Below are 121896 nucleotides of genomic sequence, written 5' to 3' on the forward strand. Positions count from 1 at the left end.
TTCCATTTATATCCCGCCCTTCTCCAAAGACTCAGGGCGGCTTACAAGCTTAGCAGTAGCCTTCATTCTATGTATATGCCTGCTTATTAGGGCTTTCACACACACACCCAAGCGGCATTATTACAAAGTCAGCTTAATTGCCCCCAACAATCTGGGTCCTCATTTTACCTACCTCGGAAGGATGGAAGGCTGAGTCAACTTTGAGCCTGGTGGGACACAAACCTGCACTAATTGCAGGCAGCTGGTGTTACTTAAGGAGGCATTAGCCCACTGCTCCACCAAGGCTCTCCCATCTCCTCCTGACCTAGTTGGCATGTTGAGAGACCAAGAGAACAAATGGAGGCATTTGGAAGTGAATTCTCTTGGCTTCCCTGGTTTCCTGCTTCCTCTGCAATAAGAGGAATAAGCAAGTAGCAAAACAAGCTGGAAGAGCAGTACAGCCAGGAAACTCAAAGGTTGAGCACTGGGTCTCCTGCAGGGATGCAGCTCTGGAAAGTTGCTCAGTGCAACTTTGCCCCAACCTTCTAGAAGTACTGGACTACAATTATTCATTAAATTAAGGTCACTAATTTTGTTTCAGTTAAGCTTTTATATATATATATATATATATATATATATATATATATATATATATATATATATATATATATATATATATATATATGTATGTATGTATGTATGTATGTATGTATGTATGTATGTATGTATGTATGTATGTATATTTCCAAGTCTCTCATTGCTCCCTGTAGTGCAGTTCTTAGGGTATTGTGAGGTTAGCTGTTTGGTTGCAGACGTTTCATTATCAGACTATATAATATCATCAGTGTTAATAAGGGTGGGGTTTGCTGTCTGTTTATATACAGTAGATTGCCCTGCCACTGATGGTTGGTGTGTGATTTTGTCCTTGGCAGTTCCCTGATTAGTTTTTGTTTTCTGCTTTATTATTGGTCTGGTGTTAATCCGCTAGTGGCAACTGCAACAAAGGTTTTATTTTGTTTTTTGCATCTTTTAAAAGATAATATAATTGTTTGAGTCAATGAATTAGAATCACAACAGGGTGATAAACAAGAAAAGTGATATAAAATTGAAAGGTGATATAAGTGATAATTTCACGACTATCAAATCTTTGTGGTTGAAAAAAAAACTTTCTACTGTATATAATCCACACATTCTTGGCACACACACACACACATTCTAAACAAATACGGCTTGTGGGTTCTAAAGAGTTTGTTTTTTAAGAAAACCTAGATTATTGAACTAGACATACATTTGAAACTAAAGGTTATGAGCTTAAGAAAGTTTGTGTTTCAGAGCTAAAGAAAATTTATGACAATCCACCACAAGAATTCTGGCTAGCCTAAGGTTTTTTGTTTAATGTTATAATAATATTTAGAATTATTTCATTACAGTGAATATTAAATAATATGTTTTATTTAAGAAAACAATAAATAGAACACCACTGAATATCACAAGTCCAATATGGTCTCTAACAATAATAGGCATCCTTGTTGATCTGTTGCAGACCATAGTAATTTCTCCAGATCTTTCTTTATTACTTGTTTATACAAAAAAAATTCATATGGCCTTACTTCAAACAGCTCAAGGCAGCTGAGAGAACTACCATTTTGTGCTGCTCAGCTCTATTGTAACAAACATGATATGCATAAATGAGTCCTTTTTTGAACAATGAAATGCCTTTTTAAAATGCAAACTTGTTATTTATCAGAAAATACAAGGACAGAAGGAACACCTGCAGTTGGTAAATATAACTGTTTAAAATTCTATGTTTTCTTCTGCATGATATGTACGTTTCATTTGTATCATATGTTAGTTGTTTGTCTAAGACTGTGGTGGCGAACCTATGGCGTGGGTCCCACAGGTGGCACGCAGAGCCCTCTCTGTGGGCACACATGCCGTCACCCCAGTCCTAGGCCTTCAGCTGGGTTTTATAAAACCTTTTCACTTTAGGCGTCCACTGCCATGTACCAAAAAAAAGGTTCAATTAATTAATTTCAACTTCTCGTGGGAAAAAAAGTTCTTGCAAAGTTGGAATTGATTAATTGAATTTTTTAGTCCCACCCAGTCTGCAGGTACCATCGCAGCCACGCCCACCCAATGGGCCACACCCACCCAATTAGCCACACCCACCCAAAGGGCCACACCCACCCGGCACCCGATGATATATAAGTGGGTTTTGGGTTGCAGTTTGGGCACTCGGTCTCTAAAAGGTTCGCCATCACTGGTCTAAGATATGACAAACCTAAGCCCCCTTGGCTGGTGGTTTCTCATCAGAAGGGACATCACTTTTGAAAAAAATATTGTATGTATCTCAAATACTGGCTCTTTTGAAGGAACCGTTGATGGGACAAATTCTCTGATTTACCTTCTCTGTGCAGGGATAGGAAATCTAGAAGTTTGTTCCTAATGCTGTTCATCCAGTCAGTCAGGGGAGCGCTATGCATCCTTCTGATGTATAGGAAGTGAAAGAGTCTGTAGAGTAATTGATAGATGGCACCAGAAAGGTTCAGTTGCTGCCTTCACTTCACTGGCATCTGAAATTCCTAGCAATAGTTCTTCTCCTTGTATTAGAAAGTCCAGGGAACTGAGCCTACTTGATAAAGGCAGCGTCTTTAATACAATGCTTGAGGGTAAACAGATTTTTGTCAGCTTCAGTCCCTTAACTGAGGGTTTTTTGGGGGTGCCAAACCATACATTTTAATTCAAATTTCATTTCCCACAGTATGTGAAGATAATATTTGTTACTCAGTCCAACACCCAAGATGGTGGATTCCAAGGATTCGGAAAGATGGTAAGAATATAACTGATCACAAACTTAAATCACAAATTATTGTCTCTGAGAGGCAAGGCATAAGCCCTGATGTTTAGATTTCTATCCTAGACTGGCATAACTAAATAAAAAAATAACATTCATATCTTGTATTTTCCCTATACACAACATTAACAAAGATAAGGTGCAAATCATATCCATGCAAAGATGCTTTTTCTCTAAATAACCATAGTTAGGTTTTTTTAACTTTCAGCAGTTTTATTTGTTTTATTGATAAAATTTTATACAGCTGCCCATCTCACTAAAAACAACTCTGGGCAGCATACAGCAATGAAATAAAAAGAACAATGTTAAAAATCACAAATGTAAAAATCCATATCAATAAGTATCACAGAAAACAAAGATACAAATCCTAGGCAACCAAAGGAATAAAAATGATAATGAATAATGATGATAATGATAATGATGATGATGATGATGATAACAATAATAATAATAACAATAGTAATGATGATGATGATGATGTTGGAAGGGATATTGGAGGTCTTGTAGTACAATCTCCTGCTCAGGCAGAAAACCCTATACCATTTCAGACAAATGGCTATCCAGTCTCTTTTTAAAAACGTCCAGTGTTGGAGCATTCACAACTTCTGGAGGGAGGTTGTTCCAATGATTAATTGCTCTGTCAGTAAATTTCTTCTTAGTTCTATGTTGTTTCTCTCTTTGATTAGTTTCCATCCATTGCTTCTTGTCCTGCCTTCAGGAGCTTTGGAGAATAGCTTGACTTCCTCTTCTTTGTGGCAGCCCCTGAGATATTGGAACACTGCTATCATGTCCCCCCTCGTCCTTCTCTTCATTAAACTAGACATACCCAATTCCAGCAACTGTTCCTTATATGTTTTAGCCTCCAGTCCCCTAATCATCTTTGTTCCTCTTCTCTGTACTCTTTCTAGATTCTCAAAATCTTTTTTACATCGTGGTGAATATAAACAGGTCTTCAGGACTGTTCAGAATAGCAAAAGGGATTGAGCCAGTGGTGGGATTCAACTGGTTCGCACCACTTTGGCAGAACAGGTAGCTAATTTTTTGTTGCCCAGGCCCAGAATAGAGTTCTGGAAGAAGCATCTACACAGAGGACCGGTTTCACATATTTGAATAAATAAATAAAATAAACCTTTATTGTCAAAGTACAACATGTGTACATTGAGATTAACTGAGCCTCCCCCCGTGCTCTCTCCCCCCAACACACAGTGACAACAAACCCTCCATCCTACCACACCATGTGAACCAACTACACCACACACCGGCCTCCCAAGTCAATTCTGCATAAGATTATGTCCCATTTAAAAGCCTAACAGCCCACGGATAAAAGCTATTTTTCAGCCTGTTGGTACGGCTGGCTATATTCCTGTATCTCCTACCGGATGGTAGGAGAGTAAAGAGATACCGTCCAGGGTGTGAGTCATCCCTGAGAATCTTCCTCACTCTTCCAAGGCAACGAGCCCTGGTGATGTCATCCAGTGGTGTCAGGGAACAGCCCACAATATCTTGTGCTGTGCTCGCTACCCTCTGTAATACTTTCCTGTCCGCAGCTGTCAGACCAGCATACCAAACCACAATACCATACGAGAGGACGCTCTCTATGGTAGACCGGTAAAAGAGGGTCATTAGCTGTTGTTCTACCCTGTTCTTCTGCAAGATCCTAAGAAAGTGAAGCCTCTGTTGGGCCTTTCTAGCCACCTGGGTTGTGTTAACTTTCCAGGTCAGATCTTCACAGAGGTAGACTCCCAGAAATTTAAAGGAGGAAACTCTCTCTACACGGTCCTCCCCGATGTAAAGTGGGGCAGGTTCCTCCTTTTTTCTCCAGAAGTCTAACACCATCTCTTTCGTCTTGCCGATGTTTAGGTGCAAGTTGTTGTTACTACACCATATGGATAGTTTTTGTACCTCCACCCTATATGCTGTCTCATCCCCACCTGTAATAAGACCCACCACAGTTGTATCATCTGCGAACTTGATTATCGCAGTGGATGGGTCAGATAATACACAATCATAAGTGTATAAAGAGTACAGGTAGGGGCTAAGCACACAGCCCTGTGGCGTGCCGGTGCAAAGATTCAGGGGGGTGGACAAAGCAGACCCGACCCTCACTGTTTGTACCCGATCCCTAAGAAAGTCTTGAATCCAATCGCAGATAGCGGGGGAGAATTTCAAGTCAGTCAGCTTCTCGATGAGAATGCTCGGCAAAATGGTGTTGAAAGCCGAGCTGTAGTCAACAAAAAGCATCCTGACGTAACTTCCAGGTTTCTCGAGATGACTTGCTACAGAGTGTAAAGCAGTAGCTATGGCATCGTCTGTCGACCTATTTCCCCTGTAGGCAAATTGATGTTTATCAAAGTCCAGTGGGAGGCATGTCCTAAGATGTTGGAGAACCAATCTTTCGAAGCATTTCATGACTACAGACGTTAATGCAATAGGTCTGTAGTCATTCAGGCACTCAACTGCAGTTTTCTTGGGGACTGGGACAATGGTAGCTGCCTTCAAGCATGATGGTACACGTGCCATTTGCAAGGAGATGTTAAAAATCCTTGTCAGGACCCCTGCTAATTGATCGGCACAATTCCTGACCACTATCCCCAGCACCCCATCTGGGCCTGCGGCTTTGCTGGGATTCACAGCCTTCAATACAGCTCTCACTTGATGTTCACAAAGGGTGAGTGGCTGAGAGTCAGAAGGCCGGCCAGCAGAGGCTACGGGGTCTGGTCTTTTAACCTCGTAGTGGGCGAAGAAGATATTCAGCTCCTCAGCCAACGAGGCATCGGTGTTTGCCATGCTCCTCGTGGAATCCACCACTGGTTGGGGCCAATCTAATTGGGAGGGGGGAACAGAGAGAAAGGATGTTCCATAAGACAGACACTACAGCAGAGAAGACACATTCCCTGGAACTATTTTTATTTTACTATGTTTACAGCTCAGGTTACCTACCAGTGTGTAAACAGAATATACTCCCTTCTCCCATAATGTGTAATCTTGAGAACTTCATTCAAGTTCTCCTCTGCTTAATGTACATGGGGAAGTATTTTCCTTATTGACTCTGGGTGAAGGTAGTTAACCTACTTAACTGCTGTTTAAGTTATAAAAATATTCATGTTATGCATATATATGTAGGTGTGTGTATGAGTGTGTGTGCATATGTATGTATGTGTATGCATATGTATACACACGCAAACGCACATACTGTATGTTTGCCTACAATTTCCAATATTAGACCTTTATTTTCATGGAAATATATGAAATTACAGCCATTAAATTAGAGCCTTGAATATTTTCTTTTTTTTTCAGATGAATTCTTCCATTTTATCATTCTTTGTTTTGCTGTTGGAACGTTGTTAGTCTGCTATTATAAATATAACAGTAAGTGAATATTACAGTCTATTGATTTCACATGGAGAAAGAGAGGGCAAAATATAATCTCATTGTTTCTTTCTGTAGACTGGACAGTTTCCACTGGAATTGGCTTGATGACTTTCGCAGCCCTAGAAACAACAGGAATATATTTTGGGCTTTGTGAGTGTTTCATCTGTATTGATTTATGCAGTAGTAAATCAAGCTGCCTTATATTCATAATTTAAGATATCACTATGACAGAAACAGCAATTCTTCAATATCTCAAACTGTGATGGTCTGATATGTTAATTACCTACTTGGTTGCTTTTCTGACAGCAGTTTCTTGTTTCTTTTCTACTAGTGCACCGCATTCGAAGTATCCTGGAATCTTTCTTCCCTCTTATTCAAAGAATCAGAATGCCTGGTAATTCTATTCTTTTATTGTTTCTTTTTGAAACCCTGTGCAACTTTCAAGGTCATACTGAGAAAAAGGTTTCCACTGACAGGGATTCCCATTTTGTATGAACCAAATATGACTTGGTTGGATTGGATATACCTCATTTGTAAAGAAGGCCACTCTTTATAAACTGGTTTATAAATCATGCTTTATGCTTAGCTGCTTGTGCAGCTAAGATTAACATAGATTAATAGGGTTGGAAGGGATCTTGGAAGTCTTCTAGTCCAGGGGTCCCTAACCCCAGGTCCACAGACCAGGACCGGTCCACAGACTGTTGGAAACCAAGTTCCATAAGCAGTGGATGAGCAGTGAAGCTTTGTTTGCACATGCATGGGATTAGGTTGTATGCACGAAACCATCCCCTCCCCCTTGCCCGCCGCCACTGGCTCTGCTGCCACCGGTCTGTGGAGACAGAAAGGATGGGGACCTCTGTTCCTAGTACACCCCTCTGCTCAAACCCTATATATCATTCCAGACAAATGGTTGTCCAGTCTCTTCTTGAAAGCCTCCAGTGATGGAGTACTCACAACTTCTGAAGACCAGCCATTCTACTGATTCATTGTTCTCCCTGTCAAGAAATTTCTCCTTAGTTCTAAATTGGCTCTCTCTTTAATGACCTTCCACCCATTAGTTCTTGCCCTGCCCTCTATGCTTTGGAAAATAGATCAACCCCTTATCACCTGTGACAACCTCTCAAGAACTGGGAGACTATTATCATGTCCCTCATAATCCTCTTTGATATGCTAGACATACCTAACTTCCTCAATTTTTGTCATAGGATTTAGCTTCCAGACCCTTTACTAGCTTTGATGCTCTTCTCTGCACTCTTTTCAAGGCCTCAGGTCTTTTTATATCATTGTGACCAGAACTGGATCCAACAAGGTTTATTCCATAATCTCTGGCTAAACAAATCTCAGTTGAGAGCAGAGGCGTCAAACTGCCGGCCCACGGGCCGGACACGTCATCTGGAAGCCACACCCACCCCATTGCTGGCAATGGCAAAATAGTCCTGATATGTCTTGCGACGTCACGTGACGTCACGAGTTTGACATATCTGGTTTAGAGCATCACAAACCCCATCTAAGTGAAATGATTATTAAATGTATATTTAAATGTTCATCTTGGCTGCATTTCTGCAAAGATATATTAATAAGTAATTAAAAACTAATCTTTGTGATACCTTTTTCTTTGTTTTTGTTACATAGGGTTCAAAAAGCTTAACTAAGCCAGAAGTCTCAAAAGCACTGAAATTATCCTGTTTGGTTTCATGAGTGCAGGAACAAATGTAACAATGTGAAAACAATATAAATGTCTGGGCTAAAGAATTGAGGTCCTAGGAGTGGAGCTGGTAAGGTGGGATGAAGAGCTTGGGCCATCCAAACACAGCACAGATGCCATCAACAGCTCCACAACAGCCCGAAGGGATATGGCTTTCAAGCTGTCCTTTACAAGGAAAAGGCTGGAGAAATCAACTCAGGATTTAAACTTTGGCACATACATATGATATAGCTAGACTTTCAGGCTCTTTAGAAGCTGTTTTTATTATTATTAGAGATGCTGGTACTGCAATAAAGTTACTAATCTATCCAAGGCTTCTCTTGAATTTTGTGACTGTTACCAGAGAGGGATTTATTGTGGTGTAGCTCTGTCAGAATTCCAATGTCTATTCTCTTCCCTTGATGAGGCTTGAAACAATGAGATACTGCCAGAGAGTGGTAACAGATAAGTGGCATTTATCTAATAACGATGACAACTCTTTATTAGCATTACCCTTAGTATGGGTCAGGGGTCTGCAACCTTGACAACTTTAAGACTTGTGGACTTCAGCTCCCAGAATTCCTCAGACAGCTGGCTGAGTAATTCTGGGAGCCGAAGTCCACGAGTCTTAAAGTTGTCAAGGTTGCAGGCCCCTGGTATAGGTAGTCTTTTCTTAAGAACTCCCGTTTAGCAACCATTCAGATTATGTCAATAACCCAGGATTGTTAAATGAATAGTGCAGCTGTTAAGCAAATCTGGCTTTCCCCCATTGATTTTGCTTGTCGGAAACCAGCTGGGAAGATCGCAAGGGGCAATCAGATGACCACAGGATGCTGCAACTGTCAGTTGCCAAGCGCCTGACATTTGATTGTGGGACTCGGAGGATGCTGCCGTAGTTGAAAATGTGAGGAGTGGCCAGTGGTGGGATTCAAATACCCGAACAAATGGTTGTATTACTGTATGTGATATAGGCCTGGGCATCCGATGCCTAGAATTGACTTCCGGAAGTGGCATCATGCACTTCCGGTGGACTGTTCTAGGCCTGGGAGGCCTCCTCCAGGCTTCCAATGTCTAGAACGGACTTCCGGAAGTGGTATCCATGCACTTCTGGTGGGCCATTCTTCCAGAAGCAAGCCGGTTCTCCAAATTCAGGTAAATTTAGCTACCGATTCTCCCAAACTGATGTGAACCAGCTCAATCCCACCACTGGGAGTGGCCATAAATCACTTTTTTTAATGCACCATTGTAACTTCTAATGGTTGCTAAACCAAATCGTTTGAAGTCAACAACTATCTGCACCTTTCTTTTACTGCACTTGTCTCCAACATGAAAAGCAGTTGAAGGAGAAACTAAGGATGAAATTATTGGCCTTATTATTCCTTTTGTGGCAATCCATACTTTAAATCAAACCTTGTCTAATAATAAGTCCTTTTAAGTTTTTATCTTTCTTTGTGTTTCTATACCCCATAAGAATCTGTGAAGTAGATTGGCTGTGAACCAGCCCCCTCCAAAATTGCCAATCTACTATTAGGGGGTTTCACCCACTCTACTATCTGTGATAAACATCTCATTTTATGGTACAGTTTTAAATTTGGAATTTATATATAATGAGCTCTCTCTTTGGTTTCGTGTAGAGTTTTAACTCTAAACCTTTTTCCAATTCCATATGGATTTATTGATGTTTCTCGCCATCCTTGTGAGATTCTCTCTGAACTTCTGATTGGTGCCATTTGAAAAAAATAAGTAATTGATGCTGAATAATACATTCCGTTTTAGTAATTGCAATTGATTCTTACCAAGATAACTCCACTTTTCAAGGTCTTTTTTATTGCTTGCCTCTCTTTAATTTTGGTTTCTACATCTGCTTTTTTATTTTTAGATATTTTTTTACCCTGTCTTTATAATTTTTATATTCAGTGTAGCAAACATACCTTATACTCCCCCCATCTTCTATTTTCTCCACAACAACAACCTTGTGAGGTGGATTGGGCTGAGAGACAGTGACTGGCCCAAAGTCACCCAGCTCGCTTTCTTGTCTAGGGCAGCAGTAGAACTCACAGTCTCCTTGTTCCTAGCCTGGTGCCTTCACCAGTAGACCAAACAACTTTTAGCTCTTAAATTTAATTCCCTTTGCTGAGAGTCTGAAATTTCCAAAACATCTTCTATCTCATGATTTTTAAATTGTTGAGTTTCCTAGTCTCTTTTCAGACTCTCATATGTTTCTTACTATTTTGATATGTCTTGATTGTTGGTTTATACTTTTTTTTAATGTAGGTCCTCTTATTTCAGTTTTCAGCTGTTCAGCTTATTCCTCTAATATGTAGAACACTTTATCTTGTAACCGGTGAAATTGTTTGCTCATTTGCATGGACTTTTTAAACATCAGAATGATTTTGTCCAATTCTGATTCTTTAGATTGTCCAGATCCTTTTGAGTCTCTATCTCTCTTCCTAGGTTCAGGAGATATTTTACTTTTTTTATCTTTAAAAGATGAGAAAATGGTCTCCATATAAGTTATAACCTTCTATGTATACATTTACTGAGAAATCACAGACTTCCCCCCCACACACACACCTTTTTAAACAAAAAAAAGAACAATTTTTCAAATGCTAATCTTGTAAATATAATATTGTCTTTGGCTCCCTCTTGTGGCTTCTGTAATTCCTGCAACAATTATAAAGTGATCTGAAATATTTCAATAGAATGACAATCTTACAAATAAAGGCGAATATACATGTCCCAGGATAATGTTGCAGGATTCAAACTGGGTTGGCTAGAGAGAAGTTTCCTGAAAATGGGCTCCAGCATGAGTCCAAAAGCTCAGAAGAAAACATCTTTGTTTGCGGTGATCGACTGAGATTGGATCCTGCAGTATGACAATCTGCTCACTCTTCATAAGCGTCAGCATAATCAGTGCAGATTCCTTTAACTGCAGTTGATTCTATGAAAATGCTTTACAATCTATATCTAGCTTCTACTTCTTGTTATTTAACCCATGAAAAAGATATACATTATGCATAAATTAAAATTCAATCACAGGAAAGAAAAGTTTACTTATCAGCACAGTTTTCTCTTATGGATGTTTATAGAAGTTTTAAAGTTCTCTTGAAGTCCCCTTCTGTTTATCTAGCTTCCCCCACAATTGTAAATTCAACTAGAGAGGTGCAGTTTTCACTTTTAAGATAAATTCCTAAGATGAAAAATTTCTGAAGCTTTTGAAGCTGTCTCATCTCATGCCAGGAGGACTAGAAATCCAATTCAGTGGGGAAGAAAATGAATGCAGTAACATTTCAGAGAACACATTTATTATGAGTTTCTTTAGAACAATTAAGTAGGACTCTTAGAGCAGTTGAAAGACATGCTTTGCAATTCACAAGCACCTTCACAAGCATTACCGCAGCTTGTAACAGTGTGAGTCTGCTTCTGCCTCTCATCGGCTGCCTGCCTCTGTGTATGCATGCACAGTCACTTCATTTCCCTATCCAGAGGCAGGGTTGTCTGGTGGAAAACTTTTGAAGCAGTTAGACAAGCTGTTCATAAGAAATGGCTCCTTTAGGAATTCTAGTTTTGCATGGTAGAGACCGGTCGCGGGCTTGCAGATTTTCTGCACCCCCACGGTTAATTTCGCCCTGCCTGGGGACCCTAAATGGGTCTAAGTCACCCTGAAGAGGCAAAGAAGAAAGAAGGGTGCTCCAGCGATTCTGGAATGGCAGTGGCCGTTCCGTTCAACTTGGGGAAAGCCTTCCTGACAGGAAGAAAGGCTGTCCATATTGCATCAACCAGCCCAAGCTACTAGCAACCGAAGTCCAAAAGCACTAACCAGCACAACTGTGAACAGCGTGCTTGAAACTGGGTGAGGAATTTGATCTTCTCTTTTCTATTCTACATTTAATTTCCTGGAAAAGATCCCTCAGAAGCAAAATTCCTCCGAGGGGGATTTCTGCCCCACCCTTATACTAATGGAAGCGGCGAATTAATCTTTTTATGAAGGATCAAAATATATGGAAGTGAAAGAAATATAAAACCTGAAATTTAAAACTTAAATCTGGATAAATCTAAAATTGTTTCAATGGTTAAGATTCTCACTTAAAATATATTTTGGAAATTGAAAACAAATAGTTGCTGACACCAAGTGGTGGATGAAGATTATGACAGCTATGATTTTAATAAAAGACTTGGCAAAACCTGGGAAAAGTTAATCTGTGTTTGTGACCTTCCAAGTTTTAACAACAAAGAACAGCTGTGACAAAAAAAAGATAATAATCTGGGCTGTAGACAAAGAGAGAATTATAAATTTCAGAAAAAAACTTTTTTGAACTATTTGGATTACAAATATCTATTTAATTGGGACTCTAAAGCTATTTGCAGAGAAAAGAAAGGAAGAGAAAAACTCAAATTCTTAGCCATCATGGATCAGAGACATGTAGAAAGAACATATCAAGAAAACATAAATACTTCACAGGAGGACATACTGGATCTAATTCAAACAACGATGACTTTAAACCACAAAGAAATCCAAAACAACTTTGAAAATATAATTCAATCTATTTCTAAGTTAACTCTCCCCTTCATGGATTACTGCCTTGTCGTGGCGAAGGGGCTTGTGTAATTCAATGAAGCTATGAGCTATGCCGTGCAGGGCCACCCAAGACGGAAAGGTCATAGCAGAGAGTTCTGACAAAACGTGATCCACTGGAGAAGGAAATGGCAACCCACTCCAGTATCTTTGCCATGAAAACCCTATGGACAGTACCAAAAGGCAAAACGATATGACGCTGGAAGATGAGCCCCTCAGGTCGGAAGGTGTCCAATATGCTACTGGGGAAGAGCAGAGGGCTAGTACTAGTAGCGCCAGAAAGAATGAAGCGACTGGGCCAAAGCCGAAAGGACGCTCAGCTGTGGATATGTCTGGTGGTGAAAGGAAAGTCCGATGCTGTAAAGATTTTTTCTCCATAGGAACCTGGAATGTAAGATCCATGAATCAAGGCAAGCTGGACGTGGTCAAACAAGAGATGACAAGACTGAACATCGACATCTTAGGTATCAGCGAACTAAAATGGACAGGAATGGGTGAATTTAATTCAGATGACCATCAGGTATACTACTGCGGGCAAGAATCCCTCAGAAGAAATGGAGTAGCCTTCATAGTCAATAAAAGAGTAGGAAAAGCAATACTGGGATACAATCCTCAAAATGACAGAATGATCTCAGTTCGAATCCAAGGCAAACCATTCAATATCACAGTGTAGTCCAAGTCTATGCCCCAACCACCGGTGCTGAAGAGGATGAAATTGACCGGTTCTATGAAGCCCTACAGCACCTTATAGAACTAACACCAAAAAATGATGTCCTTATCATCATGGGGGATTGGAATGCTAAAGTAGGAAGCCAAAAGATAACCAGAATAACAGGCAAGTTTGGCCTTGGAGTACAAAATGAAGCAGGGCACAGGCTGATAGAATTTTGTCAAGAGAATACGATGGTCATAGCAAACACTCTTTTCCAACAACCCAAGAGACGGCTCTATACATGGACATCACCAGACGGTCAACATAGAAATCAGATTGACTATATGCTCTGCAGCCAAAGATGGAGAAGCTCTATACAGTCAGTAAAAACAAGACCAGGAGCTGACTGTGGCTCAGACCATGAGCTTCTTGTTGCAAAGTTTAGGCTTAAACTGAAGAAAGTAGGGAAAAGCACCAGGCCAGTCAGGTATGAATTAAATCATATCCCCGTTGAATATACAGTAGAGGTGACAAATAGATTTAAGGAATTAGATCTGATAGACAGAGTGCCTGAAGAACTATGGACAGAGGTTCGCAACATTGTACAAGAGGTAGCAACCAAAACCATCCCAAAGAAAAAGAAATGCAAGAAAGCAAAATGGCTGTCTGAGGAAGCTTTGCAAATAGCTGAGGAAAGGAGGGAAGCAAAAGGCAAGGGAGAAAAAGAAAGATATGCCCAATTGAATGCAGAATTCCAGAGAATAGCTAGAAGAGATAAGAATGCCTTCTTAAATGAACAGTGCAAAGAAATAGAAGAAAACAATAGAATAGGGAGGACCAGAGATCTTTTCAAGAAAATTGGAGAGATGAAGGGAACGTTCAATGCAAAAATGGGCATGATAAAGGACCAAAATGGCAGGGACCTAACAGAGGCAGAAGAGATTAAGAAGAGGTGGCAAAATTACACAGAAGAACTATACAAGAATGAGCTTAACGTCCCTGATAATCACAATGAGGTGGTCACTGACCTCGAGCCAGACATCCTAGAATGTGAAGTGAAGTGGGCCTTAGAAAAGCTGAGCAACAACAAAGCTAGTGGAGGTGACAGTATTCCAGCTGAGCTATTCAAAATCTTAAAAGACGATGCAGTAAAAGTGCTACACTCAATTTGCCAGCAAATTTGGAAAACTCAACAGTGGCCACAGGATTGGAAAAGATCAGTTTACATTCCAATTCCAAAGAAAGGCAGTGCCAAAGAATGTTCAAACTATCGCACCATTGCACTCATTTCTCATGCTAGTAAAGTTATGCTTAAAATCCTACAAGCTAGACTCCAGCAGTATGTGGATCGAGAACTACCAGAAGTACAGGCAGGATTTCGAAGAGGCAGAGGAACTAGAGATCAAATAGCCAACATACGCTGGATCATGGAGAAAGCTAGAGAGTTCCAGAAAAACATCTACTTCTGCTTCATTGACTATGCTAAAGCCTTTGATTGTGTGGATCATAACAAACTGTGGCAAGTTCTTAAAGAGATGGGAGTACCAGAACATCTTATTTGTCTCTTGAGAAACCTATATGCGGGCCAAGAAGCAACAGTGAGAACTGGACACGGAACCACTGATTGGTTCCAAATTGGGAAAGGAGTCCGGCAAGGCTGTATACTGTCGCCTTGCCTATTTAACTTATATGCAGAGCACATCATGAGAAAGGCAGGGCTAGATGAATCAAAAGTTGGAATTAAGATTGCTGGAAGAAATATCAACAACCTAAGATATGCAGATGATACCACTCTAATGGCAGAAAGTGAAGAGGAACTGAAGAGTCTCTTGTTGCGAGTGAAGAAGGAGAGTGCAAAAGTTGGGTTGAAACTAAACATTAAGAAAACCAAGATCATGGCATCCGGCCCTCTCAATTCCTGGCAAATAGATGGGGAAGAAATGGAAGTAGTGACAGATTTTATTTTCCTGGGCTCCAAGATCACTGCAGATGGGGACTGTAGTCAAGAAATTAAAAGATGCTTGCTCCTCGGGAGGAAAGCCATGGCAAATCTAGACAGCACACTAAAAAGCAGAGACATCACCCTGTCAACAAAAGTGCGTATAGTCAAGGCTATGGTCTTCCCAGTTGCAATGTATGGCAGTGAAAGTTGGACCATAAGAAAGGCTGAGCGCAAAAGAATTGAGGCCTTTGAACTCTGGTGCTGGAGAAGACTCCTGCGAGTCCCTTGGACTGCAAGGCGATCAAACCGGTCAGTCCTAGAGGAGATCAATCCTGACTGCTCTTTAGAAGGCCAGATCCTGAAGCTAAAACTCAAATACTTTGGCCACCTAATGAGGAGGAAGGACTCACTGGAGAAGAGCCTAATGCTGGGAAAGATTGAGGGCAATAGAAGAAGGGGACGACAGAGAATGAGGTGGCTGGATGGAGTCACTGAAGCAGTAGGCGTGAGCTTAAATGGACTCCAGAAGTTGGCAGAGGACAGGAAAGCCTGGAGGAACATTGTCCATAGGGTCGCGATGGGTCGGACACGACTTCGCAACTAACAACAACAACAACAAGTTAACTCTATAACAACAAAATTCCCAGAAAACAACAACAGAGAAGGAGCAGATAAAACAGATAAATGAATATAGAATTGAGAATAGAGATTTAAAGATGGAACTTAACAAAACAAGGAAACATGATTTAATCCTAGTGGGAAAAAATTCACAAGAATTAGAAAAAACAACTTACCGTATCCTTTAAAACTACAAAATAAATCTGAGGAGAAGAAAACAGATTGGATAAAATGGATTGTAGAGATGTCAGAAACATCAGAGAGAAAGGAAATAATAAGAGAAGCGGAGAGAAAGAAAAAGATTTTCAACAAACGTGGAAAGGCAGAAGCCCCGTACAAAGACACTTCACCTTTTTATACAGTATGTACAGCAACATTTACGAGCATACGGAAAAACTTTTTGATTCAGTAAAATAGATTGATTAAGAAAGATACTGGGCAAAGGAGAAAGACTAAAGTGGAAACCAAGAAAATAGATGATGGGACTTACCAGAAAGAATACTTAAAAAGAAACATTTCTTTAAATGTGGTTAAAGAAATAGAAACATTTTGGAATATATATGTCATTCTAAGAAGGATGAATTCCCTAAATAATATAGTATGCTTTCCCCCCCTTTTTGTTAATGGTGACCCTAATTGGACTATTCCTCCAATGGGATTATCCCATGTATTTTACCACGAAAGATAGATAGGGCAGGCTAGAAAAGTCAGTGCCCTCCTAACCATATCCAAGCACTCCGAATTTGTTGGTGACATCCATTTTGTTCTATGTGGTCATGGTGACCTAATCCTAACCCTAAGCGGAATTTTCCTCCAATAGGATTTTCCCATGAAAGATAGTGCAGGCTAGAAACGTCAGTGCCCTCCTAACCATACCCAAGCACTCTGAATTTTTTGGTTATATCCATTTTGCTCTATGGATTATAGAAATCAATTGTTAAGTATTGTTTTACAAATGTAACCCAGAGAACACACTGTTCACCAATTATTGTCATTTATGTTTTTCAAAAAATCAATAAAATATATTACATAAAAAAAGAAATGGCTCCTTTAATGTCTTAAGAAAGGGTGTTTTGTGTATACTAATACAGTTTGTGAAATGACCTTTTGAATGCTTTGCACAATCCCGCAACTAGGGGTTCTACAAATGACCAGAATATGATTAAATTACATATGCCAATTATATATAAATCAACACTTTTCTGTTTATTCATTCTAAGGAGGAAATCTATTGTAGCTCCTACATTCCTCCACTTTACTAGTACAATCATTGTGACAAAAGAATCTCCTGGCTTCAGTTCACATATTCTAAAACACAAGTAAAGAACTTATCTCAAGTCTTACCTAGTGGCGATGAAAGCGGCAAAGCGTGTCTACTTTTCTGCTCTCATTGCGTCCGCAGATAACCACCCAAGCGCCCTGTTTAGAGTGACCCGCTCCCTGTTTAATTAGGGACCGAGGGATGACCCCTTGCAGGGTAGGGCTGAGGAATTTGTACAGTATCTGCAGGACAAAATTGCTCAGATCCGGACTGGCTTGGACTCCGACTGGGCAAAATCCAGCGGAGTGGAGAGGGCAGGTCTTGATCATACCATTTGGGGTGAGATTGACCCTGTGACTCTGGATGATGTGGACAGGATCATGCATAGACTGAGCACTACAACTTGTTTACTGTAGCCATGTCCCTCCTGGCTGGTTTCAGCCGCCTGGGAGGTGACAGGGGGCTGGCTCCAGGCAGTTGTTAATGCTTCTTTGATGGAGGGTGTCTTCCCCTCCGCCTTAAAAGAGGCGGTGGTGAGGCCCCTCCTCAAGAAGCCTGCTCTGGACCCGGCCTCGTTGAATAACTACCGTCCTGTCTCCAACCTTCACTTTGTAGCGAAGGTTGTTGAGTGTTGTGGTGCATCAGCTCCTGCAATTCCTGGATGAAGTGGACTATCTGGACCCGTACCAGTCTGGTTTCAGACCCGGCTACAGCATGGAAACGGCATTGGTCGCACTGGTGGATGATCTCTGGTGGGCCCGGGACAGGGGCTGTTCCTCTGTCCTGGTCCTACTTGACCTCTCAGCGGCTTTTGATACCATCGACCATGGTATCCTGCTGCGACGGCTCAAGGGGTTGGGAGTGGGAGGCACTGTTTTACGGTGGTTTTCCTCCTACCTCTTGGGCCGCTCGCAGTTTGTATTGGCAGGGGGACAGAGATCTACCCCGAGGCCCCTCACTTGTGGGGTGCCTCAGGGGTCGGTTCTCTCCCCCCTCCTGTTTAAAATCTATATGAAGCCGCTGGGTGAGATCATCTGTGGCTTTGGGGTGAGGTATCACCAATATGCGGATGATACCCAGTTGTTCATCTCCACCCCAAGCCAACCCAGTGATGCCCTTGACATGATGTCTCAGTGCCTGGAGGCAGTGCGGGTCTGGATGGGAAGGAACAGGCTCAGGCTTAACCCCTCCAAGACTGAGGGGCTGTGGATACCGGCATCTCGTATTGTCCAACAAGTTCCATCTCTTTTGATGGGGGGGAGGTATTGCCCCCCTCAGAAAGGGCTCGCAACTTGGGTGTCCTCCTGGATTCATGGCTTAATTTGGAAGATCATCTAACGACCGTGACCAGGGGGGCCTTTGCACAGGTTCGCCTAGTGCGCCAGTTGTGCCCCTTTTTGGACCGAGATGCCCTATGCACAGTTACCCAGGCACTCGTCACTTTTTGCCTGGATTACTGCAATGCTCTTTACATGGGGCTGCCCTTGAAGAGCACCCGGAGGCTTCAACTGATGCAAAATGCGGCCGTGCGGGTGCTTATAGGAGTATCTCGGTACTCCCATGTTACACCACTCCTGTGCGAGCTGCATTGGGTTCCAGTTACCCTCCGAGTGTGATTCAAGGTGCTGGTAATTACCTTTAAAGCCCTGCATGGCTTAGGCCCGGGGTACTTGCGAGACCACCTGCTGCCATTGTGAACCTCCCATCGCCCGGTTCGCTCCCACAGAGTCGGCCTCCTCAGGGTTCCGTCGGCCAGGCAATGCCGGCTGGCGACCCCCAGGGGGAGAGCCTTCTCTGTGGGTGCGCTGACCCTCTGGAATAAGTTGCCTCCAGAGCTGCGGATGGCCCCTGACCTTCGGTCCTTCCGCCGTGACCTGAAGACTTGGTTGTTCCAACAAGCGGGCCTGGACTGACTACGATTTTTAATTAGGCTTTTACTGGGTTAAATTGTTTTGTAATTTTGTATTTATTGTTTAATTCTCTTTTAAAATTTTTACTCTATGTTTTTTAATTTTTATTGTTGTGAGCCGCCCTGAGTCTTCAGGGAGAAGGGTGGCATATAAATTTAATAAAATGAAATGAAATGAATGAAACACAAAGCAGTTTGAGATAAGAAGAAATTGACTTAATGTCTGTGAACCCATTCATTATAGATTATAATGTTTTGGCTTATTGGGATATGTCAAACTAGCTGAATGAGATTTGTTCAGGAATAAAACTCGGTAGTGTAATGGGATGTGTGAAATAAAACTAACTTTTAATTTTGAAACTCTAAGCAGCAATGCATACAGATCAATGGATGTGGGTTTGTTCCTGCTGGAATGTTATTAGTTTTGAGTCATTTGCATTTAAACTGTCATTGATTTGATTTCTGAGGGATTGAAATCTATCGGAATCCATCAGGCAAAACTAGAGGCATGGTAATAGTCTAATATATGCAGGAGTTTTTGCAATCTCAATGAACAATATCAACAACAGAGTTGTGGGAGTTGGGCAGCATACAAGTTTAATAAATTATTATTGTTTATTTACTTTATTCATAACCCATCCATTCCTGGTAATGTTGTTGTTGTTAGCTGCGAAGTCGTGTCCGACCCATCGCGACCCCATGGACAACGTTCCTCCAGGCCTTCCTGTCCTCTACCATCTTCTGGAGTCCATTTAAGCTCACGCCTACTGCTTCACTGACTCCATCCAGCCACCTCATTCTCTGTCGTCCCCTTCTTCTATTGCCCTCAATCTTTCCCAGCATTAGGCTCTTCTCCAGTGAGTCCTTAGTTCTCATTAGGTGGCCAAAGTATTTGAGTTTCAACTTCAGGATCTGGCCTTCTAAAGAGCAGTCAGGGTTGATCTCCTCTAGGACTGACCGGCTTGATCGCCTTGCAGTCCAAGGGACTCGCAGGAGTCTTCTCCAGCACCATAGTTCAAAGGCCTCAAATCTTTTGCGCTCAGCCTTTCTTATGGTTCAACTTTCACTGCCATACATTGCAACTGGGAAGACCATCGCCTTGACTATACGCACTTTTGTTGGCAGGGTGATGTCTCTGCTTTTTAGTGTGCTGTCTAGATTTGCCATTGCTTTCCTCCCCAGGAGCAAGCGTCTGGAGTCTAGCTTGTAGGATTTTAAGCATAATTTTACTAGCATGTGAAATGAGTGAAATGGTGCGATAGTTTGAACATTCTTTGGCACTGCCTTTCTTTGGAATTGGAATATAAACTGATGTTTTCCAATCCTGTGGCCACTGTTGAGTTTTCCAGATTTGCTGGCAAATTGAGTGTACCACTTTTACTGCATCGTCTTTTAAGATTTTGAATAGCTCAGCTGGAATACTGTCACCTCCACTAGCTTTGTTGTTGCTCAGTTTTTCTAAGGCCCACTTCACCACATTCTAGGATGTCTGGCTCGAGTTCAGTGACCACCTCATTGTGATTATCAGGGACATTAAGCTCATTCTTGTATAGTTCTTCTGTGTAATTTTGCCACCTCTTCTTAATCTCTTCTGCCTCTGTTAGGTCCCTGCCATGCCTGTCTATGCCATCCTCTCTTGGCTTGTTGGAAAAGAGTGTTTGCTATGACCATCGTATTCTTTTGACAAAATTCTATCAGCCTGTGCCCTGCTTCATTTTGTACTCCAAGGCCAAACTTGCCTGTTATTCCGATTATCTTTTGGCTTCCTACATTAGCATTCCAATCCCCCATGATGATAAGGACATCATTTTTTGGTGTTAGTTCTATAAGGTGCTGTAGGGCTTTATAGAACCGGTCAATTTCATCCTCTTCAGCACCAGTGGTTGGGGCATAGACTTGGACTACTGTGATATTGAATGGTTTGCCTTGGATTCGAACTGAGATCATTCTGTCATTTGGGGGATTGTATCCCAATATTTCTTGGCTACAGTCCCCATCTGCAGTGATCTTGGAGCCCAGGAAAATAAAATCTGTCACTACCTCCATTTCTTCCCCATCTATTTGCCAGGAATTGAGAGGGCCAGATGCCATGATCTTGGTTTTCTTAATGTTTAATTTCAATCCAAGTTTTGCACTCTCCTTCTTCACCCGCAACAAGAGGCTCTTTAGTTCTTCTTCACTTTCTGCCATTAGAGTGGTATCATCTGCATATCTTAGGTTGTTGATGTTTCTTCCGGCAATCTTAATTCCAACTTTTGATTCATCTAGCCCTGCCTTTCTCATGATGTGCTCTGCATATAAGTTAAACAGGCAAGGCGACAGTATACAGCCTTGCCGGACTCCTTTCCCAATTTTGAACCAATCAGTGGTTCCGTGTCCAGTTCTCACTGTTGCTTCTTGGCCCGCATATAGATTTCTCAAGAGACAAATAAGATGGTCTGGTATGCCCATCTCTTTAAGGACTTGCCACAGTTTGTTATGATCCACACAATCAAAGGCTTTAGCATAGTCAATGAAGCAGAAGTAGATGTTTTTCTGGAACTCTCTAGCTTTCTCCATGATCCAGCGTAAGTTAGCAATTTGATCTCTAGTTCCTCTGCCTCTTCGAAATCCTGCCTGTACTTCTGGTAGTTCTTGATCCACATACTGCTGAAGTCTAGCTTGTAGGATTCGGGAGGAAAGCCATGGCAAATCTAGACAGCACACTAAAAAGCAGAGACATCACCCTGTCAACAAAAGTGCGTATAGTCAAGGCTATGGTCTTCCCAGTTGCAATGTATGGCAGTGAAAGCTGGACCATAAGAAAGGCTGAGCGCCAAAGAATTGAAGCCTTTGAACTATGGTGCTGGAGAAGACTCCTGCGAGTTACTTGGACTGCAAGGCGATCAAACCGGTCAGTCCTAGAGGAGATCAACCCTGACTGCTCTTTAGAAGGCCAGATCCTGAAGCTAAAACTCAAATACTTTGGCCACCTAATGAGAAGGAAGGACTCACTGGAGAAGAGCCTAATGCTGGGAAAGATTGAGGGCACTAGAAGAAGGGGACGACAGAGAATGAGGTGGCTGGATGGAGTCACTGAAGCAGTAGGCGTGAGCTTAAATGGACTCCAGAAGATAGTAGAGGACAGGAAGGCCTGGAGGAACATTGTCCATAGGGTCGCGATGGGTCGGACACGACTTCGCAACTAACAACAACAACAACATCCCAATATTGCTTTTCCTACTCTTTTATTGACTATGAAGGCTACTCCATTTCTTCTGAGGGATTCTTGCCTGCAGTAGTATACCTGATGGTCATCTGAATTAAATTCACCCATTCCTGTCCATTTTAGTTCGCTGATTCCTAAGATGTCGATGTTCAGTCTTGTCATCTCTTGTTTGACCACGTCCAGCTTTCCTTGATTCATGGATCTTACATTCCAGGTTCCTATGGAGAAAAAATCTTTACAGCATCGGACTTTCCTTTCACCACCAGACACATCCACAGCTGAGCGTCCTTTCGGCTTTGGCTCAGTCACTTCATTCTTTCTGGTGCTACTAGTACTAGCCCTCTGCTCTTCCCCAGTAGCATATTGGACGCCTTCTGACCTGAGAGGCTCATCTTCCAGCGTCATATCTTTTTTCCTTTTGGTATTGTCCATGGGGTTTTCATGGCAAAGATACTGGGGTGGGTTGCCATTTCCTTCTCCAGTGGATCACGTTTTGTCAGAACTCTCTGCTATGACCTTTCCGTCTTGAGTGGCCCTGCACATCATAGCTCATAGCTTCATTGAATTACGCAAGCCCCTTCGCCACGACAAGGCAGTAATCCATGAAGGGGCCTGGTAACGTTATTTAATGATTTAATTCAATCTTTTGAATTTCCATATTTGGAATTGAATTCTACACCATTAGTTCCTCACTATTAGTTCTTTCTCCTCCCTCTTAACACGATAAAAGAATAACAGAATAGCAGAATTGGAAGGGACCTTGCTCAAGCAGGAAACCCTATATCATTTCAGACAAATGGTTGTCCAATCTCCTCTTAAAAACCTCCAGCACTGGAGCATCCACAACTTCTGGAGGTAGGTTGTTCCACTGATTAATTGTTCTATGAGGAAATTTCTCCTTAGTTCTAGGTTGCTTCTCTCCTGGATTACCGTGTTTCTCCGAAAATATTATTTTTCCCCCGACACCTGCCTCACCTTGTGGCGGCAGCACCAACAGCCCCATTCAGTCAGAGTCCGGGTGGACACCAGCCCACTTCTACAGCCACCTGCAGCCGCTCGCAGCAGGAGGCCACTTGGCCCACTACACCGTGCCACCACAAGGCGAGGTATGTGGGGGAGGGGGTGGAGCTCCCCCGAGTGCCCCATAAGCGCCCAAACACTTTTTGCCCAGCGGGAGACTGGAGGTTTTGTCTGCTTGCGGATGGGGTGTTTGGGAATGGGGATAATTTCTCCATTCCCAAGTGCCCCATTTGCAAGTAGATGAAGCTTCCAGTCTCCGCCCTTTCTCTGTCCAGGTGAAAAGTGTTTGGGCACCTATGGGGCGTTTGGAGATGGAGCAAATTGCTCAGTTTTTAAGTGCCCCATTCACAAGCAGACGAAGCTCCCGGTCTCCCTCTGGGCAAAAAGTACGTGGCTCTTCTGGATCTCCCCGTCTCTGCCTCCGCACTCGGACTTACCTGTGCTGCACTACCTGGGCTGCAGCTGCTGCCAGACTGTCGGGCCCTGCACACTCGCTGTCGCTTGTGTTGGCCACCCCCACCTCCTGGGCTTATTTTTGGGGTAGGGCTTATATTAGGCGTACCCCCAAAAAATCAGGCCAGGGCTTATTTTTGGGCTGGGTATTATTTTCGGGAAAACAGAGATTACATCCATTGTTTCTTGTCCTACCTTCAGGTGCTTTGGTGAATAGGTTGACTGCCTCTTCTCTTGGTTGCCCCTTAGATATTGGAACACTGCTATCATGTCACCCCTTGTCCTTCTTTTCATTAATCCTTCTTTTGATTGCTTACATTTACTTAAGGCAGCAATGGGTATCCTGTGGACTTCAATACCTTGCTGTATTAAACTTTTCTGCATTATTGACCATTGGCAATGCTGCCCGAGGCTGCTGCAGCATAGTTCAACAAATTCAGTGGTGATGGATGGGTGGGGCACTGGGTCGCATGCTGTGAGAAGCACTGATGAATAAGCCAATTTATTGACCGTTTCATTAAAAGATGGTAATGTGATTCCCTACCCAAGTTGTTTTATAAGGGTTTAAATTAGACTGCCTATTTTTCCTGTTGTTCTGTTATGGTCCATTCAATCAATAAATTCTTACTGAGGCCAACTGCAGTACAGAGTTGGGAATTCTCTATTCTTCATATTCCTCCTATCGTGACATATTAGCCCATGCCAGTCCCTCCCAGGAAGCCACCCAGCCACTTGTAGCCACTGATGGCCACTGTCCATTGCTAGACTACTTCAGTTGTGATTGTTGCTATGGTGTTTTTTATGCCCCTTCCACAATCCTACAGTTGTCTCCCAGGCACCTTTTGTTGTGCATAGCAGCAAAAGCACAATCTCTTGGTTTGTATGGAGGAATCTGAGAATGAGATGGAAATGAGAGGAGCACAAAGCAAGATGTTACATTATCTATCTCTCATCTATCTATCAATCTATCAATCTATCAATCTATCTATCTATCTATCTATCTATCTATCTATCTATCTATCTCTATCATCTCTCTTTCTCTCTCTCATCTATCTTTTCATTTTATATTGCATAACGGGATAATTATTGATTGGATAATTTATCTGCTAGCTGTAAACTATCCATCACATATGTTTGGCTATAAAGTAGTGTACCTACACTACTAAATTTTTGAGAAGAACTTAAAATAGTTGATCATCCTGAAAACACTATATGTATTTCGTTCTTATCAAATTGCAGCCTGAACTGAGTTGGTGCTCCAAGCTATTTTCTTTTGCATGGTCACTCATAAAAATGCTTCTAGCAGAACATTTCAGAGTGAAATAAAGTTAAGTAAGAATTAAAGTTAGTTAAGTAATGGTATCTTGATATGCAATGTTTGAGCTCAGCCCTGAGTTGACTTTCTGGATAATGTTGAAAATATCCAATGCTTTAAACCAATGCTATACAGGTTTGTCTGTTAAGTATTTTAACTAATTTCATCTTGTAGAGAATAATGTGTGAGTCCATTTTGCTCTCTGAGCTTGGTTATTTGCTAGCAGAATGATCCATTACCCAATTAGGTAACATCAGCCTGAGCACACAAAGTTTGTTCTTTTAGTTCTTTTGTTTTTCAAAAATCAAATTATTGGTGAATGAAACTGTTAAAAAGAAAGTGAATAGTAATAGCCTATGCATGTTCAACACGCTTACTTGTGGGCAAGATTACACAAAATTGCAGCTGAAGTTACACTTGAAAGATCTTGTAATATTGAGAGTTCTAAAAATATTGCAGTAATTGAAACAGACACACTGGGTATTAGTGGCATTTGTAAAGGAGATAAATGACAACACATTGATTATATAGTACACAAATGACATAATTTAGGTATTTGCCTCAGAAACAAGACACAGATCATTTACAATTGTATAACCAACCTTTCCACTAGCAGTGTTTCAGATTCAATCAAAACTATCCCAAAAACATTCTGTAAAGAAAAATGGTTTACTTTTTTGTAAATTTGTGCCACTCCTTGCTCCACTATAGGCTGATGTGAATGGTGTATGTATAGTATATTCAATCAATGTATGAAAATGTAAAGTTACTGCTGCAAACCATGTATGCTTTGCAATTTGATATTCTGGGAGAATGAATCTAGAAGATAATATTTCACGTTTTATGCTACACATGCAGGTTTCCAAACAATTCCAGTATTCTAATACAAAGTATTTTTTGACAAGACAGACAACCTTTTCCAGAAATGTTTACTTTTATTAGAACTCTTTGCATATAGTTTTAAACATGTACTCAAATGTTACAGTACTCTATTAAAAAAAGATTCTGCAAAATAAAGATCCAATCACGATTCAGCGTGTTACAGGTTCAAATTACTCAGCGTTCCTTGATTTGGACACTACCGCCTTCACTGCCTGGATGATGGCATCCTTATCGATGCCAAACAACTTGAGCAGTTCATTTGGCTTCCCGCTTCTTGGCATATGAGTGACAGCCAAGCGACGGACCACAATCCCTGGTTCACCAATCAGAGCAGCAGATACAGCTTCTCCAATGCCACCTAAGGAGGTATGACATACAGAAGCCAGTAAGTGAAGCGCTTATTTTTAGTAAGCAACTAATTATTAGAAATCAAAGAAAAATAACCTGAGTCATTTAGAGGAGTCAGGCGTTTATAAAGTTAGTGTTTATAAAGTTACTGTTTTTACTGTGGTGGTGCAGTGGTTAGAATGTAGTACTGCTGGCTAATTCTGCCCACTGCCAACAGTTCGGCCGTTTGATTCTCACGGGCTCAATGTTGACTCAGCCTTCCATTCTTCCCAGGTCGGTAAAATGAGGACCCAGATTGTTGGGGGCAATGTACTGACTCAGTAAACCGCTTAGAGAGGGCTGTAAAGCACTGTGAAGAGGTATGTAATTCTAAGTGCTACTGCTATAGTGCTATGAAAGGCCTTTCCTTAAAATGTTTTTAAAACAAGACGATAAGTTTGAATCTCAAGAGAACAGTTGGTCAGTGGAACTAAGCTTGAGGCAAGAGCCATGCATGTGGACAAGTACAGGTGGTCCTCAACTTACAACAGTTTGCTGAGTGACCGTTCAAAGTCACAATGGCATGAAAAAAGTGTCTCTTCACTCTTGCAACAATTGCAGCACTTGGCAACTGAACTGGTTATGACGGTTGCAAGGTTCTGGGGGGGGATGTCACGTGATCCCCTTTTGCGACCTTCTGACAAATGAAGTCAGTGGGGAAGCCAGATTTACTTAACAAGCACGTTACTAACTTATCATCAAGTGCAGTGATTCACTTAATAACTGTGGCAAGATAGATTGCAAAATGCGGCAAAACTCGCTTAACAAATGTTTCAGTTAGCCACAGAATTGTTTGGGTTCAACTGTTGTTGTAAGTCGAGGACCACCTGTATTCTTTCCTTCGAGGACAGCAGCACCTTCTGTCTCAGGCAAATAAAAAAAAAACAAAAAACACCCCAGCCTTGATGCAGAGTGGTAGAAGAGGGACTGGACATTGATTATGCAACGCATTTGAATAGTGAAGAGACTCCTTCGTCACCTTCCAGCCTACCTTCAGGGTAATGGTCCTCCACTGTGATAATTCTGCCTTTTGTTTCTCTTGCACTTTTAAGTATAGTTTCTGAATCCAGAGGTTTTATAGTGAATGGGTCGATCACTCTGATAGTAATTTTTTCTGTGAATGAGAAATAAAAATACAGTTATGTAATGCAATACGTGCCTCACAAACTGCAAATCAAGAAACTTCCTTTTCCACCCCCCAAAAAATGCAAACATTCAACCACAACTGGTTTTAGTGCATTAATTATGAGATCTTAGGGAAGTACTGAATACCCAGAATAATCTTAAATGTATTTATGTTTCTATATCTTTCAAGTATATAAATCAGATCTGTATTTCTCCAGCCTTTTGAAAGAGAATATTCGTATCTTCCAATTCTCACATCTCTCCAACTTTCATGTTACCACTTTGTCCAGGGATTGTTTATACGACACAAAATCAGATGAGAAAGTCCCAATTTAATTGGCCATTTTGAGCACTGTGCCTGACAAGAGAGTTGCAGACAATGTTTTTCTATTGGATCCTCCATGTGAAAGAACAACTTTTTCCTGAAGTCAGATCAGTACCAGTCCTAATGATCTTCCACAGCTAATAAAAACAAAGCTTTTCCAGACAGCATTTGGGGGATGACAACACACCCACTTTATTAATGTCAAGTACTGTGGATTCCTGTATTGGCTTGTTTTTTTTTAAAAAAATGCTTTCCTAATACTATAGTTTGTAAACTCATTTAATTTGGATAGTGACATAGATTTTTCAATGTTGGCAAATGTCAAAATATTTAAATTTTGGCACCCTTCTACCGTGAACCCAATCTCCTATTCTTAAACAAGTTGTCTGCAAAAAAAGGTATAATGGTACCTGGTCTATGTTTCAAAATTTTTGTTATGTGTAGATTGAGAGTATTTGTCCTTATATATAAATGGCATAATGAGGACTGACTCTTTCAAATTTCCCAGTATGACATCATACAGCTTCAACAATTCTGATCTAACTGTGACTGCAGATCATGTGTTTTTATAGGTTTGCATACTCCAGGACATTGTTTCATGATTTTAGTCACAAATGGAGTGGTGCATGAAGCATTAATACAGTCTGCCACCCTGCTAAGCACGATGGCCTAAATTTGAAACAAAATGTTTACAATTTACAAATTGATGTTAAAAGGAAATACACTTATTAATATGAGTTCAATCATAGGATGGTGTAAAACAAACTTTCAAAAAATAGAAGGGAAAGAATGACATCACACAAATCTATTCTGCTAATAGTTAAGACTTGGGGACTTTTAATGCCACACAAGGTCTACAAATAGCTAAGGAGGAACCTGGATCTGAAGTCATTATCCAGATTCCAAGATAAACACTAATAATTGCATTACACTAGGTCTAGGACAACTTGCTATTTCCCTTTTTGCTTTAGAGACATCATATTTGGCTGCAAAAATGTGGATAACCACTAGATAGGAGCAAAGTCATTCAGAAAAAGTTTAACTCCTTGCTATCCTCTTGCATTCATCCATATAGCAGTCGTATTTTATAACTCTTTGTTTTCTATATGATGCCTGAAATTCAAAATTTTCCAAGATAGTTCACTATAGTCACCTTTTTTAAGTTGTTCTGCTGCAGCTATTGCTTCATGCAGAGTCACTCCTGCCCCAATGACAGTAACCTGGTCCTCCTTACTCTTGAGCACCACCTGACAAGAACAACATTGAAACTAAAATCAGATATATTGTATGTTTAGGTAATTTGTTGCAGAGATTGTTAGCGCTGCAATTAAAGACACAATAATGACATTCTTGTAGTTCATTTCTTTCAGTAACTTTTGAAATCACTCACCTTGGCTTGTCCAACTTGGAAGTCTTCACCACTGTCATAAATTACAGCATTTTCTGGGCGACTAGTTCTTATGAAGCATATGCCCTGTTTTTAAAATGAACACAGTGTGAACTTTAAAGCCAATTGCAAACTACGAATTTAACCCTCAAAATTAAAATTAAAAGCTAATTAAAATGGGGATACAATCGTGATTTTTCATTAAGTGTACTTCTTAGTTGTAATACTCTTATCTGAATCCATAGAAAAATTCACTTTCAGAAAAGACTCATATAGTCTTTTCAAATACAGATAGAGAATTTAAATTCAGAGGATCTCCAGGATTATCATACTGAACTCAAACATAAAAACTCAGTACCCTGAGAATATTCTTCAAGGAAATCTGTGCAGCCACTTAAAAAGAGATCTTATATAATTTACAATATATATATCAATATGGGGTTAACTGTTGCTATGGCATAAAAACTGCTACAATTGTTTAAAGAGTTGCTCCAAAATGAGATATAAATGAAAATGTGAAACGTTATGTTTTTATGCTATCCTTTTAAAAACACCTTAATGGTACGAGCACAACGGACCACAGCTTTATCCACACAAGAATTACATTCAGGGGATCACATCTCAGCTTAAGCAGATAGGATAGAATAAGCTTTTTCTCTGTCTCCTCCATCCTTTCACCCACTTCTCTTCTTGAAACACTAAAAAAAGTAGGACTTTTTCAATTAATCAGTCACCCTTGATGCCAAAACATGGAACCACCCAGGTTCTTGAACAAACTTCAAATTGTGTTGTACTAAGTGTGACATATAAACTAATTTCTCTGTTTAATTCAAAAACTTCCAGATTAATTACAATGAATCAAGAAGAGGAAATGGGTTGCTTCCAAATGAACAGAAGGATGCATTATAAAGAGAAGGAAATATCAAGTTAAGCTTATACAGAGATACTGCATATACATGCATTAGACAGATTGTTCTTGCATGATGAGAGTGATCTAAAGGTTCTCTGTAGTTAATGTACACAGGCTCAAATTCGTGAATAGGGTTGCTTCCAGGAAATGAAAACAATAGTAGCAAAGTTTTCCAAATACATTTTGACTGATTCCCAGTAATTGGCATCCAGAAGGCTGAACTCTTTTAACCTTCAAGAAGATGTTCAGCTGATATTCTGGCAGATTTAGTTTTCTTTTCAATCCATTAAAACGTAAACTCAGTAACTTTTCCTTACTGCTTAAAGAATTTTAAACAAGAATTTGTAATGGGTAGGAAAACCTCCAAAAGTTGCTTCCCCAGTTTTGGCAATACTGGTTGAGAGTGAGATTCAACGAAATGTTGTTCATACTTTCCTTAAAGAAAAGAAAGTAAGAGTGCCTGACCTTTCTATTTGCAGCCAATTCTACTGCCTTTTCAGTGGCTACAGCATCACTAGGATAAAATACAGTTGAATTAGGAATGGCTCGGAACAGGGATAGATCCTCCAGTCCCATCTGTGAAGGCCCATCTTCACCTAGAAAGAGAAAGTTCAAAGAAGATGTAACCTTAAAATTGAACAAATGCCTTTTTCTGTGTACTTCTTAAAACAAAAAAAAATTATCCAAAATAAATATAACACACTCACAGACCACCTTCCATCTTGTCCTTAAACTTGGAACCCTCTAAATAGCAAAGAAAGAAGATAGAGGTAAACTAAAAAGAAAGAAAACCTGGGTTAAAAAGTAAAATCAAGGATAAGGTAGCAGTAATAAAGCAAACATTGAAGCAAGCGCAGTGGTGAAAAAAAGGAAGTAAGAAGTAGCGTGTATATGAACATCATGCACACAAGCAAAGAATAAAATAAACATAATTGGAGTGAAGTATTAAGAAATCCATCAGAGCATCCCACTGAGATAATTTATAAAGTAAAGGTAAAGGTTCCCCCGCACATGCGTGCTAGTCGTTTCCGACTCTAGGGGCCGGTGCTCATCTCCATTTCAAAGCCGAAGAGCCAGCGCTTGTCCGAGGACGTCTCCGTGGTCATGTGGCTGGCATGACTAGACGCCAAAGGCGCACAGAACGCTGTTACCTTCCCACCGTAGTGGTCCCTATTTTTCTACTTGCATTTTTACCTGCTTTCGAACTGCTAGGTTGGCAGAAGCTGGGACGAGTAACAGGCGCTCACTCTGTTACGCGGCACTCGGGATTCAACCCGCCAAACTGCCGACCTTCTGATCGACAAGCTCAGCGTCCTAACCCACTGAGCCACCGCGTCCCTTGAGATAATTTATAGGAAACATCAAAATCAAAGCAAAATTGACATATTAGACAGAATTGGCTCTCAAATCAACAAGTAAAATCTTGCTATGTATATACATAGCAAGAAATGACACAGTCTCTTCATATGCCATTTCCCTCCAGGGAGATCATTTTGAAAAGTTAATCTATGATTTGGTTGCTGTTGAAGAAATTAAGAATAAATCTTGGCAAGGTTTCCCCCCCCCCCCTCATTTTCCACTTGATTAAATTACTTAGTAACACTGCTTGTTTCTTTAAGATGCCATAGGAGATTTAAACAAGCAAGTGCCACTTTCTATATACAGTAAAAATTTATATCAAAAATGAATAGTTATTCAGTGAATGGAAAGTCACTGTTGTCTATTGAGAAAACTCCACAATTGTTCTTCATCTGCAGGGTTTAAAAATCACAAAGACAAGAGGTTTTTCTTAGCTTTGAAGTTTGAGATTATATTTCTGAAATAAATATGGTTTCCTATGTGGAAAATTTAACTAGTTGGAAATGTTGAAACCATTACAGGAATAAATACTTTGCACAAGCTACAGAGGATCTGTGCTGTTCAAAATTATTTTGAGATGAGGCTGAAACTGGTTGGCTGACCGAGTTTGTCAGATACAACAAAATGATGTTATCTAAACAACATAAAATGAAAAGGGTGTTTTCAAAATCTCAACTTGCTGTTTCATTTTTCTTGGGTACAGTCAGTCTTTCCCACATATTAAAACAATGGTAAAACGGTCAGAAACTAAACAGTACTACCAGCACCAGCTGGAACATTTTTCAATACAATTACGAACTCCAGCACACGGTTCGTAATTCATGCGTGGGTGGCTTATGGGGAAACAAGTCTAAAAGATGTCATTTTAAAAGGGGGACTTCAGGCAAAGGGTTACACAAGCCATCAATTCTCCAAGTCTTTCTTCCAAAGAGTAGGAGCCCTTCAGATACATACATAATCTTGAGATGCAGCAGTGTGAGTGGAAACATTCAGTGTGCTGCTACTTTAAGGCACTGTCCTTAATTCAAGGCAAAAGAAAGAAGAAAAAGCCAAGCATGCAGATGTTCTCCATCTTGCTCCAGACAGGTTTTTTTTAAAAAATACTGCTAATGTAAGAGCCAGTGCCTTTCACAGAGTGAGATGTAGATGTTCTGTAGAAGTAGATTCCACAGAACACATGCTCTGCTTGGGAACTAGGCAACCTTGGCTCTTTTATGACTTGTGGACTTCAACTCCCAGAATTCCTGAGTCAGCATAGCTGGGAGTTGAAGTCCATGAGTCATAAAAGAGCCAAGGTTGCCTACCCCTGTCCTAGAGCTTTGTCTGACCCATAAAGGGTAACAGTTATAATCACAAAGCCTTCTATTTAGCAGAGTTGGCCTTCGGGCAATGGAGATGGATGTCTGGGGATTTAGCACCATATTGACTGGGGCATTTGTTTTTTTCTATAAGGCAGCTTTTCCCAATTACCAAATGTGTGGATTTCAAATCCCAGAATTCCCAATTACTGCTGGAAATTCAGGAAGACAAAGATCATACTTCCTGAGCATGCACAGATTAGGGAAAGCTGCTTTAGAACTTCAGTGAAATTAGATTGCTAGAACAAACATAATATGGCCCTTAACGATATTTGTTATTGGAAGGAAATAGGGGCTGTGTGTAGTGGATTTGCTCTTTAAAAGACACTCATTAATTATTTTTCAAAACTTGAAAAGTGATTAAAAAACGATAATTATTCTGTGGGTGTGGTAAAATCTGGCATTAAGTTGCAGATTACCTTCCTAAGGAGGTAAGAGGTAAGATGTAAGAGGCAGATCAGCCTGAAGTCCTTACTATACAGTACAGTCTGCTAAGACTAATGTCAGGCACAAGAAACCAAGAACAACTCCATAAATTGCTCAGAATAATTTCTTTATTGCCATTCATCCATAGACAGGAATCTTGCCGGACTAAAGCACATTCTACATCAGCAGTCTCCAATCTTTCTGGCTCAGTGGACCGGCTGCTACAGTGGCGGGGAAAAGAGGGGATGGTTTTGTGTGTGTGTGTGTGTGTGTGCCACTTTCACAAATACAGCTTTGCGAGCATATCCACACCCCCACCATTTCTGCGGCCCAGCTCCGAACGGCATTGTTCTGTGGACCGGGGGTCAGGGACCCCTGCTCTACATAGCTGTTACATATATGCTGTGAAGGTTTAGGGAGTATCCCTCCTGGACCTCTTCCTGCATACCAAGGACTCAAGGTGGGGAACAATCTCTCCCTCTTGCAACTCGATGTCAGATTGCACCACACTGGGTTTGGCATGTTTACCAAGATGCTCTCAAGTGTGTTCACTTTTTAGAAATAGGTATGTAAATGCAATAACTCTTAGTTCCTTGGAGGACTACAAACAGTCTGGTGAAAAAAATATATATAAGATACTTACCAATGGATACGCCACAGTGAGATCCACAAAGATTAATGTTGCTCTCAGAAATGGCTGCCATACGTATCTGATCATAGGCCCTGGTGAAAAATGTGGCAAAGGTGCTAGCAAAGACAATGTTTCTGTCACGGCAGGCACAACCAACTGCAACGCTCACCTGCAAAATGGAGAACGAAAATAACTAAAGTCATCCTGGCACTTGACATGTTTTGAGAAATGCTCAGTCTTTAGATTGTTACGTTGATGTCCTGCTGTTTCCTGAAAAAAACATGGAGGTGTCTAGAGGCTGTTTCTCCTTATCGATTTCATTCTTAAGGTAAGCCCATTAGATAGATTAGGCTAAGACACAGGTTGCTGTGCTTTAGGGATGAGTGAGGCGTTAATCTCAGGACTCCATATCTTCTGCACCAATGTAACATTTTTAAGATTAAAATTAACACGAGAAGAGCCATTTCATTTTTCTGTTAAACTAATTAATACAAGAGAGAGGGCTTTTTCTATAGTGATTCCATTCCTACAAATTCCTTGTCAGGCCCCATCACTTCCAGCTTTTTTTTTAAAAAAAAAAACCCTCCAAAGAATGATCAACATTGTCACACCTCCTCAACGGGACTTACTATTCTATCCTGGATTTTCACTTGTAATCAAAGGGGGGGGGGCGCCTTTGGGGAAAAAATATTGTAAAAAGACAGTTTTGTTTATTACGATTCATTTCATCATACCTTTGAAGTACCTTATTGAAAGAACAACTACTATGCAAAATAAAAAGAAAGGGAAAAAAGAATGTAGTAGTAGAAACAACATAACATTTGGCCTAGATTTAATATTATGGTGGGATTTTCTGCCAATAAAAACATTTTCACTGAGGTATAAACAGAAGGTTTCAAACTGAGTTCTGTGAGAGAACTTTCTCTTTATAAGCAGCAACCCCAAACTACTGTGGAAATAGCCTAATTAAAGAAGATGATCTCCACTTCTAAGAACATCAATTGCTCCAAATAACGAACTTTTTTTTTCCATATCTCTGTCAGCCTAACATTTAAAAAATAAGTATGGTAAATGTAATCAAAACAATTTAACTTCATACACTTTTGAATAATGAAATTGGTGTGCAACAGAGGAAATGACGGATCCTTTGGCTTTGAGAAATTCACCAGTCTTTAGCACAATATGTAGTGATCCATACAATGAATTAATAGAAAGTAATATTTCATTATTCTGGACTATGATAGAGGTGTTCCTGTTCTGATTGATATCTCAGAATTGTTGCTTTGGGGGAAAAAATAAAGGAAAGAGTTCTGTATACATTGAACTGAGGTTCTGGAAGAAAAGTGGATTTAGATTAAATTAAACGGAAATATCTGCTGTTCCCATCTATTCCTATCCAGCGGCTGTAACTTACAGAACCCCAGCTTAGCTATGACCTTCTCCTTCCATGTTTAATTTCTTTCTCATCACTATCAGGCATTGTCAAAGTTTGGATGAAGGAAACTTCATGCCCATGTCCATACTTATTGTCTCTGCAGCCAAAGCTGTTTTTCCTATTTTAATTTTGTTTACATAAGATGCTTTAACTTGGTTGAAATAAATGTGGCTGCTGAACAACAAACAACAGCTTAAGGTCCATGCAATCTGGGAACTAGTAAAAAAGTGATAGATTATCCAAGGCTTGAGGGAAGGGAAACATGCTGTAAAAAAAGGATGGGAGGGAAACAGAAGATAAGAAGGGGAGAATGTGAGAATTATAATATTAGGAAATATGTGACCCATCTGTTAGGACTTTAAACCAGGTTCATCACTGTTTGCTATACTGCATCTCTCAATTCCAGATATTTCTGAAAGGGGATCATTTTTATGTATTTAGAGAATTTATCTGACCGTCCACTCACTTTCAAAGACTCTAGGTGGCTTAAGGTAAAGGTAAAGGTTCCCCCGCACAGGCGTGCTAGTCGTTTCCGACTCTAGGGGCCGGTGCTCATCTCCGTTTCAAAGCCGAAGAGCCAGCGCTTGTCCGAGGACGTCTCCGTGGTCATGTGGCCGGCATGACTAGACGCCAAAGGCGCACGGAACGCTGTTACCTTCCCACCGTAGTGGTCCCTATTTTTCTACTTGCATTTTTACGTGCTTTTGAACTGCTAGGTTGGCAGAAGCTGGGACGAGTAACAGGCGCTCACTCTGTTACATGGCACTCGGGATTTGACCCGCCAAACTGCCGACCTTCTGATTGACAAGCTCAGCGTCCTAACCCATTGAGCCACCGCGTCCCTTCCTAGGTGGCTTACAAACCATAAAAAAACCCAATGTAAAAGGAGTTAAAACAATACACCGCCCACCACATATCATGACAAAGATACAGTAATGATGGTGGTTAGCACTAACAAATCAATTTATTTTGTTCATGTCACAATCTATATGCAGCACAAGAACATACCATGTTTTGCTCAGCAATGTAACACTCAATGAAACGGCTGGGATGTTCCTTTTTGAACAGCTCAGAGAAAGTAGAATTCTTCGTGTCTCCATCCAAAGCAACCACACGGTTGCAGGCATGGCCTAGTTTGGCAAGAGCCACACCATAAGCTTTGCGGGTTGCAAACTGCGAAGCAAACAAAGATGAACCATTTTAAAATACTCCATATTCTTGAAAATCAAATATTTTAGCGATTAAAAAAAATCCAAATGATCACTATTTCCCTGAGCAGTTTAGAAAGAAACTCTGAAGTATTTTTTTTTCACGTTACAGAATAGGAAGGTCTACTACAGGTTTCTTCTGCAGCCAAAGATGGAGAAGCTCTATACAGTCGGTAAAAACAAGACCAGGAGCTGACTGTGGCTCAGACCATGAGCTTCTCCTTGCAAAGTTTAGGCTTAAACTGAAGAAAGTAGGGAAAAGCACTAGGCCAGTCAGGTATGAATTAAATCATATCCCTGTTGAATATACAGTAGAGGTGACAAATAGATTTAAGGAATTAGATCTGATAGACAGAGTGCCTGAAGAACTATGGACAGAGGTTCGCGACATTGTACAACAGGTAGCAACCAAAACTATCCCAAAGAAAAAGAAATGCAAGAAAGCAAAATGGCTGTCTGAGGAAGCTTTGCAAATAGCTGAGGAAAGGAGGGAAGCGAAAGGCAAGGGAGAAAAACATAGATATGCCCAATTGAATGCAGAATTCCAGAGAATAGCTAGAAGAGATAAGAATGCCTTCTTAAATGAACAGTGCAAAGAAATAGAAGAAAACAATAGAATAGGGAGGACCAGAGATCTTTTCAAGACAATTGGAGAGATGAAGGGAACGTTTCATGCAAAAATGGGCATGATAAAGGACCAAAATGGCAGGGACCTAACAGAGGCAGAAGAGATTAAGAAGAGGTGGCAAAATTACACAGAAGAACTATACAAGAATGAGCTTAACGTCCCAGATAATCACAATGATGTGGTCACTGACCTCGAGCCAGACATCCTAGAATGTGAGGTGAAGTGGGCCTTAGAAAAGCTGAGCAACAACAAAGCTAGTGGAGGTGACAGTATTCCAGCTGAGCTATTCAAAATCTTAAAAGACAGTGCAGTAAAAGTGCTACACTCAATTTGCCAGCAAATTTGGAAAACTCAACAGTGGCCACAGGATTGGAAAAGATCAGTTTACATTCCAATTCCAAAGAAAGGCAGTGCCAAAGAATGTTCAAACTATCGCACCATTGCACTCATTTCTCATGCTAGTAAAGTCATGCTTAAAATCCTACAAGCTAGACTTCAGCAGTATGTGGATCGAGAACTACCAGAAGTACAGGCAGGATTTCGAAGAGGCAGAGGAACTAGAGATCAAATTGCCAACATACGCTGGATCATGGAGAAAGCTAGGGAGTTCCAGAAAAACATCTACTTCTGCTTCATTGACTATGCTAAAGCCTTTGATTGTGTGGATCATAACAAACTCTGGCAAGTTCTTAAAGAGATGGGAGTACCAGACCATCTTATTTGTCTCTTGAGAAACCTATATGCGGGTCAAGAAGCAACAGTGAGAACTGGACACGGAACCACTGATTGGTTCAAAATTGGGAAAGGAGTCCGGCAAGGCTGTATACTGTCGCCCTGCCTATTTAACTTATATGCAGAGCACATCATGAGAAAGGCAGGGCTAGATGAATCAAAAGTTGGAATTAAGATTGCCGGAAGAAATATCAACAACCTAAGATACGCAGATGATACCACTCTAATGGCAGAAAGTGAAGAAGAACTAAAGAGCCTCTTGTTGCGGGTGAAGAAGGAGAGTGCAAAACTTGGGTTGAAACTTAACATTAAGAAAACCAAGATCATGGCAACTGGCCCTCTCAATTCCTGGCAAATAGATGGGGAAGAAATGGAGGTAGTGACAGATTTTGTTTTCCTGGGCTCCAAGATCACTGCAGATGGGGACTGTAGCCAAGAAATTAAAAGACGCTTGCTCCTGGGGAGGAAAGCCATGGCAAATCTAGACAGCACACTAAAAAGCAGAGACATCACCCTGTCAACAAAAGTGCGTATAGTCAAGGCTATGGTCTTCCCAGTTGCAATGTATGGCAGTGAAAGTTGGACCATAAGAAAGGCTGAGCGCCAAAGAATTGAGGCCTTTGAACTATGGTGCTGGAGAAGACTCCTGCGAGTCCCTTGGACTGCAAGGCGATCAAACCGGTCAGTCCTAGAGGAGATCAATCCTGACTGCTCTTTAGAAGGCCAGATCCTGAAGCTAAAACTCAAATACTTTGGCCACCTAATGAGAAGGAAGGACTCACTGGAGAAGAGCCTAATGCTGGGAAAGATCGAGGGCAATAGAAGAAGGGGACGACAGAGAATGAGGTGGCTGGATGGAGTCACTGAAGCAGTAGGCGTGAGCTTAAATGGACTCCAGAAGATGGTAGAAGACAGGAAGGCCTGGAGGAATGTTGTCCATAGGGTCGCGATGGGTCGGACACGACTTCGCAGCTAACAACTACAGGTTTCTATGGCACTGATTTTAGGAAGCTTTTCAAATATTTAGCATTTGGTGACCCCAAATATATTCTGGCATGTCTAGGCAATATCTACAAAATTGTTTTGAAAATTTCATATCCTTGTGATATGTATTCTCATAAAATTATTTCTATGCCTCTAATTAGAGGCATGGCTCAATGAGGCATGATATTCTGCTTACAAGCAGCACGCTATTTCATAAAAGCACTGATTAAAAAAAATTGAGGCAGGATTAATCTGCCTTAAGTGGCTGATCCATGTCACTGGTATAATACACAAAGGAGACACACTCAATGATAAAGTACCAATTTATTCCAATGTTGCAGCCGCCCATCTAGTATACTCTCTCCTGCAGAGATTCTCTATTATTTCTAACCTTTATTGTTTTGGGGACAGCTGGCACATTTCCAAACAAAGCAATGGACTGCAGCAACCTTCATGCTGATGTTCAAAGAATGTCTACGAGCTCTATGAGAGGAGCCAGAGAGCTCTTGGACACATCGTGCTGGGACCTTCTCAACTCAGCAATAACAATTGAAGGAGACTATTGGGGCACATATTATTTTATCAACCACAATAAGATTCCTGAGATCCAAAAATGACAAACTAGTATTTGAATTTTATTAGGATACAGCCTTTCAAATCCTTATACATTTCCACTTTTATTAACACTTGGGATGGTAGTTAGGCAACCTCTTGCATGAACTTCTCACTAAATTTATTCATGGATGATTTGGGCATTTTTCAGACTTTTTTTACATAAATATTGACCAGAGAGGATCTCACTTAATTATCCTAAGCACACTCTACTACTCATTATTTGTGAAATCTATGAGGTTTCCATTTGGGTTATCTTGCAGGGGCCTTACTCTTGAATTCTGGACTGGCCATTTAACAAGAAAGGAGAATAATTATCAGGGGAAAAATATTTGTTTTAAAAAATTCTTGCCTGGCCCCATCAGAGTAACTCTTGTTGTTCTGGATAGGTAATTATGCTACTATAAAAAAATCAATTAGAACAGCATCTCCTGAGGAAAAGCTTCTGAAAGCATTCCAGAATATTCTACAAGATTATAAACTATTGAATGAACACCATTTATTCTCATAATCTATCCTCCATAAACCAAGCAGTCTTTGGAAAAGAACCCCCTTTTTGCTCTCCTGAATGTCTATTGTTATTAATAATATTTGAAAACATCATAGTACCTTATTTCCTATCTTGTAGTTTGGTGGAGATGGCATCTTGACATTTTTAATATTAACAGCTGGTGCATTATCTTGTGGAAGAGTTGGAGAAAGCTTTTTCTTGTTCTGGATTTTGCCATTAATCTCCTCAATGATTTGCTCAGCCATGTCTTTTGGAAGAGGTTTGCCATGCCAGTTTTCCTTATCTTCAACCCCTGTAGAATTATTATACAGATTTTGAGCCATTCTCTGCCATAGCTAGTTCATTGTTGTAATTGAAATGCTTTGCCGCTGGATAAACCATTCTCCAATCCCAAATACATTTTCTCATTCTCCTTATACCTCAAAGTATATTCTTTATGTAATGAGTTTCTGCAGCTCATCCCATCATTTTTACTTCCTGCAAGTCTTGACTCCATGAACAAGGATGGGCCATACTAATTAATTTAGTCAGCGTATCAGTAATCTTAACAGAATGAATGATATTCTAGATATTTTATAAGTAAGGAACTGAATAGGCAGGCAAGAATTCTTCAAATTCTTCAATTAAATATTCATGTGCAAGCATGAAACATTTCTGTCAATGCTGCTAACATCGGATGTTCTTGCTTTGACAACAGATGAAAATGCAGCCGTTTTCTCTATGCTTTTATAATTAGTTGGTGCTGGGAGGGGGGATTGGGATGAGAGTTCAGTTAGTCAAACAGCCTTGGTGGAGCAGTGGGCTAATGCCTCCTTAAGTAACACCAGCTGCCTGCAATTAGTGCAGGTTCGCATCCCACCAGGCTCAAGGTTGACTCAGCCTTCCATCCTTCCGAGGTAGGTAAAATGAGGACCCAGATTGTTGGGGGCAATTAAGCTGACTTTGTAATAATGCCGCTTGGGTGTGTGTGTGAAAGCCCTAATAAGCAGGCATATACATAGAATGAAGGCTACTGCTAAGCTTGTAAGCCGCCCTGAGTCTTCGGAGAAGGGCGGGATATAAATGGAATTAAAATAAAAAAAATAAAAAAAATAATAATAACTCTGCCGTGGGAATCCAAGGACAAATTGGGTCCATCAAAGTGTGAGTTAGCATCTGGAGGCGCTCATTCTTACAGCCTTTTAGATGTTAATGCTTGGGTCATTGAGTGCATCGTAGGTCTATCCGCTCCCTGCCCTCCTGTAATTAATTGCATATATCCTGATTCGGCTGTGAATACACACACACACACACACACACAAACACACATGCATATTCCTGGTACATGGGAATATGGAAGTCAACATTTTCATATACTAGTTAACTGTTCTCTTTTCCTCATCCTTGGATTGATTCTAAATTGTAATTTTATTCATCTTTTAAATAAATAATAGTAAATAGTATAATAATAGTAGAATTCTTGTCATTTTTGTAACGTACTTTAGCATTTCTAGCAAAAATATTGTCCAAAACCACTTAAAATATTTATTCTATTTTAGCTTACTCCAATAAATTGGTGAGATATTCAAGCATTGTGGCAATTTTATGTTGACAGCGTAATACCTACAGTAAACGGTTTTGAGCTACAGGTTCAACTACAGCTAAGGTTCAATGGAAAATACAAATAGTGAGTGTTCAGTTAAAATGTTCCGATACCAGCCCTCATGAGACAATATGTAGCTTCAATAAAGATTTGAATAAAAAAAAACTCCAAAACCAAAGCAAACAACTCTGGCACTATAGCTTCATTAAAATAATCCTTCATTAAAATAACCCATTCCAAAGGATGATTCATATAAGTGTTAATATTTGGTTTAAAAAATTGTATAATAAGATCATCGATCAAATTTGGCTACCAGAGTTAGTGCTGGGCTTATGATCATAATTGGGACCAGAACTTCCATTCTAAGTTGTTGCAGTCATAAGACAATCATCAGTGACCAGGTCTGATTTGATGAGCATTTTTACTATAGTTGTAAGTGAATTCAAGTTGAGTGTGATTCTAAGTGCAATTTCAGCTTAATCAATGGCAGTTTTTATCACTTCCCCCCCCCAGTACCTGCAAAAAAGTAACAAATTGTGGTCATGTGACTGCAGGACACTACAACCAGTAGTAAATGCAAGCTGGCTGCCAAGCACCCAAATTACAATCACGTGACCATGGTGGGCTGAGGATCATAAGTTCAAATTTAAATCATAACTGACTTTTTTGGAGGCCACCATTAATTCAAAGCATTGTTAAGCGAATGGCCGTAAATTGAGGGACTACCGGTACAGATATGCTCACAATACACAGACTTCAGTGAAAAAGTGCTTTCTCCCCATTCCCTTGATGGCCACATGTATATAAAATTTCTACAAAATGTTCACCAAACTGTTCAGGAAGATTTGTAGGAATTACAGAAGGAAACCGCCTATTTCTTGTTTGGTTGATTGAACCCTTTTCATTGGAGGGAAACAACTCAGATTGATTTACAACAAACTATAATTAAAAAGTATAAATTCCTGATTTAAATCTCACATTTACCTTGAACTTAAATATATTGCTTAAGACCCTTATCTGGTCTAGGGGGAACATTGTAATCCACAAAAAATGTTTTACAACATAAGATTCACAAAGTGCTCTAAACACACAAGAATGTATGGAATTACTTATTATGATTAACTTCTTATTAAATCAAACAAAATTGTAATCCTTAAATAGTGGTTGCAGCTGTTCTGAGGAGCCTGAGGCTTGGAATTACCTGCTATTCCTTTGCCTTTGAAGGTCTTGGCAATAATTGCAGTTGGCTGGTGTTTCGTCTGACCAAAAGCTTTGCACAGTTCCTCCACACTGTGCCCATCCACAATGATTGCGTGCCAGCTAGAAGGCAAACAAATCAATTAGCTTTCCAGAAATTTTTATTTATTTTTTTTATTTTAATTCCATTTATATCCCGCCCTTCTCCGAAGACTCAGGGCGGCTTAATACCAGCTAGCCAAAGAAACACTTTGAAATACGATACCTATTGACATGGCTTGTTAAGTATAAAGATATAAACGTGCATATTTATACATACAAAACATATGTACGGATTTCTGTTTGATGGGATTGTTATGAGGTTCAAAATAATCAAATTCCAAAGAATCATTTTAGACATATCAAAGGCCTTAAATTACCTTGGCATTCATGGATGAAGAGTATTGATTTGTTGTTGCCTTGTTTCATAAAAATCAACAAACAAAACTAACATGGATCTTGGGCCTGCCATCATCAACGAAGTACATTTAGAGCAAAAGCCCGTTTGAATTTATTGCTCAAACTAAAGAACCATAGTTACCCAGGGTCCCTAGCTCCACTACTCAAAGTTTATAAGGCTAAGGTTACAACAATGCTCTTGTATGGAGCAGAAATTTGGGGTCTTTATTCAACCACAGCTTTAGAACGAACACAGTCCCAGCATCTGAGATGCATTTTGGGTGTAGATCCAAGAAGATCTGCTGCAGCAGTTAGAGCTGAATTGGGAATTCATACAATTCAGCCTTGGTGGAGCAGTGGGCTAATGCCTCCTTAAGTAACACCAGCTGCCTGCAATTAGTGCAGGTTCGCATCCCACCAGGCTCAAGGTTGACTCAGCCTTCCATCCTTCCGAGGTAGGTAAAATGAGGACCCAGATTGTTGGGGGCAATAAGCTGACTTTGTAATAATGCCGCTTGTGTGTGTGTGTGTGAAAGCCCTAATAAGCAGGCATATACATAGAATGAAGGCTACTGCTAAGCTTGTAAGCCGCCCTGAGTCTTCGGAGAAGGGCGGGATATAAATGGAATTAAAATAAAAAATAAAAAAAAATTATCTAAAATTAGAGCTTATAACTAACATGGGATAAGAAAAAGTGAATCTTTTTCTCAATTCCTTCACTTACAAAATATTCAGAGGATAAAAAGCAAAGCAGGAGCACTGGACCTGCTCTGGGTGCACATGACCCAGCTAACCACAATAAATTTTGTTTTATAATTTAATTTAATTATGGGACTTGTATGCCGCCCTATCTCCCGAAGGACTCAGGGCGGCTAACAACAATAAAACAACAATAAAAACAATGAATACAAATATTAAAAGAGATTAAATTTTACAAAGCCCCACAAAAAACCAATAAAAATTAAAACAAAATTAAAACCCCCGTCATCAGTCCAGGTCGGCCAGTTGGAAAAGGTATGTCTTTAGGTCGCGACGAAAGGACCGCAGATCTGGGGCCGTCCGAAGTTCTCGGGGGAGCTGATTCCAAAGGGCAGGCGCCCCGACAGAGAAGGCCCTCCCCCTGGGGGTCGCCAGCCGACATTGTCTGGCCGACGGCACCCTGAGGAGACCCTCCCTGTGTGAGCGCACAGGGCGATGGGAAGTTGTTCCTGGCAGCAGACGGTCCTGTAAATATCCCGGGCCTAAGCCAATAAATGTGCCAATACTGTAAAATGCAACAGGAAGACATGACTGTCAACAGTTAAGACAGTCAGATAAAATACCATCCTTACCATACCTTTCAGATTCAACAAACCACTAATAACCCCATGAAATATTTAAGAATTTTTATCAGCATTTATTTCATTTTATTTCCAAGATCATTCTGGTATTCATTAATCTGTATCTAATTATCAGCCCAAATACAGATTTTTAAAAAGTACAGCGCATTAAAGTATTATAAGACCACGTACCCAAAGGATTCACAACGTTTCTGGTAGATTTCTACATTATGCTGCAGAGGAGCAGGATCACTTTGTCCCAACCGGTTAATATCAAGAATAGCAGTCAAATTATCCAGTTTGTAGAATCCAGCAAAGGCCATTGCTTCCCAAACTGAGCCTTCAGACAACTCTCCATCTCCAAGCATACAATATACTCGATAGCTGTATATAAAAGAAAAGACAGGGTGACGCTATTTAGCCTCCTAAATTACTGAAAGGTGGAATAGAAGAGCTCAGCCAACAGGATAGAAAGCTAGAAGTCTTAACCTATGGGAGAACGAAGGAGAAATTTCATGACAGTGAGAAAAATTAGCCAGTAGAACAGCTTGCCACTGGAAGTTGTGGGTTCTCCATCATTGGAGGTTTATAAGAAGAGATTGGACAGCCACTTGTCTGGAATGGTACAGGATCACCTGCTGGAGCAGGGTATTAGATTAGACGACCTTCAAGGTCCCTTCCAACTCTGTTATATTGTTGCTGTTATTTTTCTCCTGCTGTAGGGTAAGACCTGCATAGTTCTGGCTGCCACCACCTATCATCCAGGGATGACTCACCTCCAGTGGTGGGATTCAGCCGGTTCGCACCACTTTGGCAGAACTGGTAGCTAATTTTTTGTTGCCCAGGCCCAGAATGGACTTGCGGAAGCGGCACCCACACAGAGAACCGTTTGTTCACATATTTGAATCCCACCACTGCTCACCTCATATCCCTCCTCAACCCTGGTTTGTGTCAGAGTTACTTCTATAATGCAGGGTAGCTTAGTGTTATGAAGCTGGAATACCTGTTCTTTCTTCTTAGAAGGCTGATAAATACCCATTTACCAAAAAAGGAAAAATACAAAAAGTAAATGCAATGGTTTGGTTAAATCACAAAATTGTGCTTATCCGCTACAAATAATAATAAAAAAACTTGCTCAGACTGCATGTAAACTTGCAATAAACTTGTTTAATTATTTAAAAACTACTCTGGGTCTCTGGTCTTACCAAGCAAGTGCATAATAGAAATAATCCAGTTTACAAATAATTTTAACTCTATAACATAAACCTATAGTTTACAGCCTTATACCAATTCAGTAAATTCCAAAGAATGTTTTTTTAGTGCTTAATCCATCTTAGACAAACTATGTAAACATCATTCCACTTTTCCTGTCTCCTTTGGGAAGGGCTACTAAATCTGGACCGCAATAATTATATGGAAGCAAAGAAATGGAGAAAAACCTACAAAATTCTCCCTCTAATCTGGTGGCCATCTGGAGTTTGACAGGCAAGGAGTTGCTAGTAGCTTTCGTTTGGGGGAAATATGCTCTTGTGACAAAGTCAGCCTTGAGCAAGCTCATTTGAGCAGAAATCTATTCAAACATTCTTGCATATAGTTTGTCTAACTAACAGTTACAGTCAAAAGAAGATTGTTTGGGAAGGAGAGAGGAATCATAGAAGAAGAGAAGAAAGAAATGCCATTAATCAGAAGGTGTTCTCATACAAATGCATACAGGCACATACAATGCTTAGAGCTAGTTTGATGTAGTTCTTAAGGTGCTGGCCTTAACAACCAGGAGACTGTGAATTCTAGCCCTGCCTTAGGCATGAAAACCAGCTGAGTGACTTTTGAGCCAGTCACTCTTCTCTGTCCAACCCACCTCACAGGGTTGTTGTTGAGGGAAAAATAGGAGAAAGGAGTATTAGGTATATTCACTGCCCTGAGTTATTTATAAAAATAATACAAGTGGGATAAATATCTAATAAATTAATACACAGTACTGGGAGTTATGACAGCATATAGGTGTTGAACCAGGAAAGGGGATAACAGTAGTCTAATCTCAGCTGCAGATGCGCAGTGGGTGACTTTCAGCCCAAACTACTTCACAGGGTTGTTGTAGGAGAAAATGGGAGAATCTTTTCTTCATGAATTCCAATATGAAAGGCAGGATATAATTCAAACAAATGACGTAAGGAAGCAAACAATACATTGCATTTATATAGCAAACGCCCAGTTAGGTTAAGATTTTGATGTTTGTTCATTGAACTGAAAAGGACTTGCATAGAGAGCTAAAAGGCTCATTCACCTTTCTATTATATAGAATGTTACCATTATCTGCAATCTTAGAAATAACTCTAAAAGAGGAAGTGGATTGTGAAAGGAAACATCACTATCAATCATAAGTAGAACTTCATTCATTCAATTTCATGCAATTTAGGCAAGTGGGAAATAAAATTACCTGGCTTTATCGAATACATTGCATTTATATAGCAAATGCCCAGTTAGGTTAAGGATCCCTAATGATGAATGATTCAAACAAGTTGCCCCATGAGGTCATTTATTTGAATTCAGTTCTGCCCAGGGATTATTGAGAACTAAATTCAAGCCCTCCTAGGATAGCTAACATTAATATTTTTCTTTCTTTTCTTTCTCCCCTTGCAGTGCTGCAGTTAAACAGCCCTGAGCACTTGTGAAGAAATGAAGTAAGAGCATCAAGAAATAATCAGAAATATGAATTATTCCTCACTTACAACCCCATCTTAAAATATCCAGGGATGTTTAAAGAGAGGTTATGATATATTAATGTCAAATAGTGAAGAAAATCTTAGGAAATAAGGAATTCTAGCCATAATTCTAAAGCTTGGCTGCCTTTTAAAGCACCATCACTGTGACTCAGCAAAACGATTGATAAACTGTAGCTCTTCCTTGCAGAACAAGCACAGCTTATTTCCTCATTTCAATATGGCAAACTGTATTTGCCCAGTATTTCCACATAACAAGGAAATGACATCTTTAATTTCACTCCCTCCAAAGCAAATACAATGCTAATTGCTTGTAGTTGATTTTAACAAGCTACAGCTTCCCATGAGCATTCTTTCCATTCAAAGAATGGTTTAATTTTTTCCTCCTTATTGTCATTCAAATGAAAGTCCCTCTCAGCTATGGGAAGAAGCACCACCCTTCTTAACCAAAGAAGCACAACCCTTCTTAACCAGCTAAAACTTCCTCTCTTCTGGGACCACGATGCAAAAAATAAAAATAAAAATCACAAGACTCCACTCAATTTATCATTAAGAAATCAGGAATGAAGGAAGATCACAACTAGACAGTGGGCTGCCCTAGAGAGAATCCAGGGTTAGGGTGTCCAGCAGTCAGAAGAGCAGGTAGAGGGCATAACTAGTGAGAGGATGTCCACATAGCTTCTTAGTAGACATCAGAGTGACCACTTGGGGAATGCTATTAGAAAGGATGTCAGGGATGAAAGTTGAGAGAAGCTAGAGGGATTGAGGTGGCTGCAGACTGGGAGAAGGATAACAGTAGTGACAGCCCCAGGAAATATTAGAAGTGAGGTGGGCATTACAATGGAAGAGTTATAGGAAATTTGGTTTCAACCTTCTTTTCTGGCTTCCCAGACACAGCCCAGGTTCTAGATGCAGAGTCACTGAAAGCTTTAGGTTGAAGTTAGAACTACTGTACGTAGAGAAACCTGCATTCTATCTATTGTTGTGGATGGGTTTAAACATCCCCTGAATAAGCGGATGAACTATCTGGAGTTTCTACACAGCTCCTGCTAAGGCAGCAGGTAGAGGCTGTGATCAGGAAAAACTTCAGCCATCCCGTCAGGTTTGCCAGTTGCAACTTTTCCTGGACCAAGAAGTAGTCACAACAGTGATTGACGTGCTTGTCACCTGGAGGAATTAGACCTCTGCAATTCGTTCTGCCCAATATCTGTCCTTAAAGAGGACCTGGGAACTACAGTTGGCACAAAATGCTGTTGCCTGCCTACCTGCTCACTGCTGCTAATCAGTTTAGTAAAGTAACACCTACACTTTGGATACATTATTAGTTGCAAGTTGACTTTCGGGCCTAATTGGTGTTTACAAAACCTATTAGTTGAAACTGTCTGCTCCGAAAGCAATCCGCCCAGCCAGTACATTGCAACGAGGACAGGTAGCACTGTAGGAGTCTTAGAGAATCATCTAAGTGGCACTCCTCTTACTTTGCAACAGCTTGCCTCCCCCAGTTCAGATGGCCTCCACCCTGTTAAAAATTAGGATATTTGTAAGGGCACTGCTTTTTTGCTGGATCATTGGGTGGAATATTCCACTGCTAGGTGGCTAGCAGTGGTAGGACTTTTTTATATAATTGCAAGCTGCCAAGAATCTGGAGAATAGAAGCCATACAATTGACTACAATACATTATGATGCTATTATAAATATAATATAGTACATATTTTATTATGATAATATAAAATATTAATTATTCTGTTGGCTAACATAAGTACTGTAAAGGATGACTCTGAACTCCCAACAATATGTGCAAAATGTTGCATGGCTGCAGTATTTGTTTAATTCATTTGTTGTATTAATAAATATTACTCATGTACAATAAAGCAATTATCAGCCTGACTTCAAAGGAAAAAGGAAATGCTTTTCAAAAGCTTTGAAGGTAATAGCCTGTAATATTTTGGGTTGGGAAGAAATACTCCCTCCAGGTTTGTCTTTTAATACAGCAAAGGGTTTTGTTTACTTAGCATGAATCATCTCCACCTTTATTACAAAATAATAAAGATTATTAGGCCTGTTTGTAATGACTGAGCTTCACTTTCATGAAGAATGTTGTGCTGTGGACATAACAGGACTCTCTTGATCAAAGCTGTTACAAGATTGAACTTGACAAGGCAATTTATTATCCTCAAACCATGTGGGTCAGTCCTTTGGAAGAAGGTGGATTTTAGACTAGCCAAAGGATTTTCAGACTGAACAGTTTTGGTCAGCATGTGCCAAAGCTGCCCAGTCTGAAAGGCCATTGGAGGCTAGTGCCTTTGGTGGACCCTTCCCTCAGCATCCCAATCCGAAAGCCCTTTGGCCAATAGGGTTAACCCACAATCCCCTATATGACTGTTTTATTTCACTTTTAGAAGTAAGGAGACCATATCGCTTCTTAAATAACTTAAAACTTGCTCAATATGGTGGCAAAGCAAGTACCTTCTGGTGATCTGCACATTCCTACATATTGTGAGGACTACTAGTAGGTAGAGCAAAGATTTGACAGGTAATGTGAATTTGGCATTACTTAATACGGATATTGCCATTTCAAGTGTTGGTTGGAAGAATACTGAGCTTTTTTTCTGGCAAAATGTCTATACTAAACTGGTTGAAATTCAAAAGTCCTGTCTTTCTTGTCGATAAGGCATCATCAATTTTAATCTACCAGACAGCTGTTAAAGATTCAGGAGGTGTATAAAGTTAAATAGCTGGAAACCTCAAATTATCTTCTCACAGTGTTAGTATTTCATGAATTAAAACAAATTACAAATTATAGTTTGGGCACATGCATATTTTTTCAATTATTTTTATAAGGTTGTATTGCTTTTGCCAAGAGTTGTCATTCTGCCCAATCATAAATGCTGTACAAATTATATAAAGGTGTGGGTGTAACATGAATATACTAAAATGGCAGCAGAAATTAAAAATATTTGCATCCTAAGCTCAGTAAAGTTAAAGTCTTACTAAATGCTAGCTATTTTCAGCACTGTTTAGAAATAGCAAACAACGTTAAGCAGAAAAACATAAGACTATCACCAGTGAGATTATATTAAGAGTAGTCAATCTTTGTTCAAAGAAATGCCTTCAAGCTAGTTAAATGTACACTTTAAAATTACATCTTTTCCACTGTAAGATGTATTAATTTTCCAGTGCAGACATGCCTTTAGATATCCATTTTTAATGACATGTGAAGAACTTCATGCCAGTAATGATTTATTGCCAAATATTCCTTCCCTTGAGCAATCCAAGCATTGCATAATACAGTAACTCTATTATTTCTCTATACGCTCTTTTGTTCTACATTGTTGTTTCCTTAACATCGTTTGAACAAAAGTCCCATCATGCAAATTAAAGATTACGGCCTGCTTTTGCCTAAATAAAGCACATCTAGATGAAGACAAGAAAAACTATCACTGCAATCTGAAGCATTTCTATGTTCTGTAATCAAATTAAGAGCAAAGCCATTCCAGGATATAAGTTAAGAAGAACTAGTATATATTAATCATAGTTTGCAAATTCAAATAACAAGTAACAAGTGTTAATAGAAGATTTTGATGTTTGTTCATTGAACTGAAAAGGACTTGCATAGAGAGCTAAAAGGCTCATTCACCTTTCTATTATATAGAATGTTACCATTATCTGCAATCTTAGAAATAACTCTAAAAGAGGAAGTGGATTGTGAAAGGAAACATCACTATCAATCATAAGTAGAACATTCATTCAATTTCATGCAATTTAGGCAAGTGGGAAATAAAATTACCTGGCTTTATCGAAGTATTTCCCAGTATAAGCCATGCCGCAGGCAGCACCCAGTCCTTGGCCAAGTGATCCAGTAGCCACATCAGTGAAAGCTTGTTTCTAAAAAAAAAAGCAAGAAGGCAACAATACAACAAACAAAATCCTCAATTTACAAATAATAGGACTCTGATCCTTTCCCATGAATACCCAACGAATATTTATAATTTTATGCCAGTATTATATAATACATTAACAAAATATATTTATTAATACATATAATAAAAACAAGCCAGTTGCACTGGTCATATTACTATATTTTCATGAGTTAAGATTGTACCAAGAATAAAAATTAGAGGTATTCCAGGGAGAACCTAGTAATGATTTTGTCCAGCAACTTTGTTTTTGTTTTTTTTGCATGAGTTGGGGTGAGGGATAGGAGTAACCAGAGGAGTTAAGACAGATGAAAATAGCAGTGTTGTAATAGCAACACAAGCCTTATCTCTTTTCCATATGTATTGCAGTTTTGCATGCAAACCCAAAAGGGACAGAGCTTGTACTGCAATTTTGCAATGCTGTTTTGCAAGTGATGCTGGGTAAAGCAGAACAAAGTTGGGGCACATCTCCTTCTGTTTGTTCTTCTACAGGAATTCAGGCAATCCTCAACTTACAACCATTTGTTCAGTGACTTTTCAAAGATATGATAGCACTCAACAAACGGTGGTTTGGGCATTCTATGGAAGTCCAACCATCCCGGAGCCCTTTGTTCTTGTTCTTGTGATCTGAGTGTTAGGTATCTTGTCTGCACTTATGATCGGTTGCAGTGTGATTGTGTGATCATCATTTGCAACCATTCTTGCCAGTTTCCCCAGAAAGTCAATGGGGAAGCTGGTAGGGAAAGTTGCATATCACTGACATAAGTCTCCTCCATCTGCATACTCATGCCTTCTGCACTCCCACCACAGTGGCCACTCACTCACCTTTCCTGACCCTCAAAATACCTCATGCACAGCTCTTTGAACCCTCCCTAGTCTTGCCATACCTCCCTCACACCACCATTTACCTGCCAGTCAGCCTGGTACTTTCAGCTTCCTGCCAGCTTCCCTGCTGACTTTGGTTGTGGGAAGCTGGCCAGAGTTGCCTTGCCTAATGACTACGGGATCCAATTATCAATGGCAACTGGGACTGTAGAGATCGCCATTGCTAAGTGATGTGGTTTCACTTTACAACTGAATCATTTAGCTATGGAAATTTCAACCCCAACTGCCATTGCAAATCGTGGGCTATCTGTATCCTAAAGATCAAATTAGAGTTTTGAATCCAAGATACACAATCACAATATATGAGGGGAATAAAAGCATCAGGAATCATGAAATAGGACATCCATACCTGGACTGCAAAACCGTGCAGTGGTAACAGTGTAAAACCCTAACTCAGCCCAAATCCTAAATAAGTTTGACAATGGTTAAATTTGGCATTGCAGCAATTCACACAATTTGCCTATTGACTTTACAATGAAATGGATGTAAATGATGTCATTTGTTTCATGATGTCATTTATTATGTAACTTGCCACTAAATACTTTAACATATGTTTGTGAATAACAAGCACTTCCTTTCCTTAATTAATCAATTAAAATGAGTTTTGCAGTAGAATTTTTAGCTTGCTTTAATTCATTGAAAATTCCTTAATTTTCCTTATTTACTCAATCCACTTTTGCATTTGTGAGTTAATTTTTATTGGCTAAAATCACTTCACATGTTGCATAAAAGGTTCTGTAAAAAAATCACTGAAGCTTCAGTTTAAAAGGAGACTCTGTGTTTTCTAAAACACTTACGGGGACAGGATGTCCTTCCAAAATGGAATCAATTTTTCTCAGTTTCAGCAACTCTGGTTCCTGAAGGAAGCCCGCCTCAGCCCAAACAGCGTACAAGATTGGTGCTGCATGACCCTACAAGAAAAAAACAAAAGTCTAGGATTTACGAAGAATCTTAGGAAGAACATAGAACCATGAAGCAACAGTATCACAGTAACAATTAGAATAATCTGCAAAACAATATACAAAAAACAACACATGACACAATTCCTGTCCAGTTTGGCTAGTTTAGAAGACAGAAAAATTGAAAAAGGCAATGTAAAATAATAACAGAAGGGCAGTGGTTTGATAGAAAATAAGCCCAGTCGTTCTAAAAATTATAGTGAAATACATCTCAGAAATGGGAAAGAAAAACAATAGAAAACTCACCTAGAATTAGTGAACAATAAAAGAAATTAACAGTGGAGGAAACATCTACAACTGCAAAGATGGCCAACTCAAAAGAAGCTAAGGAGAGGACAATGGCCATAACAATTATTTGTTTTATTTATGTACAGAATCCCAGATAACTCTTAATATATAATCCATGAAACTTTCTGATTTGCTTATTCATTTCTCTCCAACAGGATTAAGACTGTTCCTAATTTTTTCAGCCACAATGAATTGCCAAAGAGTGTAAAGATCACTCAGTCTATCTAAACCAGATTAAATGATGGCTACTTTTTCTGCATTTAAATCAATGTCCTAACAGGTCAGTAAAGATTTGTTGTCAGAAATCCAGAAGTCAGTGCAGAATTTTTTTTCATGTTTTTATAACATTATATAAAAATTCTGCAGAAAAACAAAATGGAAAATACTGCCTAAAAAGCTCTTTCTTACCTTGGAGAGAATAAATCGGTCATTGCTGGCATGTCTGGGGTCCTGTGGTTTGTACCTCATAGTGTGAAAAAACAGCACAGACATAATTTCGGCAGCACTGCAACATGATGTGGGGTGGCTGGAAGTCAAAATACGTGAAATTTTACAACAGCAGTTTCTTGTCAAGTAACATTCCGTAACTCAAATATCAGCATGCCCATTTTCTAATCTTCTACCGGAAAATATGTCACATCATGTATGTAATAGTGCTATCTTAAGTGAATGCAGATTCTTATCTAAAATGGATATTTAAATATTACCTTCACTAACAGGATAGACAGTAGCACCTTTCTTTTTGTTACTACCATCAGAATCAGCAACTGCTGTGTTAATGAAGTCTACCTAATAAACAGTTGAACCTACTTTACTTAAAACAGGGTTATTGTGGTGGGAAAATATGAGGAGGAAGGAGTATTCTTTCTGTTCGCTACTTATAAGGTAATAAAGAAAGGATAAAAATCAAATAAGTAAAGTAAATAAATAAGTGAATAAATACATGCATCCTGCTTTCTATAATATTTTATAGAAAACATATTTAACAATAAACATTTATATATACAATGTTTTCTGTACTATTTTTAGCGAGGGGAAATCCTCTTCTCCTAACAAGAACACAACAATCCCTAACTATATATACATATTTTACAGTAATAGATACCTATGCATGCCCACTTTTTCATTTAAAAACTATGTAATTTTCCAGTTTATTTCCAAGAAAAAAAATGGTAAAAGAGGCATGCAAAAAATATCCTCAGTATGAATATGTTCTCTCACTTTCTAAACACTATCTTCATTTTAAACAATACTACCATTTGCATATGTATTGCTCTACGTTTATAATTTTCTTTTGGGTGTACCCCATAAATGTCTCCAGTCGTTGCAAAACGACCAAAACTAATGCCTTTCCTTATCATCTTTCACTTGGACTACCTCAAGTTCAATTTACACAGGGGAGCCCCTGAAGGTGATTTGGAAACTGCAGCTGACCCCAAAATGCAGTGGCCCACATGCTGACTGGAAAGAAACAGAATAAATACAGCGAACACCAATTTTGCAGAAGCTGCATTAGTTGCCAGTTGGCTTCTGTGTTCAATTCACGAACTATTTTCTTTTTTAATATGAAGCCTTTTATGGCTTGGATCCTCATTATCTTCAGAACTGTCTTCTACAGGTAAAATCTATCTCTCCAAAACCTTCTGCCTATTAAGGCATGCTTCACGTTACAGATTTGTTTCCCTATATAATAAGCAATACATTTTTGTAATGATTCAGTGTAACTTCAGATAAGCTAGTGGACTTAACCATTACTCTGTACTACCTTAGTAAAATACCCTATTTATAGAATAACTATATTGCATAATTTGATTCCTTTCACTTGTTAGCATTTTAACACTGCAATATTTTAACTCATGTTAAATAAGACACAATATCAATATAACTCTGTAAAATATGTTTGTGGTTATTGTATCAATTTTATATTGTATTTTAAGTAATCCTCTTAGAAGCACCACACATGCTACTAATTTTTGAAACACATGCAAACACTTTTAAAACACATCAAGTAAATAAAGATTAGTGTCCATCCCTTGGTAAGTAATTGCACAACAGAAATTCAATTTAAGACAGAAATCATCACAAATTAGTATGTGTATTTATACATGGCAGTTAATAAATAATCCTTACATGCTTGCTTAATACCCATTTCTTAAATCTTATAAATATTATACTTAACCATCTCTCTAAAGAACTGCTGCTTTGGGGAAAAGATTTTAACAAACCTATTGGTGAACAAGTAGAAGGAAAAAACACAGATTAAAAGAGTTTACAAAAAAATCAGACAACAGACAATATCCAAGACCAGAATTGACTTTTAAAAACTAATATATTTATTATGGCATAGTCCATTTTTTCACCATTGTAAGTAATGTACCTCTGGTTATTTATATTTAGATTAATATTTTTTTTAATTTACATTGGTAGAAGACCTATTGTTGACACTTTAAATGAATTTAAAATTAATAAAAATATTGAACACTAGTTAATTTACTCCTTAGGAAACGTTTGTTTATAGTTCTGATCACTAGAAATGCAAATGCCAATAAGTGCAATGGATTGAAATATCAGTTTAGAATTTGATTGCAGGAAAACTGAGGTTACAAAAAAAAGACTTGCAATTTCTATTATTTTGTGCTAGGTTTTTCAAATGAATTGAAGTATTTCAAATCTATGTCTCAGAATAAATGGATTTTATTTCAGACTCCACCCATCATTGGAATCTAGTTTATAAGTATTACCTAAGCTTTGAAATTTAATAAATCATAAGTTCTTGTGAAAACTATGATTTATGTATTTATATATGAAACATAATTTTTTTAAATAGGTTTTTTTTTCCAAATTATCTTATAAAAGTTTTCCTTTAAAGTAAATCATTTTTTTTACTGTCTGAAATAACAAGTCATTCAAAGATCAAATTCTGTTAGTTCTAGGACACCAGAACTGTTTGCATTAACACAAAAGCACTTTCAACACATCCAAATCAAACAGTGCTGCATACTAAAATTCCTGTTTAACACGCACAGTTGACTAAGCAGAAATCCACTAGAGGCAGGGGAAATTATGCTAAGAGAAAAATAGCCAAAGGAAATGAAAAATAACCTGAAAGCATACATAACGTTTATATGAGCTTCTATTTATCATACAAGTATACATCATAAACTTGATTATGATGCACACCTCCAATAAGCAACAAGTATGCATCATTTCATACACAAAGGAAGCAACAATTGAGACTGACTGTGATGCCACACCAATAAGGGCCTGACAAAAACACCGAGGCTCTGTTAAAGCCTTATCCATGCTTTTTCCCATTAAAGTAGGCGCTGCTAGCCACACTGGATTCCCTGAAACTCCCATATTTGTATAGCTAGGGAATTTTTTAACCTTTCTCCCTTCAGTCCAGCTATATCATACAAAAACTACAAGCCTGTCACACAGCCCATTAACAATTGTGGAAATCTAGCTGTAGAAAATAAAATGGATACTATTTTGATACACCTATTGCAACAACACATCAACAGTATGAAATACAGTACAACTTCCTCCAAAAGAGCACCACAATCCTGCTTCACAATGAGGAAGCAATTTCCTGTTTCTTCATTTTTCCACTAACTTCTCACAAGTTAAGTAATAACCTTCTGTAAAAGAAATGGGCCAGTATCCAATACTATATTTAATGCAGCATGCACATTTGTGACAGAAAGAATGAAGAGGTAACAATCCATCCCTTTGCAGCTATTTCTTATCAAGCGTAAACAGATTAGAACTTAAACTCAATCCTGCCAAGACTGAGTGGCTATGCATACTGGCATCTCGGACTAACCAGCCTATTCCATCTTTAATGATAAGGGGTGAGGTGTTGCCCCCCGTCAATAGGGCACGCAACTTGGGCGTCCTCCTGGATTCGCGGCTCAGTTTTGAAGACCATATAGGAGCCGTGACCAGGGGGGCCTTTGCCCAGGTTCGCCTGGTGCGCCAGTTGCGGCCCTACCTGGACCGAGATGCCCTACGCACAGTCACTCATGCGCTCGTGACCTCCCGATTGGACTACTGCAACGCTCTCTACATGGGGCTGCCCTTGAGGACCACCCGGAGGCTTCAGCTGGCGCAAAATGCAGCCGCGCGGGTTGTGATGGGGGTTTCCCGATACTCCCACATAACACCTCTGCTCCGCGAGCTGCATTGGCTTCCGGTTGCCCTCCGGGTGAGATTCAAGGTGCTGGTGATGACCTATAAGGCCCTAAATGGCTTGGGTCCGGGATATCTGAGGGAACACCTGCTGCCGGCATCAAGTTCCCTTCGTCCTGTGCGCTCCCACAGGGAGGGCCTTCTCAGGGTACCGCCGGTAAAAGATTGCCAGCGGACAATACCCAGGGGGAGGGCCTTCTCTGTGGGTGCACCAGCCCTTTGGAACCAGCTGCCTGTAGAGCTTAGGACTGCCCCTGACCTCCGTTCATTCCGCCGGGATCTGAAGACCTGGCTTTTTGAGCTTTCTGGCCTGGACTGAGGGTATTAATTGGGGTTTTAATTGGTTTTTAATTAGGATTTTTATATTCAAGGTTTAATATAATCATTTTAATTGTTTTAAATTTTGTAATTGTGGTACTGTTTCTTTTAAAAAAACCTTGTGAACCACCCTGAGTCCTACGGGAGAAGGGCGGTATATAAGTCTAATAAACTAAACTAAACTAAACTGTTTATTTATTCTTATTTGTAAAATACATTTCCTACTTTTCCACACAAAAAATAAGCACATAACAAAAACTCTAAAACAGAATAAGATTTTCATTTTAAAACAGTAATATTTATACAGAACTTGCTAACCATTGCTAGGAGTCACTAGGAGTTTATGAAAATACTTAAAGACAGAATCCTCAAAGCCTGTCAAGCAGTTTGCAACTTTTACCTAACCCCAATCAAGGCAAAGGGTTTTTTTGAGCTTCTTTCTCATGCCTTTTTTTTGTAAGAGTTGTACAAGTTCTACATTCCCCTGACATTCTACCACACAAGCAAACACAAATAAAATAATCGATAAATGAGATGTTTTATCTGCAACTCCAGTTTATACCTTTCTCATCTGCTTTTATGATCAAATAATGACCTACTGCAGCAAATGACAGTTGAAACTGACCGTATAAGGTTCTCAAACAACATTTCTTCATTGCAGGTATTATGAAACATAAGCAACACTTAGTCTATTTCAACACTATATTTCAAAATACAATTTTACCCCACAGGCAGCCTTGAAACTTTTGTGCAACCCAAGCGCTCCTAAATTAATATCTTATTTTGTCCACTTCCTTTTAAGAAATAGTGACAAGTGTAAAACTAGTCACTGTAACTTGGTCATGCTGCAAGGTGATACATTTCTTGGGAGAAATACCCCACTTAAAAAAATGACCATATTGTCAGATTATAATCCAGAGATTTATTTATTTATTTATTTATTTATTTATTTATTTTTATTTATTTATTTTAATTCCATTTATATCCCGCCCTTCTCCGAAGACTCAGGGCGGCTTACAAGATATTCATTTTAAGGGCAAAAGCACACCTGAACCAACTAAGGTTTTTGCATTAATATTTAACCATTTCTGGGTTAGCTCTAAAGTTCCATTGCGGCAGAGGAATTCCAACAATGGCAACATTTCTTTCACACATCAGCACTCAGCAATTTAGATACAAGGAGGAAAGGAAGGTTTTGCAAAAGTGTGAGACAAATGTACATAACGGCACTTATTTGGTCAGAGAAAAAAAACCTTAATGGTTACTGTTTTCAGAATTTGGATTTGTCTGATCTGCTAGGAATGGGATTGGTGGAAAGGAAGGAAGGAAAACAGCCACTTTGCTTTGAACATCATTGACCCCGGGATGATGTCACGGAATTTCTGGCTAGGCAACGGGGCAGAGTGGTACTCCGGTGAGGACCTGGAGGATGATCGAAAGGTAAAATAGGCTTTCTTCACCACCATCTTTTTCTCCCGCCCGCCTCTTCCTGTAATCTGAACGGCGCTCCCAATTCTCACGTTCTCGTGCAAGAGCTGGGCAAGCCTCCTCTCCACAGCACGTGGGAAGAGAGGGAGAGGGAGAGGGAGAGGGAGAGGGAGAGAGGGAGAGAGAGGGAGAGAGAGAGAGAGAGGGAGAGAGAGAGAGAGAGAGAGAGACTGGAGGGCACCCGACGCCTATAGGGTTTCCCCGCTGTGCCAGATCCCTTGCATCCGCGATGTCAGGCCTCCTTGAAGGCGCGTGCCTCGCACCACTCCTGCGCTTTGCAGCCCGCCTTCTCCCTCCGAGCCCCCTTTGGCTCACCCGGAGCCGGCCGCCGAGGTGGCCTTGATGGAGTTGATGCGAAGGCGATTAGCCGTGTCCTTCAGGGCCAGCAGCGTCTGCTGATCGGGCTTATGGTAATCCTCCATGGAGAAACAGGAACGCGACGGGCAGCGAGCTCGGCTGACAGACCGCAGCTGGAGAGGCAGACTGGCGAAGGGAAGGCGGAGCCGCTCAGCCAAGTCCTGCCAAGGCAGCAGGCGGGGCCAAAGAGAGCGGCTGCCTCTTGGATGGGCAGGGCCTGCCTGGCGGGAAAGCGGGACGCGGAGCGAGCGCGGTCTCGCTTCCGGGAGGGGGGGGTGCGTGCGTGGCGCGAGGTCTTGCGGCCGGGTCTCCAATGCCGACGGCGCGAGCGCGGAAGGACTCGCTCTGTGCTTTTTTTTTTCCTCTGCTTCCCAAATGCTTCTTCCTTTCTCTTCTGGTGGGGCGCTTTTTTTTTTTTGGAGGAGGGGGTAATTTTTAAACCCGCGAGGACCCAAGACACGCTTGGCTTTTGATTCTACGAATTAGGGAGCAGCAACGTCTTGCTTCTCGCCGCAGACTGATGCAGCGCGCGTTTATTTGTAGCTTTCATTGCTTACGGCAGGGGTCTTCAAACTTGGCCCTTTTATGACTTGTGGACTTCAACTCCCAGAATTCCTCAGCCAGCGAAGCTGGCTGAGGAATTCTGGGAGTTGAAGTCCACAAGTCATAAAAGGGCCAAGTTTGAATTCAACCCCTGGCTTACGGTGATCTTGGCTTAGGCAGGCAGATGCGTTTTGTGGATACAGCTTGGCGCTTGCTGTACTGCTTTGCCTAGATTTAAATACATGTTTCAACGGGTAATTATGTAATCTACTATTTCCTTGTATAGCAGGTGAAAGTTGCGCCTCTGACCCTTCCTACTGATTGCTCAGATTGTTGCCATTTTTTTTTTCCCCTGGAAGAATCTTGGGAAGTGTAGTTCTCGGAAGTGCCCGGCTTGTGCAAACGTTTCAAAGACTGAGATGCTGCTGCTGCTTGATTCTTGATTCCCTTTCTCTAACCACGCAAACGATCATACTGATTAAAAAAACTCCCATGCTCAGCTTTATGTAGCCACGTAAAAACAATCCACACGCCGTGGACTTCCTTGCCCAATTTGATGCAGCAAGAATAAACCACCAACCAGTTGAGGCAGCTCCCGGGACTGGGTGTTTAGATTTGTTTTGAGATTTGATGACGTACCCAATCACCCTTATTTATAGACTTTTTTATTTTTGTGTGGAAAGGATATTCATTTTTAAAAAATATTCAGCATTTTTTCCATATATAATTCAAGGTAGTGAATGCACCGATGCTCCTATTTTCCCCACAACAACTGTGTGAGATGAGTTGCCTTGAGAGAGTAATTGACTAGTCCAAAGTCACCCACCTGGTTTTTCATGCATAAGGTTGACTAGAACTCAGTCTCATGGTCTGTAGGCCAGCACTTTAGCTATTTTGTCCCTTAGGTAAAGGTAAAGGTTCCCCCGCACATGTGTGCTAGTCGTTTCCGACTCTAGGGGCCGGTGCTCATCTCCGTTTCATAGCCGAAGAGCCAGCGCTTGTCCGAGGACATCTCCGTGGTCATGTGGCCGGCATGACTAGACGCCAAAGGCGCACGGAACGCTGTTACCTTCCCACCGTAGTGGTCCCTATTTTTCTACTTGCATTTTTACGTGCTTTCGAACTGCTAGGTTGGCAGAAGCTGGGACGAGTAACAGGCGCTCACTCTGCTACGCGGCACTCGGGATTCGACCCGCCAAACTGCCGACCTTCCGATCGACAAGCTCAGCGTCCTAACCCACTGAGCCACCGCGTCCCTTAAAACCCAACAAAAAAAATGCTTGGGGTTTTATCAATCCTGTAGCTTGCTGGCTCAAAGGGAAAACAAATCCAGTGTTTTATCAAAGAGCAGCTGTAATGCTAAGTCTGTCACAGGCCTCTATAAGTGCAAAAAAAGCTGTAACCGTTTTTGTGGGAGAGAAGAATTTGCAAGTACTGTACAGCGTGAACAACAGTTAAAGAAAAAGAATAGCCTCCACCCATGTTTGCTCATGGCCATTTTGGGAGTTCTTGACTTGTCCTATGAAATATGGTACAACCCTTGCCTTAACATGCTAAAGGTTGTTTGTCCCTACTTCAAAGACTTAAGTATTTATTTTAACAAACCTGTGACACAAGGTTTAGTTTGGTAGACTTGCCAACCTCGTGATCTGCTCCCCCCAGCAATCCCATACTATAATTTTGAAATATAGGAAATTAATAAGCTTAAAGTTTGGAATTAGGATGCTTAAAAAATGGAAATAAATCTACCATGTTTGGATCTGTCATTTCCTATTTTATATTAAGAAGCTGATTCATGTTCCTAAATAGAGAATTGAGAACTCTGGAGAGTTTTGTAATCATATTTACTGAGAATAAAGTTTCTATTTCCATAAAGGTGAAGGTAAAGGTTCCCCCGCACATGCGTGCTAGTCGTTTCCAACTCTAGGGGCCGGTGCTCATCTCCGTTTCAAAGCCGAAGAGCCAGCGCTTGTCCGAGGACATCTCCGTGGTCATGTGGCCGGCATGACTAGACACCAAAGGCGCACGGAACGCTGTTACCTTCCCACCGTGGTGGTCCCTATTTTTCTACTTGCATTTTACGTGCTTTCGAACTGCTAGGTTGGCAGAAGTTCTTTTTCCATACTCCTACACATTTGCCTTTCTTAATTTTTATCGTTTATTCTGTTATGTTCTCTAAAACTTTTAATCAAACATATATAAAGAATTGAGAAGTCTGCATAAGTATCAATGGGTAAGCTGTAGTAATTAATGTGGATTGACAAAATTCCTACTTTGCCCTCAGAATGAAACCCTCCCCCCCGTTTCTTCTTCTAACAGTAATTATACCCTCAATATTTGTTTCTGCCAGCTCTAAATAGGTTTTTACAGTTTTATCATTTTATCAGATGCAATTCATTATATAATCATGGTGGAAAAGTTGCCTTTCCAATAGAACACTTGGCTGATGCAAGGAGTGGTCTTCCTACAGAGGTTGCTTAATGGCATTTTGGAAGCAACTTGGGAAAAGGATCTTTCTGAGAGATCATAAGAATGGCAGCTATTTGCAAAATGGTGAATGTCAGCAGTTGCCGGAAAAAAAAAGCAAATGGAGCAATTTATACCTCCCACACTTGTCTGAAGGGGGAGGAAGCCAAAGACCGCTGGGATCTGGCAGGGCAGGAAGCAGCAGAATGGGACAACTTGCTGCAGCCATCTCGCTACAGGCAATTCACTACGGGACAACTCACCACAGCCCACTCACCATGGGACAATTTAACAATTCAATTATTTAAAATAAGTAAACTATTTTAATTTTTGTCACCACATTTCATTCTGTCCCTTTTTCATCCTTTAACGATTCTATTCCATTTCTCTGATATCAGTGTAACTCTTGTCCTGCAACGAGTTGGCTGCAGCAAATTGCCGCAGACCCGGAAGCAGGCCCAAGGGCCCTGGGGCTGCAGCAACTTTGCTTGCTTTGGTGGGCTGGGTGGGTGGGTGAGATGTGGGAAAGGCAGGTGAATGAGGAAGTAGCATCATCTCTGCAGTCAGTTGCAAGGGCGGGTAAACTTTTGTGCCAATTTTTTTATGCAGTGACATCTTTGTGTCTATATGCTGCAAGTCGTAACTTACAGGCAACAGCCACTTCATTCAGCACTGTTGGAATTTCAAATGGTTGTTGAATGCCTGGTTGTTAAGTTCCAGGATTAACTGAAAATCTAGGAAGTATAGGAAATTACAGGAGGCATTTTAATTAGCTTTCTGTTTTGAGGGTAGAAGAATGCTGTTGGATACAATCCATCATGAAATCACAATGGTTCATTTATTAGCATTGGCATTTCACTCACAAGCCTATATCCTTTGTCAGTGTTGCTTTTGTCGTTTTAATGCAAAAGGAAGGAAAATAACATGCTCACAGTTCAGGTCTTCTTAATTCTCATGAGGAGTAATTGTAGTGATATGGATAATGACCTATGAATAAAACCTAGCATAGCTCAGCACATTAAATATAATGAAGTTATATTTTTGACCAACACATTTTATCAGATAATCAAAATTAATATCCTTTTATGTCAAACGCCATAAAAGATACTAAAATGATACTAAAAAAAGGAGGGGGTTAAAAATGCTTTGTTCAGATTCCAGATTGTTCTGTTTATAAAGCCAATTGATAGATTTCAATATGTTGCCTGCCTAAGCTTTTTCTCACAAAGTTGAACTATGACCAAGAAAGTTTCAGACAAATTGAAACTTTTGTCTTGAGTTTTTATTACAAAAATATATTTGAAAACATACAAAATTTCCACTGAAAATGTTCATTTTAAAACATTTATGCAATAACTTAATATTTGCCAACATAATATGATGGCACAAATTACATACCCATATACTGAACTGTTGATGCATTGTGATGACAATTTAAAAATTGCTTGAAAACCAGTAGGCACAATTCAGTCTATCCTAGAAGCATCAACAGATCAAAGATTCCACATGTATTCCAACAAGCTATCTCACCAATAACTGTGCACAGAGTCATAAACAAGTTATATTACAGTCAAGGAGATTGGGAAGAGAATACTATGTACACAAGTATTTCTTCCTTAATGGCCTTTAGTGTTTTCTATTATGTCCACAGACCTAGGAAACTGAGGTCATATGTTTATTGCAATTCTTCAGTGCTGCACCACTTGGATATTATGCCCAATAATCTCCAAACGTTATTAAGATAATAAAGACTGAAGCTACTCAAACTCACAATAAGCATGGAGTGCAAACTAAAGCAGTAAACCCACATTTTGAATATTGTATGGATTTTAAACAAAGACATACTATTGGTACAAAAGTAAAACTACAAGGGGAAGATTATTGCAATTTTTCCCCACTGAAGGTGAAGATATTGCATCTTAACATTTTAGCAAATATGTCAAAAACTGAGGTGAAATATATATGTATATATATTGCACACTTTCCTCTTTAAGATATGCTAAAACAGCAACTAAATAGCCAAGAAGAGATTGCTAGGGGTTTTTTTGTGGAGGGGTGGTGGTTTTTTTTGGTTTCTTGTTATTTGTGCCAAACACTTGACATTAAATACTTTTACTGAAAGTCCCTTAATAATTATACCCTTGCTAACACATAATATTAGAACATTCTGGAAATGCAATAGACCCAAGCAAACAAACATAGGAAAAATTAAAATTTAATCAGTTTGAAATATAAGTTCCATTTCAAGACTGAAAATACAAATTGCTTTTCTGTGTCACATTGTGCCTTAGGCCTTTGCAAAATATTTAGATGCTGTAAAGTGTGTCACAAATGTATAGCTATTAGGCACAATTCAAAGACAATATCTTTACCTACAAAACAACAATCAGATCTTCAATAAGCTGCATATTTGAAAGCCACTTTAGACAAATATTAAACTTTTTTAGAAGTTGCATATAGGCAGTGTAAAAATACATGCTTAGATAGTGTATATTCATTTTAGAATATAGTCTAAAATATGAGCTACTTTCAAGATATTTTGCCAGGAGAAAAAATTAAAATTAATAGCCTAAATTGGTTATTTAAGCATTTGTTATCGATGCATGCAGAGAACAATAAGAGAGATTATAAAGTGAAACTCTGACTAAAAATTTAGTTAATCAGGCTAAAGCTGTCCAGTGATTTCACATTTTGTAAACATCTGTGATTTTACTCTGCAGTTTAGTTTGTCAAAGCAATTCTTAAAAAGCATTTCATCACATAACCACAAACAATAAGAGCACTAGTGTGGTAACAGTGAATGCTGCTAACAGTGCTTTGTATTACATAATACACCCATTCTAGCTTAAGCCTGCTACGTATTGCAATGTTGTAACATAAACGTGCATAGGACTCAGCATCAATAAAAAATGTTAAAAATCACGTAAGTTTTCATACTACCTTCTAATAAAAGACATTCTCTGGAGAATAGAGAATTATTTTGTGATCCTTATATATGTCCTAAAGATTGAGAATTGCTATAAACTAACTTTTGCGCTGCTTTTCAAGACAAAATAGCAAATGAGAATAAAAAAAAGTTTTATTGGAGCAAACATACCTAGATATATCTTTGCTGTTTAATGCAATATTCTTTTTCTTATTAATTCTTGGAGACCAAGGAACGTAAAGTACATTCTACGTCAAGGAAACCTTTTCTATATATCTTTAATATAATACTTGCATTCACTGTTATCATACTTCATATGCTTAATCACTGCAAGTCTCACATTTATGGCTGTTTTTTTCTACAATAATTCATGACTGTGTATTTCTTTCCTGTCAATAAACAAAACATGGTAACAAAATTCAGTTTTAATAGTCTGACAATAGCCTGTAATTATATATGGAAGAATGCTGTACTAAGCAAACTTGTTGGTATACGTATATGGGTGTGCTACAACAGATCCAGTGTACAAGCAGAGAGCTCTCTGGTTTTCTATAAAAAGTCTACGAAGCCTGAAAAGATACTTTTGAGTTTCACTATTAAAGCCTGTCAAATATGTGTCACTATGCACATATTTCCCTGAATTTTATACATATAACCGATATAAAATACTTTGTTATTAGAAACACTTTCAAAGGCTGAAGAGGTTCTTTCAGAAGGCAGTTTGCTAAACATAAAAACTTCTACCTAAAATCACTCAAAATCTAAGTATACATATTGATTGGTTAAAAAAAATCAACACACTGTTTATATCAAAAACACTGATTTGTGATGAAGTCAGAATAATCAAAACTTCAATGATGAATTAGAAATATCAACTGGATAATGATGCCATCTCTTCATTATCACACACTTTGAGAGCTACCAGTAAAATTTACTCCAGAACTTTGTTACAGATTCTCTTGAAACAATGGGGCTTATATAGTAGGCTATACTCCCCCCCCAGCCCTACCTTTTTTTAATGGCTTCACAGAAATATACCATAATATACAGAGCGAAGACTATGCTCTTCCTCCATTTCAACCATGCTTTGAAAAATAAGCAGTGCAACTTGAATGGCTAAACTAACTGACTACAAAATTACGTTTCACAATATAAAACAAAGACATAATTTTAAAAATGCTATCCTTTACATCGCTATTGCTTGAGTAAATTGAGTATATGTCATCATTTAAGTATTGCTAGCTACTGTAACATGCTAGAACGAAATAAATAGAAATCACAAAAGACCAATAGCAGCATATAAAACAGATCAGATTCTGACTTATTTTGGGAAGAAGTTTGATCTTGACAGCAGTATATAATGCAAGTTTAGGGAGAGTTCTTAATACTATTCCAAACAGTAACTGAACAACAGCTTATCTAGAAACACTTCAACCTTTCTACAGGAAAATCTAAACCAAAATGGGCATTTGACCTGGATAGGAGAAAAAAATGATATTCCACTGAAATAATTTTTAAAAATGTGTGTGTGTGTATATATGTGTGTGTGTGTGTGTGTGTGTAATTTTTTGGGATTGCTAACAAAGAATTAAAGGGAGACTAATATAGCTATTTCAAATTTATTTGTTCTCATCAGTCAGCCACACCCTTCTGAGATTCGAACCTGGGCTGATTGCACATTAGGCAGTTGTTTTAACCTCTAGGCCTTGCCTCTTTCCTCCCTGATGCAGCTGACAAAGTGAGAAAGAGCCTGTGGCCTAGAGGTTAAAACAACTGCCTAATGTGCAATCAGCCCAGGTTCGAATCTCAGAAGGGTGTGGCTGACTGATGAGAACAAATGTTTGAAATAGCTATATTAGTCTCCCTTTAATTCTTTGTTAGCAATCCAAAAAAATTACGCAAATAATGAGTGTCGCAGTTGCGACTACTGCCTGTGGACGGCCTGAGTTTGGGCTGATACAGGCAAAAAGATATGGCCCGTATTTGGGCCGGCAAGGTGTTCAAAATAGTATGTATGTATGTATGTATGTATGTATGTATGTATGTATGTATGTATGTTAAGAATTTGTCAAGGCTTTTTGAATGCACCTTGCTAATTAACTCTTTCTTTCCTGCTTTGGCCTGACTCAAGGCTTATCCACAGGATATAGTCAACTTATGACAGCTCATTATTTGTGTAAATTATTCAAATTGCTAATAAAGAATCTCAGATAAAGGGTATGACTGACTGATGAGAACATAAGAAGTTTGAAATGATCATCTCAGCGTCCCAAATTCTTTATTAGCAATTTGAATAATTTACACACACACACACACACACACACACACATATATATACACACACACATACATACACACACACACACACACACACACACACACACATATATATGACAAAGCATACTGAATGTATTGTTCAAAGGAAATCATATTTCATATATTCCTAGTAAAAGTAATGCATATTCTGCATACAGACAAACCAATTCATGGTTGATAGGACCCAGAGGTCATCCCATTGCCATGTTAAGGCTAAAAGCAGAAATGTTATACTGCATGTCCATTTTTTCATGAAGCCTTAGAAATATTCTCCTAAACTCTTCCATGGCTCCTTAAATTTGAAGCTGGTTTCACAACTGTTGATGTTCTTCATCTAGTTATCCTGAACATTCAGGGTGTATATGGTAAAGAATTACATCAAATATTTGACACTGCTTCAAACAATAAGAAAAATGTGCTGTTAAACATAAGACCATATTTCCCATACAGAAATAAAATCCTGCTGGTAACTGGTCACAGTGAAACCACACCATTTCTTAAAACATTATTTATACAATATTTCTAAGGAACAGTATTCCTTGGAGGCTTAAAAAGACTTCACAAACTCAAAAAAAAGTTTTTAAAATATAAGAGTTGTACAGAAGAGGCATGTTTCTGAAGCAGATAGGTGGTCAGTAGGATTCAATTCACTGCAGTTATAGCTTGATGCTATCAGTATCCTTGGTCAAGACTTGTAAATAGACTTCATGTAGAGTATTAAGAAAATTTGCATCATTCTGAGAGAGAGAGAGGAAAAAAAGAATATAATCAGGTCAATGAGATAAATGCTTCATAATATCACTTGTAAATAAATACATATTTGCATTGTACAGTCTGGGAAACACATTTAATGAACAAATTGAAGAATTCAGATGGTCAAAGAAGAAAGAAACAAGAACAAAGCTTTTACCAGCAATGATACATAGCAATGCTGTCAAGACTGGATTTTGAGACAGAGGCACAAGACCCATCCTTCAGACAAATGAGCGGGAAAACTTGCAATTCAGCATAAATAGATTACATGTTTTGAAATCTTACACAATACTTGAATTGTATCAGTGTTATACTAGTAACTAGTACAAGATATGCCACTCGGACAATAGTTTGTACAATAAACAAAATCTAATGAATGAAATGAGCATGATTTATGTAAGCACATGCAGAATATTAAATTCCATACATTTGCAGCAATAAAATATTTGCCCATCAGAATATTCAATATATCTTTTCTTCCCAATCACAGAATGAACAATAACATTATACAAAATGCAAAATTTAAAAATAAAATATTTATGCCTGTGTGTACTACAAAATATAATAGTGTGTTTATGTATATGTATATGTATAAACTAATGGTAAACAGCTTTTACAAAGAACATTAGTGGGTAAGATCTATGTAAGGGATGACAGTAAGTATGCAAGACATGGTGTGATTTTATTTTGATTAGCAAATTTTCTAAGATGATGGTTGAAAAAGAAATATCAGAAAAAGAAGTTAATTAGGATTCCTGAATCACTATTGCCTAATATTGCATAATTGTTTTCAGTATCCTGCATACCTGATCAGAAAGCCATCTTAGATCATAATCAAGCTTTAGATCCATTTTTAGATCGTAATAACTCATCATCCCAAATTGTATACTTGGATTAATGATATTTTGCAAAATTTAAAGAAATCTGAATTCTGTTAATCCTTCCCAAAATTAAGAATTTTGGTTTTTTCTATGTTCAGAATTTTTTCATTTAATTATTTTCTGATGTTTAAAAATAAAAAAACTACAAACATGTTTTTACATGTTATATCTCTGGAGATGGATCATTTTGCACATACCCAATTTATATATAGTTCTGTCAAATAAATTCTGTCAAATAAATATTACTGAGCTAAGCCAGGATTGCACTAGAAATTCTAATAATTAAAACAATTTCCTTTATAAATATGGTTACTAAGTTTTTAACAGATATTCTGGACCATAGATTACTATTTGTACACTGATTATTGTGCATTCACACAGGCTGACTTTTTAAAGACTATCAATATTCTGGTGGTATTCTTTTTAACCTACTTAACTGCTTTGTAATTAAAATTCAAAGAACACTGAATTCAGTTACATCCAGTGAAACATTTATTCACTCTAGTATTTTTTCTGTACCCTGCCATTTTTGCTGCATTGTAATTAAGCTTCAACAATAAATATTCTCTGAATTATTCATATTCATAATTAGCCTTGGAAAAGATCTTGCACATCCTAGACCGACAAGTTCTACGACAAAACAGAAAATACAGATTTTTTTCCCTTTTTCCCCCATGGACCTTGATTGTCAAAAGGAGTAGGGTTTTGATGAACAAAAAAGGTACACAACACATAAGGCAAGCAGTCTAAATCTCAATTTAAGCAATGCAAAGTATATCCTCAAAACAATGGACAGGAATCTGAAAAAAAATGACTACTTTTATTACAATATAAAATTGCTAACAGTTCACTCTGTTCAGAAAATGTTTCTCTCTTCAAAGTCAGCAAGATTTTTGTTTTAACAGTGGTCGCGAAGAAAAAAAGAAAGAGCAGGCTCTGCACAAAACTGGTAGCAAAATTGATTATATGAGCTAACATGGAATCGTTTCAATGTTATTACTAGGGTACTGTATTTCAGTGAATTGCTATTTTTACACCTGTATACAATGTTTACCAATATCGGAGTAAAGAAGAACTAAAATGTACTAATGTAGCACTAAACATTGGTATCTTGGTTGATGACAAAGAAGAGAATACAATTTTGGATCTTTTGGTTCCCTTCCAGTTAGGTTCAAGCTGGGCATGGGACTGAAACAGCAGGGATTATATTTATAGATGAATTCTGGTGGGAATGGAATGGGCATACATTTTTGTTCTCTCCTTGATCTTTTAGTAGCTTTCTGTACCATCGACCATGGTATCCTTCTACATTAGCTGTGGTGCTCAGAAGTTGGGAGCCAGAGTTATTTATGGTTCTCCTCCTTCCTATAAAGTCAGTTCTAGTCAATGTTGATGGGAGGAAAAGTCTATCCCACCACCCCTCTTGTGTAGGGTGCCTCAGGACTTGCTTTCCCCCTCACTCCTGTTTATTATTTATTAGAAAGTTATTGGAGTAGATCAATTTGGCAGGGTAACTGGCAAGATAATTTTTAATAGTTCATGTTAAAATATAATCTGATTCATAATACAGATTATGAATCTGTATTCATAATATGTAACAGGTGGTAGCTGACTCAACAGCAGTAACTGTGAGAGGAGTCTAGGAGTCCTAGTGGACAACCATTAAGTATGAGCCAGCAGTGTATTGTAACTGCAAAAAAAGCCAATGCCATTCTAGGCTGCATCAACAGATAGTATCAAGATCATATTGAAGTACTAGTACTGCGTTAAAGACCACACTTAAAATACTCCATCCAGTTTTGGTCGTCATGATACAAAAAAGATGTTGAGACTCTAGAAAGAGGGAAGAAAACAGCAGCAAAGGTGATCAGGGATCTGTAGGCTAAAGCATGTAATGAACGGTTGTGAAAACTGGGTATGTCTAACATAATGAAGAGAAGGACTGGGGTGACATGATAGCAGTCTTCCAGTATTTTAGGAACAGTCACAGAGAAGGTCGACCTATTCTCCAAAATACCTGAAGGACAACAAGTAACAGATGGAAGCTTATCAAAAGGAGATAAAACCTAGAATTAAGGAGAAATTTCCTGTCAGTGAGAACAATTAATCCGTGGAATGGCTTGCCTCCAGACCGCTGTGGGTGATCCATCATTGCTGGCTTTTAAGAAGAGACTGGACAGCCATTTGTCTGGAATTGGCATAGGGTCTCCTGCTTGAGAAGGGAGTTGGACTAGAAGACCTCCAAGGTCCCTTCCAACTCTGTTATTCTGTTAAATGTGGCCCAGTAGCCGAATGCCTGAAGTGTAGTCATGTGACCATGGGGGTTACTGTCTGAATCTGGGTCATACATACCTCCAGGTAGGTCTGCTGGAATTTGGAATGGTTGCTAAGTATGGGGACGTAACTCAAGGACTGCCTGTACTGAAAATAATATTATTCATTTTTCAGTTGAAGCTTATATTTTAAAATAATTTGCACATGGTGAATTAATATTGCAATGATATCAAGATACCATGAGCATTATGCTTAAGCCTCCCAGAATCGCTCTGAAATGAGACGGGTGGCAAATAAATTTAATAATAAATAAAAAAATATGACTGCTTCCAAAAGCAAGTAATTTCCCCTGCTCTATGGACTTCCAATAATCCACACCTCTGGAAGTCAAGGGGAACCAGCTCCTCCTCCTATATTTATAGAAGCAGCTCCATCAACAATGGGTTCTGCATACTGCTTGTTATCTTAAGATAGTAACTGTACCTTTATTAGATGTATCAAAGTTTGCTGAAGTTGAGATCTACTGAGTACCGTTGGAGGTAATGCCTGAACATCTGTACCAAGTGTCACCGGAGAAGGTGAGCCAACTTTGTTTTCAATTTCAGAGGATTTCATAGTGGACTGTTCAAACACACTAGGTGAAAGAAGGACAGAAGGTACAATTGTAGTTGCTGTGGTCGCAAACTGTGTAGAAGCAACCTAAAAAAAAAAACAACAACAAATTTTGAGAATCCGTATTGTTTCAAAGAACACTGTATAAATCCAGTTCCCATAATGTTAAGTCGATTACTTCCATTATTATCAGAACAGAAAGAAGTTGCAGAGATTCCCAATTAAAACGAAAAATGTCAAGTGACCGGTCTGAAAGTACATAACAAAAATTAAACAGATCAAGCAAGCTTAAAGAACCTCTTTGAGGACATAATTAAATGAATTCAAATTATGCAAATTTTATTGATGCTTCAATTGAAAGACTATTATGTTGCCATTTATAATATGGATGGTATTTTCTCGAGTTTATTTAAAAAGTACACAATCTTACAAATAAAAGGTACTAGGATATACTCAGGCAATAGAAAGCATTAAGGGAAAATACATATGAATATAGTTAGCTGCAACCATTTTATGAGCTGCATACAAAGAGCATTTTTTGATTGTAGCAAGAAACTTGCTACTTCAAGAAAAGTATTATTATTATTATTCCAACAGAGTATATTAAAGTTGTAACAACACTTATTACATGTCTGATGGAATCAGATATTCTTTAGAACAGCAAAACCCTAGCAGACAAATAAGTTTGTTTCGTATATTCAGCTTCAACTAATTAATTATTAAGAGGCTGAAGAGGAAGTTTTTCTATGAAGGCAATGTTACAATGCCTGGCTTTTAATATGTACCTGGTTTGCTTTTGACAACACTTTAGGATTTGGAAATGTTTCAGGCTCCTTACTCTGCTGTGTAACCTACAAATTTAAAATGAAAATGAAGTATTTTATGTACAATTTCTTTCTTGCAGATATAGTACTATTCTGAAATAGCCAATCCCACCAAACACACATATACGCACACACTTTTTTTTTATCCAAGTCATCAACACCGAATTTGTTGTATTACCAATATTATACATACACTGTACATTCATTCATACATACATACACACATAGTTTTTCTGACTGAATCAGAATCAAGTTTAATGAGAATTTTCAAAGCCCAATTCCAAAGATATGTAGCGCTGTAGCTCAAAACAGCGCGTTAATTGAACTTGTGGCTGATATAGAAGATCAAGAGAAGGGCATCCGTCATTCAAAATGAAGAAATTATGATGGCATTTTCAGACACAAGAAAGACCATGGCATAATGACACAGGAGCCATTATCAGCAATGACTTACAATTTCACAAGAAATTTATTCACATCCAAATAACCTACCTGATAGGGATGAATGACTTTACCAGTCAAAGCCTGTTGTTTGATGTGGGATTCCTTGAAACAATCTGGTGTGGCCAGTTGACTAATAGCAGAAGCAGCATTTGGTGCTGCTGCGGGTTTAATAAGAGATTGCTGCATTTGGTCATGTTGCGGTGTCAACCTGAGTTTCTGAAGAAGATCTACACTGGGAAGTGATGTGTTTGAAGCATCTCCTGTATTTGGCAAAGTCACTGATGTTAGGAATTGGTTTTGAACAGAACTTACATTTTGTGTACTGTGGTTCATATCACACAATGGCTGATTCACAAGTGAAGGTATTTGCTTGGTAGTCTGCTGCATGACTTGCGTTACATTGTTGTTTGCATTGATATTCTGCAGCACTGGACCACAAGGTGCTTCTGTTGCCAAAGTCGAATTAAGGATAGGACTTAAATGTACATTATAGTTTGAAACTTTATTTACTTCAGGTTGTAAAACTGAAGGTGATGAAGTTAGTACAGTTGGTACACATTCCTGTGGTAATAAAGTCAAAGAGTTATTTTTGAGGCTTGGAGCGTCTAGCTTCCCCAGAGGCTGATGGATTACTGTTGATTGTTCAAATGAAAAGGGTAAAAGCAAATTGTGTTCTCTGCATGAGGTATCAGTTTTCTCTATCCTCTCTGGATTGGAAATGGGAGCTGTGGAGTTTTCCTTTGGTAATGAAGTTCCAAATAATTCTTCCACTGTTAGATGTTTAGGGATGGACTGACATGACTAGGAAAAAAAGTTTAGAACTTACTTTAATACAGAATGCACACATTCACTTCCTTGCATGCAAATGAATGCCAAAGTGCTAACTTTTTAAAACAGATTGCTACAAAGCCATCTAGTAAAGCAAAAGCATTACTGTATTCAAGTGAAGCACATTTTCCCAATACCAACAATAATCATCAATTCTTGTCTGTCATTCAATCTATCTCACCCTAAATATATGTGCAACCCATTTAAAGTAAACAATCATAAAATGCATAGTAATAGGGAAACCTATTTATCAAAAACTCATCGCTACAAAAAGAATGCAACATACCAATATACAGGCAGTCCTCGACTTATGTCCACTTGTTCAGTGACTGAAGTTACAACCACTGCAGCACGCCCAGTCACGTGAACACGATTCAGACTATTTACAAACACAGAAATGCTTCCAACTCATCCCCACCTGTCTATCTCTACACACACACACACACACACACACACACACACACACCTCCGATCTATGCCCTTTTGGCTTTCCTCAACTTCAGCCCCATTGCCACCAATGAAAAATGCTGCGCCAAAAGCCCCAGTTGCCCCCAATGCCAGTGCTCCACAGGACCTGCCACACATGGATGACCTTCTCCACTGTTGTGGCCCCAACCCCCGAGCCTGTCCTACCCGAGGAAGAGGACTCTGAGGATGATGGGGAGGAACTGGCAAGGCCTCCCTCTCCGGGACCCTCCCCTCTGGCAAGGCCTCCATCTCCATCTGAAGGCGGACAGGAGCAGTCTGATTAGCCAGGCTGGGAGTGAGCCAGAGCAGCTGCAGCAGATGGAGAGTAGCGGAGATGAATCATGGCTAGATGCCCGAGCCAAGCGTTTACAGCAGCGTAGGAAGAGGAGGGTCAGGGATTAGCTGAGTCACTGAGCCACACCCCACAAGGTACAAAAGGGGGTGTGGCTGCTCTCAGGACTTTGTGACGAACAATAATTTAATCAACTTCTGGTCACATCTTTGGAATTGTGTCGGATTTACTACCTGTTTGAAACCCTGGCCTGAATTCTTGACAACGCTTCTGTACTTTTGTTTCTGTACTGTTTGCTTGGACTCATTTTGAGTAATTGTTTGGAAGTTATCTCATTCCAGCTGACACTTGTAACAAGTCTATTTTGGCTGACTGTATTTTGCTGCCAAGGCCTTATCAGAAGGCAATTACTAAAGCCTGAGGAATTAACCCTTGCTAATCATGCCTGCTTGTCTGTCTGTTTGTACCCGGGGGGGGGGGAACAGAACATCCACTTTCCTCCTGTTGCTGCCAAAGCACACACAGTTTGGCCCGTCGCTTGCGTAGCCCACTTCCCAGTGGGCTGCGGCCTGATGGTTGGGGACCCGATATAGGTGATATTCACATTTAGAATGAGGACAAAAGTAACAAGGTAGTCCTCGTGTTACGACCACTATTGAGCCCAACATTTCTGTTGCTAAGCAAAACATTAATTAGGTGAACTTTGCCCCATTTTACAACCTTTCTACAGTTGTACTACAGTTGTTAAGTGAATCTGGCTTCGCCACTGACTTTGCCTGTAAGAAGGTTGCGAAACCGCAACCATCATAAATATGAGTTAGTTGCCAAGTGTCTGAATTTCTGATCACATGAACACGGGGATGCTGCAACGGTCGTTAAGTGTGAAAAATAATCATGAGTAATTTTTTTCAGTGCAGTCACTAAATGAACTGCTGTTATTCGAGGACTACCTGTACTTCCATTTAAAATAGCATTTTATAAGGATAAAAAGGCAGCTCTCATGGGATCTGATTTTAACATACATGATCTTGGACTTGTAGCATCGGTGTTTCATATTCAGATGCTTCTGTATTTTCAGTTTTTGTAAAATTTCCACTCTCTTGAGTCCCTGAAATTAAGTCACTCTTCTGATTCTAAAAGAATAAAAAGGAAAGAAACATTATTTTTAAATTACAGTTTGGACTGAATAAGATAATTATGATTTATGGGAATACCTTTAGCAGATTTCAGCAAGCTTTCTTCCTTGGATTGTGATCATGTGACCATGGGGAAACTGCAATGGTCATTAGGTGCGAGAACCATTTGTAACTCTTTTTTAGCACTGCTGTAATTTCAAATGGTTGCTAAACAAATGATGATAAGTCGAGGACTATCTGTATACAGATACCATTTCAAGAGTCATCCATTTTTCCCTTCTTATCTTTTTTTAAAATAACAATCTTGCCTGATGGCTAATGGTCCTGCCATTGTAAATTTTGGATGTTATTTAGCCAATTGTTAGCTGTTGTTAGAGGCTTACATCACATGGTTTGTTTTAACCATGGTGTGAATAATAAATGTGCTATCTGGCTCCACATAACATGCTCATACAAAATATGAATTAACTATGTTGTTATATTATGATGATGTGGCAAACAAATTACTTTGTTTCCCAAGTGTTTAATGAAACCTTTTATGAAAATTTTCAAAAACTAAAACTAATAATAAAATTAATTCCAACTACAGAACTACTTTAAACTTAGGAAAGAAGAAAACTGTTTCCAAAAAAAAACATGCCGACTGCAAAAACATTATAAAATTATCCCAGCATGTTCCCAATGTGTTTTCACACATAAGGCAAAGATATTAATATTAAAATAAATAAATGATTTAGTTTTATGCCTCAAATGATCTGCAAAGTTAACACATTTATTTCAGAAGTGAACTGACAAAATTTGCAATCATAGAGAAAAACATCATTTTTTACATCACTCTATGAAGATAGCCCAAATATAAAAAGTGAATAACAAATGTAAGGATGCAAAGCCAATTACAGTCATTTAACACAGAGCACACCATTAAATGTGGATTGTGGACTGGATATTTCTTTTCTAGGGGTTTTTGTGCTGGCAGGTTGACATGCATTTTTAGAACTGAGGTAATTCTAGTTCTGTGCTACATGTGCTTAGAGAAATGTAGATGTAAATGTAGAAAGTTTTTTTTATTACCACTGTGGGAGATGAATATATAGTCTCCTCCTCATATAACAAGATGAGGTTGGAGCAAACCTGAGATAGGCCCCATAGTAGTGATTTAAAACAAAGCTTTAACTTGAACTCGGGTATATGTGGAAAGTTATGTTCAGCAGAAGGTCAGTAAAAAGTCAGCAAAAGTCAGCGGACCATCAGGCTACAGTCTTAGAATGAGAAAGGGTATAAAGGGTTGGTACTGGACCTGATTGATTTGCCATTGGCCTATAGCTGTCCATTTGGAGTCTGCTATGCCATACGGTCCTCATTGCAATGGGTTGTTAATGTAAGTGATGTTATGCTATTATGCTATGTTCCAATTACAAAAATAAACCTCTGAATTTTAAAGTAAGAATTATTGTTTTGTGTTGCTGTCTCTTGTCTTTTCCATTGGGTTTTTCCACGACACCGTGATGAGCGAGATATTACAAAAGAATTTAAATCAATTGCTGAAATGCATTTCACCATAAACAACACAATATAGAGATCTGTAAACAAAACTTTCACAGATAGCATGAAATATTAATAGGAATTAGTAGGGACCAGGAACTTGCAACTGAGACCAGGACTGCCATTTGCTAGGGATGTGGTCAAAAAACTTGACACCACAGGACACTGCTTAGCGATAACCCAGGCAATGCCACTAGTCATCATAGCCCAAGATGCACGGCTCTTTAAGTGGGAAGCTGAGGAAGTTCCAGGTAAGGAGTAAAGCCCTGGGAAGACAGGCACAGGCCACAATGAAGTCAGGGAAGGAGGTGCTCAGTGCGGTGTTAGCTCAGAAAGGCCTGGGGTGCATCTGTGCAACTAGCAGGGAGGCTGTTGAAAAAGGCCATGGGAGTGTGTGTGTGTGTGTGTGCATGTGTGCATCATAGGGGGGCCTTGGGAAGAAGGCACAGGGTGTATAGTGAGGGGAAAAAATTATTTGATCCCCTGCTGACTTTGTACGTTTTTGCCCACCAATAAATAAATGATTGGTCTATAATTTTAAAGGTAGGTTTATTTTAACAGTGAGAGACAGAACAACAGAAAAATCCAGAAAAACGCATTTCAAAAAAGTTATAAATTGATTTGCATTTGAATGAGTGAAATAAATATTTGACCCTTTCGCAAAACACGATGTAGTACTTGGTGGCAAAACCCTTGTTGGCAATCACAGAGGTCAGATGTTTCTTGTAGTTGGCCACCAGGTTTGCACACATCTCAGGAGGGATTTTGTCCCACTCCTCTTTGCAGATCCTCTCCAAGTCATTAAGGTTTCGAGGGTGACGTTTGGCGACTCGAACCTTCAGCTCCCTCCACAGATTTTCTATGGGATTAAGTTCTGGAGACTGGCTAGGCCACTCCAGGACCTTAACATGCTTCTTCTTGAGCCACTCCTTTGTTGCCTTGGCCATGTGTTTTGGGTCATTGGCATGCTACAACACCCACCCATGACCCATTTTCAATGCCCTGGCTGAGGGAAAAAGGTTCTCACCCAAGATTTGATGGTACATGGCCTTGTCCGTCATCCCTTTGATGCGGTGAAGTTGTCCTGTCCCCTTAGCAGAAAAACAACCCTAAAGCATAATGTTTCCACCTCCATGTTTTGACAGTGGGGATGGTGTTCTTGGGGGAATAGGCAGTATTCCTCCTCCTCCTCCAAGCATAGAGAGTTGAGTTGATGCCAAAGAGCTCAATTTTGGTCTCATCTGACCACAACACTTTTAGCCAGTTCTCCTCTGAAGCATGCAGATGTTCATTGGCAAACTTCAGATGGGCCTGTACATGACTTTCTTGAGCAGGGGGACCTTGCAGGCACTGCAGGATTTCAGTCCTTCACAGCGTAGTGTGTTACCAATTGTTTTCTTGGTGACTATTTTCCCAGCTGTAGTTCTGGGCTGATTCTTCACCATTCTCATGATCATTGAAATACCACAAGGTGAGATCTTACATGGAGCCCCAGACGGAGGGAGATTAAGTTATTTTGTATTTCTTCCATTTGTAAATAATTGCACCAACTGTTGTCACCTTCTTACCAAGCTGCTTGGCGACAGTCTTGTAGCCCATTCCAGCCTTGTCCCTGACATCCTTGGACAGCTCTTTGATCCTGGACATGATGCAGAGTTTGGAATCTGATTGATTCCTTTTGAGATTAGGGACACTCCCTTTAAGAAAGTGCTTCTAATCTCAGCTCATTACCTATATGACCCGGTGCAGATCCCAGTGGGCTCCGTGGTTTTCCGCGGAGCTCAGGGAGATGAAGCGTCGGAGATGGGGCCTAGAGAGCTGTTGGAGGTCCAGCCGGTCTGAATCCGACTGATTGCGGCTAAGGTCCTCTATGAGGTCTTATCTCGCGGCGATGAGGACGGCAAGGTCTAATTACTTTGCTACCCTCATCGTGTCCGCAGATAATCGCCCAGCCGCCCTGTTTAGGGTGACTCGCTCCCTCCTTAATCAGGAGGTGAGGGAGGAGCCCCTGCAGGGTCGTGTCGAGGAGTTTAGCCAACATCTGTCGGACAAAATCGCTCGTATCCGGACCGGTTTGGACTCCGACTGGGCAGAGTCTGATGGTGAGGACATGGGTAGTCTTGGTGATGTCATCTGGGAGGAGTTCGATCCTGTGACTCTGGAAGAGGTGGACAGGATTATGGGGAGGCTGAGCTCCACCACGTTTATTGGACCCGTGTCCCTCCTGGCTGGTTTATTCGGCTCAGGAGGGGACATGAAGCTGGCTTCAGGCAGTGATAACTGCTTCTTTGAGTGAGGGCAGTTTTCCCACCGCCTTGAAGGAGGCGGTGGTGAGACCCCTCCTCAAGAAGCCTGCCCTGGACCCAGCTGTTTTAAACAACTATCGTCCGGTCTCCAACCTTCGCTTTCTTGCGAAGGTTGTTGAGCGCGTGGTGGCGCATCAGCTTCCTTTGTTCCTGGAGGAAGCTGATTATCTGGACCCGTACCAATCGGGCTTCAGGCCCATGTACAGCACGGAGACGGCATTGGTCGTGCTGGTGAATGATCTCTGGCGGGCTCGGGACAGGGGTTGTTCCTCTGTCCTAGTCCTATTAGACCTCTCAGCGGCTTTTGATACCATCGACCATGGTATCTTACTGCGGGGTCTCAGGGGGTTGGGAGTGGGAGGCACCGTTTTACGGTGGTTCTCCTCCTACCTCCTGGGACGTTTGCAGTCGGTGTTGGCAGGAGGGCAGAGGTCGGCCTTGAGGCCTCCAATTTGTGGAGCTCCTCAGGGGTCGGTCCTCTCGCCTCTCCTGTTCAACATCTATATGAAGCCGCTGGGTGAGATCATTTGTGGTTTTGGAGTTGGGTATCATCAATATGCTGATGATACCCAGCTGTTCATCTCTACCCCAAACCACCCCAGTGATGCCCTTGATGTGATGTCCTGTTGCCTGGAGGCGGTTCGGGTCTGGATGGGGAGGAACAGGCTTCGGCTCAACCCCGACAAGACTGAGTGGCTGTGTGTGCCGGCATCTCGGGAAATTCAGATTATTCCATCTCTAACCATGGGGGGTGAGATATTACCCCCCGTAGATAGGGCTCGCAACTTGGGTGTCCTCCTAGACTCACAGCTCTCTTTGGAAGATCATATAGGAGCTTTGACTAGGGGGGGCCTTCGCCCAGGTTCTCCTGGTGCGCCAGTTGCGGCCCTATCTGAACCGAGATGCCTTGCGTACAGTCACTCATGCGCTCGTGACCTCCCGTTTGGACTACTGCAATGCCCTCTATATGGGGCTGCCCTTGAGGACTACTCGGAGGCTTCAGCTGGTGCAGAATGCAGCCGCGCGAGTGGTGGTGGGGGTTTCCCGATATTCCCATGTAATACCTCTACTCCGCGAGCTGCATTGGCTTCCGGTTGCCCTCCGGGTAAGATTCAAGGTGCTGGTAATGACCTATAAAGCCCTAAATGGCATGGGTCTGGATTACTTACGGGAGCACCTGCTGCCGGCATCAACTTCCCTTCGTCCAGTGCGCTCCCACAGAGGGCCTCCTTAGGGTGCCATCGGTCAAAGAGTGTCGACTGGCGACCCCCAGGGGGAGGGCGTTCTCTGTGGGTGCGCCAGACCTTTGGAACCGTTTACCGGTTGAGCTCCGGATGGCTCCCGACCTTTGCTCCTTCCGACGTGACCTAAAAACATACTTATTTGAACAAGCCGGCCTGGTCTGATGGGTTTGGGGTATTTTAATATTAATTGCATTAATTTTTATTGGAATTGGGGTGTATTATTTAATTCTTTTTTAACTTTTGTACATTGTATTTTTATTGTATTTGCCCTGTACACCGCCCTGAGTCCTTCGGGAGAAGGGCGGTATAGAAATTAAATTATTATTATTATTATTATTATTATTATTATTATTATTATTATTATTATTATTATTATTATTATTATTATTATTATTATATAAAAGACACCTGGGAGACAAGAAATCTTGCTGATTGATAGGGGATCAAATTTCACTCATTAAAATGCAAATCAATTTATAACTTTTTTGAAATGCGTTTTTATGGATTTTTTGTGGTTATTCTGTCTCTTATTGTTAAAATAAATCTATTATTAAAATTATAGAGTGATCATTTCTTTGTCAGTGGGCAAATGTACAAAATCAGCAGGGAATCAAATACCTTTTCCCCTCACTGTACCTGTGTGTGCACAAGGAGGCTATTGAAAGGAGGTGTGAGTGGGGGAATCACAGAGAAATTGTAGATTTGCGCAATCTTCTTTGCTGACTTCTCATTGATGTTACTTGGAAGAAGCTGGCACAGAAGGTCACACATTGGTGTCCATGTTGTTGCAGGACACTGCAATTGGTTGTAAGTACAAGCTGAATGCCATGCAACTAAATTTTGCTCAGCTGTGAGGGTAGTGCTGGAACTTTGAATACTGATTTTAAGTAGTTCAGTAGCACTGCAGCTTCAAACAATTACTGAATGAATGGTCATAATTCAAGGACCTTTTCAAGCATATTTATGGGTAATTATTTTGCCTTTAAATACGTAAAATCCTAAAATTAGAACCTGGTCTTAAAATCATAATATGAACAATTTCCTTACCCGTTCATATTCAACCTTTGCTTTACTAAGCAACTCTAGGATATCTGTGCAACCATTAACCCGACTGACATTTTTTCTATCTTGTAATTGTTGCTGGGATCTCTGAGTTTCTTCCTGTACCACCCTATCACAAAAGAGAAAAAAAGACTACTTATATTTAGAATATATTTTAATATCATATACCCTTCTTGGAAAAGCATGATTTTAATGAAAGGAAGAGCACACACAACATGCAAGAACAAGATTAAATGTAATAGGCAGTATAGATTAATCACTATAAAGTATACATTATTTATTCCATTATACACTGATCTTTAATCTGCCCATTTTAATAAAAGGATTTACAAATTGCAATAAGCAACCATTTGCTCCGACTATGGTTTGCTGAATAAGCTAGTAATGAATGCCTTGATTCATAATACTGAGCCATAAACCACTGTACAACATATAACTACTTGTTTTATACACTGCATTAGAAACCTCATGAATGGGACTTCCGGTGGCTCCGCGGCGACGGAGGCAGCCTTCCCGGGCTGCCCGCGGCTCAGCTGAGTGATTTTCGCCCGAAACAGCGCCGATCAGCTGTTCGGGCGAATTTGAAGCCCCCTCCTCGGGAGAAGAGGAGGGGGTGAGGCCCCAGGTAGGGGTTGAGTTCTCCGGGGCCGCCTGAGCTTGCAGCTTGGGCGGCCGAAGGATTGAACTCCCCCGTAGCCTGGGTCGCTCCCAGCTGGCCAGCGCCTCTGCTCCTGACTTTATGGAGCAGAGCCAGGCGTCTGCGACCACCCCTGCCTGAGGGAAGGACTATGGAATAAAAAGAGCAGGCAGAGCGGTACAAGAGGAAAAGGTGAAGAGGATTATTTTATTCTACTCTCGAGCTTGATGGACTTTTTAAACTCTAAGTGAAAGTGCGTCACAATTGAAAGTAAAAGATGGCGGCTAAACCGCCCCCTAAAACTCTTCGGAGTGCTGGAACTTCCCCGGTGCAACAATCATCATTGCAGGCATTGCATCCTCCTGATGTAGTGACATCGAAGGACTTACAAGTTGCTCTTGAAAAACATACCCAGGTAATCTTGGAATCAATTTTGGAATCAATGGGTGATAAATTTGCACAGATGGAGGAGAAATTGAAGAAGTTGGAGGAGAGAATGGAGGAGAGGATGGAACAGAAGTACAGGGTGATGAAGGTAGACATTTTGTCTTCAGTGTATAAAGTGGCTGAATGTGTGGAAGATTTGGATGAAAAAGTTAAAGATTTGACTCAAAAGAATGCCATATTAGAAGCAAAAGTATTGGAGAATGAAGATTTAAGACACAAAATGGATAAAGAATTGAGTCTTGCTCAATATTTCCAGATGCAGTTTGCCATTAGAATCAGAGGTTTAAAGGAGAATATTAAGGAAGATCTAAAGCAGCTGGTTTCTGAGGCTCTCGAAGTGGTATTGAATCAGCCAGCATCTGAAATAAAAGGAGGCATGGATAAAGTGTATCGTGTGAACTCATGGATTGCTAGACAGAGAAAGTTGCCTAGAGATGTGGTGGTTTATTTTACAAAAAGGGAAATTAGAGATGAAGTTATACAAGCTGCCTATGATACTAAGGTCGTGATTGCTGATCAAGAAGTTCTGGTTCTAAAAGAAATTCCTCCAAAGATTTTAAGGAGAAGGAAGGATTTTACATTTCTTGTGCAAGAGCTCAAGCAACGAGATATAAGGTTCAGATGGGAGATTCCAGCGGGGTTGATGGTGATGCATGAAGGTAAAAGGTACCGTCTGGTCACTGTGATGCAAGCGCGTGATTTTTACAATAATGTTTTAAAAGCAACCCCATTAACACTTCTGGAAGCTGCAAAGGGATCTGGAGAAGGAGAATATCAAGAGGTTGAAGATGGACAGACAGAGGAGAATGGTGCTGGAGGAGATCAAGTTATAACACTTTTGGATGATCCCAGAGAACAGAGGGTGACGCGTGCTGCTTTAAAACGATCAAAAAAGATAAAAGAACAAGATCAGCAGAAGTCTATGGAACTTTCACAACGTACTTACAGTCAAGTAGTGGGAGGTGGGAAAAGATTTGGGTGAGGAATGTAAAATTTATACAAGTTTGAAATCTAAGAGAGAATTTTTATAAAATGTTTTATAGATGGTATTTAGATTTTAAAAAGCTAAGCATGTATCTGAATTATTAGCCTAAATGTTGGAAGTGTGGTGATAAAGATGTAATATATTTTCATATTTTCATATATGGTAGACTTGTAAAAAGGTCAAGGCTTTTTGGATAAAAGCCTGATGGAATATACTAAGTTGATGTTGAATTTAATTACGGGGATAGTACTGGAAAGAGGAACTGCTGACTATAGAGGAGTGGATTTTAAAGGTTTCTGACCTGGTCGAAATGGTGAAGATTTCGGCCTATTTGAAAGATTACTCGCAGGAACGTTATATTATGGAAGGGAGAAAATGGCTTGGGTTTATTCAGAACAAGTATAGGGTTAAGAAGTTTTATATTTGAATAAGTCTTCTTTCTTTGGTTTTTTTTTCCTATATTAGTTTTTTTATATATATTTATATATATTTAATATTACTAAGGTTTGTTTTATCCTATATAAGCTAGAGAGTGATAGATTTTAGAGTTTATGGTTGTTAGTATATGGTTGTTTATGATTGTTTTTTTATATATATACCTTGTATTTAGCTCTGGGAAGTCGGGGGGGAGGGGGGGAGGGGGGAGAGGAAGGGGGGGAGGGAGAAGGGGGGGAGGGGGGATTTTTTAAGGGAAAAATTGTATGTAAAACTTTTCAATAAAAAAAAGAAACCTCATGAATGTTTTCTTCACAATTTATTACAGACTTCAAAATAATTTGTTTACTACCTCCATTACAACTTAGCTGAATATATTGTTAACTTTGCTTTAAATATGTATAAACCACTTTAACAATACATTTGCCCAAAAATATAAACAATGCTTTAGAATAAAATAAAAAGAAATGCAATGTTTAAACTTTTCTCATTGATTCAGAATATTTTTACTAACTTAAAACAAATTGGCTCAAACAACTTGAAATGAAGACAAGAGTTAGGATATTAGGCTAGGACTGAGGAGACCCAGACTTAAGTCTACCCTCAATCATGGCTGATAATTTGGGCTAAACAATCTCTATCAGTCCAACCCATTTGATAGAGATGTTGCTATGGGGATAAAATGAAGTGAGATCCCCAGGTAAACTGTAATGGGGGAAAGGCAGGATATAGATCAAATTAGTATGACATACTAAAAGTAATGGATCAGGTTATCTATTTTTAAAAGAAAAAAAATGGTGCAGATTTTAGTCTTAAAAATAAAGCCAGGTAAGGATGCTATCAATCATTCTGGGTATATTTGGAATGGTGAGAATATGTAATATTAAAATATTGAATAACAATAAATTTAAAAATATTCTGCATTCTCACAAAATGGCTGCCATGGGAGAGAGCTAGCCAATTACTGTTATGATGAGGATACTTTCTCTAATATCAAAGATTAATAACTCTATTACAGTGTATATATGTATATGTATATGTATGTATGTGTGTGTATATATATATATATTATATATAAGAGCCATGTTGACACAGCGGTTAGAATGCAATACTCAGGCTAACTCACTGCTCACTCCAGGAATACCATCCTGAGCAGCTCAAGGTTGACTCAGCCTTCCATCCTTCCGAGATCTGTTGGGGGCAATATCCTGATTCTGTAATCTGCTTAGAGAGGACTATAAAGCACTATGAAGCGGTACATAAGTCTAACTGCTACTGCTATATCAATATGTCTTTGCCTTTTAGAGTGGGCAAAACAAATAAAGTACCAGGCTGCATTTTCTAAGGATTGTCTGTGAGCTTCTATGTACTTAAGATAAGTTATTTAAACAAAGATGACACTAAATGTGGGAACACTATGTTTGTAAAATCCACACTGGCTATCTGTAGTCTAAAACAAAATCTGAATACATCCATCTTCTGAATCTTAAGCCTACATTAGCTATAATGTGGATTATTTAACGTATTTTGCAATATAGTTGCTAAACTGCATGAAGGAATGCAAATGGACATTAAGCTGCATAAAACTTCTAATTTATAGCAAATTTCAAACAGCTTTAATTTGGACTAGGCGCTCCGACCCTTTGCCTTCGACCCAAGGTTCTGGGAGCGGGGATGTGCAGCCACCTGAGCTCCGACTGGTGTACTTGAATGCCAGGTCCGTTGCTAATAAGGCTCCCCTCGTCCGGGATTTAGTCGAGGGTGAGCAAGCGGACCTGGCCTGCATCACGGAAACCTGGTTGGGCCCAGAGGGTGGTATCCCCCTGGTTGATCTTTGCCCACCAGGCTTCCGGGTGCTACACCGGCCTCGGACTCAGGGTAGGGGTGGGGGAGTGGCTGTGGTTATGAGGGAGACCTTATGTCCGCAGGAGGCCACCGTTCCTCAGATAGTCGGGTGTGAATCTCTCTTATTGAGGTTTGGTCCCAGGGCGCAGTTGGGCTTGCTGCTCGTGTACCTTTCGCCTAGTCGCGTAGCAGCAGCCCTGCCTGAGCTTCTCGATATCCTCTCAGGGCTGGTGATTGAGTTTCCCAAACTTATGGTTTTGGGAGACTTCAATCTACCATCCCTGGGAGGAGCATCTGAGGTAGCTCGGGAGTTCATGGCTTCCATGACGGCCATGGACCTGACGCAGGTAATTCTTGGACCGACTCATGAGGGAGGTCACACCCTTGACTTGGTTTTCTTATCTGGTCGGTGGTTAGATGATCTTGGTGGGGGCTCCCCAATTGTTATGCCCCTGTCATGGACCGATCATCATCTCCTGCGGCTGGTCTTCCGTTTTGCCACTCCCCACCGTGGGGTTGTTGAGCCAACTAGATGGTTCCGCCCCAGACGCTTAATGGACCCTGAGAGGTTTCAGGCAGCGCTGGGGTCCCCACCTGCCTCCTCAGCTCACAGCTCGGCAGATGCCTTAGTGGAAGCCTGGGAAAGGACGGCCACGGAGGCACTTGACCGAGTTGTACCCTTGCGGCCCCTGACCCGGCGCAGATCCCAATGGGCTCCATGGTTCTCCGCGGAGCTCCGGGAGATGAAGCGTCGGAGAGAGCGTTTGGAGGTCCACCCGATCTGAATCCGACCGATTGCGACTAAGAACCCATATTAGGTCTTATCTCGCAGCGATGAGGGTAGCGAGATCTAACTACTTCGCTGCCCTCATCGCGTCCGCAGATAATCGCCCGGCCGCCCTGTTTAGGGTGACCCGCTCCCTCCTTAAATCAGGAGGTTAGTGGGGAACCCTTGCAGGGGCGGGCCGAGGAATTTAGTCAACATCTGTCGGACAAAATCGCTCGGATTCGGACCGGTTTGGACTCCGACTGGGCAGTATCGGACGATCAGGACATGAGCGGTCTTGTCAATGTCACCTGGGAGGAGTTCGATCCTGTGACTCCGGAGGAAGTGGACAGGATCATGGGGAGGCTGAGCTCCACCACATGTTTATTGGACCCGTGCCCTTCCTGGCTGGTTTATGCAGCCCGGGAGGGGACACGAGGCTGGTTCCAGGCGGTTATATCTGCTTCTCTGAGTGAGGGTAGTTTTCCCGCCGCCTTGAAAGAGGCGGTGGTGAGACCTCTCCTCAAGAAGCCTGCCTTGGACCCGGCTGTTTTGAATAACTTTCGTCCGGTCTCCAACCTTCGCTTTCTTGCGAAGGTTGTTGAGATTGTGGTGGCGCATCAGCTCCCTCTGCTCCTGGATGAGGCGGATTATCTAGACCCGTACCAATCGGGCTTCAGACCCGGGTACAGCACGGAGACGGCATTGGTCGCGCTGGTGAATGATCTCTGGAGGGCTCGGGACAGAGGATACTCCTCTGTTCTAGTCCTATTAGACCTCTCAGTGGCTTTCGATACCATCGACCATGGTATCTTGCTGCGGCGTCTCAGGGGATTGGGAGTGGGAGGCACGGTTTTTCAGTGGTTCTCCTCCTATCTCCTGGGACACTCGCAGTCGGTGTTGGCAGGAGGGCAGAGGTCGACCGCGAGGCCTCTCGCTTGTGGAGTCCCTCAGGGGTCGGTCCTCTCGCCCCTTCTGTTCAACATCTACATGAAACCGCTGGGTGAGATCATTCGTGGTTTTGGAGTTGGGTATCATCAGTATGCTGATGATACCCAACTTTTCATTTCGACCCCAAACCACCCCAGTGATGCCCTCGACGTGATGTCCCGGTGCCTGGAGGCGGTCCGGGTCTGGATGGGGAGGAACAGGCTTCGTCTCAACCCTGACAAGACGGAGTGGCTGTGCGTACCGGCATCTCGGGATATTCAGGATATCCCACCCCTCATTATGGGGGGTGAGTCTTTATCTCCTGTAGATAGGGCTCGCAACTTGGGAGTCCTCCTAGACTCACAACTCTCCTTAGAAGATCATATTGTAGCTGTGACTAGGGGGGTGTTCGCCCAGGTTCGCCTGGTGCGCCAGTTGCGGCCCTATCTAGACCGGGATGCCTTGCGCACGGTCACTCATGCGCTCGTGACCTCTCGTCTTGATTACTGCAACGCTCTCTACATGGGGCTACCCTTGAAGACCACTCGGAGGCTCCAACTGGTACAGAATGCAGCCGCGAGAGTTGCATTGGGAGTCTCCCGATACTCCCGTGTTACACCTCTGCTCCGCGAGCTGCATTGGTTACCAGTTGTCTTCCGGGTGAGGTTCAAGGTGTTGGTAATGACCTACAAAGCCCTCCATGGCATGGGTCCAGAATACCTTGGGGAGCACCTGCAGCCGGCGTCAACTTCCCTCCGCCCAGTACGCTCCCACAGAGAGGGCCTCCTCAGGGTGCCGCCGGTCAAAGAATGCCGACTGGTGGCCCCCAGGGGGAGAGCGTTCTCTGTGGGTGCACCGGATTTATGGAACCATCTTCCAGTTGAGCTCCGGATGGCGCCCGATCTCCGCTCCTTCCAGCGCGACCTTAAAACCTATCTTTTTAAACAAGCTGGCCTGGCCTGATGGGACGGGGTGGGATTTTTATTAACGACTTCAATTTTAAATTTGTATTATCTCTGGGCATTGTTTAATTATGTTTTAATAATCTAATTTTAACTTTTGTATCTAATTTTTATGTATTGCCCTGTTCACCGCCCTGAGTCTCTTGAGAGAAGGGCGGTATATAAATTAAATTAATAAATAAATAAAATAAATTACATAAACACACTGTATCATTAGATTTGTATGCTACTACATCACTGCAGGTATTATATATCATCAGATTGATAGAGTATCCCCAACAGTGAAAGTATGATTAAGAGTTTGAAGTACAGTCAAGGGAATCATATGTGTATTTTCATCAATTCCTCACACCAAATCTATCAATTACTAGTAGGGTTGTTATGAAACTTTCATACTGTCATATTCAATTTCAAAAAGAAATACTTCTAAAAATAAAAGGGCTTGTAGAAAACAACCCAAAATAAAAAAAACAAGTGGATTAACATTCTCCATTCCAAAGCTAAAATAAAAACTCAGGTACGATATATAGTGCAAAGGCAACATGTTACTCAAAAGGTCACTAACGCTGGTAATAAGAATAAATGACATTATTAAGAAAAATTAAAGTTACATTCAGAAAGAAACATTTCTTAAATTACAGATAAAATCACATGAAGATCCTTAATGTGCTGCTTTATGTGGAACCCTAAGAGTTGATTTTGACTTGATGGTACATAATCAACTGCAGGGCAGTTCAGGATCCTTGGTAGAAAGCAGTTAAATTGACATATAGAAAGACAAACCCTTCTGGAGAAAAATCAATATGGCTTCTGTAATAAATTCAATCTCACTAACCCTTTAGACATCTCTGAAAATCTCAAGAAAGTAATGACTCCAATCAGGTGACTTGTTTTCAAAAGGCTTTGGCAAATTCCTTCACCAAAAACTTACAGGGACATTATTTCCTAGTTAAAGAACAGTGTAGGAATAAATAGACAGTTCTCAAAATGGAAGAAAGCATATAAGGGTTTATACTGGGTTTTAGGTTCTTTATAGGTAAAATGAGGACCCAGATTGTTGGAGGCAATAAGCTGACTTTGTAATAATGCCGCTTGGGTGTGTGTGTGAAAGCCCTAACAAGCAGGCATATACATAGAATGAAGGCTACTGCTAAGCTTGTAAGCCACCCTGAGTCTTCGGAGAAGGGCGGGATATAAATGTAATAAAATAAATAAATATCTGGATGAACATAACACCAAACTATTTAGGATGATAAAAATACAAAAGGCAGCAAAACCTTTTAAATGATCTTATTAAACTGAACAGGCATTAAAATGATGAACTGTTTAATGTAATGAATACAAGATGGCCTTATATCCCAATGAGAATCATTTTGGATTGCACTGGGATATAAATGGAATATGCTGGGTAAGATTGTGATAGATAGCTTGATAAAATATTTCAGGTTATTTTGAAAAAGGCCAACTTCATCTCAGATGTAACGGATAAATTTAAAATACAGTTAACAGATAGAATAATGTGAGCTAGAAATAGTGACCAAATATACAGGCATATAACTACAAGCTTAAGTTATTTACATTACAAGCAAGGAATAGGTTAACTGGAATGGGCTTCTACATTAAATCTAATAACAATAACAATTTAGCAACACCTGATCAGGTACACACAGATCAAGTTGCTATTTTACTATACACTTATTGCAAAAGTTGTAAGGAGGAGGAAAAATGGAAGAGAAACTGACAGATTTATCTATGTTAAAAATGAACAGTTCTCTCTCAACAGAGGGGAAGGGATATGGCCCCACACCATTCATGCCCCTCTTAGCACCACACTATCCTCTCCTTTACAATGCAGCCCAGTCCCAACAGGTTTCTGCCATTGTTTGCATTCTGAATCAGGTGACCCTGAGGACAGATTAGATCTTAGGTTGTTTCAATGACCCTCAAGAGTGAATGTTAATGACTGGCCAAATGCAGAGAGTATAAATCCCTTCCTTTCCCCACCAGTTAGTTAGAACTGAAGAAGCTTTTTGGATGAGAAGTGAAACACCTTAAAGAAAAACCAGAAAGTCCAGTTGCCTTTAAAATAAAAGCACCTTTGGGGCAACCATGACCTGGGTGAATGAGAACCTCCATGGACAGTTCTTTAAATGATTTTGACTGAAAACAAGCATGTATTCCTTTAGAAAAACTTTGGTTACATATTTTTTGAAAAATCACAATATCCTTTATGTGCTAAATATCTGAATGTTTCCTGAGAATTCAAAGCATTATGACAATGCAGGAAAGTGAGGAACATCTGTATCTGGCGTTTTTAAGACTAAGTTGTTTGAAGTTACAATTTATATACCACTCCATTTCCAGAGACTATCAGAGCATTATATTAAGATTAAAAACATCAATATAATTATAAACAGTCATTCAGTGCTACCACTCATTGTGATTTTAAATTATCTCCCGCAGACATAAAATCATACCTTAGTTTCAAATGTGGGATACAGAATTACAATTTGACTATTTCTTCCAAACATTAAGTCACAATGTATTTTTGTCATAATGTATTATATTAAGTCATAATGCACCTTTAGAAGGTGAGAACAAAAAAAAACATGCAAAAAACAATTTTGCAGTGAGATGAAATAAAGCTAAAAATAACCTCAGCATGTTTATTCATTTTCTTTCAATTTTTATATTAAATTATATTTAAAAATTAGGTACTTACTTAGACATGAGTTTTGCTATTCGATGACAGTCATTCTTGTCATAAAACCAGATACTGTAAATTAACACTGGAAGATATTTGAAAGAAGGAAGTGATTATCTTTTTTAAAAAAAACTATTACAGGATGAATAAAAATGTAAAGCATCAGCAAAATGAATTATGTCAATCACTAAAAAGAGAAAAATATGAAGTATAACTGCTTGAGGAAGATTAGGAGGGTTAAAAACCAAAAAAATGTAAGGACTGAAGAAAAAGGATGAATGAAACAAAGGGAAGGAAGAAAAAAAAATCAGTTGGGAAGGGCAAGTGATTCAGTTCTAAACCAGAAAAGCATAAATATATGCCAAGCCAAATATATTTTTTTAAAAATCCTGAAGTATAGCCAATAAACAAAATAAACCTCCCTAAATATAAATATATAGTTATCACACAGCAATTTCTGGGTCGTAACACTAGTTTCAATCTGTTTTTTAAGAGACAAGTTATCCCATTGAACCATAAGCTTTACTTCCAACTAAGCATACAAAAACTATATATTATTTAGTACTCTGGTTGTCCAGGCTTTGGGATGGCAATACTACGGTACTGATCAGGGGTCCTGCAGATATTTCCCCCCTGCATCCCAGGGCAATGTTTCAGAAGTGGGGATTGCCAAACAATATATGAAGTCCGTATAGGATCTGCTTAAGATCCCGTGAGTTCTTTGAAAATCCTGTAACCTGTTAGGGTGCAGAAAGCTGTCTTTCTTATGTATTTGGAGGTTTTAGCTAAATTGGGATTTTTGGAACTCTTCTGTGAGATTCTTGAGAGGAAATGTTTCTTCATGGTAATATGCTAGGAACTTTTAATTTCCATGGCTATCATTTCCTGTTTGCCAGTTTAGAGCTAAGTAATGCAGATCATTTGGGGAAGGATGCTTAATCCGATGTCTTATATTTCCTGTGGGGGACAGTTTCTAATTCTGCTAGAATTAAGAGTTGTCTGCAATTTCAGTGTTGAAACAATCTTTTTTGTAAAGGTTGGTCACGGTTTTCTCCTGGAAAGATTTAGAGTTTTGCCCTTTGTAGTGTCATTCTCCCAGGTTTCAAATGTAATACATTTCACTTTCAGGCTAGTTCTCCATGTAGCTACTGCTCTGCTGGTTGTGTGATTAATGATCTAAGATTTTTTTAAAAATTAGGTTTATGGAGGACAAGTTTGCAGGAGCTAATATTCACATTATATTTTTGTACCCGATTGTGGCTTTCCTAGCTTCTGACCAGCAAAGCACATTATTATGCCTATGATCCTATGGATTTTCTGAAATAGACATACTCTCTATTTTTTCAAAACACCCTAAAAGTATAGTTTTACATACTTAGTGAAAGTCTGTGTAGCAGAAACCAGAATAACCAAAGGCTGAGTCTGAACTGGTTGTTTATTTGAAAAAAAGTTAAAAAGCAGGGGCAAATCTTTCTGGCCTGTTTTGTTCAAAGGAAATAAGGTATGGGTAAGAACAGAATTTATTCTATCCATAATTAGCAGGCCATTTAGCTCATGGATGTGAAAAAGCAATACATATCCAAATGCAACAACCAACACTTTAGATTAGGGGTCTTCAAACTTGGCCCTTTTATGACTTGTGGACTTCAACTCCCAGAATTCTTCAGCCAGGCATGCTGGCTGAGAAATTCTGGGAGCTGAAATCCACAAGTCATAAAAGGGCCAAGTTTGAAGATTCCTGCTTTAGATGATCTCTTCCTAGGACTGTAGAAATAATCTTCTACAGAAAATGTGTTGGTAAATCCAGCACCTGGAAGAGATGTAGTTTCAATATGTGAAGCCACTTATTCAAGGGCACCTAATAGAAGAGCTCATTTAAGAAGACTAGAACTATCTGGTTTGACTAATCCAACTTCAATCAGAAGCTGAATAAAGGCTAATCTGGAGTTTATAAACTCCATGCAAGTTTCAGTAGGATTCTGCTGATCAAAAACCCTTTGGCCTGATTTTGGCCACCAGAACCATAATATTTTTTGCTTTATTTACTAATATCTTATGAAGCAGAAATGAATGTACTGTATTGGAAGGTAAAGGTATCAGAATATGGAACCCTAAATTCCCTAGATGGCATTTCAGTATGAAGAATACTTAATCTAGAGCAGGGGTGTCAAACTCAATTTCATTGAGGGCCGCATCAGCACTGCGGTTGCCCTCAGGGGGCCGGGTGGGTATGGCCTGGGTGGGCGTGGCCTACTGGGTGGGCATGGCTAGAGTGCGTATGGCCTACTGGGTGGGCATGGCCAGCTCTACATCCTTCGCATCAAGGGTGCCTATGGGGGCCTGGGCAGGAGTGGGACAGATCTGGGGGTCTCTGGCAGGAGGAGGGTCTCTGGGCCAGGGCCAAGGCAGTGGGGGCCGTTCCCTCACTGTTTCCAGGATGGCTTTGTGGGCCGCATGAAACCACTTCGCGGGCCGGATCCGGCCCCCGGGCCTTGTGTTTGACATGTCTGATCTAGAGGTATAAGCATGATGAAATAAAACATACAGTATGTCTAAAATAGATATCAAAGCCAAGAGCTAATGGATTTGTCCTAAACATAACTATCAAAGAAAGAAGACAAATAGTTTTCAATAGATCACAGTGATGGCTGCTGACACATTAGTTCAGTGCATCAATTTAAACTCCATTTTATCCTGGAACTTCAGTGTCAACATATTTGCAATCTTTAGCAAATTAAAAATAAATCAAAGTAGAAGCAGGCTTTAAAATATAAGTCAATTTTAAAGGCACTTTAGATAAACAAGTACCAAATTAATTATTCAGACATATACTCAGAATCAAGGCTTCTTAAAATATTACACAAATAGTTACTAATGAATTGACTAAAATAGCAATTCCAGTTAAATCTGGAAAACACTCTGTCAGTGTGTTACTAAAAGAGGTACTACCATATATGAGGTATATGCTATTTGCCTGCTGCATAACAATACTTTCAGATCAAATCTTTATTAGTCATAGACCAGCATCAGGATAGTGGGGTACAAACAATTGGTGATTTAAAAATACTAAAAGATAAAGATATATGTGTGTGTGTACGCGCGCTAATTTTTAAAAAGTTAAATATATAAAAACTGTAAAAATCAAGAGTAAAAAAATCTAAAATGAGGGATAGAAACATTAAGCAGATGTAAAGGAACACAAAGTTAGCATTTGGCAAACTAAATCTGTCATATACAAAAATACACTTGAATAATGAAGTAACTGCTCATTAAGATTAATTTATGGCACAGGTCATCATCTGACAGAATTTAAACATTGCTGTTCAGAACCTGGTAATATTATATGCTGTAGCAGGTTTAGTATCTACAAACAGCAGGGAGACGTAGAATTGTCTTGTGCATCTTGGGTATTTATGCATTAATAAAACTGCATACAACTAGTACAAATGTCTCTGTAATACAGGCACTAGAGGAGTACATACTCTGTTGTTTCTATGTATCCAGAGTCATAGGGGCATTGTCTTTCTAGGTAGGTAATTTTCCTGTTGGTCTGCAAGGATAGCTCACGGAATGGCATGATGTTGAGCCAGAGTAAAGGCTTTCCATTGTGATACTTTCAAAGATTTAATTTTTTCCTCAACTAATTGCATCCATTCAACCTAAATTGAGTGTTAACTTGTTCTCGTTGTGTGTCAGGCGTGAATAACCAGACCTACACATGTATGTTCAAATTAGCTACTTATCGTTCGAGGCCTATTTCACAGGAATCTCCCCAGACTGGCAGTTTTCACCTGGAAAATACTAGATAAGGCTCAAAAGGGGACTGGGGGTGGGGGTTAGACCTTGCCTTCTTACTCTGAGTCCAGAGTAATTCCCCTACTTGAGTCCTCCTCCTGACTTTGACAGTTGCTGTCCAACATCATGTCACACATAAACAGTAAAATTCTGACTCAACATACCCTTTGAAAGAAAGGTGTTTCATAAATATGTTTACTAAACATTAATGTCATTTGCATAAATTTGTATCATCATAATCACACAGATACATCAATTGTTCAGACAGATTTCATACTTAGTGGCTTTTGTGAAGTCAAATTTGTGCACTAAATCCAAAAATCCTTTAAATGAGAAGTGTTAAACTGAGATTTTACTGCACTTAAATAGGAGAAATTTTCTAAACTTCTAAAAATGGTATTTCCTAAATAATATATTCAAATGCATACTTACAGTTGGCATTTCTATACAGAAGAAAAGGTTCATGAAGTTGAAACTCCAAGTCTTTGTTTACGGGCTCAACCAAGTTGTGCATATTCAATCGATTTACAATTGTAAAACCATGGTAAGGTGAAGCAGACCTATTATTTCAAGGGAAACAGATTATGGATAAACTGGTCTGCAAAAGCAGAAGAAAGGTTGACAGTCGCAGCGTTCTCAAAGTGCCATTGAAGAGCAAGTTGAAAAATGAAGAAAAGACAGAGAGCAAGATAAATAGCAATAGTTTGCATACGAACAATCCTTGAGACTTTCTGCAAGAGACTATTTAATAATAATTTAATAATTTAATTTGTATACCGCCCTTCTCCCGAGGGACTCAGGGCGGTGAACAGGGCAATACGTAGTAAAAAACTGAATACAAAAATTAAAAGCGATTAAACCATTATGCCCATAATAATTAATACATCTTAAAATTAGAGCTATTTATAAAAACCCAACCCCATCCCATCAGACCAGGCCAGCTTGTTCGAAAAAGAAGGTTTTAAGATCGCGCCGGAAGGAGCGAAGGTCGGGGGCCATCCGGAGCTCAACCGGTAAGCGGTTCCAAAGGTCTGGCGCGCCCACAGAGAACGCTCTCCCCCTGGGGGCCACCAATCGGCATTCTTTGATCGGCGGCACCCTGAGGAGGCCCTCTCTGTGGGAGCGCACTGGACGGAGGGAAGTTGACTATGTAGAGCTTTGTGCAAACAGAAGTATAGTTTCAAAGATTTTATACTAAGTTTTAAAAATGCCCATTGCCAAACAGAACCACTATTTAGAGACACAGCATCTCTGGATTCATTTCAACACATTATACAACCACAGCACTGATTACGAATAATGCAATACTGCTTAATTGCCCTAAGTAAATGCAATATTATATCTGCAAGAGACAAATATCACAGACTATGTTCTACTATAATCCAATTATTCCTGAAAGTTATTTCATTACCTTTTATAAACAAATAAGGTACCTTCTATGTCAGTCTTCTCCTATAACAAAGGAAAACATTATCAAATTAATTCAAGCAGGTCATTTGATACATTCCTAAGTTTCATTAAATAAGAAATTATAACTATGACATAATGAATGGGATTGATTAAATTCAACAGTAGAGGATAGAACAATCCAAAGATTCACCCTCATAACAATTCATTAATACCTACACTAAAAATAATTTCAGAAATACTGACTGCATAATAGTTGACTTGGAAAATATACCATTACAAAAGTTTATAATTACAGTCTTCAAATTAATGATATAAAGTCATGGTTTTTGTAATAGTAAGCCTTTTAAAAAATAAATAAATAAATCTACGTTGTTTATTAGTCTAGCAACGTCTACAAGCATATTAGTAAAAGAAAGTTGTGTAATTTTTAATATTAATCATACTATCAGTAGCAAAGTTAAACATTTAACACATTTTTGGTTTTTTCCAAGTAAAGTCACTATAAAATGCTAATGCTGATGGATTACAAATTTAAAGAAGTTTCTGTCACACAATGTTGTATCTCAGAGCAATAAATTGTCATACTCAAATCTGACACATGAAAAAGAATATATGCTTTCATCATCAAGACTTCATGTGAGTGACCATACTATATTGCTCACTTTATTCACTGCAGGGACAAAGTGTACAGATAGAAATCGAGAAAATATAAAATTAAGAAGTCAAGAGTCTGAAAAATGTAGATGTACAACTAAGAGATCATCAACAATATTTTATAGTTTGTACAATAGATGATTTTATGCTTGTTATGATTATCAAAGGCAACTTCAAAGAAAGGAATGAACCTATTAAGTGATAGTCAGCTTCTGGGGCTGACATCAACACAGTTTATTTTCTTGGCAACACTATGGAGCACATTTGCCACTGTGTTCTCCTATTCTTTTTTTTAAAAAAAATTGATTTCTCATTCTAACTTAAACGTCTTAGTGGTCTCCCATCTAAGTACTAAACAGATCTCATCCTGCTTAGGCCTTCTGAAACTGGCCAAGGTTTGCTAGACAGCATTCAAATTAAAACTAGCCAGCAGGAAAACTGAAGAACAAGAATCTCTAAGCATCCAGAACAAAAATTTTTCCACTGTTACAGTAAAAGTTCTTGATTTCCAAAATCAAAAAGTTGCAGTACAAAAACGTCTCATATGATAACCTTTCAAATAACTTTTAGTCCCAGATCAGTTTTAATGAGGTTATTCCTATTTCAAACAAGGCAGTCTTCATAGGCAGAACACAGAGATTCTAATAACATAACTTAAAATCACTGGGAACTAGACTGCATACAGATTTAATAAATAATATTATTCTATTCAAACTACTAAATGAATGCAAATATTTCATTTTTAAAATACATTTAAAATAAATTAAAATATATTTCTATTTTCATGTAAATATACTTTGTTCAGAGCAGCAGTACAGAGAAGGAAACAATTAAAACCAGCAGCATTTAAGTTTGCCAAACCAGCCACACCAAACTGATTTACCACACTATCAATAATGGGATTTTAATATATTATTTTTCAATGTAAGTTGGCAAATAATTTTGATTTTGAGGACTTGGGAGTCCTGGAACCACACTTTAAGAAACGTTCTAGACTAGAGCAGTGTTTTTCAACCACTGTTCCGTGGCACACTAGTGTGCCGCGAGATGTTGCCTGGTGTGCCGTGGGAAAAATTGAAAAAACACTGACCTAGGAGACAGCGGTGAGAGGAGGAGGAGGAGGGGGAGGAACAGCCACGGGCGGAGCGGCGCTGCAAGACTCTCTGGCGGGGAGCGCTGGGCACCGGAGCCTTGGCTAAGCTGACGGCCCTACTTCGCTGGAAGCAAAAGCCCGGGAAAAGAAGTGGGCTCGACCTCTCTAGGCACCAGGGCTCCACGGCAGCGTAGCTCCGCCCCCTTCTCTGGCTTCGGAGGGTCTCTTGCTGAAGAGAGAGAAGCTGGGGAGAGGCGACCGGCTCGCTTATCGAAAGAGGACGGACGGGCGGCCAGCCTGGCTCGCCTGAGCTGTCGCGTGGTTGGTTGCCTGCAACGTTCGAAAAAGCTCTTCTTCCCCAGCACGCGCCGCTTACTCCTTACTCCCCGCGCGGCTGAGGATGCGAGACTCCCGCCTGGTCGGCTGCCTGGCTCCGCTTTCTTTGCTCGCCGCGACCTCTCGCCCCAGCCCAAAATAGAGGGATCTGACCGCTTCGCTCTTGGAGGCTTTGCTTGCGTCTGAAAAATTACATGGCTGATTTTTTTTTAACCTGTCCTTTTGATACGTTGCATAATAAAATGTCCTTTGGACCAAAGCAATTAAAAACCTTTGGGGTTCCCCTCCCCTTCTGGAGTGAAGTGCTTTTGATGGTAAAGGTGAGAAAGAAAGAAAAAAGGAAGGCAAAAAAGGAGAAAGGGGGAAGGGGAAAAGGGAGGGAGAAAGAAAAAAAGGAGAATAGAAAAGAAAGAGAGAGAGAGAGGAAGGGAGGAAGGAAGGAAGGAAAAAAAGCAGGAAGAAAAATTAAAAAGAAATGCAAGTAGCTTCCAGTTTCCACAACAAGTAGAAAGCAAGAAATTGAGAGAGGGAGGGAAAGAAAGTGGGAGAGAGAAAGGAAGGAAGGAAGGAAGATAAAGAAAGAAAAGAGAGGGAGGGAAGAGAGGGAAGGAAGGAAGGAAGAAAGAAAAGAAGAGAAAAAAGAAAATACAGAAAGATAAATTAAAAAGAAATGCAAGCTTTCCTTTTCCTTCACAGCAAAAACAAACAAACAAAAGCCCCAAAATAAAATAAAATAAAATAAAGAGGCTAATAATAATAATAATAATAAGAAGAAGAAGAAGAAGAAGAAGAAGAAGAAGAAGGAGAAGGAGAAGGAGAAGGAGAAGAAGAAGAAGAAGAAGGAGAAGGAGAAGGAGAAGGAGAAGGAGAAGAAGTTGGAAGGGACCTTGGAGGTCATCTAGTCCAACCCCTTGAGAACACAGGCCATCCTCGACTTACGACCGTTCGTGTAGCGACCGTGGGGAGGTCCAATGGTGCGGAAAACGGTGGAGTGCCTTGTGATTTTTTTCATGAAACAAGTGTGCCTTTGCCCAAAAAAGGTTGAAAAACACTGGACTAGAGGAATAAGAAAAAGTTAGCCAAGAATTGCACTAAATTTAATTTCTTTCTTAGCGTGTGCTATTTAAATTCAATGTATGCCTTTTACAGCAATGTACTATATTTAAGTTCATAAAATAAATAAAATAAAATAAAATAAAGAGATTGGTTCATCTTCCTACAAAGGGATAGGGGAAAGAAGCGATTTCTCCAGCTGTGTATTTCAATACAATTTATTTCATTCCCTGCCCCCCACCCCCATTTAATTTACCACAAAACAAAAACAAATTGTAGGAACACCACAAAACACAATTAGAGAGAGAAAACTAGGTGAACGATAAACGGCGACACCCCCCCCCCCCGACCAAGAAAGTGGGTGTGTTTCTGAGCTCTTGAAGCGCGGTTCTGTGCACCTTGGGGTTCTCGCTCTTGGGGCTAGAAAGAGTCGTCCTCCTTTCCTTCTGCCACCCAGCAAGAGGCTCGCCCCGTCGAGGGACGACGGCGGCGGCAAGAAACCGGAGGCGCCCCACGAACCGCTAAGGCACCGCCGTGGGAAGCGGTGTTGGAAACCACGCATTTATCAAGACCCTCCTCTGCCTCGAGGCCACTCACCCATTCGTTGGCCTTTGGACTGAAGCGATAAAGGGCCACCTGGCCGGTCACGTCGGCAATGCTGGTGATGTAGGGGTCGTGCTGCTTTAAGGCCGCCAGGCTCATCTCTTGCCCCGCTTTATTCAGGGACTCCATCTTGGATCCGGGATCTCGGCAAGAGCGGAGAAAGGAAGGAAGAGAAAAGAACAGGGGAGCGGAAACCCCGGGAACGCAGTGATATTCCGCTCTGCGCGCAACCTTCCTCCTCCGCCGGGCGGGAATTGTACCCCAGACTTTCTGTTCCGTCCTTGGGGAGGAGCGTCGGAGAAGTCGCGTGTTTTCGTTTCTCCTCGTTTTTCGTTGGCGATCTTTTTATCAGCAACACATTCGAATTCACGTTTTTTTTAAAAAAAAAAGTTTGGAAGATTGTTTAGCTGCAGCTGGCCAGCTTATAACCAGAACATATTCTTGAACTTCGGTCACTTCTAAAGAATCTGATGTTACAGTTAAAGATACTGTCATATTTGCTTCAAAAGTCGACTTTTAATTTATTAATTTAATTTAATCAATCTAACTTTTAATTCTTAAGATAGTTTTAATATAGTTTATTTTTAACGCTAGTGTTGCGTTGTTGTTTACAACTATTTAAAAGGAAGGTGAAAATAAGCACAATATTCAGTATAAATTAGAAAAGCTTACAAATACAATGCTCAGCTTACAGAGCAGCAATGCTTCTTAATGAGCAATTAATATTTCGGAAGTGGTGACCAAATGCTTTTAATAGGCAATGATAAGAGGAAAAGAAGATGTCTATAGATATTGGACACACCAGCGTGACAAGAATGGTTTTTAGGACATTCTCTGAGTTAATTTATTGCTCCTATCAAAAGATAATAATAATAATAATAATAATAATAATAATAATAATAATAATAATAATAATAATAATAATAATAATAATAATAATAATAACAATAACAATAAGAAGAAGAAGAAGAAGAAGAAGAAGTTGGAAGGGACCTTGGAGGTCATCTAGTCCAACCCCCTGCTAAGGCAGGAAACCCTATACCATTTCAGACAAAGTTTGTACATTCTTCAATTTTTAACATATCCAATTAAAAATCTAAGTGATTTTATATTTTTTTCTAAATTGGAGTGGGATGATACTTTTATTACTTGGTAACCTTCTATACAGATAAAGCAAGCCAAGGGTAGGCAACCTTGGCTCTTTTATGACTCATGGACTTCAAGTCCCAGAATTCCTAAGCCAAGGTTGCCTACTCCTGATCCAAGGCAGACAAGCAGTTAACATTCTGAACACACACCAATAGAGATGTGCAAATGATCTGAAGTCAGTTGTTACCTTGAAAGGTGTCGGTCTGCCATCAGAATGTGTCCAGATCTCAAAGCAAGTCATTCTGAAAGTGTACTAGAAATAATATTACCTTGAAAGACGAAAGTACATTTGCTACTGAAGTTGAAAAATGAAATGGGTTAATAACAAAGTGTCATTTGGTTTTGTTAATATGTTTTCTACCTTCCTACAAATTGTAGTAGAAAACTTGTCCTTCCTTCTTTCCTGTCCGTTGCAGTGATTTATATTTTTATAAATGCTGTAGAAATGCATGGACAACAGCTAAAATTTCTGCTAATATTGGGGAAGGCTGCGTGTTAATCTAGCCTAGCGTTCCCCAACTGTGTCATTATTGGAATTCTGACAGATGAAGTGACATTTCTAGAAGCATCAAGTTGTAAAAGACTGACATAACCTATTATCTATTGAAAACCTTTCAGAATCATTTATTCCATAAAATTAGGTAAAGGTACACAGAAGCTGGAAATTTGGTTTCCTGACCCTAATAATACAATGAATCCAGCATTATCCTGTGAGGTCTAGTGTAACGTCGATATTGCTTAGACAGCATTTAAGGCACTTCCAGGTACTAAATTTAGAAGGACTACAAACTACGGTACATAAAAACTGGGTTCATATAGTACACTGAACTAGTTTTTTTTTAACTATGATGTGTAGAATAAGCTACAATGATGGAGTTAATCCAACATACTGGCCCCAAACTAATACATTATGTTTGGTTCTGATAGACGAGGACTCAGAGTGGTTTAACAAGGAATGAGTTTATTGAATACACAAGTCAACTGCCAACTGTCAAATGTTGCAACCTTTTTATAGTGGAACTGCTTGAACTGTAACCAATCGTTAGAGACTATTTTCCCGCTTCTTGTTTATGGCAACCAATGATTGCAACAGAATCTCCCGCTCAAACCCCACTACCTTTGCAATCTGCAATCTTCCCTGTTTGCAACTATTTACATACACAACACCCCTTACCCCCCAGTTGTTGCTATTTCTGAACAAAATCCTTTAGATATTTTGGTGGCTTATGGATTCTAGAAGGGTATCTATTGCTCTGGCTGCAAGGGACCCCTTTTTCAGAATTTATGCTTGGCTGATTGTCTCTGTTGGACCTGGGCTCTTGGCTACCCGACTCTGATGTTTCCCTGTTGCTGATTTGTGTATTTGTTTGTGCTTGAAGATTAGTGGTCACTGGCCTACCTCGCAGGGGCGCTACCCAATCAAATTGACTAAATGGTTGTTGTTGAGTACCAGGGGGTGAATTATTTTGCCTTTCCTCTCCCTCACTCTCTGGCATGATGTTATTACTGAACCTGGATGTACTATTTCCCCCCAATATATTTTGGTCCCCATCTTCTGGCAAGCATCCACTAGATCTCTTTCTCAGCTGATCTAGATGTCTTTTAATGATCCTATTCCCTTCCCCCTCAATAATGTACGACAAGGGACCCAAGATTTCAGTAACCACCCCTGGAATCCATTTGTCCCCTTGGGTATAGTTCCTGGCCCAGATTAATTCCCCCACTTTAAATGTTCTATTTGGCATGTCCAATTCAGCGCTTGGTATAAGTCTGTCAGGGTGTAATCTGTCCAATTTGGTGGTCAACCTCCTTCCCCACCTCATTTCAGCTGGACTTTTGCCTGTAGCAGCGCATGGGGTCGAATGTTGGGCCAGCAAAAATTCGGCCAGTCTTTGATGCCAGTCACCCCGAATGATTCTTTTTAAGGCGTCTTTCGTGGTCCTCACATTTCGTTCAGCCAAGCCGTTGGTGGATGGGTGGAAGGGTGCTGATGTCTTGTGCTTAATCGAGTTGGCCTTGAGGAAATCCTGGAATTCAATAGATGTGAATTGTGGCCCATTATCAGACACGATGACATCCGGTAACCCATGAGTGGCAAAGAGGCCCCTTAATACCTGTATTGTTCTTCCTGAAGTTACTGAACTAACTGGTACTACCTCTAGCCACCTAGAGAAACTATCAACCACCACCAGGAATGTTAACCCTTGGAAAGGTCCAGCAAAGTCAATATGAATCCTGGACCAAGGATTTCTAGCTATCTCCCACTTATGCGTACGGGTGTGTTGTTGTTCTGGCCTAGAACGTTGGCACAAATGGCAATTTGCAACACATTCCTCAATGTCGTTGTCCAGACCTGGCCACCACAAGTGACTCCTAGCCAACGCTTTCATCCGTACTATTCCTGGGTGTCCTTCATGTAATTCTAATAGAATAGCTGATCTGTGGATCCCAGGAATAACCACGCGATTTCCCCACAGTAAGCAACCCAGATGAACTGATAGTTCATCTTTCCTTCTAAAATAGGGAATGTATTTTTCATCCGGGTTGGCATTTGGCCACCCGCTCAGGACCCAGGCCATTACTCTCTTTAAAGTGTGGTCATTATTTGTTGCCGCAGCTATGTCTTTAGCAGTTAGAGGCAAGTCAGGGATGTCCTGTAGGGACATTATTTGTCCCACTGGGGCAGGGTCACCCTCGGTGATGTTTAAGGGCAGTCTGCTAAGGGCATCTGCGTGCCCCATGTCCTTGCCCGGTCTGTATTGAAGAGAGAATGAGTATGCTGAGAGGAAAATGGACCATCTCAGCATCCGGGGTGACATGATTTGGGGAGTCTGTTTATCTGTGGTAAACAGTCCCAACAGGGGTTTGTGGTCTGTCAGTATGGTAAAGTTCCTTCCATACAGGTAGTCATGGAACTTTTTAACTCCAGCCACGATTGCTAATGCTTCCCTGTCTATCTGAGCGTAGTTCCGCTCTGCCTTGGTTAGTGTCCTGGAATAATATGCTATTGGTCTTTGCATTCCTTGGTTGTCTAAGTGGCTGATCACGGCCCCTACACCATAAGGTGAAGCATCACACGCTAGGTAAATTGGTTTATTTTCTATGAAGTGGGTTACAGTTGATTGGCTGGAAAGAATGTCTTTTAACGTTTGGAAACTAATTCTATGTTTCTTCTGCCACTGCCAAGGAGTCTTTTTATCTAAGAGCCTGTGGAGAGGTTCTGCAATGGCAGCCTTGTGGGGTACAAATGTATGGTAGAAGTTTACTAAGCCAAGGAAGGCTTGTAGTTCAGCCTTGTTCCTAGGCTCCGGAGCTAATTTAATTGCTTTTATTTTTTCAGGGGTTGGATGGACCCCATTTTTGTCTATCCTGAACCCCAAGAAATCAGTGGACTTAACCCCAATGCAACATTTTTCCCTTTTTAGTTTTAAACCAGCCCTTCTAAATCTTCCCAATACCTGTTCCAGCCGCTCCACTAGTATTTCTTCATTTTTTCCAGCTATCAAGACATCATCAAAGTAAGGGCATACACCTGGTATGCCCTTTAAGGTCCTCTCCATCACTTCTTGAAAGATGCCTGGAGCTGCTGCAATGCCAAATTGCAGTCTGTGGACTCGGAACGCCCCCTTGTGGGTAACTATCGTCTGTGCTTCTGCAGCCTCTTCGGAAACAGTCAACTGTAAGTACGCATGCGCCAAGTCTAGCTTGGCAAACATGGCGCCGTCCTGGATCGTGGCGAGGACCTGCTTCACCGTCGGGACCGGGTAAGCATGTTTTTTCATTCCAATGTTCAGGGTGGCTTTGTAGTCAGCGCAGATTCTCACATCCCCATTGGGTTTGAGGGGTGTGACAATCGGCGTTTCCCACAAACCACCCTCAACAGGTTCTAACACGCCTTGGCCTACAAGCCTCTCGAGCTCGGCCTCGATTTTTTCCTTCAGGGCGAAAGGCACCCTGCGGGCCTTAAGCCTGATAGGTTTTACTGAGGGGTCTAGATTGAATTTAATTGGGGGTCCTTTGTATTTACCGAGGGATCCGTCGAATACGTCTGCAAATTCATTGCAGACTGATTCGAGGGTCTTATTTTTAATTATTGAATTTATTCCCCCGATCCAAATGCCCAGGGCAGGGAACCAGTTAATGCCAATTAGGCTAGTCCTATGACCCTCAGTTACTATTAAATCTAAATTCCCCTTAAATCCCTTAAATTCTACGCGAAGACTAATTTTCCCTTTTATTTTAATTGGGCTTTTTTGGAAATCGGTTAATTGAATTTTTGTTGAACTAAGTGGAATTTTTCTTCCACTTATTTGTTCAATCCTATCAAGGGTTTCACTGGAAATTATTGATACTGAAGCCCCTGAGTCGATTTCCATTTTGCAGATCGCCAGTGGGTTTGGATATAATTCTGTTTTGTAGCTGCTCGTCCCTCAAGCCCAGTACTACACGGTCACGAATTCTTATTTCAAGATTATCGTATTTACATCGTACTGCGGCTTCCCTGACGGCAGCGACAAATTTTTGTATGGACTCTCCCGGCCTCTGGTTTCTTTTCTCGAAGATGCGCCGCCAGAATAGTTCGGATCTCCTAGGTGTAAAGTGGACCTTTAGTTTGGCAAGGAGATCGGCATACGGCACGCTTGAGACCGGTTGCGGTTGACACAGGCCGACAGCGACTCGATAGACCGGTGTGCCGCAAATCGTCAGTAATGCTGCCGCTTTTTTCCGGTCGTCGGTGATTCCGTTCACTAGCAGGAACCCTTCGACCTGTCCGACGTATTCTTCCCAATCTTCGGGGAAGTTTGGGTCGAATTCCTTCAATGACCCAATCTGCGCCATTCGGAGAATTTTTTTATTCTGCCGCGGCCGCTCGGTTGACTTTGACACGTATTCGAATTTGCCGCCTTTGCGCGACAATTCCGCCAAATCTCTGGTCTTCTGTCTATCCCACCTTCGTCGCCAATTGTTTGGTTCTGATAGACGAGGACTCAGAGTGGTTTAACAAGGAATGAGTTTATTGAATACACAAGTCAACTGCCAACTGTCAAATGTTGCAACCTTTTTATAGTGGAACTGCTTGAACTGTAACCAATCGTTAGAGACTATTTTCCCGCTTCTTGTTTATGGCAACCAATGATTGCAACAGAATCTCCCGCTCAAACCCCACTACCTTTGCAATCTGCAATCTTCCCTGTTTGCAACTATTTACATACACAACACATTATATTTTGCAATTGTATGATGTGCAACCCCTTCATGGATTACTGCCTTGTCGTGGCGAAGGGGCTTGCGTAATTCAATGAAGCTATGAGCTATGCCGTGCAGGGCCACCCAAGACGGAAAGGTCATAGCAGAGAGTTCTGACAAAACGTGATCCACTGGAGAAGGAAATGGCAAACCACTCCAGTATCTTTGCCATGAAAACCCTATGGACAGTACCAAAAGGCAAAACGATATGACGCTGGAAGATGAGCCCCTCAGGTCGGAAGGCGTCCAATATGCTACTGGGGAAGAGCAGAGGGCTAGTACTAGTAGCGCCAGAAAGAATGAAGCGACTGGGCCAAAGCCGAAAGGACGCTCAGCTGTGGATATGTCTGGTGGTGAAAGGAAAGTCCGATGCTGTAAAGATTTTTTCTCCATAGGAACCTGGAATGTAAGAGGAAGGACTCACTGGAGAAGAGCCTAATGCTGGGAAAGATTGAGGGCAATAGAAGAAGGGGACGACAGAGAATGAGGTGGCTGGATGGAGTCACTGAAGCAGTGGGTGTGAGCTTGAATGGACTCCGGAGGATGGTGGATGACAGGAAGGCCTGGAGGAACGTTGTCCATAGGGTCGCGATGGGTCGGACACGACTTCGCAACTAACAACAACAACAACAAATGATGTGCAAATATAGCAACAATAGGGATCTCACACTGAATAAAACTAATTTCTGGGTCAGCATAGAGTCATCCCAATATTCATCTATATGGGGCATGAGTATGCTATGGTAATTGTGTGTATATTAGATGACCTCAGCATGTTACATTTTTCCTCATCTTCCCACAGCTAAGAAATTGTGGTGCAGTGGTTAGAATGCAGTACTGCAGGCTATTTCTGCTGACTGCTGGCTGCCAGCAGTTCAGCAGTTCAATTCTCACTGGCTCAAGGTTGACTCAGCCTTCTATCCTTCCGAGGTCAGTAAAATGAGGACCTGGATTGTTGGGGGCAATATGCTGACACTGTAAACCACTTAGAAAGGACTTTAAAGCAATGTGAAGTGGCATATAAGTGCTATTGTTATTTCTTCCTGTTTGAAGTAGTATTTTCTCTCTTTTCGGCACAGTTTTTCTCAGGAAAACAATCTAGCATACTTCTTTAAGATTTTGGTTAATAACCAAATCATTAGGAGCTGGCATGTGTGTGCCACTAATGGCCATTTTCATTTACTTGCTAGGCACTATCCTCTATGCTATATTGCCTTGAGCTCTTTTTTTCTTTCTACAAAGCATATATAACTTTTCTTATATTATGTTTTTTCATATATAGGTTTTCTATTATTTTAAAATATATAACTTATTTTAAAAATAGGGAAGGATTGTAGAAATTATCTGACATCATTTTTTTGTAATCATGGAGATTTTGACAGATGTTTTGATACAAGTAAGAGTACTACCAACAATAAATTATCTGGTACAAAAAGTTTTATGAAACAATGTCATGCCCCTGATAATATTAGACTGTTGGTAGACATCTAGGATTGTATGCTGATAATACTGAAATAGCACTGTTGGCTTAATTAGATGTGGAAAAAATATGAACTAATCAAGAATGGTTACTGATTTCTTTCTCCCACTTCACCCCATATTTCTCCATATCTCTCATTCTAGCTGACAAATCAGAGGTACAAAGAGGGGTACAAGGTGAAGCTGAAAAAGTGCACTTGATTCTTCTCATAACACTTCTTCTGTGTTTCTGACCTGCCAGCTGTCAATGAACACGAGTCTAACACTCTTGAAAGAATGCTAGATCTATGTTCAGAAAAGCTAGCTTTATCAATAAGCCAAAATAAAGCTTGGCATTTAAGCTGGTATTTTTTTTTGCTATTTGAAGATCTGCTGGTTGGCACTTTAATATAGTTGTCTGGCTGTATTCATAAACATTTCTGCCCTTCCAGTATACACAGAATACTGAACCTAGGACCTGTGTGCAAAATGTATAGGGTATCCTTGGTAGGAATTACAGATCTGCAAAAATCTGGAGACCACTAGATGGCAGCAAAGAAAAACAAATCTCTTTGCAGCCTGGTAGTATTAAACAAACTGACACTTCCATTTTCATCCACAGGCATGGTAGAAACCAAAAGGCAGCACTGGGACTGTAACTCATCATCAACTGTTATTTTCACTTTTACTTCGTCACATACAGGACAGACTGACAGCATCATTTTTTCACACTAGCAATAACGAGAACATTGGTTAGATAGATGCATACCTCTCTAGCTTCTCTGGAGTTTAAATGGGTAAAGAGTTGACGAAATTGTGGATACTGAACTAATAGCAGAACATCTGAAGTGAGAAAAAAGTAGAATCAGAGGTGCAGATACTCCCATGTTCACAAAAATACAATGGGTGTAAGAAATTGTAAGTTTTTTTAACAGATCACCAGAGATGCAGTAAAATTTGAATGCAGCACACAAATGCAATCCTCAACATTCTATGTTGGCACCAAGATTCCTAGCCCTGGGCTGTTTCAACAGAGGCAGAAGTCAAGAACAAAGATAATTTATTTTGGTCACTGCCAATCCTTACATAACATAAAACATAATAAAAATATGATAATAAAATGGAATAAAATGTAAATTGAACACAGCCAACATGGGTAAAACTTTCTTGAACACTGAGCTAAGGGTTTAGTCAAAAAACCCTTATTATAACTAGAAATGGATAAACAGAATAGTTCACAGTTATTGTTATTACTAAACTTGGAACAGGTTTAATCAAGACAAACTGTTCTTAGTGAAGTCATGTTGAATCTAATCAAAACTTGGCAACATTATTAAAATGCATCACTCTGGTCAGCTAAAAGATAATTGGAATAAAAAGTCTGTACAGCTTGATGCTGAGTTAATGGTGGTGTGATAAATTTGTATTGCAAATCTTGGCAGGATTGACGGTAGAGAAGATAGTGGGCTGTTGCTTCAATGACTCCTGAGTTAAAGTGACAAAGTCATTCATTTTCTGTGATTCCCAGAATCCCCCTTTCAGAACTCAGTTTGCAGGCCATTGCAGTATGTGAGCATAGTAACAAAAGCAAGGAAAGCTATAGTTCCTCTCTATTCTATTTTGGTCAGATCATACCTAGAATGCTGTTTCCATTTCTGGCTAGTGGATTTTTCTGCAAAAAGCATGCTGATAAACAAGAGACTATCTGGAAGGAAAGGAATCAAGGTCAGGAAGGGAAAAATGTATAAAGAACCAATGGAGTTTAGATATTTAGTTGGAGAAGAAAAGATTCCACAGAGACATGATAGATGACTTCAGGTGTCTGAAGATCTCTAATGCAAAAGGACAGAATTACAAGGAATTAAGTTTCAGTTGGAAACCAGGAAAAAGTTCTAATGGTAAGAACTGTTCAGCAATAGAATAGTCTGTCTTTGGAAGTGAAAAATACAGAAAAATATAGTGTAGTCATTAAATGGGCTTTTAAACCCCCAAATATCTCCTACCAAAAACCCAGAAGGGGGTAGTCAAACAAAAAGGAGAATACCGGCCCCATCCACATGTGTTATATAGTTTAAATGCTTTGCATCATTTTGTTGCCTGCTCTGAAATGTTGGGTGTAACCTTCAGCTCTAATGAAATCTTTAAGTGGAAAGAACAGATGAGGAAAAATGAAGAATGCCATCTTGCTTCCCATTCAAACTTGGAGATTCATCTCTTTCAGCCTATGTTATACGTCAGCAAGAAAACTCCTTAGTTTGTTTCTGTTCTGGTTGTCACAGTTTTACTTGTACAAAGCAAAAGTGACGCAAGCTTATTGTAGTTAGGGTTGCTACCAAAACTGAACTTATCCGCATGTCTGAATCCAGACATACCACTCCTCTGCTTCCATTCTTTCAATAATTTTATTTTGTTTGTAACCTATGTAAGAATCACAAGCAGATTCTTTTGAGATAGAAAAAATTGCTTATGCACTCCCCAGTTTTCAGTATTTCAATGAGGAATGTATGTGTGCAACATGAATCCCTGAAATAATCAGCATTCCTATTTGAAACCTAACAGTATCAGAATCAGAATTAGAATAGAGCTGGAAGGGACCTTGGAGGTCTTCTAGTCCAGCCCCCTGCTCAAGCAGGAGAGATCCTATACTATTTCAGACAGGTGGCTGTCCAGACTCTTCTTAAAAACCTCCAGTGATGAAGCACCCACAACGTCTGAAGGTAAGATTTAAAGAGCTATTACTCTCCACAGGCCTATCTATAGCAGCTCAGCATCCTGTTCTTCATTTACCGGTGCTTTCTTGTTTCCAATTTCCCAGTATGGTTTCTTGTATCAAAATAAAAATATTGGACTTTCGACTTGCATTTGCAGGGTGTCGTTTTGAAATAAAGTTCACACTGGAGATCTGAGAAGACAAAGGTTGGTATGTCCTCTTTGTGAGCTGAACTCTTTGTATAAAATACTTCCTGCTAACACCAAGTTCTCTTTCAGCGCAGATCTCAGCAGTAATGTTCCTTACGCTACTAATGTGCATCAAGACTTTATGCCAGGATGATTTGTTTTATGGATTCTTTCACAGGGATCATGTTTTGCTGGTGCACTGCTATTGATTTCAAATGTATTTGCTTCTTATCTGAAATATTTTTATACCATCTATGCTAAGGCAGACTATGCAACAGAATTTAAAAGTATGACATCCTTTCTTCTATGGTGGCAGTGTAGCCATACAAGTGGATTTTTATATTTTACTTAAGAATCCATTTTGCACTGAGTGGAAATAGGAGTGTTTTAACTTACACTCTGTTTTGCCAGCTTTATGCTATTTTAAGAAGTGAGAGCAGTGTCTAGATTCAAACGCTGAGAACACTTCCACTTGCAGCATTTTGCACCGCTTCAAGATGAGCCAGGACTCTGATTGATCTTGCAGTGATAGTTGCTTGGGGACACTGAGCCCATTTATTTCTGCTAGTATTTTTTTTAAAAAAAATATGTGGTTTTGCTAGTTTCTGGATTGAAATCAGCCATTCTCCACAGTGATATCCGTGGTAGTTCAACATCCTGTTTTTGAATGCACTGTTGATGTCTTGTTTTCTTCTTTCATAATACAGTCACCTTAAATAGTACATATCATGGAAAAAGCTATTGGTAAAAGCACCTCGTGTAAAATTGCCAACATGTTATTCTTTTATCTTTGCAATGCAAAGGTACTTTTAAATATAAGTGAGGAATGGTGAGAAGCCTTTGGATATTTTTGATTGTCCTTCCTGCAAATAAATGGAAACTTAATAAAGCTAGACAGTTCTTTGAAACACCTTGAATTCATTGTCCATTTCTTTGGAATGTAAAGGGAACAAATAAATTCAGCCACTGAATAGCTAACAGGAGTGCAAAAACTAGACTGGGTTTCTTCTATTTATGAGAAGGCTATTAAGCTTCAGAGCAAAAACATTTCCCCAGATGCTCAATTTTTCCCATATACATCAAGTTAAATCCGGTGGAAAACATCCAAATTTTTCAATACCCATGTAGTCACTCCACTTGAAGCTGAATTGATGAAGGGCTGTATTTGTCAATTTAATTATTGGCTTCAGTTAAAATTTACTAGGGGTTGTTTAGTAATAGCAATAGACTTAGACTTATATAATACCCCATAGTACTTTACAGCACTCTCTGGGTAGTTTATAATGTTGAAGCATTATTTACATATTGCTCCCAACAATCTGGGTCCTCATTTTAGTGACCTTCAAAAGATGGAAGACTGAGTCAACCTGAACCCCATCAGGATCAAACTTCAGACTGTGGACAGAGCCTACAATGCTGCACTTTGATCACTACACCACAGGGCTCCTGAGTCTTCCTGATTATTTCTATTTGATCTGGAAGATGCTGCTCCAGAAGGATGCTTACCAGTGTGATTTTTAAAGCCAATTTCTGAGAGTACTGGAGTTCAATAGGGCTAATAATGAAAATTTTAAAACACCTCTAAGTAAAGTAGAGACCTTCAGAAGGATCAACGAAACTGTAAGCCTTTGCAGGTTGGGAATTAATAGCAACCTGCTCCCTGATAAAGTATCTAATATTATATGATTAAAGCCACTTCAGAGGTTTCTTCCTAGTTTCCTTCAAAGCTGTATCCTGAAGAGAGAGTATTTTCATGTCAGAGAAAATGTACACCTATGTGAAGGTCAAGAAATTGAGTTCCAAACCTTGCACTTTGGTTGTGCTCTCCCTATAGTATATATGCTCTGACCATATGTTTTCCCTCATACTTAATAGATGATGATTTTAGCAACCTCTTACTTTCATGCCAATAATGTAAAATCTCTAGTAGAATCCCAAGATTTTAATTTATTTGTATTGTAATGAATCAGAAGCTATTAAACCTAGTCTATGTTAGTGCTTATTGATGCATGATATTCTTTCATTTAGCTATTTTCAAACTTTTTGTTGTTAAATTCGATTTCTTTACATAACCTGATCTTTGAAATAAATAAAAACCCCTACTATTTAAATCAATTTTCCAGCAGGTAGCTTCTTTGCACAGTCATCTCATAGAAAAATATGGCTCTCATAGTGAGTGGTAGTAGTTTTATTTTTATTTTGGATGCAGGTGAGATTTGCAATTTGTGGAGATTTTTGTTATTCCATGATTAGTGGCAACTGAGGAGTTTAGTATTGTTTTTTGTGCTTTTTTGTTAGCCAAGTAAAGAATGAACATAGATTAATTCTGGGTATTTGGTGTGTGTCCTATATGTTTCAGGATCTGCAGTCAAGACAATCACATCTCAGTTTCAAACTGCTTTAGGAGGGATTGGTTGTTGAAAATGTTGGTTATGTGAAAGTGCCTTGAGTTGAGCCATAATGTAATTGTTGGATTTTGTGGTTCATGATTTAGAATGAGACGTACATTCAGTTACTAAGAGACCTTAGCATTTCAGATGTTCCTCAAATTCCACTTTTTGCCATCTTTCTACTATGCAGAACTATACAGTTGGTGAATAACACTATTATAAGGTACCCTTAATTATCTTATTCCTAGTTATCAGTTAAAAGATTGATTCTTAGCCATCTGTATCTACCATTACAGGGTCATTTTTTTCCTAAGGTTTTTCTGTTATAAATGAGATTGTACTATTAATCAAAAGAAAAAAACTACGAAACCATTTTGAACATTCTTGCCTTTCAATGGAAATCTTTAATAAACACATTGCAACATTTTATTTGCCCAGTTAGTTCTGATCTGTTTCTTTTGACTTGTCTAGAGATTTTTCAGATTTACAACAAACATATTTATATAAATTTAGATTATATTTAAGTTAGTTTTAGAATTCAATATAAAAGCCCTTTGCCTTTCTATTTGAACTTCTATCTTTTTATTTTAAAGCCATTGTTAGGTTTGGATTTTGTTTTTGTTTTTTTGCTGAGGATTAATATAAATCAGTATTTATTTGCAATCTCCGCAATGAATGCACTTCCAATAATAAAAGGAGAAAACCATGACTATAGCTTTTTGATTTCATTGAGTTTAATTACCTAATATATGTTGTCCTTTTTTCTTTCTGTTTCATCTTTCACATACCTACAGGCCTCTTGGGAAACATAAAGTGTGGGAAAGTCAGTATGAATCAATATGCTGTTTGTTCTGTCCTGTGAAACTGAGGAAATCCTTTAAGAAACAATGTGAAGTAGTAAGCATTACAAAAACCATTAATAATTAAAAGCATGTAATGTAATAAAGTATTAGTCAAATTGCATAAAGGAACCGTTTAATTTTATGTCATGTCTTCCTCCCAGTTGTGAATTTAAGTTACCCTCATGGGTGTGAAATGGCCATTGTCAAAAGAAAATGGCAGAACAGTAAGGCGATTGTCCAATGAAAGCAGGGCTGAGGTTAGCCAATTGTTTTGCTACGACAAGGCTGTTCTTATAATAACTGCAGGAAAGGTTGAAATAGGTCAGAGGCAGCCTTCTTTACCTTGCTCAAGAACATTAGGAGATTAATAATTGATGGATTACCTCCTGAAAACAATGATCTGCTACAGTCAGGTAATCCAATCACCTGGATCCTTCTGAAGGGGGATGCCATTTCATCTGGGGACTGTGCACGGGTGGCAACTTTGCGGGAAAGACAGTAGCAGCCTGCCAGCTGGAGATGGACAAATGGCAGGAATTGGCTTCATCAGTATGACATCTTTTATCTGAGGACAGCAAGCGGTATCATAGCACAGGTAAAGAGTTTATTGTCCACAAATGGGCAGTTCACTGTTGGAAAGCCATTTTATTTTCAAAGGATCTCTTTCAGAAGGTAGCAGGAGAAGGACACCTTCCATCATTAAAGCCAACAAGAAAATAGATGTGCAATTTGAACTTATGCTTTTTTTACACTTATACTAAGAGATCACTCTGATACTTTCATGATATGTTTCTGTGCTATCTATTAAGTTACAGATATCGTTAGCACACAAGGAGATTTTTTTTAAAACTTCCTTAGGATTTTGCCAGTTCTGATATAAGCAATGTAACTGATAGCAATTCCACGGCTGAAAATAGGACTTCGGTGACTGTTTATTAGATACTATGCATATGGGCAAACATACATTTTTATCTATACAAAATTAGCACATATCACCTCAAAAGTGATATTTGATTGTTGAGAGCAGCAGTTTCTGAACTTTTAAGGGGTTCACTTCAGATTTCATGACAACTCTATGCATTTACTTAAAAGAAACATTCATTTCAATTAATGACATATACTCAAACGAACTGTAGGCTGTTTGCTTTTGTTCATTCCTAGACTGTTTATAACAAGTGGCACCTTCCGGTTAATAGCACTGTTTGACCACAAACCAGTGTTTGGCTTAGCTCCATATTGAAAGCATAATGCTGGACTGAGGCCATAGTTGCTGCTTTGTCTTCAGGATAAAAATGGAAGTATTAAACAACATATAGGAAAAAAAATGCAATTATCATAAGGTATTCTTTGGCTGCTAGTCCCTTAATCTATGGTACAAGCCCTACATTTGGGGTTGCATGATGCTCATAAAAGCCAACAGAAAAAACTTGTAAAGTGTAATTATTTTTAAAATCCTGTATGGAGAATTATGCTCCAGTATTCAGAGATTTTCATCTATCTTTGATTGTACTTAGATTCTAATAGGCCTTTCAAAATAGGCAGATTCACTCGGTGAGACTCCCTAGCAAAGAGTTGTATACTTGTTTAACTTATTTTCATCTTGGACTGTCATGAAGATATAAACCTTGTGGAATAACACTAAGTCTCCAGTTTGCCAAATAGTATTTCATAATAGCCTTTCACTTAATCTCAGTTGATGGGTCTGGAGTATTTCAGAATCTGATGCAATCTTGCTTATTACACTTGGTTACGAGGATTGAAACTTGACATGCATTCTCAAAGTATGGTAGCCAGAGAACTATTATTCTTGTTGAAAGAGCATCCTAAATTGGCTAGCTGGTGGTTTAAATTTTGAGAGTTAACCACAGGTTGCCGGCCACTGAGTATAACCAGAAGAAATATCTTTAAACTTTTACCCTTGTTGTATCAAAATATTCAAGGTTTGGAAATGCAGAAATCTGTGAAGTGAGCTCTGAATCTTGTGACTTTTTTAAAAAAACAAGTTTTTTTAGTTTTTCAAATTGCAACCTATATATTTAGAAAGCATCATGATAGCTGGGTAGTCATCAATTGAGTAACAGAGTTTTCAATACATAGTTCCGGTTACATTATCATAGCATCCTTCTCTATTTTCCTCAACATTCAATACAATGTATTTAAACTAACAAATTTCTAGGAATAGCATAGTCAATTAAAGAAGATTTTGTCAATCCAATTTCGATAAGGTGTATCTATATCCTGTTATTAATTTTTATCTAAGTAGATGTTAATTATAGTATCCAAGTTTAACCTTTAACATCCCAAATAGTATTCACAACCCAAAGTTCCCTTATCTGATTACACCAAAATTTTTATCATCTAACATACACCCAATATTCTACCTAATAAACATTGTTTATTTCATATCCTAATACATCACAAGTTACCAATCGGAGAGTCTATATTTATCAAGCTACTTCTACTTATACATAACCAAAATTTTAACATCAAACATAGGATCCATAAGCCAAATTTCCATTATATCAATATATAAATTTATAATATTTGAAATAAGCTTAGTAAATACTTAAACACATTTTAATTCTATCTCATGAATATTTTCTATTTCAGATCCTAATAAGTCACTAATTACTAACAAAATGACCTACAATAATTCTCTAGGAATTCATATTTTAAATCTAACTCTAGGTTTCCTTTTTTGCCAGTCAGGTTTCCAGACCCAGGGCTTTAAATTGCCAAGTAGGTCTTCATTTGCTCACATGTATACTATTCGCACCAGAGGAGGCCATCCAACCATCAGCAATATACAAAGGTTGAACCATTTATAGTCATTATATTGTTCCCATGTTAATTCCACTCTCTTTATTTGCTCTGACATCTCTGTTTGTGGTTCAGTCTGCCCCCACCCCCAACTTACAGTGATACAAACCCTCCATCTTATTACACCATGTGAGCTAATTGCACAATACGCCGGCCTCGCAAGTCAATCATGCATAAAGTTTATAAAATTATTTCCCGTTCAAAAGTCTAACAGCCCATGGATAAAAGCTGTTCTTCAGCCTGTTGGTACGGCTGGCTATACTCCTATATCTCCTACCTGATGGTAGGAGAGTAAAGAGATACTGTCCAGGGTGTGAGTCATCCCTGAGAATTTTCCTCACTCTTCCAAGGCAGCGAGCCCTGGCGATGTCATTCAGTGGTGTCAGGGGACAGCCCACAATGTCTTGTGCTGTGCTCACCACCCTCTGTAATGGTTTCCTATCCACGGCTGTCAGACCAGCATACCAAACCACAATACAGTACGAGAGGACGCTCTCTATAGTAGACCGGTAAAAGAGGGAGTGGCTGATCCTTTCTTCTTTGGTTTGGAGAGTAGCTCCAAGCCGATGGTAGGGCTGCTGCCCTTCTACCACCAACTGGAGAGACTTCTCCCCCGCTCATCACCCCTCCAGGGAGACTTTCAACCCTTTTACAGGGGTTGAAATAATCCAGGCGACGCGAGGAGCAATTCCCTTGCACATCTGGCTGCACTGAAATCAGGAACGGGAAGCCTGAATCTTGTGGCTTTTATGCTATAAGTTGGTAGTAGGAAATTTCAAGGTGCAGACTTGATACCATCTTGTCTTTTCTGGGCAATTCCATTTTTTTCTTATTAAAGACAGAAGGAATATCTTTGTTGAATCAGAATCAGAATATTGATATTCCTGGAATGGTGCCTGTTTTGTCATTGTTAAGGTTTTGTCTATTTAACTTTCTCTTTCTCTTTCCATCTATTGTATCTGTCTAGAATATTTTTGATAGGATTTTCCAACTATTGGGTTTTTTTAAGTGTACTTGTACATATGCAATAGAGAGGGTTCCCAGATATACAGAAATCTCTGTTTACCTCATTATGGATCACTAGTCAGATAATTGCTAGAGGGAATATTTACTCTAGGTACTTTGTTTTCTAGTTACTCTATTACAATATAATAGCATTTATCTTGTGCTTGAACTGAAGATTGAACTTTTTGAAGATGTATACTGGACTACATTTTCACACTACCGCATGCATATATGTAACATATACAAATATTGCCAAATCATTTTATTGCCAAATATCATTCATTTTATACCCTTTTCTTAGAATGGGTACCCTTAAATTTAAAAGCAATAATAGAGAAATATTTACATATTCCTATATAAGCTTAATAGTCCAATGTGGCATGTACTTATGCTTCCCAAAGCAGATTATGAACTGACATTATCCTTGCCATATCACTATTAATATGTTCTAGGGACTTTTTACTAGGGAGGTACCCTCTGCTAAGTGACTGATTATTAAAATACCAAAAAGGCAATTTAAACACTGGCCTAATTTTACATGAGAAATTATATTAGTTCTTTCAAATCCTTGGTGATAGATCAACCCTTTCTTTCAGTTGCATAATTTATTTATTTATTTAATTTAATTTATATACCGCCCTTCTCCCGAAGGACTCAGGGCAGTGTACAGCTATATAATTATATAGCTATCTTTTTTAAATCATTACAACTGAAATAATTTTGGGGGAAACAACTTTCAGAGAAGACTAGCTTGTTTCTTTAGCTTATTTCTCAGTAAAGCGTGAGGTATCACCCCATGTGCCTCTGACAATACTGTACATTAACAAAGCATGTGATTTGAAGGCATATCTCCTGGTGACTGCAGTTTTCTTGGCAAGGTTTCAGAAGTGGTTTGCCATTGCCTCTTTCCTAGGGCTGAGAAAGAGTGTCACTGGTCCATAGACATCCAGCTGATTTTGTGTCTAAGGCAAGAGTAGAACTCATGGTCTCCCAGTTTTTAGCCTGGTGCCTTAACGACCACACCAAACTGGCTCTTTATTAGCAAAATATCCTATAGTCCACTTACAGCACCCCAGTTCTACTTCCCACATTTATTGATGTTGCTAGACTGAAGCTGTAATCCCTGCTTGAGAGTAAGTACAACTGTGAATGAGTGATTTATCAAATCTGTTCAGAATCAAGTTTTCTGTTATTACTGTAATGGTGCTAAGTATAGAACAAAGACTCTGGGATTAATCCAAAATGTTCATGTCTGATTCTAGATACTTCTAATATTTAAAAATGCTCAGTAGTTATACAGTGCTATTTGAAGTCAATTGGGATTTTTATTTCCTCTATTTGCGAAGTTATAGCAAAGTGGGAAGACTTCCTGGCAGCTTTACTGCTAGATAATATCTCTTGCAGTTTGCAAGATTATAGAAAGCTGTAGTCCAATATATTTGAAAGTCATATGTTCAGGGAAAGATGCAGTACATTACTTACTATTATAATTCCACTAATATGCCTAACATGAACATTTAAGAACATTGTCTTAGCAAAAATAAACTTGCCTCAGAACAATTTGTTCAAGTGCAAGGTGCCAACATTCTTAAGAAGTGACAACCTGTGTTTAAGAACTCAGAATTAACTGTGTATTATTCTCCTTGCTGAAATGCTTTCTTAAGCTTTCACTGATTCTTGGCTCAGGCCAACTGCAGTGGTCTTCAGATTGTCTGGCACATCCAGGAAGCCACATAAATCTCTTTCAAAAAGTTATTTCCATTTATTGAGGGGCACAGTTTTGTCTCAGTAGAAGATTAATCAGGCAACAAAGAAGGCTGGAATGTACAACTCAACAAAAATACATGAAGATATGTTAACAAGCACTAGATCTTTGGAATTCTTAGACCACAATCCTACGGAATCATGATCTCTGCCAGGATTTGTGGGTGTTCTGATGCTAATTTTGATTAGGACTCATAATATTATTATTTTTTTCAAAAAAAATCACATTAAACTATACTTTTAGCCCCGAGTTTATTTATATAAGAGCTGTGGTGGCGCAGTGGTTACAATGCACTATTGCAGGCTAACTCTGCCCAGTGCCAGGAGTTCAATCCTGACCGGCTCAAGATTGAGTCAGCCATCCATCCTTCTAAGGTCAGTAAAATGAAGACCCAGATTGTTGGGGGCAATATAATAACATTGTAAACTGCTTAGAAGACTGTAAAGCACTATGAAGTGGTATATACAGGTGAAACTTGAAAAATTAGAATATTGTGCAAAAGTTCATTTATTTCAGGAATGCAACTTAAAAGGGGAAACTAATATATGAGATAGACTCATTACATGCAAAGGAAGATAGTTCAAGCCGTGATTTGTCATAATTGTGATGATTATGGCGTACAGCTCATGAAAACCCCAAATCCACAATCTCAGAAAATTAGAATATTACATGCAATCAATAAAACAAGGAGTGTATATAGAACAATATCGGACCTCTGAAAAGTATAAGCATGCATATGTACTCAGTACTTGGTTTGGGCCCCTTTTGCAGCAATTACTGCCTCAATGTGGCGTGGCATGGAAGCTATCAGCCTGTGGCACTGCTGAGGTGTTATGGAAGACCAGGATGCTTCAATAGCGGCCTTCAGCTGTTCTGCATTGTTCGGTCTCATGTCTCTCATCTTTCTCTTGGCAATGCCCCATAGATTCTCTATGGGGTTCAGGTCAGGTGAGTTTGCTGGCCAATCAAGCACAGTAATCCCACGGTCATTGAACCAGGTTTTGGTGCTTTTGGCAGTGTGGGCAGGTGCCAAGTCCTGCTGGAAAATGAAGTCAGCATCCCCATAAAGCTCGTCTGCAGAAGGAAGCATGAAGTGCTCCAAAATCTTCTGGTAGACGGCTGCGTTGACCCTGGACTTAATGAAGCACAGTGGACCAACACCAGCAGATGACATGGCTCCCCAAATCAACACAGACTGTGGAAATTTCACACTGGACTTCAAGCATCTTGTAGTGTGTGCCTCTCCATACTTCCTCCAGACTCTGGGTGCTTGGTTTCCAAATGAGATGCAAAAGTTGTGCTCATCAGAAAAGAGGACTTTGGACCACTGAGCAACAGACCAGGTCT

At 39.7% G+C, this 121896-nt stretch overlaps 3 protein-coding genes across 3 annotated transcripts in view; 1 reads left to right on the top strand and 2 right to left on the bottom strand.

Moving 5' to 3' along the window:
• TMEM40 (transmembrane protein 40) overlaps window positions 1–8212 on the top strand; it is a 17486-nt gene extending 9274 nt beyond the window's left edge. Inside the window, exons 6-11 of the mRNA XM_081315623.1 lie at window positions 1727–1759; window positions 2741–2809; window positions 6131–6202; window positions 6281–6355; window positions 6537–6599; window positions 7838–8212. Of these exons, the coding sequence (XP_081171749.1) occupies window positions 1727–1759; window positions 2741–2809; window positions 6131–6202; window positions 6281–6355; window positions 6537–6599; window positions 7838–7857 (332 nt within the window). The 3' untranslated portion in view covers window positions 7858–8212. The remainder of the gene's footprint in view (window positions 1–1726; window positions 1760–2740; window positions 2810–6130; window positions 6203–6280; window positions 6356–6536; window positions 6600–7837) is intronic.
• A 17479-nt stretch (window positions 8213–25691) lies between these two features.
• TKT (transketolase) lies at window positions 25692–59559 on the bottom strand. The gene is made up of 14 exons (XM_081315905.1): window positions 59362–59559; window positions 53458–53575; window positions 52600–52713; window positions 50788–50885; window positions 44472–44663; window positions 42527–42645; window positions 39842–40035; window positions 36077–36241; window positions 33646–33802; window positions 30325–30455; window positions 28953–29036; window positions 28716–28809; window positions 27104–27226; window positions 25692–26083 (listed from the first exon to the last, which is right to left on the bottom strand). The coding sequence occupies exons 1-14, from the start codon at window positions 59466–59468 to the stop codon at window positions 25896–25898; spliced, it is 1884 nt and encodes a 627-aa protein (XP_081172031.1). The 5' UTR covers window positions 59469–59559; the 3' UTR covers window positions 25692–25895.
• An 8100-nt stretch (window positions 59560–67659) lies between these two features.
• On the bottom strand, window positions 67660–101116 carry DCP1A (decapping mRNA 1A). Its single transcript, XM_081316846.1, has 10 exons — window positions 100970–101116; window positions 97238–97278; window positions 96259–96386; window positions 92050–92116; window positions 82306–82429; window positions 76053–76163; window positions 73491–74243; window positions 72960–73025; window positions 72046–72261; window positions 67660–68391 (listed from the first exon to the last, which is right to left on the bottom strand). Exons 1-10 carry the CDS (start codon window positions 101102–101104, stop codon window positions 68311–68313), a joined length of 1722 nt encoding a protein of 573 aa, XP_081172972.1. The 5' UTR covers window positions 101105–101116; the 3' UTR covers window positions 67660–68310.
• Between the last annotated feature and the right edge of the window lie 20780 nt (window positions 101117–121896).

The sequence above is a fragment of the Vipera berus genome, assembly GCF_964194415.1.
Source record: "Vipera berus genome assembly, chromosome: 2".
NCBI lineage: Eukaryota > Metazoa > Chordata > Lepidosauria > Squamata > Viperidae > Vipera > Vipera berus.

Bases quoted from the DNA above. Each gene is read 5' to 3' on its own strand.
- DCP1A (XM_081316846.1), bottom strand. From the start codon at position 101,104: ATGGAGTCCCTGAATAAAGCGGGGCAAGAGATGAGCCTGGCGGCCTTA. The intron at 97,279-100,969 runs GTGAGTGGCCTC...CCTTTGTTATAG, and splicing joins GTCCAAAGGCCAACGAATGG to GAGAAGACTGACATAGAAGG. The intron at 73,026-73,490 runs GTAGGTTATTTG...TTAAATTTGTAG, and splicing joins AAGTCATTCATCCCTATCAG to GTTACACAGCAGAGTAAGGA.
- TKT (XM_081315905.1), bottom strand. From the start codon at position 59,468: ATGGAGGATTACCATAAGCCCGATCAGCAGACGCTGCTGGCCCTGAAG. The intron at 33,803-36,076 runs GTATGTTCTTGT...TCCATTTTGCAG, and splicing joins ACATTGCTGAGCAAAACATG to GTGAGCGTTGCAGTTGGTTG. The intron at 26,084-27,103 runs GTAGGCTGGAAG...ATACCTCCTTAG, and splicing joins GGAGGACCATTACCCTGAAG to GTGGCATTGGAGAAGCTGTA.